Source organism: Myripristis murdjan, chromosome 13 (genome assembly GCF_902150065.1).
Source record: "Myripristis murdjan chromosome 13, fMyrMur1.1, whole genome shotgun sequence".
Lineage (NCBI taxonomy): Eukaryota > Metazoa > Chordata > Actinopteri > Holocentriformes > Holocentridae > Myripristis > Myripristis murdjan.
The window spans coordinates 28,766,719-28,886,739 of record NC_043992.1 but is presented as its reverse complement, the minus strand read 5'-3'; the positions used below and the strand labels follow the sequence as shown (position 1 = coordinate 28,886,739).

General features: G+C 42.1%; 4 protein-coding genes and 1 long non-coding RNA gene across 9 annotated transcripts; 3 read left to right on the top strand and 2 right to left on the bottom strand.

Moving 5' to 3' along the window:
- Positions 1 to 28,011: 28,011 nt before the first annotated feature.
- Positions 28,012 to 29,476, bottom strand: LOC115370018 (uncharacterized). The gene is made up of 3 exons (XR_003929215.1): positions 29,387 to 29,476; positions 29,137 to 29,245; positions 28,012 to 28,136 (listed from the first exon to the last, which is right to left on the bottom strand). It is a non-coding gene; the product is annotated as an uncharacterized LOC115370018 (long non-coding RNA).
- Positions 29,477 to 29,917: 441 nt separating this feature from the next.
- Positions 29,918 to 42,567, top strand: slc1a5 (solute carrier family 1 member 5). Its single transcript, XM_030066796.1, has 8 exons — positions 29,918 to 30,629; positions 36,732 to 36,774; positions 36,891 to 36,959; positions 37,121 to 37,287; positions 38,575 to 38,808; positions 38,962 to 39,156; positions 39,646 to 39,780; positions 39,953 to 42,567. The coding sequence occupies exons 1-8, from the start codon at positions 30,100 to 30,102 to the stop codon at positions 40,161 to 40,163; spliced, it is 1,584 nt and encodes a 527-aa protein (XP_029922656.1). The 5' UTR covers positions 29,918 to 30,099; the 3' UTR covers positions 40,164 to 42,567.
- Positions 42,568 to 43,214: 647 nt separating this feature from the next.
- fkrp (fukutin related protein) lies at positions 43,215 to 46,877 on the bottom strand. The gene is made up of 2 exons (XM_030067761.1): positions 46,485 to 46,877; positions 43,215 to 46,016 (listed from the first exon to the last, which is right to left on the bottom strand). The coding sequence occupies exon 2, from the start codon at positions 45,847 to 45,849 to the stop codon at positions 44,248 to 44,250; it is 1,602 nt and encodes a 533-aa protein (XP_029923621.1). The 5' UTR covers positions 45,850 to 46,016; positions 46,485 to 46,877; the 3' UTR covers positions 43,215 to 44,247.
- A 1,687-nt stretch (positions 46,878 to 48,564) lies between these two features.
- strn4 (striatin, calmodulin binding protein 4) lies at positions 48,565 to 70,342 on the top strand. Of its 5 annotated transcripts, none has more exons than XM_030066221.1 (18): positions 48,565 to 48,855; positions 56,038 to 56,141; positions 56,308 to 56,384; positions 56,603 to 56,681; positions 56,808 to 56,993; positions 59,365 to 59,542; positions 59,732 to 59,888; positions 60,448 to 60,543; positions 61,109 to 61,227; positions 61,338 to 61,507; positions 62,340 to 62,387; positions 62,492 to 62,613; positions 64,117 to 64,284; positions 64,372 to 64,512; positions 65,560 to 65,658; positions 65,781 to 65,867; positions 69,072 to 69,279; positions 69,443 to 70,342. In XM_030066221.1, the coding sequence occupies exons 1-17, from the start codon at positions 48,565 to 48,567 to the stop codon at positions 69,239 to 69,241; spliced, it is 2,292 nt and encodes a 763-aa protein (XP_029922081.1). In that variant the 3' UTR covers positions 69,242 to 69,279; positions 69,443 to 70,342. The 5 variants fall into 5 exon arrangements, with proteins under 5 accessions (XP_029922081.1, XP_029922080.1, XP_029922083.1 ...); XM_030066220.1 differs by having other exon boundaries at positions 61,332 to 61,507; XM_030066223.1 differs by lacking the exon at positions 48,565 to 48,855 and adding an exon at positions 55,009 to 55,247 and having other exon boundaries at positions 61,332 to 61,507.
- A 4,633-nt stretch (positions 70,343 to 74,975) lies between these two features.
- prkd2 (protein kinase D2) lies at positions 74,976 to 111,447 on the top strand. The gene is made up of 19 exons (XM_030066219.1): positions 74,976 to 76,018; positions 97,493 to 97,631; positions 98,411 to 98,542; positions 98,726 to 98,925; positions 99,578 to 99,761; positions 99,926 to 99,997; positions 100,189 to 100,206; positions 100,678 to 100,837; positions 101,614 to 101,725; positions 102,597 to 102,674; positions 104,155 to 104,473; positions 104,603 to 104,655; positions 104,893 to 104,965; positions 105,103 to 105,209; positions 105,995 to 106,156; positions 106,487 to 106,585; positions 106,981 to 107,248; positions 107,949 to 108,034; positions 109,584 to 111,447. Exons 1-19 carry the CDS (start codon positions 75,692 to 75,694, stop codon positions 109,806 to 109,808), a joined length of 2,814 nt encoding a protein of 937 aa, XP_029922079.1. The 5' UTR covers positions 74,976 to 75,691; the 3' UTR covers positions 109,809 to 111,447.
- The last annotated feature ends 8,574 nt before the right edge of the window (positions 111,448 to 120,021 follow it).

Here is a 120,021-nt window from a genome sequence, read left to right as displayed (position 1 = left end):
TTCATTTTCCAAACCCCTTATCCTCGTATGGGTCGCGGGGGGTTTTCAATCAAGTCAAGTATAATCTTATTATCCACTGCAGGAAATTGATTTGGTCAAGGTGCAAAATACAACCACCAGTGGAGCAGCTACATCCTGAAATTAAGTTAAAGCATGAAACTCATCTGAATTGGAGAGACAAGATTTTCACCTGGCAGTGATGAGTTGTTTCTGAGGTGCCTAATCATGAGCATTTTACAGCATGTAGGCTACACACATAAGAGTATGGCAGAGGACCTTAAGAGCCTTTTATAAATATGACATCCCAGAGATGAAGAGAAAAGAATGATTCATTTTTCTGAGGTTTCACCCTCAAGCAAGATACCCTCTTCTTTGGTTTGAAAGGTTTGTGTGTGCGTGCATGTGCCCGTGTTTATGTGTGTACATATCACCCTTACCCCCTCACTGATCATCCCCAACGCACTGCTTACTCCTGCTCTACAAGAATCCACAACACACGGTGCCAAGATAAATGGTCATATCCAAACACACTCTCTGACACTGACACAGAAACACAGATGGTGTTCATTAGTTTATTTACACACATGCTGCACACATAAACAAACCATCCAAATATAGCGCGTTCCCTTAGCGGAACATAGCCTGATATAGTCCCACTTTCTCTGTAAACACACACACACACACACACTCATACATGTATGCAAGTGCACAAGCCTAGCGAGTTAAATGTCTGAAACAAATTGGAAAGATAAACAGACGGGTCAGACAAACACACACCCAGACAATGCTCCTTGTGAGTCTGGCTTCTGGTTTGAAACAAGGCCTTTCAGATATGCCTCCACCTGTGTTGTGCACATTTGTCTTGCCTGGCCGGGACTCTGAGGTCACTATAAAATCTGCCTCACGCACCTCGTCATATCCATAACTGCACTCAAAAGGCATTAGTGAACAGTGTGTGCCTGTGTTTTGTGCCTTTGTTGGAGCTAGTTCATGTTTTTAAACATGATGTATATTTTCCCTGAAAATACCATAGGCTGTAATGTCGGGATGCTGCCATCACCTCTGTGCAATGACAGTGCACCAGCGGCTTCATCATTTTAACACACAACATCATCCTGAGAGTTAGGCTCTTTATTTCTTAGAGAATAAAACTAGCATTGCACTTCATGTGTATGGTCAATACAACATGACACCGTGACTCCTGCCCCTGCTCTAACAAGGTGGGTAACACTGTAAGTAATGAGGAGGCACAAGAAGGGGAAACTTTGCTTATAAACCAGCTGGTGAGGATAACACAAAGAATCATATCTTCCACGAAGCAGTGCATTTTTGGTATCGACTGACGAAGATAAATGCTCCAAGGCTTCTCTAGTACATTGTCGGCAGCATTAACTATAGAAAACCGCCAGTCAGTAAACTGTAGGTTTTGCATCTGAAAATAAATGGTATCGAATTCTCAAAGAAACCAGACCCGGGTCACACACACACACACACACACGCACACACACACACACACGCACACACACACACACACGCACACACACACACACACACACACACACACACACACACACACACACACACACACACACACATCTACAGAACACACTGCTGTGGTTGAGTCAGTTCAGCCTGTCCATGTGGCCTCAGGGCTGCAGACAGTCAGGCAGTCCGCTCCTCTGTTCTTGTCGTCTGTCTCCACCTTGTGGCTCATTTTCTCCACAGCAGCTGAGTTGAAGCTTTTTTCCTGCAGTGTCATCTGCATCCGGCAGGGGGCAGGACACGACAAGTGAAGCTCGGAAATTCCTTAAAAGAGTGCGAGAACGCCTTTTGATTATGTGAATGGAAGTCCTGACTCTCTCTCTCCCTCTCTCTCTCGCACACACACATACACACACACACTGTGAGGGGTGACTGGAACTATTATTTTAAGCTTAGTTTTATAGTTTTGTTTTGTTTTATTGTTTATCACCAAGGGACTCATGTTGCCCTTCATTTTCTCTCTCGTCTACCCGTCTCCAGCACAGCTCTCCTTACAGAGGAAAAGTGGGTGTGGCATATGCTAATTACCGAATGCGGCCACGCGCCCGCCAGTCTGGAATAATCCCGCTTCACGAGCACACACACAGCGGTCAGAGCTAAATTGGCCGGCACGCGCTCGATGTGAATCCGGTGATAACTTTCGCGTGTGCACTCATTTCTACGCACAATTAGCGACCAGACATCCTGCCTCAGAAGACATTTACACACCCTTGCTGCACTGTTGAGATGGGTGTGTGTAATATGTGGCCCTCGTGCTGGTGGCGAGCTGGAAGAACATGTTATGTAAACAATATGGGACCTGCCTTTCCCCATGTGCTCTAGAGCGCTCCTAACTATGATTGGGTGTTTACTCTCTCTCTCTCTCTCTCTCTCTCTCTCTCTCTCTCTCTCTCTCAACAACAAAAACAACACTTTTCATTATTCAGAGATCTGGGATAACATGATATCAATAAATATCCTCTCAAAGGCAAAAGTCTACTTAGACTGTTTAAAACAAACATGAGCATATTTTCAGGATATTTATTAATTCATCAGTTAGGTGTGTGGTTGTGTGGCTTTCATACAGTGGGCGTGTTTGTAACAATGCTCTATTCATCTTTGAAGGGTGTATTGTGTATTGAACTGTTTTTTTTTTTTTTTTTTTTTTAGAAAGATAGACATAAGTAAAAGAAATAACTAAAAGGAAAAAAACTGAAAAAAAAAATAGCTGAAAAGAAATGCATGTAAAAATAAAAAAGTGGGAACTATACAAATGCTGCAACTTTTTTATTTTTTTTTAAATGAATATATTTAATGATATGTATCCATACAGAAAGCATGTCTGTGTACAGAGATCAGTGCAGGAACACACAGGTGACTGACAGTCTCTCTCTCTCTCTCTCTCTCTCACTCACACACACACACACACACACACACACACCCCTATGAAAACAACTCCAGTACTTGAGACACAAGCAGGTGCATACATTCAGCACGTGGACTCACAGCACATGTTAACTCACGGTAACAGATGAGCATTGGCTTGTTGCAGTATATATGTAATACTGACTTTGGGCCTGTTTAAAAAAAAAAAAAAAAAAAAAAAAAAATCAGTTACAAGTGAATATTGATGCGACATTACCCACATCCTCTGGTTTCTTAAGTTTTCTTTTTGCACCTGGTCGCGATGATGCAATCCATCAAAGTATTGCCATGTCCTTAAATAGCCATGTGACCTTGTTGCTGTGACGCGTTTGGGTTTGACTGCGGTTTCCTCAACAGGTGCACATGTCACTCCTCTCTCTCTCTCTCTCTCTCTCTCTCTCTCTCTCTCTCTCTCTCTCTGTCTGTTGTCATACAAACTTCATGAATAGCATAGGTTTCACTCTTACACCCTGTTTTCTTAAAAAGCCTTGAATGTTTTTCCATCTCCTTTTTAAGTTTCGAAATGTCTTCTTTTGGCTGACTGCAAGTTTAATTTCGTACAGTTGCTCAGGTTTTCCTTGAGGGTTTGCACTTTTTTCCTGGGTGTTCCTCATTTTTAAAGTTTTGAAATGTCTTGACTTTACTCACATTTGTCCAAATGCAATGATTTCTTTTGTGGGTTTTCGATCATTGCCTCCGAAATATACCAGTCACTTGCTCTTCTAGTCACTACCCCTTCAGATTCAGTCTTTAGGGGATGAAAACACTTACAGTTTCAAGTCCTCCTCATGTTACATTGGCAGTGGGCTACAGCCACCCTTGGTTTATTTCATATTTAAATTCAAATTCAAATTCAAGTTCCAATACAAATTTACTTTATTTGCATCAAAGGCGTCAGACATAGAGTTAGGTCCATAAATGTGTGGACAGTGACACAGTATTCATAATTTTGCCCTTGTGCTCCACCACAGTGGATTTGAAATGGAGTAATTGAGAAGTGATTGAAGTGCAGACTTTCAGCTTTAATTTAAGGAGTTGAACAAAAATATGGCATTAACTGTTTAGGAATTACAGCCATGTTCATATTTCTATTTTGTTTTTCTATATTCCTTTTTTATAATGTTTATATTGCTTTTTGCTATTTATTATCTGTTTATACTGTTTATAATGTAAATTATGCTTCATATCTTGCTATCCACTTTGCTGCTGTAATGCGTGAAATTTCCCCACCGTGGAACTAATAAAGGAATATCTAATCTTATCTTATCTTATCTTTATACATTGTCACCCCATTTTCAGAGGCTCAAAAGTCATTGGACACTTGACTAAAAAGCAGTTTCACATCCAGGTGTGGCCTATTCCCTTGTTATTCCATGACAAATGAAGAAAATAAAAGGTCTGGAGTTCATTCCAAGTGTTTGCATTTGAATTTGGTAGCTTTTTATCACAACCCTCAACATCCAAAGAGGTGTCTGTGTCGGTGAAGGAGGCCATCATTAGGCTAAAAAAGCAAATAAAATCTATCAGACAGATAGCAACAACTTTAGGAGTAGCCAGATCAATGGTTTGATAAATCCTGAAAAGGGAGGGATGCACTGGTGAGCTCAGCAACACCAAAAGGTCTGGAAGACCACAGAAGACATCTAATGTGTAGGACTGGAGAAGTTTTTCTCTGGTGAAGAAAATCTCATTCACAACATCTAGGGGAGTCAAAAACACTCTGGAGGAGGTAGGTGTATCACTGTCCAAATCTACAGTCAAGAGACGTTTACAGGAAAATAAATACAGAGAGTACACAGCAAGATGTAAACCGCTGGTTTCACTCAAGAACAGGAAGGCCAGATTAGTCTTGCCCAAGCCTGCCTGATTCTGGAGAAGTTTCTTTGGACAGATTAAATGAAAATGAACTGTACCAGAATGATGGGAAGAGAAAAGGGTGGAGAATGAAAGGAACATCTCATGAGCTGCTTTTCATAGTCATATAGTCATAGTCTTAGTCATATTTATTAACTCTTCACCACAATTGTGGTAAGGAGTACAAACCAGACAAAATACAAAATAAATGATGAACCATCAGAATGAGTCATCACAGATCGAAAAACAGAAAAAACAAGCCTGCAGTCAGTCATTTAAAGAGTGGCAAAACATTATTCAAGAAAGCACCCAATTTACATGTTGTTCTTAAATTATCAGTCTTCAGTAAAGCTATACATTTGAACATAGATGGGCGGTTTAAAAAATATTTAGGCAAGTACTTACTTCTACTTACTTACTTCTACTTACTTACTCGGACATGGTTAAATTTTCACATTCAAACAAAACATGATATTCATCTCCCAGGTGGCCATCGTTACACAGATTACAAAACCTTTCATTCCTCTCCAGACCCTTGTATCTACCTGTTATTTTAGGAAGTCTATTATTAGAAGTTCAAAAATTACAGATGGCCTGACAATACCTCTTATTTTCACAGAGTGAGTATTTTTCAAACTTAAAAACCTCTTTAAATTCACAATATAAATCACATGAGGACATATATTTCACCTGCTGAAGACCAAACTGAAGTCAGACAAACCCACAAACAAGCAGCAACTGAAGGCAGCAGCAGTAAAGGCTTGGCAGAGCGTCTCAAGGGGGGAAATTCATAATCTGGTGATGTTGTCCAGGGGTTCCAGACTTCAGGCAAACATAGACTGCAAAGGATTTTCCTCCAAATATTGAATATAATGCTTAAAATTATAGTTATGTATGTTATGTATAGTTTGTCCAATGACTTTTGGGATTCTGAAAATTGGGTAACTATGTATAAAACTGGCTGTAATTCCTAAACAGTTAATTCCACATTTATGGTCAAGCCATTAAATTAAAGCTGAAAGGCTTCACTTCAATCACATCTTGGTTACTCCATTTCAAATCCACTGTGGTGGAGTACAGGGGCAAAATTATGAATATTGCATCACTGTCCAAATACTTATGGACCTAACTGTATGTTACCAAAACAATAAGGGAAATGATTGATATTGCTCTACACACACATTTCAAATCAGGGGTGATATAACTTATTTGTTAAAGATGTTTATGGCATCTTTATGTCACAGTATGGTTGAAAATAGTAAGTTTTCTGTCTTAAAACTTGCCACTCAAGGTCACTGCCAGTACTCGAGTTGAGGGGGGAGGAAGGTGGATGACATCCCCTCTGGAATAAAAACGGTCAAAATCATCCCCTCTGTAAAACTGCCATCCTCACTTTTCATCAAGTGAAAAAAATTGACCATCCCCCCTGAATTTTCTTTTACAACTCGACTACTGGTCACTGCACAATATTAATCCACCATCATGTGGGATTGTTCTTGTCTCCTCACATTTGCTGTAGCGTCAGGTGCTGTGCTCACATTGAAACAAATCACTCTCGGCTGTAGCAGAAGCGGTGATGAGGTGGAGAATGATGCCACACTCATAGTCACACTGTTTCTTTTATGGCTTAGCAGTAAGTCTTCTCCTTCAGCTCTGTAAGACAGTTTATGAGGGATATCAGTGACAGTGGAGGCAGGAGCAGATTGAAAAAGGGCCGTGTGGGAGAGGATGTCAGTGATGGAGCTAGATGAAGAAGTGCAATTTGAGTGTAATATAGCTTTCATGCCATATTTTTGCGGAGAGAGGGAAAGAGAGAGGGGAAGGAAAATAGATCTAAAAGCTTGCAATTCTTGCTTGCAAAAAACAGTGATCAGTGCAGTTTTCTCTGCTGTGGTTCTCGAAAACTGAGAGTTGAGAGAGAAACTGTAAGCTATTGTTTTGTTTCTCTGTTTGGCAGCCCCTTCTTTCCTCCTGAATATTTATGTAAAGTTGTGTGTGTGTGTGTGTGTGTGTGTGTGTGTGTATGTGTGTACGTGGACACACACACACACACACACATCCAAAGGATAGGATGTGTGTTTGTTGACATGGATATCTGCACCAGCTGTTTCATTCAAGATTCAAAGGCCAAGACAGATATTTAGAATGAAGACGGGGCATTTTTGTCCTTATTGAGGACGCAGCGTCCACGTCCCAACAACAAAGCAAAAACAGACACGAATGAGACATTCTTGGCAGACTGGTTGTGAGCGGTTAGGGAAGCAAAATAACAAAAGGAAATGATGAAAAACATTGGAAATTGGAAGAATGTGCTGCATAGTATCTAAATGTGCTTTTCTGAGTGCTCACATGGCTGCCAAGCTGTTGCAAGAGAAGGTCCATAATTTTCTGTGTCTTGTGTCCAAAAATGGATAGAGGTTGTGTATGTCAGCTGTATCTGTATGTTTACTGTCTTGGGAGGTGAAAATCCACCCCCATTTTTTGTGTGTGTGTGTGTGTGTGTGTGTACCACCTTGTGTTATTCCATGTGGAAAAATAGTTACACTTCTTGTTACATTACTTATGCATTACTCCGCAACACTGCAGAGATGCATTGTCATGTGATTTCCAGTTAACAATACAACATTAAGCCTTACATTTGCCCACGTATCAGCACAAATCCCCATCCTAACATGAAGGACATACACAAGATATTTCTTTCAATGCTCTTTAATAAAGTGATACCTCAAAGCCGGTGAAAACCAGCCCATTTGATGTTGTGTTCACAGCAGGGGAGAGTTGTCTCTGGCTGGGGCACAGTTACCATTACATTCTTCTCCTTTTGCGCAACAAATTCGAAGTAATTTGCAGATCTCCACCCTGCACAGCCATTTTGTCCTCTCTCCACATGAATTCTAGGTAAAGTGAGATGATGACACGCGAGAGGTCACGAGAGGTCAGGCAACTGTTCTGCAAACACACATGAGGATATGTTAGACTATTTTTATCCATTTGCCCAATATGCAGATAATTAATGAACTTATGTAGCCTAACATAATTGCTTGATTTGTAACTGTAATGTGATTACTGAATTTAGGAACAGTAATGTATTAGGCCTACATTACTGCATTACAGGCAAATGTGATGTGATTAGAGTAATGTGTAACTTTGTAATGTGTTAGCTCCAACACTGATCACAACATATGCATACATATACATAAAACAATCAGTCACAGACATCATAAAGTACTGTAGGTCCACTACTCAAGTTTTATATTAACTCAATGAGAAAAGGCCTTTGTAATTAATAATAACAATTATAATTTTTGAAAGTTCATTGTGTGCATTCAGAGTCACATTTTGATTATATGTATGTATGTATGTATGTATGTATAGGTGTGTGTGTGTGTGTGTGTGTGTGTGTGTGTTTATATATATATATACATATATACATACACACACACACACACACACACACACACACACACACACATATATATATATATATATATATATATATATATATATATATATATATATATTTTTTTTTTTTTTTTTTTTTTTTTTTTTATTTTTTTTTTCCACCATCATGTACATCATCATGTACAATCATGTACATCTGCATTGGTCACTGAGACCATTGTGTTTCCAGGTGTACAACATAATGAATAGCACATGTCTGAAATGCCTGTAGTGGCATCCCGCCTGGACAGAGACAGATCCCATTCATAGAGCGGTGGGCATCTAAGATCATTTGCGTCTTCAGCAGCTTGTTAGAGGTCTACAGCAACAGATGTGATGAAAGAAGTTCAATCATGATGTTTCAACAGGCCAAAAAAAAAAAATGGATTTTTTTCCCTTTCAGTGCAGCTACTTCTGTAATGTGTAGGCAGGCAGGTGGACCCAAATGCAGGAGAACAGAAGCAAGCAGGACTGAAGGTAACTATGTTTAATAAATGCCAGAGGGAGATACAAAATACTAGCAAATGAAGCGTGCGAGGAACACAGGACCATTGGCTTGTGCAAAATAACGATGAACCAACAATGAGGTGCACTCAAAACAAAACTTAAATACAAACTGATCTAATGAGCAAACTAGACAGACCTGGAGGAAGGGAGGGACACGAGACTGGCGGGAAAGGAGGATTGGCAGAAACCACACAACGAGGACAGACAACAACAGGGCAGGACAGATGAAGCAATGCAGGGCAGATGTGGGGATGAACACGCGAACACGACTATGGAAGAACAAAACAAGTAGAGAAGACTAAAAAACAAAGAACACTAATTAAGAAACAGAAAGTATAAGTCTAACACAAGTCAAAACGTGAAGAGTCTAAAAACATGAGTCAAGAGAAAACACTACCTGGCTCACCTCTGGAATTTAAGTCTATTAGCTGAGACCATGTGCATCATGAAAACAATCAAATCCACAACCTGAGACCTATGAATTTATTTAACTAACTGAACCTCTAAAAAAGGGATTAATTACATTGTCTGAGGGCATTTGAGTGCATTATCACTGGCACTGCCACTGCAGAGGCCACTCAGCTGTTGGCAAGATGACTGGTGATGATGCAATGTAGGTCATTTTTCTTAGTGGCACCCTAACTTTAAAACACAATTGGAAAGTAACTGAGTACCAACCACTGTGCGTCAGTACAGGTTTGATTTACCGACACTTTGAGCATTTCCATATTTTGAGACTTAATACTTTCAGTGCATTACACTTCCGAGGAAATTATTATGCTATGTACTCCACAACATTGCTGTAATTTGTAGTTACATACTAGTTAGCCTAGTAGTTACGATTTTTTACATGAAAAGCATAAAACACTTGGAAATGCCCTAGCAGAGTGCAGTTGTAGTTAGGTACTTCCCTTCAGCCAATAGTGCGGTATGTCTCCGTCCCGTCAGCTGGTCGAATTTGTTGCATACACATTAAAATCAGCTGAACCACCTACACTGGTTGTTTGATGTCTGCAGCAACTATAAATTGATGGATAAGGACTTTGAAATTATGAAAGTATGACCTGTATGTCATTTCATTCAATACTACTGAAATTGCATTTTTAAAACAGAGATTTAACTACTTTGGAGTCTATGGCACTACTTTGTCTAATCCCCAAACATGACGCTGAGGTGAATGAGGTGAACTGCAACACGATGATAGCTTTGTTTCTGTTTGTCCTTGTTGTGCCTTGTGGCTGCTTGGCATGACAATTTAATCAGCGCTTTCTTGGCTCAAGACCAATCTTTCGACACAGTTTCATACAAATCTGTTCAGATCAAACAGCAGGGTGGCACAGTGAACGGGGAGACCAGAGGACCAGGTTTCAAACTCACATGTTGGCAAGCATCTGCTCTCCTGCCGTGTCCTTGAGCAAAACACCGAATCCCTACCTGATCCAGAGGTACTGACGCTACATTACAAAACACCTGGTCATCACATCTTTCAGCTGAAGCACGCAGGACTTTGGATATAGTCTTCCCTTGCTTTATTTTTTGGGGTCTGTATTATAGTAGTGGCTCTCCTATTTACATCTTTTTTTGGCCTTTTCATACTTCTTCAATAAACTTCAATAAATCAATAAATCTTTTTCTTATAAGACATTTTGACCATCCTCCCAATGTTTTCCAGTAATTTCATCCCCTTTCCATGTACTCACTTTCTCAGTATTTTCAGTTTCACTCTGACGCATCAGTGGTCATTTACATTACCATAAATTGTCTATTTTTTCTTGCCTTGATTTATTTCCTGTTCTTTGTCAACTTCTTTGGTTTCCCTTTGAGACATCAGTGGCAACTGACATTCAAATTTGATTTTTCTATGCTTTCACCCACTCTTGGTCTTTAACAACTAACATTTGTTCCATAGAAACACAGTGTCCACTTGTGTATAGAATATGAATTTGTTTATTTTTCACCAACTCTAACCCTAACCCTAACCCTAACCCTAACCCTCTTCTTGGCAGGACAATATCGCAGCACTGACTTCCTAAAGAAAAAGGACAAAGGTAAAGCAGGAAAATCAGCAGTAAATTAAAACATAAGATGCCACACAAAATTAAAACATAAGATGCCACACAAAATAAAAAAACTGATCATAAACCTATGATTATAACTACTGTTGTAAGCACAAGCGCCTATGAGATGTATATAGTCTTTTTATATTACTAGACCTCAGTGCTGCATTTGATACAGTTGATCATAATATTGTAATGTATATTGGAAAAGTGGGTGGGACTCACCGGCACTGTACTACAATGGTTCAAATCTTACTTACAAGATAGGGACTTTTTTGTGTCAGTTGGTAACCATAAATCTGAGCAAACTACGATCACATGTGGGGTTCCTCAAGGGTCCATTCTCCGACCACTTCTATTCAACATCTATATGCTACCCCTAGCCCAGATTATGGAACATCACAGCATCTCCTATCATACGTATGCCGATGACGCACAACTCTATATCTCAGTGTCATCACATGACTACAGTCCCTTACTTGAGTAACTGTATTAATCAAATCAATGACTGGATGTGCCAGAATTTTCATTCATTCATCTTCTAAACCGCTTATCCTCACTAGGGTCGCAGGGGGTTGCTGGAGCCTTAGGCAGCACATAGGCAGTGAAACACCCTGGACAGGTCACCAGTCCATCACAGGGTAGACAGACAAACACTGACATCCACACACACAATCACACCTAGGGCAATTTAGCTTCTCCAGTTCACCTAACCTGCATGTCTTTGGACGGTGGGAGGAAACCAGAAAGGTGCTATACAAATAAAATCACCTGTAATACATCTGTATGGCACCTGTAATACACCTGTGTGACACCTGTAATATACCTGTATGACACCTGTATGACATCTGTAATACACCTGTATGGCACCTGTCTGACACCTGAAATACAGCTATATGGCACCTGTAATACACTTGTATGACGACCTGTATGACACCTGTAATACATCTTTATGTCTTTTATTGTTTTATTTGCATCTTCTGTTTTATTTCAAAGTTCTCATTTTTAGCTTATTGTTTTATTTGCCTTTTCCTTTTTTAATTCCACCCTGTGATTCTTTTTAATGTTTTATTTTTATTTAATGTGTTAATTGACTGTTTTTATTGTTTTAAATTGTGTCTCGTTGCTTTTAATGTCTCTGTAAAGCACTTTGAATTACCTTGTGTTGAATTGTGCTATACAAATAAACTTGCCTTGCCTTGCTTTGCCTTTTTATAAGCTGACACAGAGAATATTTTTTCCTAATGGAAATTTACTGCCTAACGTGCCCTCTACTCTACCCTAAGGTCATGCCTGTGGTTGCCATGGTGATGGATCTTCGACTCAGTATAGCTCAGAATAATCAGGTGAACAGTATTTCTGCTGGATGTTATTATTTCCCTTGGGGATGTGTATCTGTTAGTCAAATCAATAACATTTCTCCTTGCATATGAGCACATGCACAGTACATGTATCTGCATGTGCAGAGCTTTTTGTGTGTGTGTGTGTGTGTGTGTGTGTGTGTGTGTGTGTGTGCGCGTGCGTGTGTGTGTGTGTGTACTCTGTTTGTCAGTGCATGTTGAATGACAGGCATACTTAAGGACGGTTGGCTAGGCAGACTTTTTACATGGATGTGTATCCCAGGGGAGCAGTGCAGTGTGACCGTTCTCACGGGATGGGGTGTGTCTGTGCACCCATCCCAGAGGCATCTCCAACACAGGAGGGCTTAGACAGTCTGACCCTTCTGCCTGACCTCTCCCAGGGCCTCCAGTGGGCCCCAAAAGCCCTGCCACTGCTAGTGTCTGTCTCTAGGGGGCCCTGAGCAACATTCTCTGCAAGCCCGCCAGGCAAGATTTGTCCAGGTTTATGAAATACAGGTTTATGAAACACAGTTCACATGTATATTTACCTTTGAAAAGTATATCCGGCCTATTAGGACTTGCTGGTCTACACAAAAAAGCTATTATTTGCTAGTAAGATTTTTGCATGTATTGGGGCAATTCATTTTTACTGAATGGTAGTTTAATCCAGAAGAAGGAGAAACTCCAGCCAGGCAGGTGTTTGGCTAAGAGGCACCTTGTTGTGTAAGCTAGGCCAGCACAAAAAAGAGAAGCGGTGGACAGTAAGGATTAGGACAGTAAGAAACTGGGGCAGAGGAGGAAGATAATGCTACTGCAGTGGCAAGCATTTGGCTAGTAAACCTGGGGACAAGGCTAGCACGGTTGGGAGTAACATTGCTGTCTATATCACCTTACATATGGCCATGCATGTTTTTTTAAACCAGGGATAAACACAACTGCAAGATAAGGACAGCAGGAAACTATGTGTGTGGTAGCAGATCTATCTAAATGGCACAGCAGCACGATCTTAGCCTCAATTACACTGAGTACACTAGCTATCAGTATCAGCCAGCAGGCATTATCACCTTCTGTAAGGGGATTAGGTTACCATGTGTGTTCAGGCACAGGGAGGGAAAGGGGGAAACGACGGACAGGGATGGAACAGAAGAGAGATCTGGAGACTGACTCAGTAGAGATTTAGAGGCTTGTATTTTACATACCATGACAGTGAAAGCCCAATAAAAACAAACACAAGCTGCTTTATTTTGTTACTGCAAATATGAAGGGCAGTCAGTGTTTATTTTGTATCTCAGCATAAAGACATTACTCTGTTTTTTCATTTTCAACAAAATCCTCTAATAGCGCTGACTAAAATAATATTAAACAGTAGCTTTTTTACCATTATGAAATGAGCCTACTGCTCTATCCTTAATAACTGAGATCTTAGACTGCTCAGACAGCAATGATATTACTGCAAAGTCTAAATCCCTGCATTACTCCTTGAGAAGTCCATGGGGAGAGTATTTGTGGATGCTCTTAAGGGATATAGATGGAAATGAGCAAGTATGAGAAAATATGTAAGAATGTCAGTGCTTTAGGAATACCTCAGGAATAAATTACAGGTTTTAATAAAATATTTCCCAAATAATTAAACAGGGAAAAAAGTCTTAACATGCTTGCCAAATGCGTAATAAGGTCCACTCATAGCATGGCATGGAAAAAAATATAATTAGTACAACAATATACAATGGATTTTACTGTATTTTTGCACTTGAGTGAAAAAAATGAGAGTAACACACTTTTGAACCAGTTTACTATGACAACTAGATTTTGAAATACACTCATCACACACACAGATAGCAGCGCTGTCATACATTTGTGCAAACACACACTGACATCATATCTGTAGTATTCTATAAATATCTTAAACATTACCGCAGTCTAAAGAAATGAGAGGGGTGTAATTTCAATAGAAATTATGCTTCACCTCCCTCCTACATCCTTCCTAGAGCTGATTGTTGTCATAGCAACATGAAGCCACTTCCCCCCCCAGCCTACAGCGTTTCCAAGAGATGGTGGTGACATCATCATTGCCATGGCAGCATTGGCGTAAGGCTGACATTTTCACCTTAGGGTCAGCCACCTATATTGTACGGCAGGATGCTGCAAACATTGAAAGATAAATAGTGATTGAGGGTGAACATCAAACTTTTTTTTTTTTTTTTTTTTTTTTTTTTTACACAGAGGAAAAATTGATAATTAACACTGGTTAAAAGCATCCTCAGCAATAATTAATATGGTCAAGATCTAAAAAGAAAATCCATCATGCAGTTAATGTCCTTGTGTTTTCAAAGGGCCAGTAATAGCTACTTTCACCACTCATAAATCTCTCATCTCATCAAGGCTCACTGCCGAGGGTGGGACTAAATTTGTGGGAGGGTGGTGAGAGATCGGTGGATCATCACAGGGAAGTAATTCTTTTTATTTGAGAAAGCCATTGGATTTGATGCTAAAAACATAGCAGTCACCGAATAACTCTTTTTGGCTTGTGACCCTTAAAACAAACCAATGCCTAGTTGTGTACAGGCTGCATGTGCAGAATGGTGAACAGTCTGAGACAACCAGAGAGTCAGGACCCAAAAGCACAACACAGATCTCAAGATCCAAAAAGTCTTTAATTAGCAAAAAAGAGAAGGCAAACAAATCCAATGGGGCGTAGGCAAGAGCAGGTCCACAAAACAGGCAGGGGTCAAAAAAACACCAAAGAATAAATTCACTATGAAGGAGCGCTGGAAGGCTTGACTAGAAAGACAAAGACAATCTGGCACAGAGGGAAGGGAAAGCAGAGACTAAATGCACACAAGGGGAGAGGGAAATGAGACACAGGTGAAACACATCAGGGCGGGGCCGGTAATCAGAGGCAGGAGACACTGGGGCAGGAAATGAAGTTTCTGCAATGACAAGACAGGTGAGTACAAAATAAAACAGGAAGACAGGTAAGTAAAAAGAAGAACAAGATAAAAACAGAAAAAACAACCTAGGATGTGTGAGGCATCACACAGTCCACCTAAAGAATGACGACATGTTCAATTTGCTTTTGCTTAATTATCACAGAAGGCATTGAAAGTACTCAGTATTTCATAAGAAAACAGAAAAAAAGCGAAGCATACAAAAAATAATCATGATAATTTTGCATATAATTTTATTTCTTTCAATTAAGTCTTAGGGTGCTTTCAGACCTGTCCCGTTTTGAGCAGTTGTTCCGAAACAGGGAGCGTTCCCCCCCAAAGATCGGTTCGTTTGGACATATGTGAACACAGCAATCGCGCTCGGATGCGGGACAAAACAAGCGGGCCGAGATCGCCTAGAAGAGGTGGTCTCGGCTCGATTCCATTCGAGCCCTGGAGCGGTTCGTTTGCAGTGAGAACATAATCGACACAGGAACCGACACAACTCACTCATAACTGTGGTTCAGCCAGCGTCAGAGCCCATCTTCGTCGGCAATTCCTTGTCGCGGCACGTCGTCTTCTCAGTAGATGCAGTATGATATTACTTTCCCTGCGCAGTCTTGATTCCCGGTAGAACGGGATGTTTTCCTCCGTTAAAGAACACCGGTACATTCAGTAGCGGTTTTAGGCATGGGCGAAGCGGGCATTTTTTTTCATGTCATGTGGGGGGCGGCACAAGCGCAAAAAAAAAAAAAAAAAAAAAAATCATCAGCGCCACTCACCTGTCAGATCCGGCAGACCTGACCAGGTGGGCGCGGTACTGGCTGGTACCGCGGCCGGCCCGCCTGATGCCGACCGGAGCCGTGGCCGGTGACTTTTTATTCAAACAAGATTTTGTCCATATAAAAATATAGGTAGGAGTAGTAACACGAAAGGGTGCAAGGCAGTAATTTCGCCTAGGGCGGCAACATGGGCAGAACCGCCACTGGGTACATTAACCACAGAAACACAGAGAAACAAACTAGCCACACACGCTGAAGATGCTCCATGGTTTTTGTTTTTTCCAGGGTAAGAACGGAAGAGGAAACTTCTTCTTTCGGGGTAATTTCTGACCAATGAGAGAACAGTTGGTTTGTGTATGGCATTTGTTTACAGCTTTGAACCGCTACAGACGGTTGCCCTGTGAACACAAACGCCCCAAACGAAAAACGAAACAACTGTATCGATTTAGCCCCTGAATCGGAGCAAAGCAAACGGGCCACAGGTCTGAAAGCACCCTTAATCATCTTGCGACCACAAAAATGATCATACTGATATGGCATAAATCGGTACAAAATATGCATTCCTCCTTGTATCTCTTGCAGGAAGGTGTTTAACTGACACCACTGTCAAAACTGAAGAAGCATGAGGAACTCCAGCCCAGCCAAATGCAACAATGTGTTTGGTAACAGACTCTATTCTGTCTTAGCTTCGCCACAAAAACTGCTTATGTAACTTACACCCATAAATGTGGCAAACTCTATTCCGGACTCACTGGGAACTGAACCATTACTGTTGGCCACGTCTGATGTGCACACGCTACACACTCGCAAATGCACAAGCACACGTGCATGGGCATACCGAACACATATGCACATGTGAGGTGCCTACATACAAACATGCACATGCCATTACCCACCCACCCACTCAAATTCTCATACAATAAATAGCTTTGCTCTCCTTGCTTTCACATGATGTCTGCAGGTCAGATGGCATGCACACCTGTTGCTCTTGGTGCTAAATTGTTTCCTTTCATGGGGTTTATGTCATGTATAGGGTTTATGTCATGGAAAAGGTTTGCCTAGCCACAGCTCCTACAAAAAACAAACAAACAAACTTGACCACATTCTTATCCCATCATTAGTTTGTTATAATGTAACTTCTTTCTGCTGATATAATTAAAATTTTGATTCCTGTCTGGGATTCCTTGAGCCTCAGTTAGAAGTTGGATTGGCTTTTCAATAATCACGTAATAATCACATATTTTCAAGTTGTGTCAAGAGTAATGTATGTTATTTTGCTAATGGTCTGCAAGGGATTTTCAGTAAATTGTTACGATAAATTTAGAAGACATTTCAGCCTCGACAAAACTGCACTCGGTGAACCTGACATGTCACTCATACCACAGAGCACCTGGTCTCACTTCTGGTCTCCTCTCCTGCATCTAACACAACCCGGGGATGCTTTTGTCAGAGACCAGATCTGCCATGCGGAAATGACAGCTGGGTAAGTGGATGGAACCTGAATAATCCAGTAAATGTGTGGTCTTCACTGTGGACACTCAAAATGAAATGGCTGACCGTGGTGAGGAATGTTTTTACTCCTCCTTACCAAGTTATGATGCTTGTGTCTTGCAAGGAATGCCTTGCACTTTAGGCCATTGCAGCTGAACCAGCTTCCAGCATGGAGAGCATCCAAGTAGGAAATTGTGGCTGGAGTTGATGCACAGAATGTACAGTATGCATCACTGTTTGTAGTGTGGTTTGTTGCAATTGGACAAGGTGTTGCCTGGACAATTTTTGGAGCAGTCTAATCATTCCTGCCATTTGGAAAAACACTTGCCATACTTAGATACTTGTGTCTGTGTAGAGGCCTGATGATATCAGTGATATTTAAAGGTGCACCGTGCAAAGTTGCTGAGAGTCTGGACTGTTTAGACTCAGCAGACAAGAAACTTGGACTAGGCGTGAACTGTAATGGTTAAGTCTGCAAGGTTCTCATCAGTGTTTTGTGTAGTGTACCTTTACACTGTACAAAAAAGCAACAACGACTCGATGTTGAAAACACAACATTCAAACTTGGCCTCTCCTCCCTGGCTAACCTAACCACCGGCAGTATGTTTTTGGTTCCTAGGATGGCAGTGGAAAACATTGTGCTGCTGTCTGTCCAACAGAAAACAGGCCAGCACCGCGTCGCTCTTCATCCTCATCCTCTCCCTCAGTGTTCACCAGTGAGTGAAAGATTACCCCAGATTCACTCTTGTTGTGGAACGAGCGTTGTCTGCTTGGCCTCGCTGTATTTCCTTTCTTTTATCTGTGGTCCGTGGTCCACATTCGCGATTTTCGTAGCTTCCTATTGGATGTGGTGCTATCGATCTTGCACTGCGCACTGCGATTGGCTTGGAGCTACATACCTGCTGCCCAAAGGCTGACGCCCAGAAGAGTCCTGAGCTCAGCAAAACAAGAAAATCCAGGCAGAGGGCAGAGTCTCTGCAGACACACGCACCAGCACACACTTTTAGAGGGTCTTAAGTGATGATTGAGTATTTTTTTTCTGTATAGAGTCTACACATTGTTTTTTTTTTTTTTTTTTAAGGAAAATTCTACTCATTCTGCCTTTAAGCAGACCAAAGTCAGTTCCTGTGTTTACCTTGAATTTCAGATAGTTGTACAGTCTCTTAAGTTTTGATGGACAAAACACTGATGTCAACCAGTTACAACCAGCTTCCAATCTCACCAGATGCAATTTGAGTATTTTTCACTTGCTTGTTTATATCCACCAACGTTACAGGTATCACAATGCAGGCACTGTGCACACGTGTTTACCACGAAGCCAGCACAAACACAAATGCAATTCATGACATGCCAGTGTCCTCTGCACCTGAAAGAGAGAAGCCAAATACTAATTGCTTCTGCTTTTGCAATATTTGAAGCCAGTTCACAAAGGTGTATGCATAATAGCCTCAGGTGGGCCAATGAAGGAGTATTTTGGGGACAAGCAGAAAGTCAAACAGAACATGCACTGTTTGCTTTACAGATATTTTGGCAACACAGGTTGTCATGTGTGCATGTTTTGCCACTAAAATTTGAAATTCATACTTACAGGCAATATCCATAATGACAGTCTTGTACTTTAAACCCTGAGAGTATGAACTTCATCACAACAGAAGGTCTTATTTCTCTGACCTGTTTTGATCTTTCACATTCATATCTTTCTGAATCAGCAGGACTTGAAAGAAAAAGAACAAAATGGCATGAGAAATAGGAATGAGAACAGTCACATATTTTTCACAGCCCTCTGCAGTAATTTTTCTCTCAGTCCACATTTGCACAATGAAACCTAGTGAACGAGAGTGAAGTGGGAGGTCAAAAACACCCGAGATGGATGGTGGGTGGAGCAAAATGTGTACAGAGGAAATGCTGAGCTCCTCTATGCCATACAGTATCATGTGTCGTGTGACTCCAGAGCAGAACTGCGGGATGGGGGCAGGCGGGTGGGTGTATTGAGATGGGCGTGTTGATCCCAGCAAATCACAGCCCTGCCTCGGTCTGGTTCATGCTGCCCAGAGCGGTGTGTTCCCTGGCGACGTCCTGTGGGAAGATTGTGTTCTTGGTGTGTTTTTACTCTGCAAGTCTCCTACCCCCTGTGCCCTTTAACTCACATTCATGTAGCTGCTGTCTTAATGTAGTGATGTCTTAGACCCCTGTGAACTTTTGGCTTATGATTAGAGATACTCTGGCAAGTGAATCTGTTGTTGTGGAAGTAAACTGCTGTCTCAGTGTAAAGGCAAACAGGCTGAACATTTTGTGAAAAGCCTGTGATGTACAGTTAATACAATTAGACATAGTTAATTAACACGTAAAAATGAATCACCCTGTATCTTTCTCTATAGCACAGAGGGCCTTTGTTGTTCAGTGTTCCTCACTCTGTTTTCAAACATCAGGAAGACTTATATTAGTCATAATGCTTGGCAAATAAATGAGGTGAGGTTAAAAGGGTATTGTTGAATGAATGTGAAGACTAAGGCTTCACATGCAGAGCAGACTCTGACTGGACAACAATTGAAAATAAATAAATAAATAAATAAATAAATAAATAAACAAGCATGGTGGGGTTGTCCTCTGCATGTCAGTTCAAATTCTGCAAACTGGCCTGACTGGGAGGTTTTAGGGGAGTCAATCAAAATCCAAGTCCAGTTCAAGTCCAAAGCAGCCTTGAAATAATTAACATTAAAAATGCAATCATTTTAAAGGTGCACATTGCATAATTGCCAAGGATTGGTTGAAGTGAATAGAATCAACTGGTAAAACGTGGCATCGATGAGTCGGTCTAATGATGAGGACCATGTAGACTCAACCACCTCATGACATGCCTTTTCTGCTTTTTTTCAGTTCAGACAATTTTGCATACTGCATAAATTAAACAATCCATTTTAACAATGCCTACATTCAAGATCACTGATTGTGTATGTATAAAACATTTAGGGAATTTTGAAATCTGATAAGATGGAAATTAAATAAACCCTTAATTGCTGTTGTGCCAGGTGACCGTGAAATGCATGGGCAGGACTGTGATGACCTGTCTGTTTCTCGCTCTGTGGTGCTCTGCTTCTGAGAAGTGCTCCAGACCCCTGGGGCCACCACCACGGCCCAGCTGAGAGTGTCCAAGCTGGAGCTGATGCCCAGTCTGTATCCTTAAGAGCCATACATGCCAGAACTGTTAAACTTGTCTTGGATCTCACCCTGGGCCTGACCTTTTGCTGCTGCCAGATGTAAGAGAAGCCTAAGGTAAGCAAAGAGACAGAGAGGAAGCGAGTGAGGACTAAAGAGGAGTGTGAACGTAGGGAGAAGAAGCAGGATGAGGGAGTGGCAAGACAAACAAGAGCTATTTGATTTCGCCATAACAATTAATTCAGGAGTGAGCAAAAAAAGAGATAGCCTTTGGCAGAGCAAAAGCAATGTTTTTTCATTTTGGATTTTATGTTTGCATGTCTTTACATGTCATTTATTAGCTCTGAGGGTGAGAAAGAATAAAGAGGACCCAGTAGATTGTTCTCTCCTCTGTGTTATTGATTAACCTCAGCCTAATGCAGGTCACTCATTCACACACACAAGAAGAAACAGTCTCTCTCTCTCTCTCTCTCTCTCTCTGCCTCTCTTCTCCTCTCTCTCCCACACACACACACACACACACACACACACACACACACACAATTATACAATGTGGTAATTACATGCATCCACATGAAAGGGCTTGTATTGTACAGTGTCCTCTGTCAGTGTCGCAGAGGGAGCGGTGATGGGTCCCGGTGCACTGAGACAATGACTGGGTGTGTTTTCAGCAGCCTGGCCTGAGAGAGACAGCAATGACCTCCACTTGGTAACTCTACCTATCGGAGATAGAGAGCGAGAGAAAGAGGTGAAGAGTAACAGCGACAGAGAGAGTATGCACAGAGATTGAATTACTAAATTTGTGGAGAAATCAGAGAGGGAAAGGGGAATAATGATACGGGGAAAAAATCCAGTTGCAGCCATCCTTTATTTTGATCAAATGAAGAGAGCATCTGAGACTAAAGAAGGGGACTTTTTGTAAATAATACAGTATGTGCCATGCACCTTTATACTTGTGAGCATATCTGATTTGAACAGATTTTTTTGGCTAGTGTTCATCATTGTTGGTTGGTAACTGATTAACATGGAGATAACTTATCTCTCTTTAGCAGGTGCTGGTGACAAACACTGGTGACTGGTGGTAGCTTGTGTTCTAGTGTGGACGTGCTTTGCCACAGATAGCTGGTGTTTGTTACGTTTCTTTGTGAAGGCTGCCAATACTCACCTTCCAAAACATATTAACCGAGGCAGATGCACTAAAAAACACTTCACCTCGGGTGTCTTGGAGGATAAGTTGGCTAACCTTTTAACCTCTGAATTCGACCAGGGATTTTCTGTTGCATGTCATCCACCTGACCTTTTACCCTCCTCTCCAAATCTTTGCTGTTTCTGTCTATTGGCAATTATGGAAAAAGAAAAAAAAAAAAAAAAAAAAAAAAGCTTCACCTTCAGGTACAAACATTCTCTGTTGGCATTTCCTCAGCACTTCAATCACAAACCAACGAACAAAAACAACATCAGCGGAGGATTGAGGTGGTGATGGAGGGGGAGCAGAGTAGGGCTAAACATTTCAAGCTACATGTGAGTACACGAGCAAAGATTCAACAGCTCTCCCAACACATGCTTGTGCAGACTCCTTGTGCAGATGAACATAGTGTGAGACACATTAAATTGAATGGGGGTTTGCATGTGTGTGTGTGTGTGTGTGAGAGAGAGAGACAGAGAGAGAGAGACAGAGAGAATGAGTTGGAGTGCATGGAATCTGGTACACCTATATACAGCTACACACACAGCTTGTTTTATAAAGGATGATGTGATGTATATTTATTTTAAACACTTTGAGTTGTTTTTTTGTTTGTTTGTTTGTTTGTTTGTTTGTTTTGCAACATTTCTGTGCTGTAAACTGTTGTTTTTAGTTGCAGTAGTGAGGTGAAGCAGCAGGCATTTGGCCAAAAGAGATGCCCCCCAAAAAGAAACACTGTCGGTTATATTTAGAAAAAAAAAAAAAAAAATAATAGAAATGGGGCCATTGTGTTTGAACAGGAAACATTCTAATGCAATTACAGATTGGGTCTTTAACCACAGGATTTCAAGATACAGTAAATAAAATTGTCTAACAGCTGTTACTTCTCCTTTTGCCAGCAGTTTTAAAGACACTCTTGACTAAAGGTCAAGTGGTTGAAAATATTAACACTGTGAAATAACACCTTTAGACTTGTGCTCCCTGTTCAACAGCCCAAGACTGGAATCACGTTGTTTGGAGACCTTCTTGTTCCTAGCATCATGAGCAGGTTGTTCTCAGATCACGGTGTAAAGTAAGTGTTATGATTCTGTGGTTTATGGACTTTTGTTTTTTCCTTGCAGACCCTTGTGTTTTCTTTTAGACTCATGTTTTGGGCATATACAGTGGTGGGAAAAAAGTTTTCGGACACGCTTCAAATTTTACACAATGTCATAATCTCAAATATTATCATGAAATATTTGTGGAAAAATCTTTTTTGTGTTTCAAAAGGTGTGGCTGCATTAGACAGATACAAACAAATACAAATTATATTTTTTTGTTTATTGTTTACAAGAAAAACGAACAAAACTAAATTCTTGACAGTTGAATCTTTATCTTCGGGCGTGTTTCCTGCATTAGGTTCCTTGTTTTAGCCATTTTTGTGCCTGAGGAACTTTCAAATGTGCTGGCTTTATATAGACACGAAGCTTGGCAACAAAAAATGTGTCTTTTAATAAAAAGAATGAACTTCATCACTGGTACCAAAATGACCCAATACTCAAAATTTCCTATGTATTTTTATGGAACCAATCAATTTTAAGTTTTTAATGGATTTTTTTTAGGATTTGTTTAGTATTTTGGCTGTGACTGTACTAAAAGAAATTACACTTGAAGACCTAAGAGTGATTTGTTAATGCAATATTTCACAAATGCATGGGGTGTCCGAAAACTTTTTTCCACCACTGTATTTTCTGTTTCCGTAGTGTTTCTTACATCTTCTGTGTCAATTATGTCCCTATTGTTCTCCTCATAGTCTTAGGTTGTTCATCTCCACACCATCCCTGTATTTTTTCATCAGCCTTGCCCTTGTGTTGCCTGTCCTTGTTATGTTGTTTCAGCCAGTCCTCTGTTCCCTTCTGTCTTGTGTCCCTGCCCTCTCCTGGTGTGTCTAATTTGCCTATCAGTTCAGTTTGTATTCAAATTCTTTTGACTCTTGTTCTTTATCAGTCAATTGTGTTTGCCAGTCTGTGTTTGTTTATGCCTGCATGTTTCCCAAGTCTCTGTGTGTAACCTACTTTAGGTATATTAAATATATTCCAGTGTGTACCTGCCTGCCTGGCCTCCAGCATTTTTTGGTCCTCCTGCTCTGTTCCACATAACAAGAGGCACTCAGATATAAATCAGTTTCAGCCTATTTCTTAAACTACTGGGGAAAATCTCACAGACAGTTCTAATAAAATATTCTAATCATGATTCCACAAAATGTCTTTATGCCTTTGCTCACAGGCAGCACCTGTAGCCTACAAGCCCACTGACATGATCACATTGCACAATGTCATATACCTCTGTTACAGGGAGAGGAACGACTATTTGTATGGACACAGGATCACTGGTGATGGTATTAAACACTACGCTCGGGTCAGCCAACACAACAAGGATTACTTGAAACAGCAAATTACAGTATACTCTTTGATCTTAAAAGGCCACACAGATCATGCTTGTGTGTCAGCAGACATATCAATCATTTTATCTTTTTTAAGTCACAGATTATATGGCATTACTGGTTATCAACAGAAAAACTTAGATCATGTTGCCATGTGTTGTGTATTTATCGATTTTCTTTATCCTGGCAAATCTTGTTAAATATACATCCTCAAGTATTACAAAGACTCTGATCTTTAATACCCTCACTTTTATATAAGGGAGTTTATTTTGTCATGCAATATCCAAATATTTCCATTTATATCCTCCCTTACCAGACCCATCTGACCTAAGTCCTTCCACTGACAAGTGGCACGTCTGTCAGGACGGTGACACAGCTCATGCTCTCGCTCTAGCTGCTGAAGGGAATGCTACCACTTGCAAGTGCAAAGAGAAGCAGATCAAGTGATCGCATAGTGCAAGAGTAAAATCTGAGCTTGGATTTGAAATCAAAAATAGAAAGGATTATAATTGTGACCGCTAAGTGTAGTGTGCATTTGAATTATTAAGTAGTGACAGTGACAATGGCAAAAGCAATTTTGTATAACAGAGATATTTTATATTTAGTCCATCTACATGTGGGTGCTGGACATGCGCCCTGCATGGCAACAATCCAGACGTGGTAGTAACAGACAGAGACAGGCAGGATGGCTGTGGGCAGGGCATGTGGGTCTGATTACACAGTGCAAATGTGTAAATGTTTTTGGGAGGCCCCACCTGGTCACATTGGGCTCCAGGAGATCAGACAGGGTTTAGGGGCCTCCCTGTCACCTCTGAGCTACAGGGATAACAGTAGTGACACAGCCAGACACGTTGTGGGAAAATACAAGACCAGTGCATGTTGCAATATAGAAATATAGGAATGAGAAATGCCATTTTTCCATTGGCATTAGAAAACAATGCATTCTTCATATAGCAAAGCAATACAGTGTAGAATATTGACTGTAACAGAAATATTGTGTAATGAAAGCTTTTGTTTGAATTTTGTTTTTGTCATTTTTGTTGTTGTATGGTATATGTTTAGTTATGTTTTGAGAAAACCCAGTGACAGCTCACAGACAACTGATCTGTGATCTGATCTGAATTGGGTTCTTCTGCTCATTTCATATCTCTAATTCGCTGTGAACCAGTATTTTAATTCATTTAGTCAACATGTGGCTCGGTTAGCTTCTACTATGTGTTGTTTTACACCCCCAACAGTCGTTTCTAAGTCATGTAAAGAACATCTTGAAATATTTTAAGAATTTCCCCCTTAGGGTCGCAACTAAAAAGGTTATTGATAGTGGCAATGCCTTTCTCTCCTCCACGCATTATTTTTAGATTCAAAACATTCATTCATGTGCTGTAATCATGACTCAGCACCTCCCTTGATCTCTGTATTCTGACTTTGCATGATTCTGACACCCGTGATTTGTTACTAGCAGCATATTTTCTGTAAGTCTTGTGTGAATGCCCTTCACTTCACATTAGAGTGACTCCAAGAAGCCTACAGTCCAAAAAAGTGTTTTTGTACTTTACCTCAGACTTCTGGGCAAACAAATAAAAGGCAAGGAGTTGGCACATTATATCAGGGTGTCCAGTTTCCATTCTTGTCTCCACCCTTCTTTCTCCTTCATTGGTGCTCCTCCTCTCTCTCCCCTGTTGTTCTTACGACATCTGAAACCTCTGCGCTTTGTTTCAGACATTTTCCATGTGCCATTTTCGAAGGTCATGTGACAGGCCTATTTACTTGCCTGTCTAAAGTGCTCTGTCATGCCTTGTACAGGTTAGATCAGTAGACATAACTGCACCAGTCAGGAAACAACCAACAAACTTGGTAAAATATGGTTCAGCAGTCCTCCAGTCACTCTTACCCTTGCAGTGTTACAAGCGTTATTGACATATATAGTGGTGGAAAAAAGTTTTCGGACACCCTTCAAATTTTACACAATCTCACAATCTCAAATATTATCATGAAATATTTGTGGAAAAATCTTTTGTGTTTCAAAAGGTGTGGCTGCATTAGACAGATGCAAATACAAATGATATTTTTTTTTGTTTATTGTTTACAAGAAAAACGAACAAAACTAAATTCTTGGCAGTTTAATCTTTATCTTCAGGCGTGTTTCCTGCATTAGGTTCCTTGTTTTAGCCATTTTTGTGTCTGAGGAACTTTCAAATGTGCTGGCTTTATATAGACACCAAGCTTGGCAACAAAAATTGTGTCTTTTAATAAAAAGAACGACCTTCATCACTGGTACCAAAATGACCCAATAGTCAAAATTTCTTATGTATTTTTACGGAACCAATCAATTTTAAGTTTTTAATGGCTTTTTTTAGGATTTGTTTAGTATTTTGGCTGTGACTGTAATAAAAGAAATTGCACTTGAAGACGTAAGAGTGATTTGTTAATGGGGTGTCCAAAAACTTTTTTCCACCACTGTATTTGCACAAATCCCTGTGCTGCTACGCAGAGCAGTCCTAATGGTTATTTTATGGCTGAGCTCTGCATTATGGTGCATTAAACGATCCGGCATTCACATGATAGTTTCTGAGTCAAGACACAATGATTACCTTTTACCTTCCCAATATTCCCTTGTTCTCACAAGGAAACTGGTGGCATTGTAGTCAGAGGTTTTGGAACACAAATGAGCCACATTAGTCTTTTCAGAATGTCCATCTTCATTTATTTTTTGTCATCGTATCTGATTTTCTGACAAAATAGCATGTGAATATAATGCTGTGTAGCAGCCAACTTGGAAGTACTGGATGTCCTTATACAACTATGAGATTTTTTTTAAGGTATGCCAGTAGTAATACAAATTCAGAAATGGTCTGCTATAATGAATTTAAGGTATAAAGGGGTTGATTTTGACAAGCAATTTCATTTCATTTCATTTCATTTATTTGTTTCACACATGTACAAATACAAAGAGAAAGGCGGGGCATCACATAAAAACAACAACAACAACAACAAAAAAAAAAGAAAAATATGTGTGAGGTGTGGTCAGAAACCTATAGACGCTTATATGAAAACCACACCCAAAAAAATACTAATGTTAAGATACACACAATACAAAAATCACAAATACATACAAGCAATTACTGTTTTATTCCATGCTTGCACGATTCTGCCAAGTTAAATGAAAAGTGTATCCTAATCCGTCTATTATCCGTATCAGCTTATTCCTTCCAATCAGGAGGAAGGCAGGGAAACACCCTGGACACGCCAAAAAATGCATCTCATGGAGCCTAAAAAAGTTGGCCACTGCTGCTGTAAATATTTTGACTACATACAATACAACATACCTCAACTCTTACCTTACATGAATACGTCATACATTTGACTGTGAGATGTGTACAGCATGAGCCACACAGTGTCACTTGCCAATAGTGCAATCACACTTGGGTGTGATTAGACTGAGCTAAATATATATTTGTTCACATTTATGTCCCTCAAGGGATTGTAACCAAAGCACGTATGCTGGCAGGTACTATAAAACATCACTAAATGCCGCACCCTGCAGTGTGAACTCAGCATGACCGTCAATCATCCTCAGTCACGTCAATTCAGTTCAAGAAATAGAATATATTTACAAAGGCATGGGTAAACATCAAACTCCTCATTCAGACCAGTGAGTGCCAAAGTGCCCAGGTAGTATGCTCAGCGCAGCTCCCTTTTCAGAAGCAATGTGTTCATGTCACCTCCACACTGAGAGAGCTGGACACACTCTATGCCTGTATACTGTAGCTTATTAACTTGGGCTTCTTTAAAATATACAGCATCAAGAATGTGTTCATCTCCATTTGTCATTGCACTGTGACGTTTTGCAATGTGTATGTGCCCGCTGCATGAGCACATGAGCACGTATATCGCATTACTAGTGGGAAGATGGATCATTGGAAGCGCAATATAACATCTGGCATCTCAAAGTTTTGCACTACACAGGGGCACCAGACAAAGATATCCGCTCTCATCAGTACTCTTTCCATTATCATTACACTGCCAACAGCTGCAATTAGACAAAACAGCTACAATTAGACAAAATAAAAACACCACAGGAATCACAACCAGACATATAACATGTGAAATGAGCTTGTGTGCAGATGATGTATTGTTATTCCTACAAAACCCAACCAAATCAATTAAAGAAGTCATCAGTGTTATCAAAACTTTCACACACACATATCTGACTACTCTACAAACTGGAATAAATAAACCATTCTACCATTATAGGATGCCCAGTTGTCACAGCTGGGAATAAAAAATATCTAGGCATAACAATTTCCTCCAACCTGTCAGAGTTTAATCTTATTTTCACCCCACTCCTAAAGTCAATAGAAGATTACTTAAATAACTAGATGACATTACAACTATACATCCTAGGCAGAGTTGATGATATTACCCAAAATCAATTACTGATTTTTGAGTCAAAATGATCCCCATCTAGCCAACAACTAAAAACAAAAACACAGAATAAAACTATCCACACTAGAGAAACTTTTTATAAACAGTATGCTTTATGTTTTGACCATCACTGATCAAAGACTCCTCTCTGCTACTCTATATACTGATATAAATAAATTATATAAAAGAGGCCTGTATCAAAATCTGCCAAGACTTATGGAGTAAAGGCAAAACTAAGGCTCCTCTCCACAGTGTGAGTTTGCGTTTCTGCATGTGTTTTCCTACATGGGGCCTATTTTTCTGAAAAAAAAAAAAAAAAAAACAACCCCCCCCCCCCCCCAAAACTTTCAGCTCTCCTCTGCCTGTGAGTTTAGCTATTGAAGCTGTGCTTTCTCACAGAGTAGTGCACATTTCACTGAAACACAGCGACTCGCAGCCAGGGTGAACAAAGAGCAAGCTTGAGATAACAAACCCAGCCCTGAGAGGACAGCTTCCTGCTGGTCCTGTGGGCATTCGCCGATGTTAAAGGTGTCTTTCCCACAATTTCCCACCAATGGGACGGTGTTTCATAGGGGGCTCGGACTGTTGTTTGAGTGTAAGCTTACCTGAGGCTTTCTGGGGTCCCTGTACAGTGTTAAAGCTTTTACACCATAGGCCCCAGTAGTCCAGACAGTGGGATGCTGTCTCTCATTCCTGACTGACACTGACACACACCTTGCCAAAGACCACAGGGGGAAAGAAGGGAAATATATATCCTTCTGAGATATGCTGTATGCGTACTTATAGTCTAGGATATAAAATGCATGCATTGAGCCTTCCATTACGCCCAGTACGGGTAGCAAGAACACAATTTACCGCTCTTTCACCATGTGAGAGTGAGATTCCATCAGCGGCTGAGGAGATGGACATGGCACACTTCCAGGTTGCTTGTGCTTGGCTAAGTGAAGAGTGAGTTGCCAGTCTTGAAGGAAGCAACTATACTTTCCAGTCACCACTGAAGGAATAAAAGTTGCTTGTACCCAGATGTGTATCTTAGGGAACTGAACTGGAATTTAGAAAACTGGAATTTATTATAGCTGAAAAATAGACTTTTTCATTTGTAGCTGAAGGTTTAATTCAATGATAATCACATTACATCTCAAATTCGATCTCCGCTTTACTGATTCTATCAATTAAGTCATGGAGTATTTCTTTTTTTTTTTTTTTTTTTTTTTTTTTAGCTATGGTCAGCAGTCTGTGCTGAGACGCTCTCCCCAGGGTATAAGTGAAAATAAACACACAAAGACTGGAATTAAAATTACCGGAATTACTCGCATGAGGATGTAATTGCCGGACACTACGCCCCGCCCTTCTGACGTAGGCCTACATATTGGCTACAGCGGACACCCTGAGAGAGTAGTAGGCTACACGCTTCCCAGGATACGGCACAACATCTTGTGTAAACTGTACATTGGTGAGTGCCATAACTAGAGTAGGGGCTGCCTCTTCGCTGACAACATTACTCCCATTACAACAGCATTCGAAGGTACGCGTTTTGTCGGTAGAGTAAGTGACTTTTAGGGCGCACAATGGCTGAGAAGATAGACATGGACTCGGGGAAGACAGCCAACGGCGAGACACTGCCGGTGGCCAACGGAGTCCCCGGCTGCAAGAAGACGAGCCGAGAGCCGGTGTCCCAGTGGCTGAAGAGGACGGTGATGGCCAACCTGCTGGTGATTCTCACCGTTCTGGGGGTCATCATCGGTGTTATTATCGGACTTGGTGTGCGCAATGTGGCTCTGACCAGGACCCAGATTATCTACATCGGCTTCCCCGGGGAGCTGCTCATCCGGCTCCTGAAAATGATCATCATTCCCCTGGTTGTGTGCAGTCTGGTGTCAGGCGCGGCCAGCATCGACCCCAAAGCCCTCGGCAGACTCGGCGGCTGGGCGATGCTCTTTTTCCTGGTCACCACCTTGATTGCCTCGGCCATCGGGGTCGTGATGGCTTTCCTCATAAACCCAGGGGTAGTCACAGGCACCAAGCCCCAACTAGCAGGCTTGGATGACGACCTCCCCCAGCCTAAAGAAGTGATCGATTCCTTCTTGGATTTGATCAGGTGAGTGAACACATACAATACAAAGCCAATGAAGTGAACCAGCCAGGCGCTCGCAATGATGCAATGATGCTTTAAAGTGACGTGCAGCCCACTACGGTACAACACGTGGCAGACCCCCACGACCATCACATTCATGTCAATGAGTTCAACTGCACGCCGTCTCTGTAGTAGAAGTATGTCACTGTAACTGATTCCTACAGAAATATTACATTTAAGTCTCTCCGTGGCCAGGCTACACACGATATGAGTGTAACTTATGTAGCGACTGTGCGACAAACTTGCCAAAAGTTCCAGGTTTCAGGGTAAGATAAAGTGAACACTAGTAACATAATGACCGGTCAGATAAGTTGCCTTGCAGTCCCACCTAAGTTATTTTTGGGTAAATAGGACTTAAGCACTATAAATTGTGGAAGGGACAACTCGCCAGTCGCGTTTCCTCTCCAGGTGGACTGCACTGTAACCGGCAGAGGCAGTTGCATCAGCCAAACCATATGTTCACTTAAAGACTTAACTCCCCGCCACAGTCTCAGTCAGGGGCGTAGCCATCGTTTTAGAAGTGAGGGGACAAATTGTACAGAGTTCTATTGAGTGATTTATCATAATGGCTGTAAAAGTGCGCGGGACGGAGGGCACAAATACGCGAAGTGTGGGGGACTTGTCTCCATGGTCTCAGTTGTCACATGCTATTCAACGGCACTTCATCGTTTGTTCAGTTGAATGCGATTAAAACTCCTATTTTTACTTAAAACACACACACACACACACACACACACACACACACACACACACACACACACACACATACACACACACACACACACACGCTGGGTTTAAAACACGTGTAGTATTTTGATGAAATCCATTCATTTGGCGGATGTGACGGCTTACTCTGGGACAGTCCTTACTAGTGAAACGAGCCGTAAAAAACCCCAACAAGCATTATAGGGGGTTTAAAGTCTATTAATGTTTACGCATATTCCAGTGACGTAGCAACCATAAGTGACGGCCTGTTTTTCTAATTTAATTGTTTATACAAGTATCTTATACAAGTATGCCTAAGTTACAATGGATGAGCAGATATTATGTTTGGTATTCAGTCTGATATTTTACCAATGTTAGTGTTTTTGTTTTTTTGTTTTTTTCCCCACACAGTTTGATTGTGGTTCAAGCTGACTTATAAATAAACTCTTGGACTGAACAGAACTTTAAGTGAACTGATGTTCATATGGTCATGCTCAACTCCACCGCTCTACAGCCATGTGACAGACACTCAGTGTGTCATTTCTGTCTCCCCATGTTACTCATGGGTTTCACAGCAGGTCTCTCGGCTCCAAACTGGCAACTCAAACTGGTCATGACCTCATATATTTCTTCATTTATAGCCAAAATACAGGGAAAGGTTCAGAGCACCACTAGATTATCAGTGCTGTGAGTGGGAAATGGGCTGTTGAAATCATCCTCTGACACATTATGAGACACATTTCATTTCTAAGTACTCACCTTCCTCCCTGGTTTCAAAGAAAATTGGATGTACTGTATTTGACCCACTTACATCTACTGTCACCGAAATCAGCCACAGCGCCAGATACTTGAAGCTATTGGTTTGGCTTGGCAGGAATGAAAGAGTATTGAACCTGAACCTTATGCAAATAATTTGCCACACACCATGGCACAACATCAGCAGAAATAAAAACCTTGTCCGTCGCCATGATCTGAGCTGAAGGAGCTTGGTGTGTTTTTACCTCAGTAAGATTAGAAAATGCACTCGATTTAGCAGCATTAACAGAGAAGCCTTTGTTGATGTGTCTTGTGAGTCTATGATTTACTTAATACTGCAGTTCATGCTCAGCTTATTTGGCGGCGTCAAAAGTAGACTTCTCTTAACTGTACAAGTGAAGTTAAACAAGTCAGCTGGGCTCTTTTTTCGTCTTGCTTGAACGGGTGCACAGGTGCGTTGCCGGTTATCTTGTAGGGCTGTTTGTCAAGAGCACATAGAGCAACAGATGGCAAACTTACTTTTCAGCTAGCCTGACATTTAAGGTCTCTGTTCCCATGCAACCCTGCTCTGCATGCCTTCATAATTTTATCTGGTTAGTCTGAACATTCTTTGGAGTGCTCCATGGTTTTTTCCATTAACAGTGGGATTTTGTAGTTCAACAGTCATAATTTTTCAACTTCACTCCACTTAAGCCAGCACGCCCTAATCCTGGTAACCCCCCCCCCCCACCACCACCACCACCACCTAAATAGTTTGTACTGCTCAGGCCAGATTAGACATGCTGGGTTAACGGGGTAAAACTTATCCATTCGCAGATTTACATTTTTACCTAGATTGCTATCAGCAGCTCTTACATAATGTCTCCCTATACTTTGCAAAACATTGTTCTTGGAGCTGCAAGACCCAACAAGTAAATAAAAAATGCTGCGTTAACTAGCCTGGATCTCTAATCATGCTTAACGCGTGGAATGACAAAGTGTCTTAAAGAAATTATATCACAGACCAGCTTTTCTTTTAGACTTAGCCTATTTCACGGAGGCACAAAGCCAGCTGTGGTTACTGCTCAAGTTTTATGTTTCGGAAACTCATGATATCACTGCCTCTGGTGAGATTCATCTGGCTGGCTGTTCTAAAAGTAAAGATGAGAGTAATGTTGATCCCGTGCTGGACACATGCCACCGCCACCACGCCCCCCGCAACACAAAGAGACACACACACACATATCCACACATCCATCTAATAGGGCAGCAAGCCTGACTTGTGAGTCTCATTAGAGCGAACATTCCCAGTTGGTGTCCTGGTTAGTTTTGACAACAAAGACTGTGGGGGGCTGTGGCCAAACACTGAAGAGTTGTTCATCAAAGCGGAAAAATGGCCTGTTCATTGTGCCTGGACACACTCCACATGCTCCATTTTTTTTCTCTGTTAAATCTAGGCTACCTCACCACACACACACATGCATATGCACACACCACCACCACTGCAACCAACACCAACAGCCACACGTGTGATAAAACATAATAAACTTAATTCGTAGCCTATAACACGTTTTGTAGAAAATGAAATGTGCCTGAGGCGGTTCACATGATAAAGGAAAACAAGCAACAGAATAGTAGACATACAAGACGAGCCTACTGCGAGTTATGCTAATGAGAATTTAATGTAAAGAGACTTCAGACATCAGACTACTTTATTTATCCTTAAAAAGGCAATACAGTTTCACAGTACCCACTAACAGCCTACATCCACCATCCCATCAGTGTCAGGAGCAGACAAACAGTACATGGACAGGGGGGGCCCAAGGAACAAGTGCAAAACTTACAAATAAATACAATAAAATACATAAATCAATGTATCAATATAAATAGACACAGCATTCCACACAAGAACCACCAACATACACGTATACACACTACCATCCAGCAAAACAAAAACATAATCTAAATCAGTACAGCAGTTGAAAACGTGGCACGTTTTGCTTACGTGAACAAATCTGCTCATGCCTCAACACCTGGCAGGTCACCCCCTCACATCCTTGTTGACATTATAGCTCCTGAATTGTGTTTGTTTTCCCAAGCTGAGCCACGTCAGCAGGCATATTTAATACATGCTAACATCGTCTGTGGATTTGCCTTGGCTACAAGAGGGCATGACAGCAAATCGCAGTACATTGTGGTAACCAATGGGTCCCTGAAGTGTTTTTGGTAATGGCCAGCCTTCAGGGGCAAGAAACATTATTTGGCGTCATATTTTGGACTAAACACCTCTTTTAGTCTCACGGACATTCAACAATCATGTATGTCACCGAGGAACCTTTTCTTTTGAAATAGGCTCGTCGGATTGTACTGTTTTTAAAGCAAGGCATTTATAAAAGTGCCTTGTCAGTGTATTTGGCAACAAAGGAATCCCTTGCTCCATCCCAGCACCTTAAATCCGTGTTTGACCTGCATCACCACCATGCTCGTATTGTAACACACATTCTTTCAGATCTGGTATGACCTGCCTCTGTGGCATGACACCTGGAGGGTGTAGTAGTTTGCTTTGGAATTTTGAATTTTGAACTGAACAGCAGTGACGGTGGCAGGTATATGGTTTGTTGTCATTCTAGTCACGCATATGATACATTAGCCTGGTGTCATTTTACTACTCATTCGACCTTTAAATAGGAACGCTGAACATATATTTAGCCCAGTGTGCCACAGTCTACATGGCTGCACTCAAGCCTCTCGCCATTTAGTTTTGAATGTGTTCAGGTTGGACAGGGAACATGCCAGATTTGGGTGTGTAGTTGTCAAGAGAAAAATGTTGATATCAGGAACGATATTGTGCTTGTGTGTGTTTGAGTGTTAGTTTTTTTGAGGCTTGTGTAAAAGCGAAGGAAATAGCAGAATGAAATACTGTTGGTTGTATGTGTATATTTTCTGTAACAGCCATGGTTAGGGCTGTGCGATACGGACAAAATGTTCTATCACGATGTGGATGATTTCACATTTTGATAACGATGTATATCCCAACGTTTTCAGTAAATTTGAAGAGACGGTTGTCTGAGTTACATGTGTAGTAATGGTGCACTGACAGCTGGGAGCTCCGACTCAATGACGTAAAATACTGCCATAAATTGGCTTTTTGCGACAACAGCACCAGACACAATATGGGAAAATCGCTATCGAGAGACATTGTTCTCCTTGGTCCCATGATATATCGTCATATTGCACAGCCCTAGTGGTGGTATGGAGTCATTTTCTTTTAATTGGGATTCCTGGGTGTGCCAGGTATCAAAGGGCTGTCATGACACACAATGACATTGAAGGTTGCGGGTTCAGTTCTTTGTCAAACCGCCAGGCATTTTTGAGCCAAATATTTAGGTCAGCTGTTCTTACAACATAGTTCAAGACACAAAGCGGGTTACATGCCTGTGTGTTACAGCACTGTGCAAGGCAAGAGAGATATGTTGCAGTGAGTTTAGGACTACATGGACTTGACTGAAGATGCTGTAAAATGTAATTTAGCCTACTTGAGGCTGTCAGGAACCTGAAAAGAGTGATCTCTTTGAATGAAAGTTAAAACTACAAATGTACTACCACAGGTATACTTTTGGCTAAAAAGGTGTGGTAGACTTTTGTTGTTGTTGTTGTTGTTGTTGTTATGTTGTCCTCTGCAGCAATAAAGAGATCAGCCAATCACATGAAGTGTTTTCCTGATGAATTATGGTTTCCTAATCGACTTGGTGTGAATAAAGGATCAATAAATGAACAGAAAGACAGACAGAACTTGTAAAGTTAATCCCTTATTTTTGTCAACACATCACAGAGAGGCAGAGGGCCGGTGCAGCATGGGCAAATGAGGTTCATAGGGTTCTTGGGAGATTTGATGTGAGGCCAGACCTATGTACGTGTGTGTGTGTGTGTGTGTGTGTGTGTGTGTGTGTGTGTGTGTGTGTGTGTGTGTGTGTGTGTGTGTGTGTGTGTGTGTGTGTGTGTGTGTGTGTGTGTGTGTGTGTGTGTGTGTGTGTGTGTGTGTGTGTGTTCATTCATTAGTGAACAGCAATTTAGTAAATGTGGTAATCCAGGCCGGCAGTATGGCTGGCAGAGAAGGGCCAAAAGGGGATTAATAGTGAAATTCTCTGAGCTATTTCCACATGATCAACCTCGTGGTTCAGTGCCTGTGAACCACCATTGATGCCCAGAGTGGGCAAAGTAGCTGCCAGCTGGTGACTAAGAACAACGGAAGTAGTAGTAGTCGTAGTAATGGTAGTAAGTACTTTTGAAGTTTACTTTGTAGTTGATTTGGTCTTTCCTACATGATGTGCAAGCAATTCCACCTTTTGTCAGAGCTGTTTATGAGCTTGAAACAAAGCCAATTTCAGTTATTATGGGCTCATCTTGTGTGGCAACAATATCCGCAATAATGCAACTTTGTGCTCTGTGCCACCCAAGTGCTCTGCTACAAAGAAAAGAAGAACTGAATCTCTGATAGAAACACTTACAATAATCTTCTACAGTGCCTAAGAATCTTTATCTTCACCATCTTATCTAACTTGTATCTTTTTCATGCATTTTCCAAAGGCACCAGATATCTAATGTCTTTTCTTTTTCTTTCCACAGAAACATCTTTCCCTCCAATCTGGTTTCTGCTGCATTCCAGTCAGTCAGTATCTCACCCTGATTCTAAAATGATATTTAATTATGACATGGAATTTGAATAAACCAAATATTTAGATAGACTGGTTGAGTGCACTGATGTTGTCTCTCTTTTTGCCGTAGTATGCTACCAGCTACAAGCTGATCACCAGGAATGGTACGGATGGAAACCTCAGCATCACAGTGGAGAAGGTGAGCAGAGTGATCACCAAGGGCCGTTATTTGCACATATAAAATGAGCCATAACTCAGCCACAAGATATGAGGTGCCACGTTGTTAAGATGTCCTTGAATTGCTTATAGAGGTGTGTCTGACTGTGGGTTTGTTTTTAATGCATGTCTGTGTGTTTCTAGGTGCCCTTTGGTACAGACCAGGATGGTATGAATATTCTGGGTCTGGTGGTGTTTGCCATTGTGTTTGGTGTGGCTCTGAGGAAGCTGGGAGAGGAAGGAGAAATCCTTATGAAGTTCTTCAACTCCTTCAATGAGGCCACCATGGTGCTGGTCTCGTGGATCATGTGGTAAGGGAACCCAGCATGGTGACACTTTTAGGCCCCGAAGCAGAATACATGGATGGAATAGTTGAATTTCACAATAAATACGGAATCAACTGTAAAATGTTGATTAGAGTTTTCAAGGGCAAGGCTCAGCCCATCCTCCACACACAAACACACACACACAGTCATGTTGACGAAGTCCTCTGAGATGACCAAGTCATCCAGAAAAACTGAGGAATTGGATACTAGCAGCTAAATTTAGAGCAGAGCAACATCCAGATGACAACTATGAGTCAGGACATATGACTGACTGGACCCGTAAGAGTGCCTACGTTCACCACCTACAATCAAAATCTCATCAAAAACCGAGAGAGGCAGTGTTTTAGCAGGAAGAGCTCATCACTTTAACAAACTCTTAGCACTGCAACCACATCGGCAACTACTGAAGCACTGTTTAATAAAAAAAACAGTGCAATGTTGTGTTACAAATTCATGGATATTCATTACATTTTCAATGTTTTCTTGTTGAAATTTTATTCATCCCCCACATGATGTGACACTGTCTGATGACACAGTGTTCTTAAACTTTACAAAAAGGAATCAGGAAATGAAAACGTAGAATTTGTGAAGAAGGAAACAGAACCTGGAAAAAAATAAAACAGATTTCATAGGGCCCTTTCTATTTAACTGGGTTGGTGAGTCCAGAATAAGGAACATAATGAAGCGTGTTGAGGAAATGTGTTGCGGATGTTCAGTGAGTGTAAGGGGGCCTACATACCTTGTTTGGAGTGAATTTGTGACCCTGTCGAAATAAGCCAAAGAGGAAAAAAAAACAAAAAAAAACTCAGCCCTAGTGCGGTCTATCCATCCATATGGTGTGTGATTTGGCGAGGCCTTGAGGCTGGAGGCCTTCCTGTCTCCCAGCACCCCAATAAAATGGAGCTATATATATTTGTAGAGCTCAAACCGTCCAAATTTTACATGTGGAAAAACTCAACAGCAGCAGCTCTTTCCAAAAACAATCACACGGATACCCATTGTAATCCACAGCCCTCAGGGGACTAAGAGTTTTGTTGGGAACTATTTCCTGCTGAAGAACACTGGCAAACTTGATGTATGCCCTGTTTCAAATATGAACCCCACTGTATCAAATCACACAGGAACTCTAAATCTACTCAATTGAGCACACTAGGGCTAAGAAGTGGGACAGTACAGATCTTTAATTTGTATTTTGGGTGGACTGTTCCTTTAACACTGGCAGAACCATAAAGATATACTGACTTTGTTTTCTCTGTGCCTTTCTGCCAACAGGTATGCCCCGCTGGGTATCATGTTCCTGGTGGCTGGAAAGATTGTTGAGATGGAGGACGTTGGCATGCTGTTTGCCAGCTTGGGAAAATACATAGCTTGCTGTATCATTGGACATGCTATCCATGGCATTTTAGTGTTGCCCGCCATTTATTTTATCTTTACTAGAAAGAACCCGTACACCTTCCTGTGGGGGATATTCACTGCCCTGGCAACTGCCTTTGGAACGTGCTCCAGGTAACACACTCATGCTCTTTTGTTTTCTCCAGTTGTTAGAAACACTCAATTTCTCCTTTTCTTTAATTCCCGCCTGAGCGAACGCAAGTAGTTTTTGGCATTTTTCTGTCGTTGACTTTCATTCAATCACGCTGCAATTTTTTAAATTTGTAGCTCTGCCACCCTGCCTCTGATGATGAAGTGTGTGGAGGAGAAGAACGGCGTGTCCAAGCACATCAGTCGCTTCATCCTGCCCATCGGAGCCACAGTCAACATGGACGGAGCCGCTCTCTTCCAGTGTGTGGCCGCTGTTTTCATCGCCCAGCTCAACGACATCCCTCTCAACTTCATTCAGGTCTTCACCATCCTGTAAGTTTAAAGATTATTGCTCTGCATACGTGTTCTCGCTGACAGTCTGACTGAAACATCTTCAGACTCACAACTGGATGTTACTCACTTATCAGCTGGCTATACTGTCTCTTTCTGCACATTTACTACTAATCAATGTGGGTTCAAGGAGAAATCCTGTGTTAAACATTTAAATACAATTTTAAAAACCTTGGAGCTGTGACTGATGTGTTTCTGGTGCTGTTTTGCTGTTTTTTCATTGTATCTTTGTTATTCCAAATTGTTTTAATAGGATAAAAAAGATAAAATCTATTTTCAGCAATGTTAATAATAGCAGCTCCTTGGTAGCTGCAAGTAGTCGCTAAATGCATCTTGTATTACAATTTTACCAACCTAAAAATGGAATTAAAACAACAAAACTGCACCAGAAATGCAATGTAAGTCACCAGTCGCTGTTTTTAAAGCGTGTTGATATGCTCAGTGTGTTTTGTGTTCTTTCAATTCTCTTAGAGTGACAGCCACAGCGTCCAGTGTGGGAGCAGCGGGTATTCCTGCAGGCGGTGTGCTCACTCTTGCTATTATCCTAGAAGCAGTAGGACTCCCCACCAATGACATTTCTCTCATCCTGGCGGTCGACTGGCTCGTGTGAGTACATATTTGTATTTTATATGGACCCCAGTAACATAATCCATCTCCGACACTCCCTGATTAAATGCGCTTCTCCATTTCAGTCCATTTGTATGTTGTATTGGACAGTTTGAGACATATCACATGACATCAAAATAAATGGCAAACCGTCCTTTTTGTCTTTCCGCAGTGACCGTACCTGCACCGTGTTGAATGTGGAGGGTGATGCCTTTGGAGCTGGCCTCTTGCAGTTCTTGGTGGACCGCAGTTCAAAATCAGAGCAAGGGGCAGAGCTGTGCGAGGTCACGCTGGGTGAGGAACCGGGCGCCGCTGCACCTGAGCGCTCGCCACTCATGGGAAAACGGGATGCAGCCCAGTCTGAAAAGGAGTCTGCGATGTAAACAAGATAGTGACAGCATCAGTTACCCCTTTGTTTGTTTGCTATGCCAGGCTGAAGCCCCTTTCTGTTTTCACTCCATCCTGTCCTGAAGTAACATGAAAGGAGAGAGAGGCCCAGACAGACTGCCATTCAAAGACAAGACCTTGAGTCAAGTGGAATGGAAAGAGAACAGGATGAAATTAAAAAAGATGTGCACAGACTTTTCTTTTTGTAGAGGGGCAGCATTTTTAGAATCTCTGAAATCATTTAAAGAACCGTAGCGTTTTTATTTTTACTTCTTGTCAACAGTCGTGATCATATCTGACCGTCACAAAATATTCGTTGTAATAGTATGTACACAATATGCTTTAGCTGCTTATAAGTTAAAACTGTCTTACCCACATTCAATCCCATTCATGTTGGAAAAAAAAAATAGGAAAAGCTGCTCTGTGAAACTTGAAGGTTGCTCTGTAACCTTAAGTCCATACTGGGAACACTTGATTGTATGTTCACTAACATGTCTGTTGTATATTCCCTTAAAGTTCACGTTAACACTAACTTTCTCACATAGCAGTCTTATATTTTTTTTTAACCTGCATAGAAGTGAATGAGGGTAAGTGTGGGGGTACTGTTATTTGTGATGGACAGATAACGACCACTATTGTTAATTAGAAGTCAAAATAGGATGCTTCGGTTACTCAATTATTTCATTGTTTCAGCATCTTGCCACTCAGAAGAATAGACCTTTTTCTATGTGTCAAACTTTTTTTCCCCAAGTTTTCAGGCACGAGGGTTTTTATCAGTTTCTTGCTCTGTATTGTCTCTGTGATTGCACCATGCCAATGTTGCAGTTGTATACCTTGTCTCGCCTTATGGTACGAAAAGATGATGGACGAGTTCACAAGATCATATTTAGACGGTTCAACACACCAAATGAAATAATTTCCTCACCGATGTCAAACAGCTGAATGAGGGACCTCTTTTTTTTTCTCAAGGTTTCGAAATATAACACACATGCACACAAACAGATTTACCTCCAAGCGCTTCTGCCTCTCCAGATGGACCTCGGTGCTGTGGCAGGCTGCAGAACCTCAGGTTTAAGTGTTACTTGAAGGCTGTCTTTCATCTGCTCCTTGACCCTCTGAGACCAAAACCCACAGACCCGGCAACCCAGCAAACAAGGAGAGATTTAACTCGAAATGATACCCAGTTGAGTGTCAATTTCAACGAGATGTGCACAATTACCTTCAGCCCACTTTTTTACCCAAAGTTCTCACTCTGTTTAGGGCCTTGCTTACCGTAATTTGGAGAAAAGTGTGGATGGATATCAGTGCATTGTCAAAGTTGTGGCGGTTGACTGTGGATATGCTATGACTCCTGAGGACTTGGGTGAAAGGTTAAGCTTATCACAACCTAAGATATACAGTGCATATTTATGTTTTGGCTGTTTTTAAATAGCCACATCAGACAACTTGTTTTATCGGCTATATGCCTTTTTGTAGAATATTTTTATTGTCTTGCCTCTAATTATTTGATATGTTTGATATTTATTTCTGTAATCGAACAATCCAAAACAGATACTGGCCGATGGTTTGACTTGAGAAAACCCTGACATCACCTCTACAAGTGTAGTGAGGGTCGTTTTTTCTTGTTTTTGTATCCCCAATTTGGCATCATATTTGGCATCCAATTTTTTTGTTAAACTATTTCATGTTGTAGTCACTGGTTAGTGATGGTTTGTGTATCTGTTGACCTTTTATAAACTGGCAATTTGTGTGTGTGTACATTGTGTGTACATCACATTCTTATATCTTGAGAGAAGTCGCTTCTCTCAACGTGTCAGTATGGTCCGCATTTGAGAACTGAAGAATGTGTGTTGTAGATGTGATGAGATGAGGTGATTGAATATATTTTCTAATTCAGAATTCTCATGTGACTCTAAAAGTTGCACTACTGCAAGTTTATTTGATGTCAGTGCTTCGACCATTCATTGTTAATTGTTTAAAGGTATAACAAATGGCGTAGGCATATGCATTTTACACAAAATACAAAATGTATCAGTTAAATCTTTCACTGACTTACAGAGGACACTATTTTTATGAGTTTTACTTTTCTCTGTGCTGTTTTAAATTTCCTGTTTGTCCATGAACCAATTGCAGTCCTGAAATCTCATTTCTATAGTCTTATAGGAATGTGGGAGGAGCCTTGCCTCACAGCAACCATTAATATGCAATTTCCCCCCCTCTTACATGTTTTATATTTGTTCTGTAAGGTTCTAAAAATAGTTATCATTCCAAAGAGCCTTAGATCTTTAATGTGTGTCTGATCAGAGAGTGGCATTGGCGTCAAGGGTACATATTGAAACATTTTCCTGTTACAAGGTATCTTCTTTAGGTTTAAATAATAAAGGCTATTTTTAATTTGTATGCCGCCTTGGCTGTTTATTACAACTTTATCTCCACTGGATATGTTTGTCTTTGCACTCCGTAGCTACACTTACACACAGTCAGCTCCAGATGCCACACACTGGTGACATCCAAGAGGGGAAGCATCTTTTAAAATACACCAAGTCCCTTGTACGTCTTCCTTTCCAAAAATAACTTGACATAACCTCTCAGTGGTGCATGCAATTATCTCAGTATCTTTTTATGTATGAAATGCAAAATGGGATTTAGAAGAATACTAACTATGAACAGTGTTAACAGGTGCAAGAGAGCTGTTAAATACTGTATATCATGGTCCTGCTGCTGCTGGAGGCAAAAGAAGCTTTCACAAGACTAGTCTATAAGCAACAAGGGAGCAGCATTCCTGTAATGTTTCGTTCCTTTTTCTGGCGTCCTATTTCATCATTTTCCATCTGAAAGGAACATTGTGACCAAGTATTTCACCCTCCCCTTCTTCCACTGACACAGTCAACAACATAATGCTGTGACTTGGGAGTTACACAAGCCACAGGTTACATTACATACGCGAGTGTCTTCCGCCACCTAGTGTGCAAAACTTGTATCGCACGTGCTCTCACTATTAATTTGCCAGCTGTTCCACAAAGATAATAACATCAAATTTAAAGACATGGTATTGTTACAACTCCTTTATTTTCACAGTTTATGGAGTGACACCTTCAAACATCATACACAAGTAATAACACTATAGGAAAAATATGTGGTTCCCCATAAGTGCTGGTGTCGTCATTTATGTATAACATATTGTTGAAGACATTTTCTTTTCATTATCCATTAAATTAACCGATTTATGTTTCAGTCAGCACAAAAGACATGCTTAGTAGTAACACGCCACACATAATCAATGGGTTGATTTTCCAAAACAAACAACAAAAAAAAAAACATTGCGAACGATTTGTCATGTTGTTTTCAGCAGAGTAGTGACATCTGATAGGAGAAACATGTCATGATCTCCTGTCATCAACAATGCCAGACATCAATATTAGTGTGTTCCTCATTTCACCCGAGGGAAATTTCATAAACATAAGACAGCTGTCAGGTATCAAACAGCATCGACGCACAGTGACATTCATACATGAATTGTGCAAATATGAGAAAAGAAAGTGAATCAGTGCAAAACAATGCGTTACACTCATCATAAAACCATAAAATGCTTTAGGCAAAACCACTCGTTTAACATAGATAACTTTTGTACACACCATTTGAAATGATTTAAAAGTGTTTATCATCTTTACAGCAGTATAAATCTTTACACTGCACAAAACATTAGATCTTTACACCATCTAGTGGAGCCAGTCTATAGTCTTTGACAGTATTTAGATGAGAATTTCTCAAATATCCATGCCCCTTGTAAGTCTTCACGACTCTGACTGAGAATAACAAGGCAATGCAATGTTACACTTCACTCCAAATTCTGAAAATAAATACGCTTGAGATACATGCAACCAAGCATGGGATGACGTTGTTAGTGTTGATGTAGTGATTTCACAGAGGAAATGTAGTCATTATTTTGGCACCATATCAGATTCCTCGCTATTTCTTTTGAGCTGAATTCCAAAAGACTGGGTCGAGGATGGATTTGTTGCATTGTTAAGTAAACACATACAACATCAAAACGGCCACTCAGTCTCTCATTATCCTCTCTCATAACTTGCTCCTGTCCAACCTTTTCTTGGCAGGGTTTGGGTACTGGGGGTTCTCAATCACCCCCTCACCAAACTTGAGCTCCAAGAAGGCGCGGTGGTTGTTGGGGCCGTAAGCAGTGATGCCCGCAAAGGGCATGGGCACCAGCGGCTGGAGGAAGTGCTCTGGGAACTCCATGTCTTGTTTGTGCTCTGTCCATGTGTCTTTGGTCATGACACCATTACGTGGATAGAACGGCCACAGATCCACATGGAGGTGGTTGGCCTCGCTGTACTGGACTCGATAGAAGTCCCCCTCCACCGCCCGCTCCCAGACGTAGCCGTTGGCATCCACCAGGGAGCCTGAATCCAGGTTTTTGAGGTGGTCACAGTTGGGTACATCCTCTAGGTAAATGCCCAGGTCCACATCATAGTCCCATGGGATGATGTCTTGATGGCGGGCAGCACCCAACAGAGTCCCCCCCTCCAGCCAATAGCGCACACCGGAGCTCTCCAGGATGTTGATAACATACTTGGTGGTCTCTCGGAGCGCCCGCAGGCAGCAGGGGGGAGTCCAGCGCTCCAGGTAGAGGTAGTCAGGAGTGTCGTCTCGCACGGTGCCAAAGCAGCGAGGAGTCTCCTTACTGCAGCCGTGCCACTGTTCCTTCCCATCAGGCAGCCTCAGGCGCTTTATACCAAAACTCCTCATGAGCCTCCCTGTTGCTTCTTTCAATCGAGTGTCCGCTTTCCACTGGTTGTGAGCTGAGCTGAAGAGAGGCCGATGGTTAGCGGAGAAGCAGGGGCTTTCCAGCAGCTTGACCTTCCAGCCTCTAAGGGAGGTCTGGATAAAGAGAGAAGAGAAGAGAGGCCGCCCTAAAGGGACAGAGAGGTTAAAGAGGTCTTCAGTGCGGATGAGAACCACAGCATCTCCCTGTAAGGCTGTACAAACACTCCCACTGCTCCCAGATGCTGCTGGTGAGTAGGTGGCTGTCCACTCTCTCAGGCTCACCCGCAGGTGGAGACATTGCACAGCGGATCGGGCCAGCACGGGTGCAGCCACGAGCCTCACCGGCCCTCCACCCTCACCTTCCAGCTCCCTGACGAGCCTCTCGATAGCCCGGGCCTGTTCCAGCTCCACTCCATCGGGCACCAGCAGCACAAACTCTGTCTGGACATGGAACTCGGGCCTGTGCACTTGGGGCGGCTGATCGGGGCTCGGGGAGAGCACCAAAAGACGAGCCCCCTCTGGAAGCACTAGAGGAGGGTAGGGTGGGGTGTCGGCCACAGCCAAGAAGGGAAGCTCAGGTCTCTGGTGGATGAAGGAGCTGGCCACATCCCCAACATAGTTCTCAAAGTTTTCAAACTCCCGAAGGAGCACAGTCACACGGGGTCCACGACCATTTCCCTCAACTCCTGCAGGGCCAGCCAGCACACCACCAGGCCCCACAAGGCCCCCCAGGGCTCCACCCAGACTAGAGGCTGGCAGAGAAGCCCTCCTGGTGCCCCTGCCAAGGTCCCTCCGCTTCTCCATCATCTGCTGCTGGGCCCGGGACACATAATACAGAATGAGGAGGTTGAGGATAATGGCTCCAGTTAACAGGCCCTGACAAAAACTGACACGCATGGCACCTGGTGTTTTCTTCCCGCTTTGTCTCAGCAGTAGAATGGCAAGAGGAGGCTCCTCTGAGTGATACAGTTCAATTTAAGAAAGCTTGTGGTTCTTAAGTCCCCATTAGTGTCATACTGAAGAGGTGTGAGAGCAAGTCTCTCTCTTGAGGGGGTCAAAGCGAGCTGTAGAAGACAGGGAAAAACCAACATGAACAAACTTAAATTTCCAATGTATTTTATTTATTTATTTATTTATTTTTCATTTTTGATCACCCAGAGTGATACAAACAAAGCTGAGCAGATGTCTTGACTTGCCTTGCCTGTGACAATTCTAGGCTATGTCCAAAAGACAAAGTGGGAGTAGGACTACAGCATTTGATCTGGCTATGGACTGAATTGCCCTGGTTTTGCCACAACAAGCATGTTTTGACCTGGAATATACACACAGTGATTTTTAATTGGACTCTAAAACGCAAAGCAACAATAGTATATTTACTTTGTCTATACTAGAAAAAATCCATTGCGGGCCACCCGTGTCTAAATGTGGGCCTATACAATCAATAGTCTCACCCTGCATATAACATGTGGTCCACTGGTAGCTGCATTACAAATCAATGAAAAGACAAAACGCATTGCCATTAGGCTACTCACCTCACTTTATCCTTTACAAAGCAGTCAGCGGCCAACACCAGCCCATGGTGCATAACGTTATCAACAGTAATTAATGTATTTTGTTTTCATGATGATCTGCAGAGCACTTTGGTCCTCCGATCAGCCGTGGATAGAGAGAGCAGCGAGTCTGGCTAAATCGGCAGCTGACTGAGCAGAGCTTCCCGCTGACACTGAGCAGCGATTCATTCATCTGCATTGTTTATCAATGGACGGATGAACAGGAGCTCGGCTGTGCGGCGTTTTCATCACGAAATCTCCAGTTTCATGGCATGTACAACGATGTGCCAGTAACATGGGACTCTCTGATGTAGCCATACGCTGGCTTACAAAAAAAAAGCAGGGATTTATGATAGTCAAGTTGGCCGGAGAATGATCCGGATTTTCCTACCTGGGCTTTTCAAAATAGAAGTCCTCACAACTTTGAATAGAGAGGCTCTAAAGGCGTCGGATTACTCTCATATTTAGAAAGTGGAACAAGAAAAACAGACTACTTCGGTGATATTATAGTTCACTAATGCCAAAAATTAAAAAAACATAATAAAGTCAATATTAGCCTATTAATAGTAGTTGTAGTAGTATCATTTTTAGTTGTAAAATAGTCTTATTTATTTATTTATTTATTTATTTAGAGACAATGCACAACAAAACACAACTCTCAAAAGCAATGACACATCTGTCATTGCACTGCACCAGACTGAGTTGGCAGCTCGTCTCCATCAGTATTTTCTGGGCAGGTCGGAAATGATACAGCAACAGTAGTTGGCTGTACTTTGTTTAACCAGCACATTCTCAGGCTCATTTGCATGAATAAATATTATATGTTATGTAGTCCCCAAGGAAACTGTGAGTTGACACTGCAGTGTTCAGTAGTAAAGTCTAGTGAAGCAGCAGCAGCTAATCTTCTCTATCTTCTTGATTTACAAGTCATAAAACAAAAGAAACACAAACATACACAACTATGAGGCAAGCCATAAATACAGTGAATTTTAGCTTATTAATGTCAGTGTGCAACTGTGTGGAAAGGTGCTGTAGGTTTAACAAAGATATGTTTTCAATTAATCTTGCAAAATCCATTGTGATGTCCATTTACTGGTCAGTCTGAAAACCTTTGACTGTAACCAGTATGTGGTTTTCTTGACTGTTTTAGAGTTGCAGTACAACTGGATTTACCTATCTTGTCAGCAAAATTTTAATAATAAATAAATAAATAAATAAATAAAGCTGTTTGTTTGACTGTGAACTACAAGTTCACAATCTAAACGTCGTGTATCTTCTTTATTTCACATTTATTTTCTCCAGGAGGGCCTATTGAAATAGAAATCTCTTTTATTGGAGAGGTCTGCCCAAGGTAGCAGTCATACAAAATCACAGCAAATTAAAATACTTAATGTAACTCGGCCTGAATCACAGCCACGGTGATATGGATAGGATCTGAGGGACATTTATTTGTAAAGTTGACACCGGAAATAATATTGCGACCAATAATGGCTAACTTCAGGGAGCCCAGACCTTTGGCTGCTCACAAAATGGCAGGAAGTGCCCCCCCTTTGCGACATAGTCATTGTGTATGAGGGAAAACAAGTACCTTTATTTGTCAGCCACATTGGGCATTTCGTGCTAGCAGCAAAGTACACAAGGAGGAGGAAACAGAGCCGACACACAAAATAAGAGTCCCGACAAAATTGCAACATTTGCTTTGTTTGGTTAATAGCTAAAATATGTTTTCTGATTATTCCTGAATCAGCTACTCCAAATACATGACTTCCTATCAATGACTTCCTATTCGCGTCATTGATACCCGAGGAATCCGCGCTGCTACTGTTATCTTTACTGGCGGCGTCTTATCTTGAAGGTTGGGAAGCGGAAGTGTAGTATAATGCCAACTGAATAGTAATTTTGCTCTCTGCGTGTGAGAAAAGGAAGAAAGGAGGGTAGGTTACAGTGGTCTGGTAGTACGGCTGGGTCTGAAGAAGGGACGGGGCTATTTTTTTTTTTTATTGTTGTTCTACCTTCTGCCCGTTTCCACCTCCTTATCCTGGCGAAAGCTTGAGCGGTTAAAATGGAGGCGGACAGATCCGGCGGAGTAGCAAATCCGAACTCCGGAGGCAGCAGCGGAGCGGGGCGCAACCCGAACGGGCCCAAGGCGGCGCTGGGCCAGGCGACACCAGCCGCAGCGACCGGGGCGATGGCAGCAACAGCCGGGGCGATGCCCGGGACGTCGCAGCCTCGAGAACCGCAGGAAGGGGACTCGGGCCTGTCGCTTCCTGGGATCTTGCACTTTATCCAGTACGAGTGGGGACGCTTCCAGGCCGAGAAATACCGCTGGGAGGCTGAGAGAGACGAACTCAGGGTAAATCTGTCCATCGTTTCGCCCGCGTCTGTAAGGTTAACGCTGTGTGAAGGCCACAGCCACTATTGTAATGGCTATCCATAAACCACAACTCGTTTACTGCTGTTTCGTGACTGTACACATTCCCCTATCATCATTCACATTCAGGATTACAAAATGCTAACGGGCTAACGTTACAGGTCATTAGATTGCATTTTACAAGGATGTATTACCAGGTAGCAGTGATATAGTGGTACATAAAAAAATGTGGGTTACCCATGAACCCCGGTCGGTAATTTCAGCACAAGGCAAACGGCAACCAGTATAAACAAAAGTCAGCTATTTATTTAAAAAAAAAACATTCATTTATGCCCTTTGCCCTAAGGCCGTATCATCATATAATTTACATCACTTAACCAGCACTATTATAAATAATGAATTAAGATGGTCAAGGTTTATGTCAGACTAAAAAGCTGAGTAAATTATTCTGAAAACAAATAGGAGGGTAAACTGAGTTGTGTACGTTTACCTTAACTATATCCTTCACAGTGCTGCAGGTAGGCTGAATATCAAAGAGAGGCATGGACACTAACTAATTTTGACTAGTGTGAAACATAGCTTATAAATAGACTATTATCAGATTGTTGTGTCCCTTTGAATCCACACAGTCAGTGAATTATACTAATTGAATCCTGTTTCTTGAGGTTGGGTCTGGGGGCCTTGTAGGGATTCCAGCAAAATGAAGAATGGTTTCATTTTATTCTCTTGTCAATTAGCATGATGACAGAGGGTATCAGGAATACTGTTTTGATGATATGTTTGATTCTCTGCTTACTTCTCTCCTCTAAAATATAACTAACCACAAAATCTTATCCATTAGGGACCTGTATAATGCATATCTATTTGGGAGCCTTGATATGAAAAGGACACATAAATAGAGAGGTGGGGGTGTTGATGAGGGTTAAATCTCTAAAATGGCATGGAAAATTCATGTGTGTGTGAGTACCTACCTTTGAAGTGCCCATAAGCAAGGCACCTATTCTGCAAGGCAAACAGAGGAAGACTGTGGTTGCACTGGGCAGTTTTCTGATATGAAAGTGTAGGACCGTATGAACGCCAAGCGTTGCAGAGCGGGATCATTCCAACTTGGCACACTGTCCCTGGATTATCAAAGGTTAGGAAAATATCTACTCACAAAGACATTTTCCCTCTGCCTTGAGACTGAACCACTGCTCATTTTTTTCATTCTTAAGCCCATATTCAGCCTCCCGCTTGTAACCACACAGTTTGCTTGTAACCAGGATAAATGATCCTCTGCAGTTCATAAACTTGAGTAAACCACAGAGAAGCAGAATCTTTGTGTCCCTTCTGTCCTTGCATTTCTCCGACTCAAACATACTGTATGTAGTTATATATAGAGAATCCTGATAAAATATGGATGAGCAATAACAGAGTCACTGTATGCACTGCTTTTATCGGAGCATATAGGCAAGAATTGGAACGGAAGTCAGAAGCAGACCATGTCCGACACACCATTACAGCTTGTTATGGAACTCTGTGTGCGCGTGTATTTGCTGCACATGGTCTGTTTTCACGGGTACAATTAGCACCAGTCCTGGCTTGAAAGAAAGAGAGGATCACTGGAGTGCTGTGCTCAAACATTGACCTAACTTACATTAAAAGACCCCGAGGCCAGACCCCCCACCCTTCTAGCCTGTGTTGCCAACATGCTCACAGGGCTCTTAACATGCCAGTTAGCGCGCCCTGTGGCCATGTCCTGTGGAGTTAGCAGCAAACACACGTGTTCATAGCAGTGCACATGCAGCCCAGCCATGACATTTTGTCCATTTGCAGTGTGCATGACTTTTAAAGGCTACTAAGGAAGCTGCATGCAAAGTCATAGAAATCTGTGGCAGCAAAACCATGAGCAATATGAGCAATATCATCTCTCCTTGAGACTGTTCTGCCTGAGTGTGTGTTTTTTTTTTTAGAACATTTGTTGAGTGTGTGACGCTGGGTGTCTGCCTGTGATTGTAGCCTAGAGTGTCTGAGTGTGTGTGTAACTGTAATGCACGCGGTGTCCGTGTGGCCATGTAGTGTGTGTTTTGGGGGGTGAACCAGGTCGTTAAAAAACACCTGTGATGCTGTGTCTCAAGTGACAGGCCACGCACAAAGGTCCTCCCCTCCCCTTTCTGGGCCAGGTGGGACGTCCCAGCAGGACCAAGGGACAACAGCACAGGGGACAGGTGGCCACGGCCTTGTCCTCTGCCCTTCACACACACACATAAGTGCATCTGCATGTAAACGCACACACACAAATACTTGTTGTCCCATACATACAATGGAGCCATCATCCAGATCTTTATCTTGTGCTGTTTTGTTTGACAAATTTCTGCTGAATATGAGCTCAGTGTTTGGCTGAAAGGAAACTGTGCCAGCCTGGCTCTTTTCCTCTCATAATTACGGTGAACATATTACACTAGAGAACAGAAAACATATTTTCCCAAATCACACTTGTTATTAACTTGCTTTAGCCTGATCCTTATTATGATTTTAATTGGCAAGTAAACTGTTTACTAGACCCTCACCACACTCAGATATGGATCTACGTCGCTTTCCACTCATTTTCCAGGGAACAGGGCAGACCTCTACCTCCTGTCCTTCCCCTTTTTATTCCTCACATTCTCAGCAGGTTAGCATTATTAACAGCACCAGTAGTTGTGTAAAACAGATTACTGGTGACCCAGATGACATCACTTCCTGTTGAGTGTGGCCCAGGGGGGCCCTGGGTACACATGTCTAATTAATAGCTCTGTGCTCTCAGCCATGACACACACATGACATCCATATGTACTGTTCTGTTGCAGTACATGCCTCTCGCCCACACAAACACTTTGACTTACATACATTCTGAGATTATTGAGCTGTCTGTCTTTCTTCTCTCCATGTAGTTAATTTTCTCTCTTCTCTACTACTGCTGTAGCCTCTCTCCTCTCTTGGCTGTGTTTCCCTTTGCAACTGCTCTGAATCATGAAAAGCTCTCTCTTTTTTTTTTTTTTTTTGCTTTTTCCCTGTCTCCCTCTGAATCACACACTCGAGGTATGCTATTTTCTGGTTCTGGGTGGTTACTAAGCTTCATCTAAGCAAACATAGGCAGCAAGCCCTAAGTTTTGAGATGCCACTCTCTGTCTACCTACACACACACACACACTCACAAGCATGCACACACACATGCAGCCAAAGAAGACTGTCCTAGAAAAGTTTGGTGCTCTACTTGTTGGCTCATGGGTTTTCTCTTGGGAATGAGGGAAGATGAGATGGAGGGCGGCCAGTGGAGGAGAGGCAGAGGAAAGCTGCCCTTGACCCTGTTCTGATAGAGGCGGCCAGAGTAGGCCAAACGTGTCAGCTCTCCTCATGACACCAAACTCTGAAAAGGTCCGGAGGCTACATGGAGGAAAGTTCACCCACAGGACAGGGAGATCAAACGGCAGGATAGGTCTTCTCCCAACAAGAGATCTCTGTGGTTTTGTCTCTGTTAGTTCACCATTGCAGTGCAAAGAAAACCTCAGGTTAAAAATAGGCAAGGCTATGCAAATAGACCCCCCCCTCCAATCAATACAGCTGAGAATTGCAATGCTATTTTTATACTACATTGACTCTAGCTCCTTGTATCGTTTATGCACTTCATTTTGATATGTTATGGCATTTTGGTGTGCTGTGTTGCTTCAGCACATTGTGCTAATTCTGAATTAATAAATTGAAATGGACATTTTAGAATGGATTTTTTTTAAAATTAGTTTAGCACAATTTGTTATACAATATGTATTTTTTAAGGTTTTTTTTTGTGGTGGGGGGGGTTCTGCTTTATTTGACTGTTACAGTAGAGAGAGACTGGAAAAAACGGGAGAGAGAGGGGATGACATGCAGCAAGATTGCAATACTCAGCATTGAGCTTGTGGGGCGTCCATATTTTTATTTATTTTTTTTTTAGGTGTAGAATAGTTGGTTGTACTTTAGGCTCTTTTTATATATTTTAAGTCAATTCAGAAACATGTATGCTAGGTTAATGGTCTTGTCAGTGCCCCTGACCAGGGTGTTGGCTTAGAACTGGACCTGGTCCCCGGGCGCTGCATGTCGGCTGCCCACTGCCCCTAATAGTTAGGATGGGTCAAAATGCAGAGAAAGAATTTCCCTATGGGGATCAATAAAGGTTAACTCTTCCCTCTTACTCCTCTGTTGAGTATTGCAGCGTATTGTGATATACAGCGTAGTATGACGCTTGCATCGCGATACATATTGTACCGTGACGTTCTGGCCAGTTCCCAGCCCTAATCATGGCCTGTATTATTTAATTTTAACATTACTGTGTAAAATGTTTGATGTGTTGCATACTGCTCCACATATGTCGTGACCGATGAAGATATCTCATCCATTATGGCCATTACTCCAAGTGTCTTTTGATGTGAATAGAGTTTTTCTCTCAGGAAAAAAACACCTCTACAAGCTGATGGATGGACTGGCCAGCCTTGCCAGCCTTGGTCCTGGTTCCACATGCAGGACTCATTTCAATATTTCAGGAATGGAACAGAGTGAAAACAAACACATCCCCATTTAAACCAGGTGCCAGACAGAGAAATGAAGCATAAAAAGCAGATTATCCACACTGAAAGCTGAAAGCAGAATGTGTGAGCATACTGCTCGTCAACAGCCCTTCATTCAGTTGTCTTTAGTATGATAAAGAGAGGTGTGCTTGAAACGTTGCTCATGGATTTGGTGTTAATAAATTCCTACACCTTGTGAGCAGTTGTCATTTTTGTGCAGTATCGTAGACACATCCTTCTGTTTTCCTTTGCACCTGCCCCTGAGTAAGCCTAATGATCAGGTGCACTTTAGTAAACGAGTGTACCCTAACATCCTATTTTATGCACTCTTTCCCATTAGTCCCGCTTCTTTGTAAAAGAAAATCGAGGAAAGAATAAACCAAAGTATGAAACGTGGTGAAAGAATAGACCTGAGAATTACATATGGTTTGGCTGGTAATGCAGCCTTTGACACAGTAATCCCTCTGTTTTGACTGCCTTAATGTATCTGGACTAGCCAGCTCTTACTGAATGTGTGTTTGTACTTGAGTGTGTGCTCAATGTCACGAGTGTGTGTGTGTGTGTACATGCAGCCTATTCTTTGCCATGGCCAATAAAGCAATGCCAGAGATGTGAAGTTGTTGGGCGCTAGCATAGGCCGAGGCCAGTGGGAACTTGTCTTTCTAGGAGCACATCGTGACACTGGCACACAAGGGCGTGATGGTTATCTGTGCTATGCTGTGAGTGTGTGTGTGAGCAAGTTGTAGCTCGTTTTGTCTGAGTAGGAGCAGAAACGCCGGCCCTAATAGACAGATTCTACTTCACAGCTCTCTCTTGTTGATTTTGACTAGCTGTACCCAAAGTCGCTCTGTCTGGCCCACAGCAGGCCACAGTGCTACATCTGAAGCATTTACTCTCATTGAAGAGATGTGCCGAAAACCACCGTTTAGCCTTTCCTTTCAGTGGTCCTAAAGCATGGATGTAGTCACTTAAAAGGTTATTTTTAAGCTTCTTAGATAGTGTCCAATCATTTGGGATTACCAAGATACTCCTGGCGCTGTTACTACTGCTGCATACTGTATATTCTTATATATCTTGGATCTATGTGACTCCATGTAGCCTTGGCCAAGTCAGATTAAGCTGTCCATGTCCCATGACCTCTTAGATCATGCATGCAGTGTTAACATGCTAGGTCTGACGGTGATCTCCAAAATGCACAGATTAGCATGTAAAATGGCGGTGCATTAATCAGGATTACTCATCAACAGCATTAAGGTTTGCTAAGCAGATTTCCCCGCGTTTCACTCGCCTTGCTGGCAGGTTACATGACTGCAGAGTGTCTGTGTGTCAGAGTATGTGTGTGTGTGTGTTTTCCTGGGTGATTGACTACCCTCATGTAGACCGAGTGCCTACCCCATGAGACAGTGTTTTTAGACTGCTCTAGTTTTCGCAAAGTGTGTGTGCGTGTGGGCGCAGGGAACACAGACACCGACGTGCTGAGGAGAAATGGACTGTAAAACAAGCGGTATCAAAGGCTTCAGCACCACTTGGCAGAGAGGAGGAGCTGGGAGAGATGGACAGAGAGTACAAAAAGAGAAACACAGGAGATGGCAAAGGGATGCTAAACTACTGTTCCTACAATCGACTGCTTTCGAATATCAAGAGAATTGCTTGGCTACAGTTGGGTCATCCTAACCCAGCTCCAACATGGGTCACTGTTTTTTATCAGGGCATTTTTCTCGTTCATCCAGTAGGGGGCGACCTGGGTCGTGGCTGATGTGAACCACAGGACTGCAGTATTTTCTCTGTTTCACAACATATCTAAAATCTGTTGTAAGTCTGTGTTTCTCAGTAGACAGTACATGTTTCCATCCACTTCGAGTCAACGTTTCATATTTCTGTGAAGTTTTAGCTCAGGATAGCTCAATCCTAGGAAGACCTTTTCCAGAGATAATCCTTGTTAAAGCTTAAAAGTGCAGGAACTGTGGATTTTATTATAATCACATTCTTCCTTCCTACTTCCCCTCTATGCTCTGGATTGGCCTGAATATTGTTATCTCTTGTTAAGTGGCAAGCATGGGCTGGGTGGGAACATCTCTTTCCTTTCCTCAAGGTAAGAATTTATCAGCCCAGAGTGCAACAGAAAAGGACGGAAAATGGGAAAGGAAGCAGACAAAGGAAGGATGTGCCTTGAGTGTGGGTATTTGAATGAGGCCAGCCTGTGTCTTGTTTGTCCTCTTCTGCGGTTGCGTGGTGAGCCTTTGGTTTGAGGAGGTTAAAAATAAGAGCCCTGCTCCACAACCCTCTACTTATTCCTGTGGGTTATGAGAACTCAGATTTGTTGTGCTTGTTTCCCATCAAACTCTCCTTTCCATCTCTTCTCTCTCCTTGTCATCTGTGTTGATGCAAATATCAAATGCACCACTCGCTTGTCTAGAATGAGACAGTTCTTGCATTTCTAGCATTTCAGGGCAGCTGAGCCAGATGTGTCATTCTAAATTGGGTTAGCATGCGTGAGTGTGTGTGTTTCAGTGCCATTCCTAAGGTATCTTGTGTTCCTTACCAACCTCTCTCTCCCTGTGTTTGTCTTTCTTTCTGTGTGTGTGTGTGTGTATGTTTGCAGGCTCAGGTGGCGTTCCTTCAGGGTGAGAGGAAAGGGCAGGAGAATATGAAACAGGATCTAGTAAGGCGGATCAAGATGCTGGAGTATGCTCTCAAACAAGAAAGGTGAGAGAAACGCACCCAAACTCCAATCCTCTCTTTCCGTCTCTGTCTCTACATCTTTATCAAACCATCCATTGTAAGGTTTTGCATGTTTTAGGCACAGCAAAAACAGTTTTATTTTGAATTTTCTTGCAGTACTGCCCTCACATGGTTGGTTTTGTCATTGTAGGGCCAAACACCAGAAGCTGAAGACAGGCAATGACCAGAGTCCCGGGGACAAGAAACCAGAGACAGAGGCAGACCAACGTATGTCTAACCAAGCCATTGCTCTACTGATACTCTGTGATATGCTTGACAGTATTGTGAAGAATATTTTCAGATGTCTACTGATGCGTTTCTTTTCTTACATGTTGTTTGCAGCTACTGTCTATGAACTCAGATTCTGCATTTCTGCATTTTTGCTTCGTATTAGGTCATCTCTTGCTGTTGCATCTCTCTTTACTAGTTCTTCCTTTTCTCTGTAGTACCCAATGGGCCAGCTGAATCAGATTCTGAGCCGGCCAATCAGATGTCCTGGAAGGAGGGACGTCAGCTACTACGCAAGTAAGGCTGCTCCCGGAAGAGTTCTTCTTTTTTTTTTCATGAGTATTAAAGATGTTTCAGTCTAGTCTAGAAGGATTAGGCTAATTTCTGTGTGTGTCTGATTGTACTTCCCGCCCATGTATGTAGATATCTTGAAGAGGTGGGCTACTCAGACACCATCCTGGACATGCGTTCCAAACGTGTGCGCTCCCTGCTGGGGCGGAGCAGCCCTGAGGCTAATGGCCCCCCACCTACCGAAGCCTCGCCAGAGCCTGAACCCCTGGCAGGGGGGGAGTCCCTGCTGGTCAGACAGATAGAGGAGCAAATCAAGAGGTGAGACTCAGTAGTAGCAGATGCTCACAAACACATGGGTATGGGAATCTTCTTAGCCATTACCTCTCACACGATGCCATGGTAAGCTGATCCAGGTCAGTCCGGTGCTGGAGGCAGTGCAGTCCACACCAAGTCTCATACAAGCGAATGTCCTGGGGATTGTCATCTTAAAGGCTGTGACACACCAAGTCGATGGTCAGCTGTTGGCCATCGGTGAGCATCTGTGGCCCTAGTTTTTGCAGTGTGTCCACACTGCTGGCAGTAGCTGGTGGCTTTTCGGTTGATTGAACATGTTGAAACAGTGGTACAGCAGGTCGACGAGAGAGATCGCTTTGATCAGCTGTTCAGCGTAGCCAATCAGTACATGAGAAGATATGGCATTATTATTCGCCTCCACCTCTTCCTCTCTTCCACAACCAAAGGACCAATAGCTGCGAATTTCAAACATATTCTCAGTTAGGGGTGACTGTATTATGACTGAGAATAGTTTGAAAATGGTAAGCAAATATTTCTTTGTTTACTGTTTGTATATCTGCATTTCTGAGTCTTCTGGTTTCACTTTTTAAATGACAAGTACAGACTACTGCCACTTGCTTATATGAAGAGTTATTTTCTCTCACGAAGGCACAGAACGTATGTGCTAGCTGGCTACTGGCTATAGATTTCATGGTGTGCTCATGAGCAACTTTTTGGCCCCAACACAGGTGATTTGAGGCAACGCCACAGCTGTCCTTTACTGCCACTCATTTTTTGATGTTGGCTTTGTGCGTCTGTGCCTTAAGACATAGACCTTTCTTACCCCTTTTCCACCAGGGCTGGTTCGGAGCCGGTGCCTGACTTAGCACCAGTTTTTTGGTTTTCCACCGCTCAAGCAGGGGCCAAACTGGTGCCAAACTGGTTCCAAACTGGTGCTAGGCAAGCACCGACTCCGAGCAGGGGCTAAACAGGAGCCAGAGAAAGAACCGATGACGCGGCCCACCGCGTCATTGGTGGGCGGACTTACAGACTCAAACGGGAGCAGCGATCGCTATAAACGTAAAGCTAAACATACTCACCATTCGTTCCGACCACGAATACAATGGGTAGCCGGCAATAATTGCGTTTTTCACCTCTGGACCGCAATGTAGGCTTGTAAACACAAGCAGTATTTGCATCGCTACGGTGGCTCGTCCATGTTTGTTGTTGTGATTCCAAGCGAGTGTCTCGCACACGCACATGATCACGTTTTACGATGACGTAATGACGTGGCTCTGACTTGGCTCCGCTTAGCTGTTGGCCGGTGGAAAAGCAAACCGGTTCTTTGTTGGCACCAGTTAAGCACTGGCTCTAGCACCAGCTCCGAACTAGCACCAGGTGTTTTTTGGTGGAAAAGGGGCATCTGATACTGAACTTTTACACCAGGTGGAGCAAGGCTTGCCTGGGCTTCAGCCCTAATTTTAACCAGGTTTGTTTTGCATTGTCAATTTCCTCTAAGTGATCATTTCACACAGACAGTTGACCTGTGTATTTCCCAGGTCACTAATCCACTGTGAAATGGTAGTAAAACTGCAATGTAAGATTCTTTGACAAGAATCTTTGTGAAAACATAAAATTTGGAAGTGATATCCTGGTAGAAAAATGTGCTACGGTTTAGATTTGCCCATAATATTTCGGCCTTATTGATAAAAGATGCTGAAGGTGACCAATTTTTGGTTGAATACTTGGTGTGTTTCTGAATTAACTCGCTACAGCCTAAATATCAAGCAGTTATTAATCATTGGTTGCAATTTTGAAAAAAACAAGTTGTTAATTGATGAGCAGCAGCCATCTGCATTTGTTTATGAAAGTGGGGATGTGAAGCTTGAGGACAGTGAAAATGTCGAAATGAAATGATAGCCCTTTTAATATCCAACCAAATGAAAGCTAACAAAACAAAATCCTCAGATTGTCTATTGTGTGAACATCCTTGAGTTACAAAAACAGAAAAAAAAACAGTAGAAATCTATCATCTGCCAGCATTGTTGCACTTGTGGCTTTGCCAGCAGCACATTTTACCATGTGAAGATAAAACGTGTGAATATGAACACTGTAAATGTTTTATTAAAGTTCCTATGTGCTCCAGGTTAAAAAAAGAGACCGATAAGTGTGATACCTGCTCATAAATTAGCAAATGTTAAAGGTACTGCATTGTGGAAGCTTAGGCAAAAAAAACAGGCAATATCTGCAAGATAAATTTTACCAATGACATAACAGAAATGACTGTACTCTGATTCATACTGCTGCTGTACAAAATTTTAAAAATATCTTGGCCTTAACCACCCACCTCTATAATGTACTGTGGTAAATGTGCTGTCTGTCAATTCAAGAGGTTAACATGTGCATGTTTTTGTAGGAATGCGGGAAAGGAAAGCTCTAAGGAGCGTCTGGGTGGCTCAGTGCTGGATAAGATTCCCTTCCTGCACGGCTGCGAGGATGACGACGAAGACGACAGTGACGAGGAAGACGACTTCCAAGGCATGGCCACCGACTGCATTGACGGGCCACGCAAGAGCAAGAAGTCTCGTGTGAAGGTGTGATTAATCATTAACAAATGAAGATTAGTTGAGGACGCAAATTGAGCAGTTGACTCAATATTGACAGCATAAAAAAGGCTATTACATTTTTTTTTATGCTGTCTGTGAACAACTTACTTTACATCAGTCTGCCTCTTTCTCTTCCTCTCTCTCTCTCTCTCTCTCTCTCTCTAACCTTCGGTCCAGATGGGTTCAGAGCCCATGACCACAGACCTGGACCCTGAGGATGAGGAGGATGAAGATGACTCGGAAGATGCACTCAGTGAATTTGACTTCCTGGGCTCGGGGGAGGAGGGGGAGGGGGCGGGAGAGGCCCGTATCTCAGGGGACGGACGGGAGTTAGGTACGCTGTTGCCATAGCAACATCATCAGCACCGGCACTGCCAAAATCACTGCCACTGGTATATCTGTCTTTTCTGTATATTCCTGCCCTCGACACCTTTTTTGTCTTTTTTTCCCCCTTCACTGTGTCTTGGCATCTCTTGTCAATAAAACCAGTGTCTTTCCCAAGCACTTGTCTCTCTGGCCTGTTTCACGACCTTTCATTCTGTCACTCTTTGGATTTGTGTGGCTGTCATTTCTGAGCAGAGTCTGAGTGATTTTCTGTGGTACGGGGTCATCTGAAAAGTTACCATTGCATGCTGCGCTGTCTTTTTGTATGTTCACCTTTCATTCTTCGAGGCACATTTACTGTCTTCTGAAAGTTCTATCGATTCCATCCTCACTTCAGAAGACTCTTTGTTTGTATGTTGTGTATTTAATGTATGAACTCAGCCTTTTTGCTCCCGTCTCCACTTGTGTCCCTCTCTCTCTCACCTCTCCGTGACTCCTCTTTCTGCCTCCTCCTTCCACCTCTCTGCATGACTGGATGTTTTGTGTCTCTCTCCTCTTGCCGGGTTCAGAGAACCGCAGGAACAAGTTACAAGGCATGATGTCGGACTTCCCTCCTAAACCTACCCCGCCCCCCTCTGTGCCAGGACAGGCTCGCTCCGGGGAAGGTAAGACTCCCCCAGCCTCACCACATGCCTCAAAGGAAACTTTTGGCCTTTCATGCCAAAATACTCTTCCTCAGTTCACTTGGGGATGAATTAACAATGTTACTCCCAAGCGTACTAATGTTTGCACTGATACATAGTGTAGGAGTAAGTAAGGCTGGGTGATACATTGCAGTAATATCAATATTGTGGTATGAGACTGAATATATCATCTGGGATTTTGGATATTGTGATATCCAATAGTGTTGCCTTTTCCCAGTTTTAAAGGCTCCATTACAGTAAAGGGATGCAATTTTCTGACCTTAGTAGACTTTTGTAGCTGTTCTATTATTTGTCTCAACCTGCTTGGTGATCGTATCCACATTACTAATGACTGTTTATCAAACACCTACAATTTGTCTATATCTCCCAGCTCTTGGAGTAAGTTAGAAGAGAAGATTCATGGATTTTATCATGCAGTTTTGAGGTTCCGTGCTAATTTTTGCAGTTTTATCAGGCTGTACTGGCAAGGTGATGGTTTGTTCATTTGCAGTAGTGATTGTTGCTCCCTTCTCTTCTGGACCTGCAGGTGGCGCCCTGGGGTTCTCCTCTGATGTCTTCATCATGGACGCTGTTGGGGGAGGGGACATGAACCTGGGCGAGCTGGCTGACCTTACCGTTGCCAATGACAATGATCTCTCCATGGATGTAATTACACATATATTGTTTGAAACAGAGTGCAAAACACACATACACCAAAGCACACTCAGAAGCATGTTAATACACACACCCTCAAATGTGTGTCCTGTCAGATGCAGGATAACAGAGAGGAGTTTAAGAAGACGTGGAACCCTCGTTTCACGCTACGGAGCCACTTCGATGCCATCCGTGCTTTGACCTTTCACCCCAGCCAGGCAGTGCTGCTCACAGCCTCTGAGGACGGCACGCTCAAACTGTGGAACCTCAACAAGGCCATGCACTCCAAAAAGTAAGAGCAACATGCCTCAGATACACATGGAATGCTGGGGAGGAAAATGAGGAACACAATAATAGCTAGATATTTGCTGCCAGTGAATGGCAGAATGGTATGTTCTGTAAACGACCTGAATCCCCAGTGACACTTTGTGAGTATGTCCCCAGCCTGGTTCAGCGGCTTGGTCAGCCAGTGGGGATCTGTATTACTCATGGCTCTCCAATGATGAGATCATTCAATCCTCCTAATCTACCCCACAATGCAAAGCATTCAACACATTGGCTTTTGCAGTTTGCTAAAATTAGTGCTAACTAGTGGCGTGAAGATTTATTCAAAGAATCAGTAATAAATCCTGCCAGTTCAGCTGCATTAAGAAATAAATAAAATTAATTGCTCTGATTTGAACCAAATCTGTGTCAAAATGCTTTAAATTTAGTCATTCCTGATTCTTAAAAGAAAAAAGAAAAAAAAAAGAAAAAAAACTGTGACGTGCTGTTGATTTAATAGATTGCTATGAATTGCAACTTTTTGTGATTATTTTTTGTTGACTTGCACAAAAAAACTTGATTAAAGGTGTTTGACTTATGGCATTCACAGCTAGGTTGTACACGGCTGGTCAGGATAAAACAATAAGATTGCTAACCCTGTCTTTCAGGGATATTATAATAATAATAATGATAATGATAACAATAATCATAATAATAATCTATGTTATATAGCATCATATAGAACTGAGTTCCAGGTGCTTTACTAGCAGCACCAGACAGATATGAATGTAAAGACAAGACAGAACATGGAAGAGAAGGAGTATTTAAGAGCAAAGCTGAAAGACTGTGTTCTTCCACAGGAATGCAGCACTGGATGTTGAGCCTATCTACACATTTAGAGCACACAGGTGAGTTAAGCCTGACTCATTCACACACACAAAAACACACACCCACAAACCTGCTACTGAAATACACACACTGTACCCTCTGAGAAATGCTTCTTCTCGTGCAGTGGAGCCGTTCTGTCTCTGACCATGGGCGAAGATGGAGAATCCTGCTATAGTGGCGGCCTGGATGGAACCGTCAGGTGTTGGAAGATCCCAGACCTCAACGTGGATCCTTATGACAACTATGGTCAGTCAGTCCCAAGTAGGATCGGGTGTTAATAAACTTTTATCAGTGTTGACGCCTTAACGATTCCCTTTATCAGTTCCCCAAACGGGTTAAGCTTTTTAGAGAGTGATGGGAAGAACACAACACGTGGATGTCAAATTCACCAGTTCACCACACACCGCGCAGTTCGTGCTTTCATCCAGTATGCACTGCTTATGTCACACAGAAATGCTGAAATTAACAGTGCCAGTATGGTGAAACATAACAGCAGTTACTTGTATCCTTCTGCTACCTGTAACCTGGGCAGACAGGGCTCAGGGCGCCAACACGGAGAAAGTGGCAACCCAAAGGGGCCGCAGGAGGCTCAGTGAACCGGGCCGCTGGTTGTACGATGTCAGTAGCAGCTTAAGGGGAAGTGGGGGTGGGGGTGTTTGTAGGACATTGTGTTGCAAGGCTGAGGTGACTGAACCCAAATGCAGACGCAAGGCAGCTATGGCGAAACACAGAGGTTTATTGAGGAATGGGGAAGGTGAAGAAGGTGGCTGGCTGGCTTAAGTGGCATGGCTGACATGGTGAGGCTGTCTGGCAGATGTGCTGGGAGAGAGATACAGGGACTCACCCACAACACTGGGAGACACTGGGAGTAACACTGGGAGACAGAGAAACACTAGGACAGCACTAGGCCAGAGAAGGATCGTGACAATTTTAACAAATGAATTCCAGGAGCAGGCTGCACGTTTTTTTCCTTGATGCATTTAGTTTGGCTCATACCCTCCCTCTGTTTATAATGGTGAATTGTCAAAACTGTGCACAAAAAAATTACCTACACAAGCTTTAATAAAATGTGACGTTGGTAATACTTTAGAATAACAGTACAACAATTAACATTACTTAATGTTAGTTAATGTTAGTTAATGCCGTAATGGTTAATTAACTGTTAGGTAATGATTATTATGGCATTTACTAATGTTAATAATATCTACAATAACCCTTAAATAACATATAAATACCTTAGCATGAACAGCATTAGTTAACGGTTAGTTACCTGTTACTTAATGTTTATTACCTGTTACTTAATGTTTATTACGGCATTAACTAACGTCAATTGATGTACTCTTATTGTAAAGTGTTACCGTAATGTTTGCTCAGACGTTAGGTCTCCATTTCAAGAAGGTAGTTTTTCGGGCACACAAAGGCATTATCTGTTCAGATAACAACTTGTAGCTTCATGCAACGGTGTCTTCTCTCTCGGAGTGTGTCTACATGACATTTGCACGACACAGTCACATCTTATTACATCACATGCAGATGCAAACAGGATCTAAACCTGGGAATTGATAAACGGGAACCATTAAGTGAAAGATGTTTTCGATATGGGCATTTCTCATAATTTTGGAACTAGTTCTTTTAATTCAGTTTCCATTCATACCCTACCGTATTGCCTATTGCTCAGGAAAGACATAATACTAAGTGAGAAACTCTCTTAATATGTTTTTTTCTGTCTTTATTTGTTTGCCTGTGCAGATCCTGGCATTGAGAGCAGTGTACTGGCGGGACATGAGGACAGTGTTTGGGGTCTGGCTTACTCTGCAGCCCACCATCGTCTGGCCTCGTGCTCGGCTGACGGCACCGTTCGCATCTGGGACCCCCAGAACTCCACACCTTGCCTGTCTGTCTTCAATAAAGAGAAAGGTAATGTGTGTACATGTGCTTATGTACATACGCTGTGTACCTCTGTAGAGTATCCAAACCACCAATGCTGTTTCTGTTCTTTCACAGAGCATGGCACGCCCACCTCGGTGGCCTTCGTGACCTCTGACCCTAACCAGGTGGTGGTGTCATTTGACGGTGGTGAGACACTGCTCTATGACCTCAACACAGAGAAGAGCATCATGGTGCTCGAAACACAGACGAAGGATGGTAGGTTCTAGGCCCAACACTTTTTCAGTAACTGTTCAGAGTGTGATATAAATATCTCAGTGATAATTTAGTCTGTACTGACTTTACCTTGTCAATCAAAATTCACTGCATCTCATAACACAGCTCAACACTGAGTCAATTTGCCCTTGGAGTTTAATCTCAGCTTTCTCCCAGACTTTTGAAGGCAATGGGGCCATCTAGTCACAGCTCCAAAATAGTGTAAAATGTCCATCAAATTCCTCCAAACAGCTTGCGCACATAATCCAAATGTTCTGTAGCCAAATGATTACACTCTGGGTACAAATGGCCAATGTTTATCTCATTATCTTTTTCGATTTCCCTCAGCAGCATGGCTCTAGTGATATGCCTATCTTGCAGGGCTGTGGTAGAAGACCACCTGCTGCTGCTGTAGCTTGCATAAGCACCCAAGCAAACAATGCACTGTCTTAGCAGGGAAATATTATCATATTATGAATCATTTGGCATCAGAACACTTGGATTATACTACACAAGTTGATAGGAAAATTTAGATTTGTTTGTGCTTACTTTTTGGAGGGATATAAACACTGTCCCACTATCTTGAGTCTTTGTGAGGAGACTGAGGTTGAACTTAGGGTTTGGTGGTGGTACAAAATCTAGCTGACATGGGAGTGAGTGGAAAATGACTGAGTTATTGTTGTGTGGAGAGCTTTTCCGTGAATCAAAGTGCTGCAAATCTATCCTGGTGAGAGACAATCTTTCCATGCGTTACTTGAAGTCAGGAACAAATACGACACAATATCTCTACAGGTGTCTGAATTGTGTAGCATGACTATGCAGCCTCAAGGCTACTCCTGTTCTCAGTGTGACTTCTCCATTCACTCGTGGATGTTTCTCCTCAGTCCTTTTGCTCCTAGCTGCAGTGTAGCCGTTGCATGTTGTGCGTGAACATGTTCTTTAATAGGCCTGTTTTTGAGGCTCATTATATTATCTCGTGCTTTTTCTTTTTCCTCATTGAGAGGCAGGATGAAAGTGAAGAGAATCGCTTGTCTTTGTCTTCCTCTGCAGGCAGTGAGCTAATCAACCGTGTGGTCAGTCACCCATCTGAGCCCATTTCTATCACTGCACATGAGAACCGCACCATCCGCTTCCTAGACAACAAGACAGGTTAGTGTATGTTTATTGGTAATCCATTAATTCCCAATATAGTATTTTGTTATCTGTAGTGTTGTATTTTTTTTCTAGGATACAAATGAGCATTACTGAATTGCATTTATGTGTTTGTACAGGTAAAGTGGTCCACTCAATGGTGGCCCACCTGGATGCTGTCACCTGTCTTACTACAGACCCTAAAGGCACTTACCTCATCTCTGGCAGTGAGTACCAACGAGCTATCGTTACTGACACCCCCTGCCACGATAACACAGTAGAACCTTGTTCATCTGAATATCTGAGAAATCGGATTCCCTTAGGTTAAAGACATGCACTGAATCTAAGTCTTCAAAATAAAATCATCTTATTCAGAACATTATCCAGATTTTATTAAAACTGTATATTAAAACAGTATATCAATTGGTGTTCTGAAATGCTCTGCACAGTCTAATTTCTAGTTCAGCTGCTTTCAGCTCCACGCAACATCAAAGACCTTGTAAGAGTTTCACACAGCCAGTGGAGTGTATTTTCATTATCAGCTGATTTTTAATAATGCAGTTTTTGTAGACCAGTGTGGAGTCTGAAGCCGTGTTAAGTTGCAGTAATAATACTTACTTTACTTTTACTTTAGGTAAAGTAAGTATTATTACTGCAACTTAAGACTTCAGACTCCACATTGGTCTACAAAAACTGCATTATTAAAATGTGACACAGTAGAAACTGTAAAAGAAAGAGACAGTTATTAACAATACCAGTTTATTAAAACATGGAAACTAATTAGTAACCGGTTATGAACAGGGCTGGCCTGATATAGCATGAGAGGAAAAAAGACTCACCAGTAAGAAAAAGTAGCAGGACGCAGATTATAATTAAAATCTTTCAATAAAAGATGTTGATTTCAATGGACTCAGGACTTGATGTCAGCGGCGAGTCATGAACTTGTTGAGCCGTCTGAGAGGTGGATTCATCTGTGGTTGTTTCAGACTGTGACTAATGCAAACCACAATGGTGCATGACTATGAATCTCCATTCATATAGAAAGCACCATTCAAAATAGCATGTAAACAAAAATAAATAGACAAAGACAATAGAGACAAAGACAGTAGATAAAAATCTGAGAATTTGCACACTATATCTACGGAATATAAAAATTTCCAATTAATTTTTTATAAGGAACAAATACTGCATAAGTGAAAAATGAATGTTTGAAGACTTTAACAGTGTATGAGGGCAGAAAATACAATACTGTCAAAATCAGTTTTTTAGATATATTTCTGAAAGTTTACAGACTTTATCTACCGCCACTATGAAATTTTAGAATTAATGCTCACTAAGATTGGTTATCCAGCAAAGTTTTGCTCTTTACCCTGCTTTTTACATTAAAGCATTTTCATGCATTGTTGGCTCAGATTTTGATATTTCAGGAGATGCTTTTCAGTCACCATTCATACAGAGTGTTGCTGCAAACGTGAGAATTGAATACTGAAAACCAGATACCATCTCCTCTGTCAGCACATGGAAATGGCACTGGCCATGCGACATGCATCAAAATGCTCGAGGGCGCTTCTTAGAGGCATCGTGATATCCTTCAGGTTACCACCATATTGGAAGATACAAATTTGTCCCGACACCGAGCAGCTCACACTACAAACAACAAAACGTTTCCCCATCCACTCTGTTGATACTGACTAGCTCTTTCACAAGCCTTAGAACAGTGGTGCTCTTTATTTTGCCAAATTGGTGTGAATTATCGATTATGTCCGTATCTAAAACCCTGTCAGTATCTTCAGTTTTCCATTAGCATAAGCTTGTCATGTTGCTTTGCACAGCTGCACTGAGCCGCTTGGCAACACATTGTATACCAGCGTACGTGCTAAATTTACTAAAACCATGCTGGCATTAACCTCACACTTCATAACGATGTGTTGTGTTGATAGAATTGGAGGGATATTATATTTTTTTTTCTGATGGTGCATCTGAATACATCAACTTTACCACATTTGAGGCCGTCAGTGGCATTTTGGCATTTTTGGCTATGCTAAAATGCCAAAGTCTCTTCCTATGCCTTCAGGTTATTCATGTTTTACTCCCAGAAAATGCAGCATTTATGAGGGCAGTTTAGTCAAGCTGTTAACCAGGATTCACAAAAAAAAAAAAAAAAAGGAAAACACTGAATTCATAAGACAGTGTGAAAGGTTCCAGTTTATTTTGTATCAGGTTGAAACTTCATGGCCAAACATATTGACTGAGTCCTGCACCTAGTTGGGTGCTTACTTTCACAAAAATACCTTTAATTTATTATTGCCTAGCTTTAGGAAAAATGCAAATTGATTTTTTTCTGTGCCTATACTTGTAAATTATGTTAATTTCACAGTGCTCTTATGCCCGTCTTGCTGTGCTCCAGTCTATCACTACCCTTCTATCACTTGCTGTGTAGAGCCATTTATTACTAATACAAACCTTCACACTTCACTCATTAACCAACAATATTTTAAATTATTATAAATGAGTATTACTGTGATCGAGGTCAAAAGCACCATCGGTTCCTGTGATGTAACTCAAACCAAAAACAGAAGTGCAGAATACAGACGGAGCTCTCCGGATCTGCCTCGTCGTGAGACCACATCATGTACTGTGGCCTCCAAAAGTGTTTTTGTGTGTGTGTGTGCGTGCGTGTGCTTGGAGTGTTACAGTTTTTGCCAACAGAAACTGTTAGCATTTGTTGCAAAAGCTAGTGCAAGCCAACAGGGAGGAGAGACATTTTTACCGCTCCAGCTCTCGCTGAAGGGTTAGCTCTCTTTCCCGTTGACATCTCCTCATCGCAGTAGAAAACGTCTAACATTCACCGAGACCTTTCTGGACGAACTCACAGGTCTTTCATCTCAGCATAAATCAAACAGGATGTCTGAAAAATCCTAACTATCCCTTGGAGATTTTTGAGTTTTTCTGTTTTTTTTTTCTGTTTTATTATTTCCAGTATATGTTATCTGAAAATATCTGCAGTGTTATGCGCTTGTCTCAGTCAGAAGCTGTGTTCTGGTAAATGCCTCGGTCGGATCCTTACATGCCAACATAGCGAGCTTTGTGTTGTCTTCTTGAACATGTTTTGTGATTTTTGAATAAGTTGGGTAGATTAGTTTGACTGTGTGCCAAGTGTGGTGCAATTTCTTGCGTTTGGAGGACACTTTTAGTGAGAAAAATATGCAGAAAAACAGACAGGGCCACTGTCTCACTGCACATCCTCAGACTTGAGCAAAAGGGAGGTCATGTTTGTAAAGAATGAAACACTCTGTAGCCTAAAATCCTGGCTAAAAGTACTTTGCAGAACACATCTGGAAAAAGCAGCACATTAAATTTGACCTGCTGTGGCCTCGGCCCCGATAAACTTCGATGTGACTGTGTGTGCGCTCCTCCTCTGCCCCCTGCAGGTCATGACTGCTCAGTGCGCCTATGGATGCTTGACAACAGGACGTGCGTGCAGGAGATCACGGCCCACAGGAAGAAGCACGACGAGGCCATCCATGATGTGGCCTTCCACTCCTCTCAGCCCTTCATCGCCAGCGCCGGCGCAGACGCACTTGCCAAGATCTTTGTCTGACAGCACTGTCATCAGTCCGGAGAGATGTGGGTGGGAAGGTGGGGATCATTGTTGTTTGCCCATTTTGTCTAGTGAAAATCACTATTCAGTAGATATTCTTGTAATTACAGGCTAGAAAATGTTCACTTTTACAGGAGTGACACAAGAAATTCCCAGTAGCTGTTGGTCTAATGTTGTTCACCACTTTTTTTCTGCCTCTAGAGTCCTACAACTACAACTGGGCCAAAAGAGACTGAAGATTACAATGGACAAACCTCACACACACACACACACACACACACACACGCACATACACATACACAGACACATACACATACACATACACACACACACACACTTGTCCTGCACCCCACTGGCTGGGCCATCGCCACAGGACGTCACTTCCCTCAATTCCTCGCTGTTCTGATGCCTCAGTGACTTGTTGTGATACTAATCATACCGCTTTTTATATCTTCAAGTTTCTGGCTGATCAGTTTTCAAATATCAATGTTTGTAGTAACACTTTTCTACACTACAATATTCAGTTCTGCTTTTTTCTGCTTTTTTTTTTTCTTCTTCTTCTTCTTCTTCTTTTTTCCCCCCTCCCCAAGTCTGTCGATAGTTATGACAAGGCACTGTGTGTGTTTGTGTGCTTGGAACTGCTGACACTACTCACATTCACCGAGAAAGACTCACACGCACGCGCTCCGCACACGAAACGCACAAACGCACCCCCACATTTCATTTGAAGTCTTTCCTTTTTTTTTTTTTTTTTTAAATTTTATTTTTTAATGGATACAAACTCACTCGTGGCTAACGTATGTAGGCACGCCTAACTTCAGCACCGTTCCCAGTGATGGCAGAAGCCGTCTGATCGACCACGGCGTAGGGAATCAATGTATTACATTCCAAAGACTCCAGACGAGTGTGTGTGTGTTTGTGCGTGTGTGTGTGTGTGTGTGTGTGTGTGTGTGTGTGTGTCGTAGTCCTTGGGGTTGCAGAATGTTTTACTTGTGTGTGAGGAGACAGTAGCCGGTTGCTAACCAATGCTGAACGAATAGCTTTAATTTCAACTTTCATCACCAAGACGCTAAGTGTCTTTTTTTTAATTTAAATTAATTTTTTTTTTTTTTTTTTTTTGTATGTCTGGGTATTTTATAGCGCCCCCATTATTTAGAAACGTGTGCATGATTCTGCCTCTGCTTATGTGTGTGTGTGCTTGCCACAGTGTTTGCGCATTGGTGTGAGATCAAATCTTACTCTGCTGTACAAAATGAATGAACGTATTTCCACTGTTGAGGAAATATTATCGCTATCATCATCATCATCATCATCATCATCACTACAAATGTTCACTTTTCACTCTATTCTGCAGATGGCTGTTGTCACAGTGTCACTCAGCTGAAGATAAATATCATTTGAACACAGTTAGAGTCTCTGTACTAGAAGGGGGGGGTAGAAGGGCCAGTCTGTATCCTCTAAGGAAATGCTACCAATTACTGTACAGAGGAGAGAGTGTGTGTGTGTGTGTGTGTGTGTGTTTGCATGTGCACTTGTTTAATCACGGTGCTAAGAAAGACCTTTGTTAGTCTTGAGTCAGAATCAGGGACCTGTTTTGTGTGTGTGTGTGTGTGTGTGTGTGTGTGTGTGTGTGTGTGTGAGAGAGCAAGAGAGACTGTTTCTCACTCACTGGGCTACAGATTTTCATTGAGTGAATCTGCTTTTTTTTATGTACTTTTCATCGTTGAATCATTTCATTAGCCTGCATTGAGAATACTGTTAGTCGCCACATTTCAGAAAACACTCACTTTTTTTTTTCCTTCATTAGATTGATGTGAATAAGGTTTGCCTTTATCGTTTCAGGATTGATAGTTGGTTTATGGCGCTTATGATATCACAGTGAGGACCACCTTGACTGAAAGAGTTTGGTAATAGATCTGATTGTGTTTTTCATTTCATCCTGAGGTCAGTGCTAGTTTTTTTTTTTTTTTTGCGGTGGTGCTGGTTAGTTAGTTCCAGTTGGTTATTTATTCAGGCTTTTATAGAAGCTTCTCATGTGACATTGGGATCACTCGTGTGTTGAGGTGAGGTTCCTCTTCCCTCTTGCTGTGTGATGTGCATCAGCTGCACATTAGCACATCACCCAGAGGGCTAATGGTGTGAATCAGGCCCTCCCTCCAGTGGCAGGAGAGGCATGCTGGGGGAAATGCCTCCGGGACGAAAGACGCAAACTCACATTAAGTCTACCCCCTTTCCATTCATTAGAAAAGACTTGAAACTTGGCACTACCTAATCCTTGAGCTAAGTAGACAGAATCCCCATCATTTCATTACACAGACAGTCAGAATGCAGATTTTATTTTTTACTGCGAGGGGTAAAATAAAACTGCATTGAGCTGAGAAGTTGAGGGTGTTTGGCTGATATGAGGGATGCAGGTCAGAGGTGGCATGACTCAGCATGCGGTCTGCTCTGCTGCCGGCCACCCTCATTGTTGTGCTATTCTCAACAGCCGCCCAGAGGGTAGCTACATGGCTTTAGTGGAAACTGTGTTTCTTTGAGACAAGAGAGGCAGGTTTTGGACGACAGTAGTGCAGAAGCACGTTTAGAATCAGCAACCCGTCTCGCCTGTTAAGTGTTCACTGCAATCACCCAGCTAGCTTTAAGGAAAAGTTGACCCTTAACAGCTTCAGATTAGATGGCGAGTAATCCTGTCCTATAACCATGAAGACATTAATACAATCTGATACTGAATCAGTTGGTTAAGGGCTAGCCTCCATCTCCTAAACAAGACTACAGGGTCACTCTAGAGGTCAGAGGTCAGACTTAAGTGTCTGAAGTAGCCTAGAGGCACACACTCCCAACCTTTGGGAACACTGGCTTTCGTAGTTCAAATGTTTTTTAGTTGTTTTTTTCTTTTTCTCTCTTACAGGGTGGAGCACTGTTGTTTGTCTGAACTCAGTTATTCAGTTCATCTTGTGCTTTGACATGGATCAGTCAAAGAAAATGACCAGGTGCAACTACAATACTGTATTGCTGCCGGGCATTAGCGTGCTGTTGTGACACTTAACTACTATTTGGTTACATGTTGCACTACGTCTGATAGTAGATGAGGTTTGGATTATTACACTAGGAATCTCATTGACCGTTAAGATTGGTTACAAACGGGCTGCAGAAATAATGTTTTCTTATCCAGTGTTGAGTAAATACACAGGGACTTGCTGTGACCCGCAATTATTGCCAGTTAGATTTACTGTAAATCAGCTGATGCTTTCTTTTCATTCTGAGCTGTCCCTTTTCCAAGAATAGACAAATCAGTATTAAACATAAAAAAAGAAAAAGAAATTGTAAAGGAGGCTGTAAATGGTAAGACTAGAGATGCCATGATGTGCTGTAAATGTCCATTGTTTTGTTGCATTTGTTTTCTTTGATTATGAATATGATTATTAAGATGTAAGAATACTGTAGTATCATAAGTGAATAATTCTTCCTTGCTAGGCATAGAAACTGCTTGTGATTGATAATGGCAATGTATAACTTGTAAAAAAACAAAATGATTAAAAAACATGAAAAATCCAGAAAATTGTAAAAAAAAAAAAAAAACAAAAAAAACAAAACAAAACAAAACAAACAAAACAAAAACAGGTATCAGTCAGAGGCCAAGGTAAAGGACTCTCATTTCTTTGTGTTTTTATTTTTTTAATAGCAATTTATCACTGTGTGATATTTTGTACATCATATTAAGCTGTATTCGAACTATTTCCTCTAACTACAAGGGATAAGAGACCTGCTTTTTATTAATTTTGTTTTATTATATATATTTTTGAACTGCATTCTAGCTTGTATCAAATGACATTTTCTCTTTTTGTTTACGGGTCCCCTGTTGTATGTCATTATTAAGGAAGAAAAACCACAAAAAATGAAGAGATTTTGTACAGTGAATTGAGAGCTGTGTTTTGTGTCATCTTTCATGCATGCTGTGTCTTTTGAGGTGGTGTGTTTCCTGCTAAATAATGAGTGGTAGGCCTACAACATCAACCTCACATCAAAGTTACAAAACCTTCACATAAATACAAGGAGAGAGACTAATACAAATGCAATACTAGCTCAGTAAAATTTAGCCCTTCCAAATTCACTTTTAAATAAAGCGCTGAAAGTAGCGAGTAAGAATTTCTCTAGTAGCAGTCTGGCATAGTTTTGTGGATGACCTTGCACCTCAAGCGAAAGACCAAATCATCTTTATTTTGGAGTTCTTAATTTTTAATAGTAATATTATTATTTAAATTGTGGAATTATTGAAATAATTTACCAGACAAATCATCTTTGAGCACATGAATAAATGGGGTTTTGTTGATTTAAAAAAATATAATAAATTGAAAAAATTATGATTTATTACATTTTAAAGCATGTCTTCAAGAAACAACTTGACAGCAGTTTTGTCTAATGCACACACGACACCTGATTGTTACATTTGATTTCACCCGAGTTGATAAATGACACCAAATCTCTCCCAACCTCTTTCATTTGGAAGATATATCATGAATGAATTTTAACTTGTCACTTTGGAAAATTTGCTTTGCGGCGTAAGTACCAAGCAGCCAAGAGAATGGAGCCACAAAAATCGTCAGTGCAGCGACAAAGGACATCATCACAAGACAGGGGTGACAACAGTCTCTCATTACATAAAGTGACACACACACACACACACACTCAATTTAGGAGTCCATGGTGAGTCCTGCGGATGTGGGGCTGCATCCTCAACCTCCAGCTATCATGGAAACACTGCCCTCTTGTGGAGAAAAGTAGCGGCTGTTGGATGGTAAGTAAATAGCTCACGGGAGGTTTCTCTGGTAACCTCATACCTTTCAGCAGCGGTGTACCTTGCTTATTGTTGATTAGTTTAATTACAGCAACAAATAGGAAATTGCGAGCTTCAGCTGCAATGTATGACGTAATGGTTCTGGGAAGAAGTTAAGACAATGAATGAAGAAAGTTGTGTTACACTTGAAGCGTTTATTTTAAGGTGCTGTTCGTGTTACTGTGTTCATGTCTCTTGCGGTAGGGAGGCCACATGCTTGCTATTAAAGATTAGACTGCCTGGGGAGGAGTCACCATCATGCCGCTGATTGTGGTCACCGAGCCTAATTTCTAACCGCTCATTGGTGTGTGTGTAACACAGCAGCCTGCCGCCTGCCACTCCCTCTTTCCAAGGCCATTAAAGTGGAGTTCCCCATTTCGCTGTGGCCAATTCCCACTGACGACCAACCAGTTGTGCATGAATAGAGTTCAACAGTAGGTGTGGTCTTATATCTGTAAGGTTTGTCTAGTGAGAGGCAGGGAGAGAAGACAAAGTGGCAAAAAGGAAAAAGAGCCTGAAAATGCTGGGACAGAACGAAAGAAAGAAAGAGTCCTCTGTGTGCAGTAAGAAAGAAGGAAGAAGAGGGAGGGTGTGAGTGTGGAGATGGACCCTGAGGTAGTGTAAGAGGAGCCTGGCAGGTCAAAGGTATGAGAGGGGGTAAACAAGACAAATTACCCCAACATAAAGCAGAGGGAGAGAGAGGAGAGGGAGGAGGGAAATGCTTGGGAGTAGACTGAGGAGTCAGTGGGAGGGCCTGTGACATCACCAAGCTTTGAGAACTACCTTTCCAGAAGCCTGATTGGCTCAGAGCTCTGTCAGTCATGTCACTTCCTCCTTGGCTGTGGCAAGTTCACACATGAGAGGACAAGAGGGAGGGGGGAGAGGGAGGTACCCTCCAACAGCGCTCTCTGTCTCTCTCTCTGCTCTTCTACAGAAAAGACTGAAGTGGGGCTGAAACTGAAACAGGGCTAGACTTGTAAAAGGAGTGCAGTCTTTCGCTCTCCTTCATTCTCACAGTTTCCTGTTTAAGGAGGCCATTTTGTAACCCAATCTGGGGAAGAGCACAACAAAGTTTGGCACTGTTTTTGTTTTTCTCTTCCCTCTGCTGAGAGTTTCCTAAGCTTGGACTTTCTCCTCTGCAGAACAACTTCTTTGGACAAGAGCGGCGAAGGAGGGGAGGAGGTGGAGGAGGAAAAGCAGTGGGAGGGTAGTTTTTTTTTCCCTACAGCCTGGCTTTTTTATGAGTCTGAGACTTTGCTCATGCTTGTCATGCCTGGGCAATGAAAGCAGAAGTCTGACAACGGACCACGGAGACGGAGAGCGCAAAAGAAGGGCAGAAAGAAGGAGAAAAGACACTGCTTCCTGGATAAGGATCTCTTCTCTGATCCACTGGGAGGGGGTGGACACAGGACACAGAAGAACCGGGACTCCCCACTTGTGTGTATGTGTGTGTGTGTGTGTATGTCTGAGCGTGTGTAGCCCAGGGTGTTCACACCCTCGCTCTCTTATTCACTGAGAGAGTTTGAATGAGTGCGGGGCTTTTCTGACTCCTAGACTGTGCACCTGTGTGTGTATGGTAGTGTGTATGTTGTGAGCTTCAGCACAGAAGACTCTAAATGGCCAATGCTAGCCCGTGTATGCCCTCAGGGCCCATGACCCAGGTCTTCTTCCCCCCTGGGGGCCCATCGCCTCCAGGCTCAGTGGTGATGCAGCAGGGGACCCCGATGTCGATGCCCCCTACCCCTACCCAGGGGGGCTTTCCTGCAGTGGATCTGGCAGCAGGACAAGGCCCTGGTGGGGCTGTGATGCCCCCCGGGCCTCCCACACCAGCGGGGGTGTCCTTCATCATCCAGATCGGCCTGACCAGAGAATCTGTCCTTCTGCCTCAGACTGCTGACCTGGCCTATGTTAAACAGATTGCCTGCTCCATTGTTGACACCAAGGTAGGAAGTGTGTGTGTATTTGTGTGTGAGAGTGTGTGTGTTTGTTGACAATGGGGTTGTCATGTCATGAGTTAACCTGGAAGTTTTATTTTGCCAGGTAGAAGCAATTGTAAAACAACATTGCTTTTCCTGTGCAAAGCTCCCCTGACAGCCTCGATATATTTGTGCAGCAGCTATTTCTCTCACACTCTGTTTCTCCTTTCTCTGTAGCTCTCTGTCTTGGTTCCCCTCTCTCTCACACATTTGTTTGTGTTGTATTGTCCTCACAAGAAAGGGTTTGAACACGCAGCCACACAAAGAATTTTGCCACCCAGCTATGGCAGATTGTGAGGCAAACGTGCAAAACTTTGTCGCCTTTAACTGCACTCTAATTATAACAATTACCGTTGTTCCTCACACAGTCGGACGAGAACACTGTGTTCAATTAGGCTTTGTTATGCCACATCTAATACAGCAGACTGGTGGAGGGATGGATGGAGTGTTTCATCAGGCTGTTCGCTCATGTGTATTGTACATGAAAGACACATCTCAAGGTGTTTTAACAGAGAAAACACAGTTCAAAAACCATGGGCCTGTACACTCAGAAATACAACATTATGCCTCACCTTTATCAAGAGGACAAGAAAACAAGCATGGATCACATCTTGCAGCTCCATCAGCTTGTTTTACAGCAGTCTGTGTGCTGCCTGCACATGTGAAGCCACTTGCTGAACTTTCAGGAGCAAACTTTGGATGCTCCTGAAAATGATGAACGGATGGAGAGAGTCGTCCTCTCTTGTTGGCCTTATTTAAAAAAAAAAGAAAAAAGTTTCATTCCTCAGTTTCCGAGATCATTTAGCTTTTTTTTTTCCTTTAAAAAGCTTTCAATGCTTGTAACTCTTCTCACTTCATTTTGGTTGAAATCCCTCTCACTTCTCCTTGTAGTGCAACAACGAGGTATTCACTGTTCAAGCCAAGAGGCGAGATCACATTTCCCCAATTACACTCTGTGTTGATTTGAGTTATTTCTTTGAGAACTGATTTTAAGCTTTCACTGATCGCTTTTAAGACATGGCTCTGTTTAGCTCTTTGATACACCACAGACCTTTTAACCTTGTGTGAGCCGAGCGAAGATGAAGGACAGGATGCCTTTGCCATTCTCAAGTCTACACTTTGGGTGTGAGTCTGCAGTTAGGGCCCATATTTTAGCAATCTGCTAACCCTAACCCAAGAGAACTGTCAAAATAAATGTCATCTTTTACAGCCTGGCCTTTAAAAAAAATGTTTTCTTCTATTTTTATAATGCTTCTACTGAATTTTTGTTTGTTCAGATTACTTTTTTCACTTTGGTTTTGCTTTACCATCAAAACTCTATAAACTGTGTAAAATTATATTAGTTAAGCTTCTTAGTTGCATTTTAGTAGCAATATAAACATAAATTACACTGTGATATTTGAATGTGCTCTTTGTTGCATTTTAACATTGCTGAATCATTACCACATTATTATTATTATTATTATTATTATTATTATTATTATTTTTAAACAGTAGTGATAGTAGACCGCAAGGCTGTAAGCAAACAAGACCATCGCTGAGAACACTGGCAGCCTCTACTGGCCTCCACACTGCGTTTTGTAGTGTGTGCAACTGGGTTGATTTTTGCTTTGTGGCACAAAACAAGAAGACAGCTGCTGCTCTTCCTGTGTGTGCATTGCCATGACTGTTAACCCTTGCTTTTACAGCCCCCTACTTGCTAACTATTTACCCTGTAAATACACCGTAAGGTATAGTATATTACTGGGTAATTAAATAAGCAGGTAAATATAGCGAACCTGCAGCTGAAATATTAAGAAAAACCTGCGCCATTACCCATCAGCTCAATGAAGTACCATGTAGTTGTGACCATTTTAATATATGTGGTACAAGTTTGTGTTGATTGAATGGAAAAGGGAATCATCATTTATATGGTGCGAGGCTGGTAAAACCATGGAAACAACAAAGACTTCCTTTTACCAACCTCAACGGGTCACAACGGCACGGTGCTTATAGTTGAGTTCATGGGTTATAGTGGAGGTTTGTCTTTGTATTTCAGCTGTAGTTTCTCCCTATTTACTTGCTTAATTGCCATTGGTAACTGCTCTATAATAACGTGTTCAGCCTTCTCTGAAGCGTAAGCGAAAAACTCATCAAAACAAATGCATTGGGGAGGGGGAGAGGGGACGCGCAGCAACATCCTCTTTGCAACAGGAAGCAACAGGTTTTATGGGAAGTCACCATCACCAACATCACTGGTGTGAAATACAAGCCACCAATCACCGACTACAGTCTCATTTGTTTACAGTAATTATGCAAAAGGAATCACAATAAATCAGCAAAAGTGTCAATCATATTTTTACGTGTAAAACCTTTAACCTATAAACTGTTAGCCTGCAGAAGCACCTGCATGTAATGTGGTCAGTTATTTAAGGATGGCTAAACTTTACAACGACCATTTTGAACCGCATCCACTTACAGAAGAAAACACATGCAGTCCGTAAGCTATTTCTTACATCAGGTGGTAGTTTTGAGGCAGCCGTAGGTTTTTATCAGCTAATTAGACTGAGTGCTGATTAGATGAACAGATTTCCACAGCCTGTACACTTGTGCCAGGCCAGAGCTGCTTTCTGAAACTCCACGCGAGCACCTTTTCCAGGAAATACTGGTCGCTATCTCTGGCCAGTCTACCAGCTCTCCACGCTGTTCCTGCTTGTTCCTTGTCTTTGTGAACAGCCGACCTAATGTCCCCTAATGTCCCTCTTGGGGGTTGTGCTGTGTCTATTTTGTTTAATTCCCTGATGCATGAGATAATTCAGCTATGTCGGACACCTAACACAGGATTTGGATTATCTGATTGCATATTTTCCACAAGAATTTGCCAATGCATGTTCGTCAGCGTCATTATTCGCTTGTATGAAACAGAAGCCGGTTAACAAATGAGTACAAGTTACCGTAACTTCACCGGCTCTGGTGAGCTGCGCAGGCATGAGCAAACAGTCGCACACACTCACACGCACACACATTTATGCAGCAATCCCCAAATCCCCTAAATACAAAGCTCCTGCCCTGTTAGGATATTGGTTGAAAGGCTGGACAATAGACAGCTTGTCCTGGTCAGGCCAAGTGTGTGTGATTATATGTGAATGAAAATGTGCATGCATGAATGCTTACATTTGTGTGTGTGTGTTTGTGTGTGTTTGTGTGTATAGGGGTAGTTAAGGCAGTTTGGTACCTCACACCCCCACCCTTGCTTGTCTTTTTCATCCCAGAAAGGGTGAGTCACCAGTTCTGTTTATTCACAGGCTCCCTTCTTGTGTTCCATAGACGCGTTTTTCCATTCACTTCTCTATGGAGGAGCACACTCTCTCCCAGCCTCGGCTCCCAACAGCAACCCCAAGTTATTAGCCGCACCCCCAGCTCTAGTTTTTAGTCTGCCCCATCCCAACTTCAACCCCAGCTTCTCAGGCTCAAGCCCGGCACTTTATGCTCAGCTTCAGTGCCATATCTGGCCGCCAGAGCAGCCACAGCTCCCCACACCTCACTGAAGTCTCGCCTGGCTCTACACTTACCCACAGTGCCAGCCAAACTCCCATTAACCTCCGCTTCCCCTTCCCCCTCCTCCGGGTGGAACAAGAACTAATAGCTCGGCCTGGAAACCAGAGGTCTGTCTCCTTTCAACCATGATGCCGCTCTGATTTATTGGCTCCCTTTGTTGGACGGGCTGCATTCCCTTTTCACTTTTCCTCTCCCCTTTTTACCTCCTTGTCACTCTATCCATAATATTCCTCTCCCTTTTTTAGTTGTCTCTTGTGCTTTTGCCACAGTGACCGACCATTCAGGCTTTAGTAGATTTATTCATGCATTTCATATTGTATGAGTTGTGAGTTATTTTCTGTCGAATTATAAGCAAATATGTGGCATTACATCAGTATTTACAAGTGTTGGTTTTTGAAACCTTACAAAGGTCACTGAAGTGAGTAATTTTTCAGTCTTTGCGTCAGCAACACTGCAGTCAGTTGACAAAACATATTATCTTTAGTCAATAAAACGTTTATTCAGTCATGGACACTTTCAGTTCTAACTGAATCTCATTTCAGATTCATTCCACTCCTCCTCCTTCACTTCCTACAACCTTTCCTTTCCTTTCCTTTCCTTTCCTTTCTTCTCCTCGACTCTCCTCTCCTCTCATCTCCTCCACCATTTTTCTCTCTGTTAGCAGTAGAAGGCAGGTCAGCTATCCATTGTCCTAGGGATAAAAAGGTAATGACGCCTGTTTCCTCTGTCTGCAGGAGAACTACCGCCTACTCCTCCTACTCCCCTGCCTTTTCCTCCTCCTCCCTCTCTTCCTCCTCTTTGGATCCTGTGCTTCCTTCTTCTCTCCTAACGCTCCCATCTCTGGTCCCCTTATCTTCCCCGCCTCATCTTCCTCCCTGCATCCTGCCTCCAGCTCATCTGCTGCTTTCCTCCCCTCTGCCTTCATCCGCCCACCTCTTTTCCCTTCCCCTCTTCCCCTCGGCTTTTCTTCAGGGTGCCTGCCCTCTTGAGCGTGCTTCAGGTGGGTGGAGAGACGGGGGGAATTCTGCACTCCCTGCCGCTCCTGCCTGGTTCATTGTTCCAGCTGGGACAATGCAGGTTTGGAGCACTTACACACTCAAGGAGGTGATGAGTCAAAATCATGAACGTAAATCTTAACCTCCTACGGGTGAGTCACATGATTACCTCAGTCAGTCAGACTCACGCAACATGGTCATACGGCTATTTGCCAGTGGTGACAGGTGAATCCAGACTTTGACATCTTGAGAAATGAGATGTTTCAATACACTACACTACATTGTACAATCAGACGTGGCTTCATATTTCCACAGGATCCATCTGCCAATAGGTGTGGCTGTTTAACGGTCTCTCTCTATTCTTCTAGCTGTGGCAACTTGTTAGATATTACTGAATGCAATGACACGTGTTGAAATCACAGGGTTTGTTATGCTTTGTTTTGCTAGAGCATGAATGTGTCTGTGTGGGCAGGACGTGTCGAGTCACGTCAGCGATGGCTGTGGCACGGAGCTCATTCATTAATCATGTCATGGTTTTGCTGATGGATTAATTTGTTTTCAGAGCAATCTGTGATGAGCTGCCTCACATTTAACAGTCAGCACGCCGCGCTGTAGCCAGTGCACAGAATGCACGCTGCCATCAGTTCATTTGTTTTGCTGAAATCTCACCTCTTCTTATCTCTATCTAACAGAAGCATCTGTGATTCCACTCTCTTGAAACAAAAAGCTCTGATTAGAGGTGCATTATGCAACTTTGCTGTGGGTCAAAGGGGGTCAGGACCCTTTAGACTCAACTGACTAAAGCAAGAGATGAGCACAAAATCAGTGAGTCTGTCTGGTGATGAAAACCGTGTTGACACAAACATCAAATTATGTGCTTATTCAACATTTTGTCAGCTGAGTCTAAAGGGTTCTCACTTCAGTCGACCCTTGGCATTTTTGCAGTGTGCCATAAAGCTGATCAGAGGTACATGAAGAGGGACGGGGAAATTCTGCTGTTTCTAATAATGAACGTAACTACGTGATGTTTAAAAATGCAGGTCAAAAAGAACTAGAAATATTAGCCTCCACTCACCAATTCACACACACACACACACACACACACACACACACACACACACACACACACACACACACACACACACACACACACACACACACACACACACAGCTGTGACTGTGAGCCCCTGCCCTGGCCATTGTTTCCACCTCCGTTTTGGAATGGGCTGCGTCTTTATCTGTGTCCCTGGAGAAGCTGTTTGGCCCTGGGAATGGGATCACACACACCACCTCCTGTTTACCTCACTCTCTTACTTTACACACACACACACACACACACACACACAGTGTAGTGTAATGTAACAGTAAGCCCCGATTTCCCAGATAAGGGCCCAGTGTGATAGACAAGATTTTATTGTTTGTATGAAAACAAAGTGGGCCCATACACAATAGTGGTGTAGTGGACGGCTCGGGCTGAATTTCATCTGAATTACAAGAAGCCACAGTTAGACGTTCAGCCACCGAGATGGCCCCATGTAATCGGGTTTGTGTTGCTGTTATTAAAAAGCCTCCTGTATGTGTCAGAACCGTTGGACAAACACACACCTGCTTATCAGCCCAGACCTTTGTTGGTCAATGAATAAATGCCGGTCAATTAGCAAGACACTGGCAGGTGGACATACGTGCAACAGAACAAACCACACCTTTATCAGGACCCATGACATTTGATGACTGAGTAGTGATAACACAGTCATCATTCACCAACTGTAATAGCCAAATGTTCTGGGCCTTGCGAGTAATTATGATTAATTTATCTATTAAACCTCATGGCTGAAAAGGAAATGGTGTCTATTTTCAAAAGGGTCGATCTAGAGCAAAATGTATCACTTCTGCTTACCTTCTCACTCTCTTGCTCTGAGCTTCTCTCTCTGTTTCCTTCTGCTGTGGTGAAAATTTGCATGGTAGCGGAACAGCTTTGCATGACTGCCTGTGCCTGGTGTTTCCTGACTGCTGGCGGTCTGATGGAGGGGTAGCTTCGTCTTCACAAGGACATTTGATTATTCAAAGCACACACCGCTGCCTGGAGCCCGGTGACAAGGATGCGTGAGAGAAAAAGTGTGTGTGAGTGAGAGAGGGCTCTGGAAAGTTTGAATCTTGAGTGGTAGCTGAGATTGGGATTCTGAAATGATTATGCATGCGATATTAAACATTAAAACATTAAAAGCAGTAGATTTACCAGGTGCACAGTGGACTGTTGTCTCTTTTTTGATGTTGCTGCCTGTGCTGTGTGTTTTCCAACAGTCCATTTGGCTTTTTTAGACCCCTACATTCCTTCTCTCGCTGTGAGGAAAGGAGACCTTATGATACTAATCCAGTGATTAGCACTGGTAAAAACGGTTTTGTGCCATAATCCAATTGTGAGCAGCGGAGCAGAGCTGAACGGCGTTTGGTGGCATGTTACCATGTGGAGGGTTTGTACCAACCAGTTAGTGAGAATTCCTCTCATGTCAGAGGAACAGCACAGCACAGAGGTTCTTTCATTAGAGGCCACTGGAGATCAAGGGCAGATAAACACACACACACACACACGCACACACACATGCGTGCGTGCACACAAACACACATGACACTACATGGACATACATATGGAGAGATCTGTCATGAAAGGGTCAAGCAAGACACCGACTCTCTCACACACACATATATACACACACACATCCATACATTGCATATAATGAAGTCAAAACTAAGCAACAACAAAGTGAACAAATGCAGCTGTGGTTTTCGTGAGATCAAAGTACATGAATGAACTCACCATTGACTCTGTGGCCTCATTTGCTGTGCTTTTTTTAAGATGTCTTTTCTTTTTTTTCCTGATTATGATTGTGTTGAGTGGGTGATTCAGAGGAAGTAAAAGGTTGGACCGTCGTATAACTGTCATGATACTTTTATTATGAGTGGCCTCTATGGGTGTTGGTTAGAGAACACAGTAGTTAATCAAATGCAATCACATAATTCACTCTGGTTGTTCGAGGTATTCTCACCGCACGAGGTTTATTATCTTACATTCGTATGAATCAGTGTGGTATTGAGTGCAGTGATACACACTTATCACTTCTCTGTGGTACTTCACTTCATTTACCGGAGGGTTCTGCGTGACACATGCGCACAGGAGCATCTGTTCCTCCGTTCCAGCAGATTGAGATCATAGCAGAGGAAGATTTAGAGACACACATAAATGATTGAGGCAAAACTTATTAAGAGATATCTGACCTGATTTCATACAGAAACACAAAAGCCAAAAGGCCTAAAAATGGTACATTTGGTGTAAATCTGGGGAGTGTGAAATTACCCGAGGTTTTCTAGAGAAGCCCGCAGACAATGGGGTTAGTGTGAGGGCTTGACAGGGTGGGGTGATGTGGTGGGCTAGGGCTGTGTGGGTTACTGTGGCCCAGGAACATCACAACCCATCATTGTGGTGCTTATGTGTGTGTGTGTGTGTGTGTGTGTGTGTGTGTGTGTGTGTGTGTGTGTGTGTGTGTGTGTGTGTGTGTGTGTGTGTGTGTGTGTGTGTGCAGTGGTGCAGGGGACAGTCAGTTGTTAGGGCGAGTGCATGTGGGCAAGACCATTTCGCCTTAGCTCAGTAGGTAAACACATGACATCAACACTGAGGACAGGTTGGCAATGGACAGAACCAAAAGAAAAATATTGTGTGTGAACCGCCGGCCCATCCATCAGGCAGTGTTTTCAACATGAGGTGCGGGGAGCTCCAGGCGGTCCCCGGCAAAATAATAAATACTGAAATTTAAACACCGCTTGAATCTATCCCAATAGGCCTTTTTCACATCAGCCATTTTGACATGAATAGCAGAGTAATCATGGGTGTTGCTAATGACATTCATTTAATTAAGGCTCATTTCCATGCTGGTATTGCTCATGCTGGCTCACTGTAAAGGCTCTGGTACACTTTTTGGAACGCAATCTAAATTAATGTCATTAGTAACGCCTGTGTTTACCTTTCTAGTCACATCAAAAGCGCTGCTGTGAAAAAAGGTTACTATACAATGTGCTGGACAAAAAAAGCTGCTCTGAACAAAGGTTTCAATTTTACTACTCAAAACTCAAATATCATCACAGTTTGCAGTTCCCTGCAACCAGTTGCGGTCTTTACAAGAATAGGAGAGGTGCACTTACATGCACATACACATGTAGCTACTTGTATCTCCGTTAATTATGATTATGCCTATAAAAAGTATAAAACATCATATCAAATTTTAGTGTCATCATAAACCTGAGTTATTGGCTCTGACTGTCACGGGCCATGGGTGTTCTTCTTTGCCCTGGGTTGAATACCAATGCACGCTTTCTATGTGTGTGCACACATATGCATGCAAGGTGTGTATTTGTAAACCCCATTATCTCTAATCTTCCCTTAATGTTCCCCTTAAGGAGCTACAAAGTTAGATTTTTCCCATATTTTACTACAATATCCCACATATTCTGCTTGCAGTGTTTCACTGAAGCATCATCAGCCTTTTATTGAGTGGGATATTCAAAGCCCAGTATGACTTTGCTTTATGGCTACACCATTTCATCAAATAGAATATATCCATATGTCTTATACATCATTTTATACAGATTTCTTTGTAATTCTGTAGGACCTACTTGGTGTCTTTGGTACCTTGGGATCTCCACTACAATTTAAATTAAAGTTCTGTGAGTTTGAGCAAAGCTCAGCTGCCCAGCAATGACAAAACCACCCGTGGGCACGGCAGAGTTGAAAAGGTTAGAAAAGAAAGATTTTGTTTTTTAAGAATCAGTGTTAAAGGGGGCATCATGGTTTGGCTGAGAGCAGAGGCACAGCCAGCGGGAGAGTGACTTAAAACCATAAATATTAGGCTACCACACGTTTGTCATATGACTGGAGCTCAATCTGTAGCCTCCAGCTCCATATCAGGATCTAAAACCCTGCAAAAGAGAGAGGAGAGGAGAGGAGAGGAGAGGGAAAGAAACAGCAGCATGTGTGGAGGAGAGGGAACAGACATTAAGGAGGAGGGAATGACTCAGGGCGCAGTAATGTGCCTTTTGTGGTGCTCAGCATGCTGTTGTGTGTGTGTGTGTGTGTGTGTGTGTGTGTGTGTGTGTGTCCATGACACTCTCAGCACACATGGAGAATGTGCAAACACTCTCAGACCAACACGTGTGTGTGTGTGTGTGTGTGTGTGTGTGTGTGTGTGTGTGTGTGTGTGTGGTGTTCCTCTTTATTCTCTCTGGTTAACTCCTTTAGGCAGAGCTATGACCCAAGAATTAAAAGGTGATTCATAATTGCTAGATTAATTATTAATTGATGTAAAGATCAAAGAACAGAGTGAACAGAGTAATACTGAACAGCGGGATTTTCAGTAATCTGCAAAAATACAGAATCTACCTTAACAAGTAATTTTATATAAACTAAGACAAACAGATCCTCTGCACGCTGACGCAGACTTTACTTAATCACTTTATTTTGAGGGAACAAATCAAGTGAGCACTTATTAAGGATCTGATCCCACTTTTTCCTGAATTCGGGGTCTTGATTGCCCAGCCTGGGCTTCTTATTAATTCTCAGTCCTCCAATAGCTCCAATATTCAGACAGTGCAATGCCGTGCCATTTGAAACGAATCTCTTTTTTCTCTAGGTGCATCATCTTCGACTTCTCATTTGTCAGACTTACTGTCGGATTGTCCTTCTGCCTGTCGTCGAAGAGTGATCGTTGAGAAATAATATATTGTGCCTCCGAATCATCGTAGGAGAAGCATGACGCTTGATTCTCGTGCTCACTTTGTTCATCCATAATGGTATGGGTGGCGTGCAAAGGACAGGGAAAATTCCTGAAGTGTTTCCAATGATGAAACTGCAATCAGTGCAAACCCCTCGCACAGCCACAGGTGGTCAGGTGCTGACTACCGAGGAGTTTGCACTGATTGCAGTTTTATCATTGGAAACACTGCAGGAAGTAATTTTATATATTTACTGTAAAGTTTTTCTGTCTTTCCCTTGTTACTTTGTTTCCAGAGCTCTTTAATTTGCTCCACAAATTTTCTTGAATCCAGTGCCGTTCTGTTGACACTAACAGAACGATCTATCCTGCTTCAAGGCATTTATGGTATTGTTCAGATATTAATAAAACCTCCTAAATTTGTTGGTTCTCCCATGTTGGCAAACCAAGTCTGCTGCTCACAAACCTAACTATCTTTTGTTGGTGTGTTAGTGGTGAGATTGAAACATAGGTTGAGATCAGCCATTCTGTTACAGCAAATTCCAGCAAATCCATGAGGACTGCTGAAATTGCATGGATAAAAAATCATATTCAAATATGCTTTATACCATGTTCATACCATATTTTTGTTGATACAATGAAACAATGCATGCGCTCGTGAGACTAAGTGAAATGTTAAAATGGGCAGTTTTTGCATGGCAAGGAAATGAGATCGATCTTGATTTTGACTCGAGTGCTGAACCACAATGAGGTTCACATCTCAGCTAGCAGCTTGAGCATCAGCGCTCCGGCTCCTTCCATCACTCCTTTTATTCCCACCCGTCTTTATTTGGTTCTCCGCTCTCCAATCAGACTTGCCTTCTCTTCTCTATTGAAGGTGTCCTTTCCTTCTCTGGCCCTTGTTGTGAATCAGTGGGTTGTTCAGAGAGTGGATTGGGTCCAAGGTTCCTATTCCTATCGGCTTACCTGCCCAGACCAGAGAGAGAGAGAAAGAGAGAGAGAGAGGGAGAGAGAGAGAGAGAGCGAAAAGGAAAGGTGGATTGGAGAGAGGGAGGGGGTGTAGATGGAGGCAGGGCCAGCTCCCAACAAAGGCTGGTTCAGAGCAGCAGTGCGTGGCTCCTTTATCCACAGACCCCTCTCTCTTGCCTGGCCACGGCTCTCATGTTACCTTCCCTGTCCTCCTGTACGCCTGGAGCAGAATGAGCCGCTTTGTCCCTGCGGCCCGGTTCGAGACTAAGCCTCTTCCACCCGCTAGCTGCACAAAAACACGCGAAAAAAAAAAAAACCCACACATACACATACAGCCCCATGAGCACACAACGATGTGAAATGCACACATTAAATATTTCATTTAGCATTGTGATCAAACACTCCTCCTTCTCCATCCTTTCTTCTTCTCTGATTCCCAGGGTTTTCTAACTATCTCACTATTTCATTAAGTTGCTGACCCTGTTTGAAGTGTTTTTCCCTTGATATGAAAAGATCTTTTGCCTTGTGTTATGTGTGTGTGAAGTCACACATGAACACTGAAAAATAGATTCAAAATAGCCACTCAGTATTTTTTTTTTTTAATATAACATTTTCCAGTGAATTCAGTCATAGTGATCTAAATCTACTTGGCTTTTGCTTCAATTTTGCTGAGAACCCCCTCGAGGACCCTCAACTCAAGGACCCCGGACCCCACTTTGAAAGTCACTGCACGATTCGCTCTCTTTTTCTTCTCTGTTCTCTCTTTCATTTTCCGTCTCTCCACTTCTCTTTTTCATCTTTCATGCACTTTGATCTCCATCTTGCCTCATTAGGCCAGAACTTACTCTCTGTCCCGCCACCATTTTACTGTGTTCCAGGTCACTAGGGTGATGGAGAGACACAGAGAAAGTTTTTGTGTACGTGCTTGTACACACAGTGTGTGTGTGTGTGTGTGTGTGTGTGTGTGTGTTCGGGGCAGAGCGGATATGTGTATATTTTCACGTACAGATTTTTACTCCTTTAATCTCCATACTGAAAGAGAATGTTTATGTTTATACAGGAATAGATCTGTTCCTCAAGATCAAACTTTTTGTTTTCTGTGAACGCTCGTGTGAAGTGTTTATGCATGGTGAACCATTTGTGTTTCCATGCTCAAGGGCCTTTTTGTTATCCAGAGTGTGTGTGTACGTTAAGCCTGCAAGCTGTTTGTAAGCCCTCAGGTCATGTACCTGATGGTGTTTTCCACTGTGACGTTATTAACCATGTATGTCATATCATTACCATGGAGAAGTTAGGGTTAGGGCTGTCCCTTTGTAAATGTGTGTGTGTGTGTGTGTGTGTGTGTGTGTGTCTCACCAGTCTTCCCACTACTTACTCCAGTCTCTCAGGTTTACATAGTTATCTGTGGTATGCAGAAGCTAGCAGGTCAGGAATGTAAACCTGGTTATGTCCCTGCCACGAGGAACACACACACACACACACACATTATCAGGGGAAAACATAAAAACAAAATGTCCATGATAAGCAAACAAATCAAAGGTATAAATTTGACACCAACTGGACTAATATTATTTTTACATACCAGGCAATGTGAAGTGCGAGAAGAGCATTCAGTTCCTCTGAGACAATAATAAAGGCTGTGCACTAATTTACGTGTTGAGTTGCTGCATTTTATAAGGTTTACCATACAGATCACCTCCGTGGCTTTATGCTTTAATGTTCCCTTTCAGTTTCCACTAGAGACATCATTATATATATATAGTGAATGAAGGCATTACTTATTACATATTATGTTATTCAGGAAGTCACTTTGTAACTTTGTGAAACATGCCATATAAATTTGTGTATTTATTTATCTATTGTAGTAACAGTGGTTTACATGCTATACATGCTCTGCATTCCCTTTGAACCTCCAACAATGTATGTACTCAGTCTCTCAGGTCCTTTGTCTTGCTGTGTGTGTACGTGTGTGCATGAGTTTGTGTTTATGTGTGTGCGAGGGGAGGCTGATGGTGCGGACACAGGGGAATACTGCACTTACACAAACAGGAAGACTGAGAATTAAGCAGAAAGAGCAGAGCAGTAACCCCTGAACACAGATGGGCCTGTGTTTGTGGTGTGAGCCTGTCGCTACAGTTTAGTTAAGAGCAAACTAACAAAGCAGGTTCATGACAGCTATCAAGTAACCGAATAAGATATGGTGTCTTTCATCAACAATGACATGGCGCACTACGTCATACAACTAACCCACTGTAGCTGTTTATTCTTCACTGTCTTTGGACACACTTTTTTCCCCTCCTTGCCGATTCATTCTCATTTTGTTTTCCTTCTTTCGGCCTGCCAAGCCTGGATGTTTCTTGACGTCATGGGTATTACATGCCTTAAGGAGCTGTCACTCACTCCTGTGACTGAATGCATAATCAACAGATCATATTCACTATTCTTTCCCGTATAAACATTGTGTCTTGTGACCAAACCTCTACAGGTGCTGACTAGAGGCCACAGACAGGGCAGGGATGGTTGGCTGGCATTTTTGTCGTCTACTCTATCCTTCCGTCACAGTGTGACCTCACTAGGGCTAAAAATAGAAAGATGGGCCAGTAATGCGTTTGTTCCATCACTAACACTGCCGGCACAAAAGGAGAAATTTCCAGAGCCGAGCCAAGTTGTTGTCAGGAGCTAATGAGGGCAGATCGTTGACGTCTTTACATGCCCGTTGCCACAGCAACGCCTCATTAAACACCTCATCGCTGTCAGAGAGGTGGGGTGGCTATTTCTGAGTCCCGTGCCTAACATCCTAAACTTTCCCGAAACAAAGACAGGGCGATTTTGTGGACGATTGTTCCTCATGAAGAAGGCTGGACACAGAAACACATTTATAGGCATGCATACACACTTACACAATGTAAGGTGCATCACAAGGTAACCCACCGTTGTGGTCCTTGAGAGTGTGTGCACGTGTGCATGTACTTGAGCTTGTGTGCAAGAGGGTGTATGTTTAGTTACACAGTAAGACGTGGATGTTTAAACAATGTCTGTTGTTTGAAGGGATGCAGTGTGTTTCCTCTTGACTATAAAATGGCTGGATCAGGTTCCTGTTGTGATAACCAGCTTGTGTCACAGAAACACATAGGCTTGGAGGACCATTTACGGCTACAGAAGCCACACTGTTTACAGTATCCTGTGTGTAATGTCATGCACAGGCTTGTATTTCTGCCACGCCTGATTCTCAGCTGTGTTTAAGTTGTCATCACTTGAAACTGTCCTGATTGATTAAATTAGTGGGGAACCACAGTGTTCTGTTTTAAATTCAGCTCTTCCCATGCTATTGCCTCTCCCCTCTCCAGTCTATCCTCATTATACTGGCCTGGTCATGGGCTGCCTTGCGAGGACCTTGTCACGATCTACGCTGCTGTGGTCAGGCCATGTCTGAAGTATGACAATGTCCTTCTGGTTAGGGTGCAGTAAAGGCTGCACAGCTGGAGAGGGTACAAAAGGGGCCCTTGGGATCATCCCCTGAGGCTGCACCCCACTGCCGCAACTCCCATCTCCTCAGAGGAGGGAAGAGGCAACTACTCAGCTGGTCAAAGAGATGACACACACAACATCAACTCCATGATTTGTTCCCACAGTCAAGAGCAGATAATACAAACAGACTGCTACAGACAATTTTACCACAATTTTGCACGCACATCCAGTGCAGGAAAAACAGGTTGAAAGCAGAAACCCTGCCTACAGCAGTCAGACTGCACAAAGTACAACTGAATGACACAAAAGACAGCAGAAGTCTTTTGTTTGTTTGTTTGTTTGTTTGCTTGTTTTTTTTTTTTTTTTTAGTGTGCTTGCATTGTATATTGTTTTTTAATGCCATTTTAAAAGGTATGCATGGTTGTATGTAAGTGTATGGATCTTTGTGAATGAATGTATGTGTGATTTGTATAGTTATTTTTATGATGCACAAATCATGTGTAGACATATTTTTGTTTTATTAGTGTAAATTCTGTTTTTATTCAGTGGTTAACTGTGAGCATGAAAATCACAAAAGCACATTCTTAATTTAAAATATACCATTGCTGTGGCTATGCTGTTATCATAGCCATCATATCATATGAATGGAAGAATCACAAATTTAAAAAAAATACTCTGTTTTTATTCCATTTGCGTCTGAACTCCAGGGTAGAAACTGGATAGATTGTATTGGATAAGAATGCCAATACAGTTTGAACAAAGTGCCCGGTGGGTGGAGGGATGGTGGTGGATAAGCAGGCGCCCAAGCGTGTCCAGCAGCAGCAGACTCGTAGGTCCTCCTCGTTTAAATAGCCCGCCATTTCAGCAGAAGAAGCTGAGATTGGTTCATGGCGATACACGCGGAGCCCGATCATTGGCCAGCTGTCAGGAAGAGTTTTCTTGCTCAATGTGCTGTGCTTACATTATATATATATCAGCTGCTGAGCTATAGTTAGACACCAATGAAGCTGTAGCATTGAGCTCATTGTGCGTGCTGGTGTGTGTTTGCGTGCTTGTGTGGTTTGGTGGTCTGAGATAGGTCACGCTGAGCTGCTGGAAGGGAAGTGATGGTGAGGCAGAAAAGCAGACGACGGAGGCCGCTTTCTCTGTAGGACGCAAAGCCTCTGTATTCTTCACACATGCAGCATCTTTACATAAACTATTTATAGAGCCACTGCTCTTCAGCTGTTTGATAGGCTCTCGGGGTTTAAATCAAACTGAGGTTGCATTGAGGAACTAGTCAGCACTGGCGGGACTTGTGTGTTTTACCTTTGATTTGATTGCGTAAGGCTAACCTGTTGCAAATTTGCTTTGGTGTTAAAGCTGCAAGGAAAAAAAAAAACAATCTGTATGTTGAAATTTGAATCCCTGCTGTTCACCTTTGACACACAAACACACTTCATTTGTTGTTTTTGTGTTGATTGTGTCCAATCAAATAAAACTTCCCATCCTGTTCATTTCTCAGATAATTTGATCATCATCTTCTAATGATACTATAACTGTGCATTGCTGAGATGAAATACTCAAAGCTGCGTGAAAATAAATTGGGAAAATTAGGTCTGTTATGTACTCCAGTATGCTTGTTGCATTCTAGACAGAATCAATCAATCAAACTAACTAACTATATGGATACATATTTCATTTCATGCACTGAGTGCAACTCAAAATGCCTGCACATAAATAGAAATAAGAATGAAGAGCAATACATTCATGACAGAAAGCATAAGAAGCACTCTGTCAATTCAATTTAACAGTTAATATGAAGGAAGGGAAAGAAAATAAGGTCAGATAATAAATAACAACAAGAAAACATAAAACTAATGAGAGAACTTTGATATACGATTGGTTTGACTAGTGATGACAAAATGTACTCAACTGTAAGTTGCTTTGGACAAGTGCATCTGCAAAATGACATAATGTAATGCAATGCAATGTAATGTAACAGTCGGAAAGGAAATGAGAAAGTAAGAACGGGTAAAACTGTGAAAGGATTACGAAAGTAGAGGCAAAGCTAAGAATAAATACAAACAAGACAACAGAAAAGTAAATCAATGCCCTAAGGGGATACAACAGCAAGAAAAGATAAAATGTTTAAAAGGAATAAGACGGTAAAAAGTGTCAGTGAAATGTGAAAAGACTGCGGAAAAAAAGAAAGACTCTACTCATTGTACTTGTGACCTTCATCATATGACCAGAGGATGACATAGTTAACAAGGAAATAAACACAAGAACAGAATAAGCATACAGAGGAAAGGAAACAACAGTGTGCACATGCCTCTGTGTGTGTGTGTGTGTGTGTGTGTGTTTGTGTGTGTGTGCGTGTGTTTGTTTTTGTGCAAATGTCGTGCTTTTTGAGCTCCAGTTTCACTCTCAGTGCAATTGTTCCATGACACCAAACCTTCTGGATAAGTGTTTGTATGTGCGAGCGCTGTGTGTGTGTGTGTGCACACACTGTGACATCACCTACTGTGTTTGTTTTGAAAGCTGGCATTTTGATCTTTGTGTATGAAAGAAATCAGAGTGTGTGTGTGTATGTTTGTGTGTTTTCAATAATGGCTGATTTAGTAATATTCCCAGCTGTAGGTAAAGCTGTTTGCCCTCATGATGGTATTGACAGTCGAGACAGAACGCTGAGACCTGCAGTCAGAGAGAGGCTGGCAGCTGGCGTTGTTGAGGATGACGGCGATGAGAACCTGGGAACAGGGAGTTTAGATAGCCGGTTGTTCATTTTTGCCTTCAAACTGTGTCAAAAACAATGAGCCAGTCCTTAATAGGCAGAGATGAAGAGAAGAGAATTTAAGGAGTCTGTGTCTGCAAAAAAAATCTCAATTTGATCTCATAATCAGTGTTTGTTCTTCAAATATTTGAAAGAAAAATGTGCCAGTGGGATGAGATAATCCCTCTTGTTTCCAGTGCTACTCAACTGTCTCCAGAATCGTCTTGAATCAAGTGTGTGTGATGTGAGCAACGTAGTTTGAAAATTGTGTCATGATGTCTTGAACAACGACACAATGTCAGACTTTGAGCAGAGTAGGTTAGTGGAGTCATTAGCCTGCACTAACATTACGTCAGCTACCGAGAGTGGGAGTGGACCTCATTGATCACAGTGTGTTGCTGCCTGGCTGAGCTGCAGCAAGATGACAGAATGCACCTCTTTTTTTCCCCCTGTCTTTTTCCTTTTCGTATAGTGGCACCAAGTGTGAAGAAATAGAAGAAGACAGAGACGAAGAGATAACAGAGATGGGAGACAGATAACGGAGTGAGAGAGGAAGTAGAAGGAGGAAGGGTAGGATGTAGAATGAAACAAGAGGAGAAGTAAAAAGAGGGGGGGTGCACTGCAAGAAATATGTCTTAATAAGTCATTTAGTCCTATGTGCAGTGTTAAAAATTTAGTCTAAAAACAAGTGTAAAAAAAAAATCCCAGTTTCATGTGTTTCAGTTTTGTTTTATTTATTTATTTTTTTTCCTGGGGATAATTTGTTGAAACACAGCAGAATAAGGCAGATCAGTCCAGTAGTATCCAGAAAATGAAACTCGATTCAAGAAAATTCTGGATTCAAGCTGATAAGCATTGAAACAAGTGTTGAAACAAGTGTGATTATGTCACTCCATGGGCTGATTTTTCCACCTGTTTTAAGAAAATTGTGTTTTTTTATGACTGAACATGGGACTAAATGACACATGCAGATGTAGATTTTTGCAGTGTAAATGAGGGAGTGAGGAGGGAGACAGGGAAAGAAACTGGAGGATGGGGAAGAGAAGGTAGCGACTAGTCCATAATTCATTTCACTCATAATGGCTTCATTGGCCCGAAGAGCAGCGGCAACCATGCAGGGCAACACAGGGAACCTGATCCCTGGTAACCCAAAGAAGCCTGGCTAGAGACACAGCCCTGTCTCCAGGCAAACCACGCTGAACCACACTACAGTACATATGATAAAACACCAAGCGTATTGTCCACAGACTGGAAACACACAGAGTGTCACAGCAACGCTCCTACACTGACAGATATACAGCGTACACATACACATTTATATACAGCCATTATGCAATTACTGCAAGAACAGGAATGTACTTTCTCACCATGCTGGAAGAGACACAGAGTGGTGTATTGATTTTGTACATTTTCTACCCTGTACTTGCAATGAAACTGGAATGGTGAGAGAGAAGAAAATGGCAATTTTCTCTGAGGCGACTGTGGTTTGGAGACGAGGTTATATTGTGCTCCTCAGTGGGTCTGTTAAGACTTGTGGTCTGTACAGTCGTGGCGACTGCAGTTGTGGTCAGTACATTATGTATGTTTTGGATAGTGGGGCCAGGATAATATGACTAGCCTTGTTCTTGAGTTGCTCTGAATGCAGTCAACAGTAGTAGCGCTTTTAGGTTAATAGCAGGCGAGGGTGTGGGGCTCCTAAATGGTTTCGGCTGAGGATTGTCTGAGGGTTTGGGCAGAGTTTGGAGTCTCTTGTGATCTGAGTTGTGTGGGTGTTGCTGATTTGCCAGTGGCAGCAGGGCGTCTTATTGGTGGCAATACGAGGAACTGATGCATGCAGATATTAGAGGATTCGCTTCAGAATCACATGTGGGTTTTGAGTCTGGCGGTGGGAAAGTCTGGAGCCTCTTCTGATTAGGATCTCTATCATTTAATTTGTCCTTGCATAGTCACCAACATGAATGGTAGAAAGGTGCCAGGGTTGTGGTGAGCACTAAGGGCACAATAGGTTGTTTAAAGAGCTGTTAAATGCTTGCTCAGCAGCAGTAACATTAATGGTGGTGGCATCAAACCAGACCAGACGTGTTAAACATATAGCATTATTACTATTGTTCCACTATATTGTCCTTTGGTTCAGTCATATTTTTGCTGTCTACTTTTCTTGTATTAGCATGGTGTCGATGCCTCTTTCATGCATTAATAGACTGGCAAATTTCCCCAATGAAAATCAACAAGCTTATATATCCTTGGAGTAAAAAATACTAACAAAACTTATAGAATATCCTCAACATACTACTTATATAATGATAATAAAAGAATGGCAATAAAAAAAATCATTTTGCCAACATATTGACCACTTGCATCTTTATGAAATCCAAAGAGGAACTGCACATTACTTCATTTTCCCTTTCCCACAGAACTTGCGTTCGCCTACATTACAAAAAATAAATGACTCGCGGCAAGTCATTAGGTTTTCTTGGAAATTAAATGCGGCGCTGCTCCAAAAGTTTCTTGATATAATAAACAGCCGATTGATGTTTTATGACGTGCTTACTTTTTTCTGTCTCTCCATAGTTACAGTTTTGCTCATGTACCCTCACCTCCGTCTCCCTCACCTTTTTCCCCAACCGGCCTCTGAATCCCACTCTCATGTTATTATGTCTTGGTTTTTGCTGCTGTCCTCTTTTGGTTATGTGCCTTGCTTTATTACTGATGAATGTAAGGTTTGTCAAAGAGGCAGAGAAAGGGATCTATTGTACATTTCGGGCAGAGAAACAGGAGTCTGCTTTTTGTGTTGTGTTGTTGACGGCCTGGTCAGTAGCAGTAGCCCAGTTGCGGGGCGTGGTGGACTCACTGTGTAGCTTGGCAGCAGTGCAAGCCAAGCCTGGATCTCAGATGTGGTGATGTGGATGGCCCATTGGGAACTGAGATGGAGACTGTGTGTGTGTGTGTGTGTGTGTGTGTGTGTGTGCATGGAGAAAAGAAAGGAAAAAGGGGAAAAGAGGGTGTGTGTTGCTGTTTGTAGGGAGGGTGTGTCTGCTGGTAACTGAGGAGGAGGTGTATGCGCGTCGTTGTGTCGTTCCAAGGTGGAGACCAGGGTTCCCCTTCCTGTAAGCTTGCAGAGCCTTGCCAGATGGTGAATCCTGATTCCGCCATGGGAGAAACAACAACAAGTGAAGTGGGGAGGAGTGTGAGCCTGTGTGTGTTTGTGTGGGTGGAGGCCGTGTGATTGGATGCGGGCCACCTTCAGTTTCACCTTAATCGTGGAAAACCTCCCTCGTTTTTCTCCTCGCCCGCCTTTTTGTCTCATCCAGCATGGCTGCTGCGCCCTGGCCTGAAGACAAATGAATTTTAAAGCTCTGTAAATGTCGTCCATCTCTCTCTCTCTCTCTCTCTCTCTCTCTCTTTGTGTCATGCTGTGCCATCCGGTGCGTCCCTGTGGTGTCCTGTGTGGTGTGGTCACTGAAGTGAACCAGACAGTATTAACTATTCAGGAGCGCAGGGTTTCCCTGTGACAGCCTCCTTCACTCTGCCGACTTCTGACTGACAGGCTCATCTCTCATATCTCTGGAAGGCCTTAACGGAAACACCTGTGTGTGTGTGTGTGTGTGTGTGTGTGTGTGTGTGTGTGTGTGTGTGTGTGTGTCAGTATGCGTGTTTATGTGTATCTGACTGACCGCAGGACAGGATATAATGTTTCTCGTTTGTCTCTCTTTCCATATTAAGTGAATAAATTTGGCATTGCTTGATATTTGGAATTCAGCCAGTGTTGCGTCCGGTATGTGGATGTGGTCATTTTGTGTGTGTGTGTGTGTGTGTGTTCCATTCCATGGTTTGTTTTCCACTGTCACAGCTGGTTGGTTCTGATTCTGATGTAGCTGATGTAGAGCAAAACAGAGAATTAAACTCTCTTTGTGTTTCCTGCTCCTAACATTTCACCCTCTCCCTCTGTGTGTTCTAGTTCCCAGAGTGCGGCTTCTACGGCATCTATGACAAGATTTTGCTGTTCAAGCATGACATATCCACCAACAACATCCTGCAACTGGTTAAAGCTGCCAGTGACATCCAGGAGGGAGATCTGGTGGAGGTGGTACTCTCTGGTAGGCTTCGTCTCTTCTCTTCTCTTCTCTTCTCTTCTCTTCTCTTCTCTTCTCTTCTCTTCTCTTCTCTTCTCTTCTCTTCTCTTCTCTTCTCTCTATTCATAATCTAAAATACCATAATCACCATCTTCCTCCCACTTTTTGCTCCTGGCTCTTTCCCATCCCTTGTCCTCCTTTCATTGCTCTTATTGTTCTCGCTCCAATCTCTATAAACTAGGACTTTCTTTCTTTCTTTTTAACATCCCTTCATTATCAGCTTTTCTTGTTTCAGGTAATACACTTCCATGGCTTCATCCTTTGTCCCTTATTGTCACTTCATTAAAGCTACATCATGCCTATATTGAAACACTCAAACCCATTACTTTATGGCTGCACCATTACATCAAATAGAAAATATCTAGATGGCTTGTGCATCATTTTATACACATTTCCCAGTAAATCAGCAGCATATATTTGGTATCTTTGGAAACCTTTGGATCTCCACTACAATTTAAAAGACAGATCTGTGGGTTTTCAACAAAACGCAGCTGCACAGCATACATTTGTAATCATAATCCCACCAATGCGACCGGTACCACTACAAAAATCCCACTGTTATTTTCTTCCCACCCTGTGTGTCCATCTTTTTTTGTAATCTTCCAGCTTGATCTTTAAGTGTATTCAGTTACAGACGTTTCTCTTCAGTTTCTAAACCACCTTTAACTCACAGTTCAAACGGTGATGTACTGTTTGTTGACACCGTTTGTGACCACACTCTGTGTCTGTATTCTGTTACACAGCGGCAGCCACTTTTGAGGACTTCCAGATCCGTCCCCATGCACTAAATGTGCACTCGTATCGGGCCCCAGCCTTCTGCGATCACTGTGGAGAGATGCTGTTCGGCCTGGTCAGACAGGGGCTTAAATGTGATGGTGAGGGAACCAGAGAGATGAAGTGAGAATGACCAAATGCAGTGTTTGTGGGTTTTTGACGTGGTCCATGACATTCTCTGCTTTGCTCTCACTTGAAAAAGAAAAGAAATTAAAGGCTCTCCATTTCTTTCTGTTTCTCTTTGTCTCTCTCCCTGGTTCGTAAATCTATGTCTCCTCCTACAGGATGTGGGCTGAACTACCACAAACGCTGTGCATTCAGCATCCCCAACAACTGTAGTGGAGCTCGTAAGCGCCGCCTGTCCACCACATCGCTGACCAGCAGCCAGTCCCTGCGTCTCTCCACTACCGAGTCACTAAGTAGTGTAGCAACGTCCTCTACCTGTGCAGAGGACGCCAGCCTCATCCGCTCTCACACACAAATGGTAATGCACGCAATGTGTTTGTCAACTCTCATAAATCTGTTTTAGGCCATTATAGTCAATGGGGCTACACCAGTGGACCATAATAATGTGGCCTCATTAATGGCTATGAATGAGAACAGTATATGAGCACAGTAGATGGTAGTTGGTACACTTGCCTAAACAATTGGCAGAAAAGTTCAGTCATCTGTTTGGGATGACATAATATATGAACATGTATGTCATATTTTTTAAAGCGCCTGCAGACGTGCTTATAGTAAAGGACTACATGAATGCATTTGACTTGAAATAAATCTTTATGTGCTTAATATACAAAATATTAGGGACACATACTCTTTTTATGAAGCGCACTGAGGTAAAACAATTCTATCATATTAGCTTCCACTTTATATGTACTATATGCACTGCAGATAAAGACAAGCAGATGAGTTGGAGAGGGATTTTAAAGCTTTTAGACAAGTCAATATCCAGAAGATGCCCCTAATATTTTGACCATTCAAAATATTAGTTATGTTAACTGTATAGCGATACGGTCTTCGTGGTTGTTTGTTTTGTTGCTAAAGGGTCATTGTATAGCCATTTTTAGGCAAAACCCTTCAATTTAATTCTGCTGTGTAAACATCATACCTTGTTGTTTTGTGTCTTGTCCTGTTAGCCACGGACCCCGAGTGAGGCCCGGCGCTTCTACACAGGCCGACCGGTTCATCTGGACAAAATCCTGATGAGCAAAGTGAAGGTGCCCCACACATTTGCTGTCCACTCATACACACGGCCCACAGTCTGCCAGTTCTGCAAGAGGCTTCTTCGAGGGCTGTTCAGACAGGGCCTACAGTGCAAAGGTCAGTACATGGAATTGCATTCAACTGTGTGTGAGGAAGAGAGCAAGACAGTGAAAATGAAATGCTGTTGTCTGGATTCCCAATATGATATTGAATAGTAGCTAAATGAATCATATTACATTCATTAACAGAGTCGGAATGAATTTGTGGTTTATCTCTCTCAGACTGCAAGTTCAACTGCCATAAACGCTGTGCGTACAAGGTTCCCAATGACTGCCTTGGGGAGACTATCGGAGGTATGTTTTGTGAATCTGCCATCATTTCACTGCGTGCATGATTCTGTTAACCTTGCATGTTTTCAAAAGTATCATTTGTCCATGAGCATGTTTCCAGTGTCAGCTGTAGGCTGCTATTCATAAGCTTACATGATGTAACCCATCATTTAACAATACTGAAACTGCACTCTCATTTTTTTTTATCTTCTCAGATAACAGAAGTAACAGTGGTAAGTGTTGTCAGTACTGACATATCCTCTATCAATGGATATAATGTGATGCACTTTTAGTCATTCATTCCTGTAGCAGCCAACTAATAACAGTGCTTGTTGTGCTGTAGAAATTATGGCTGTGGACACATCTGGATCACAGGACCGTGGGGCTCAGGGCACACACTCCATGTTGGTCCCCCTCCTCCACATTCATGCTAATGAAATTAGAATTATGGTCGCTAGAGTGTGCATCGGGCTGCATATATTTGTCCGAGCCCGAGAGCACAGTAATTAAACTGACCTGAACCTGACAGGCATTTTGTATTTGAACCCTGGTGGTCTGGTCTGTGCCCCATGTGGCTGGTCAGTAATTCTGCCCAGGCTGGTGGACATTATCAATGCAGCCACACTATTTCAAATACATAGTAATTTTAGATAAGGCTGCACTCAACTCGTTCTGTCCTCTCCCCCCTCTCTCTCTTGCCGTAGACATGTTGAGTCCCAGTGTAGACCCCGAGGTGCCCATGGACTACAGCAGCGAGTACGACACCTCAGACAAGTCCTCTATGGATGACTCAGACGAGGCCTGCAGCATCCCTGGCTCCTTCTCTCCTGACAGCAACCAGGACGGAGTCAGTGGTGACCAGAGGTAAGGCACACCTGCAAAACTATTTACACAGCAACATTTACATGCTGCATGAATACACAAGCATATATAGTAAGAATTATCAAGGCTGGCCTTTTGAAAAAAAAAAAAATGCCACAAATATTGCCGTCCAACAGCAAACAAATCCCTGTATGAACATTACAGGAACACCAGAGGACAGTGGTTTTCAGCGTCTGAGACTGTGGGCTTCCCCTCACACAGAGGCTTAGAAAAAGGCGTTCCCCCTCAGCTAAGCTCAGTTCCTGGATGTCTGTGGGATCATGTAGCTGCTATTTGATCCCACAGGCATTCAAATCGTGAGCTACGCTAGCCTATTGCTGCTCCACATAACTTAAAAGGGCATGTCTGTACATCAAAACAGCTAACCCCAAAGCCAAAATAGTAAAATTCCCCAGAACTACTGTGTCTCTGAACTATTTCTTTAACCAAATAAGAGATATTTATGCTTGTGTCTTTTCAATAATAAAAAAAAAATCAGTTTATTAGAAATCCCTCATGAGCATTTTTTTTTTTTTTTTTTTTTACCATAAGGCTCTCAGATACCATACTTTACTATACCATACCATGGAAAATACCACCAATTATGATAAGGACCTGTTGATTTAAGACACCATAAATTCCTATTGTAATATTACAGCAATATATTTTTCATTAAGGACTATTGCAAATACACAAACACACAAAGACACATACACACTCACATTCGCACATACACTTGTGACTACCCCTTACCCCTCTGACCCCTGTCTGTCTCCCAGTGTTTACATCCCACTGATGAGGGTGGTGCAGTCAGTGAGACAGACGACCCGCCGTTCCAGCACAGCTATCAAGGAAGGATGGATGGTTCACTACAGTAATAAGGACACACTGGTAATAATAATAATTAAAAAAAAGCTACAGATTTCCCATGCTGCTCTTTCTTGGGCTATTTTATCCTGTCCTTTTATAAAATCTCTCTAAAAGTATCTTTGGGACTGACCTAACCTACAGATTTTCAGATGGTTTGTTATATGCTCTGTTTTGTATCCCTTTGCTTTTTTTTTTTTTTTTTTTATCTCTGTAACTGGCTGAACCCAGTTTGTTTACTTTCCAACAAAATAGAGACAGAGTGCAGTCTTGTCATCACTTAGGCTATTTTTCATGCTATTTTTTATGGCCACCACGTTTCTTATCATTTTTTTTTTTTACATGAACAACACTGATCTTTATAATTTGCTCTCTGCCTGTATGCACTTTATTTTATTCCTTTTTTTCTTTTGTTTTGTGAGCATCTGTGTGTATTTCTATGTGCATGTATACTTGTGTGTTTGCCAATGCGAGCACTATCTCCTGAAAAATTGATGAAGGCTGATGGCAAAGTGTACCTGGCTTTTGCTTTTCTTCCTCTCTAAAGTGGTCTGTGTACTTGACCTCATCCCCTAAGAAACATTTCTGCCTCACTAGTTTTTCTCCTTGTTCGTTTTTCTTCTCGTTTTCTGTCCCCACTAACTTCTCCTCCTTCTGTCTCTCTTTTTTTCCCCTTTCTCTTTGTTCCCACCTTGTCTTGATTCTCATCTTACAGCCTGTGCTCCTGCTCATCCTTCTTCTCATCTGACCACTCTTCTCTGGACCTCATCCCAGCATCTGAAACAAATCCATGTTGACCACTGTGCCCCCAATGTGTCCCTCACTCCTCCCCTTCTGCCCCTCCCCTCCTCTCCCAAACCCCATCCATCCCCTCCCTCACCTACCCCCCCGACAGAGAAAGAGGCACTACTGGCGTTTGGACTGTAAGTGCATCATCCTTTTCCAGAACAACACCTCAAACAAGTACTACAAGGTAATTTAACTCAACCCCCCCACACCCCATACAAACAGCAGGCTATACAAAAAACAAAACAAAACAACAACAACAACAACAACAACAACAACAACAAAACACTTCATCTGTCTGCACCTTAAACATTTCCAGTGCAGTTTGTGACCATGAGTGGCTCTATAGTATGTCACAGGGTTACAGGGACAGTCGGCTGATGGTTAGTCAACTCCAGCGAAGACACACATACACACACACACACACACACGGGCCTGGTCTCAGTGACAATATTTACCATAAAAGAAAATCAGAATTAAAGGAAACTTACAATCAAAGGAAACTTACAGTACTAACAAATGATTGCTATAGCCAAACTCATTAACAATTATCTCATTGAAAAATTATGGGATCAACTGACCAAAGGTCCTTAAAGGACCAACGGTCTACACCTCAACAAGATAAAATATTGGTATTACATATCACACAAAAGAAATTACTGATAGACTGATCATTACACATGGATAATAACTCTGGTTGTCACTGTAATTACTATGTCTTTCAAATAGGCTGTTCATAAATATTTACAGATGTTCATCTTACGGACACACACACTCACCTGGAGGATACAAGGCCGGTCTGACCTGTTCCCTCGGCGACAGGCTTTTATAGCTAAACTGTTACTCTGGATACTCTATAGATTAATATTAAATTAAAAATAACAGAAAAACATTTGGAAAAAATCACAATTTTTCACACCATATGACAATTAAATATAGATAAAATTACTGATAAAATTAAATTCTGTATTAAAAGATTTTTCTATTGCACATAGTAACCATTTAAATCTCAAACAATGCATTTAATGTGACTTGCAACATGCAGATGTTACAATCCACACGAGGAGAACTGTTTGCATGTTCTTCCAGCATGCCATAAGCATGGAGACAGCATATGCACACCAATGTAATATACTAATGCAATATTGCAAAATATTTCAAAATAAGGCTTTGCAAATGTGTTAGAGGTAAGAAATGTACCCAGCATTTTATTAGGCCTCAAGGAAACAACTTTTGAAGGTAAAAAAAAAAAAAAAAAAAAAGGCAAGTGCACTTCCAAAGAAAATGACATTGTGCACCTTCAATGACTCATAATCCCTGGAATATTGATATTACCTACATTTTCAATTAGTTATTAATATGTGTGTGTATGAATAATTTATATGTAGGTTATTATATTTTACACAGATTTAGGTTTTACACACTTTACATTTGTAAATGCCCATGTATTTCAGTTGTATACATGTAGCCTACCCTGTGGGAAAAATCCTGTAAAAGTAAAGTGTAACTTAGTCATTGTGTTTGTCATTGTGTGTTATTGTGTATGCCAGCTGGCATGCTATGGTATAAAAGAAAATATTGCACAATATAACTCCATGGTAAAGCTGATTTTTATTCATTTATTTATAAATTTATTTTAACCATACATGCCTTCCTCCCTCCTGCAGGAAATCCCGCTATCTGAGATTTTGGAGGTGCGTGCTGCTGGCGACTTCACCCTTGTCCCTCCAGGAACAAGCCCCCATTGCTTTGAGCTCATCACAGGCACCATGCGCTACTTTGTAGGGGAGGACCCCAACACCCTCCCCCCTCTGTCTCCCAGCAACCCCCAGGGTCTTCCCCCCACTCCTCCATCACCCAGCAATGTGGCGCCCAATAGCGGCGTGGGCCGGGAAGTGGCCAAGGCATGGGAGAGCGCCATCCGCCAGGCCCTCATGCCTGTCATCTTCCAGGATGCACCGCCCGCTGAGGGGAACACACCTCACAGTAAGTTGAGAGCAGACATGATGCATGGTCTGATGCACTTCTGCAGACATGCTGTGCTGAGTGGCTGATACAACTTGTTCAACTCGCCATAATATAACCAGCATGTTGTTGCCACTCCTGTATTTTCAGGACAAGCTTCAGTCAGCATTTCTGTGTCTAACAGTCAGATCCAAGAGAATGTGGTAAGTTTTTAGTCCAGTTTAGCTTCTTTTCATGAATTATGAAATATGTTGAAATATGTTGACACTTTCAATGTGTGCTTTATACTTTTTAGCATTTTATCTCTGCACCATCCCTTTAATATTCCTTTTTAAAAATATCCCATGCACTATTCTGCTGCCGTAACTATGTAACTTGATAGCCTACCTATCTACCAACTATTAACGATGGTGATTGTATATCATGTCTCTGTCCTGCAGGATATCGGTATGGTGTACCAGATTTTTGCTGATGAGGTTTTGGGATCTGGGCAATTCGGAGTGGTGTATGGAGGTATGTAGTATTGCCTAGTGATGCTCTTTAATCTTAAAGTTGTTAAATATCAAGTTAAGCAAAAGTGACTGTGCATAACCTCATGTCCTTCATTTCCATCTGTCACTCACCTCTCCCTGTCTTCATCCCTGTATCAGGCAAACACCGGAAGACCGGGCGGGACGTAGCGGTTAAAGTCATCGATAAGCTTCGCTTCCCCACCAAGCAGGAGAGCCAGCTGAGGAATGAGGTGGCAATACTGCAGGTACACACATGCATGCACACACAGCACACAAGTGGTGGAACAGACACTTCTTTTTAACTTACTTCTCAATCTCATACAAAAAAGGTACAAGCTTTACACTTTATGTTGGATATTGATATATTAAAATATTTAAAAAAAAAAAAAAATTAGACACTTGCAACCATAGCAGGGGGGCTGCGGTTACAGGACTATGAGGCATGTCTGAGGTAAAGTTATAGTGTATTCTCCACCAGCAGATGGAGACAGATGTAGTCCCACTACATGCAGCACCAGTGAGTCAGACACTGTTAGGGCAGTGCTTCTGCTTTCAGGACTGAGTTAGTGAGCAGTCACTCAGCTTGGCAGACTGGGGGCGCTGCTTAACCAGGTTTCAGGTGAAATAAGTAAAAGAAGGCTGATGTGCATCTGAATGGTGTTTTTTTTTTTTTTTTTTTTTTTTTTTTTCTCCATTTTAAGGTACATTCCTGATGTAATATGCTAATCAATTTTTTGTTTTGTTCTCCTTTTTGCTCTTCACATTTCTCTCCTGTGGTTTACCACCTTACACTCTGGTCACTTTAATCTGGTCTTTCAATTCTCACTTTTACTCTGACATTTTTTTTTTTATCTTTCACACCCATCTTTCCTTCCTGGCCTCTCTTTCTTGCTCTTTCACCTGCCCCTCCCCTTTTCCAAACACATTCCACTTTTTAATGCCATTTTTCTGCCTATCTTTTGTTCATTCTCTCCTTTGTTTCTCCCCTCTCTCCTTCACTGCATCTCGTCCTCTCCAATCCCTCACTCAGAGTTTACGCCACCTGGGCATTGTGAACCTGGAGTGTATGTTTGAGACCCCAGAGAAAGTGTTTGTGGTGATGGAGAAATTACATGGGGACATGCTGGAGATGATCCTCTCCAGTGAGAAAGGCAGGCTGCCTGAGAGGCTCACCAAGTTCCTCATCACACAGGTGTGTATGTGCCCCAACACAAAGGGGGGGCCTCTTTGTGCGTGCATGCCTGCACATGTATGCTGCATTTCCACATAGATAGCAAGATGTTTGTGCGCCACTCACTAATGATAATGACGGCTATTATTATCCCGGTATGATTTTGTCTGTTGTTGTGGTTTTCAATGCTCTGGAAATGAAGTTGTAGACATGCGGCGGAAGTTTGCTGCTTGAATCTACATGTGCGTCAGTGTACATCTTTACTTCGTCATATCTAAAACTACAGTTGTGGTTTACAGATCTCATATCCTGTGTGTCTGTGTTTGTGTGTGTGTGTGTGTGTGTGTGCAGATTCTTGCAGCTCTCAGACACCTTCACTTTAAAAACATCGTTCATTGTGACCTGAAACCAGAGAACGTGCTGCTTGCCTCTGCTGAACCCTTCCCACAGGTATAACTGCATAAACACGCAACCAAACACACACAAATACATCAGAGTCCTGCATGCATCACTCACTCAGGCTTCTTCACACAGCTTCAGAGAACAGTTAGTTCTTATCTTTCACCATCTTTATTTATTTTCTCACCTTTCTCACCTCACATTTATTTTCTCACCTTTTTTCTCACCTTTATTTTCTCACCATTGACACTCCCTCCTCCCTGTTTGAGTCGGTTTTCACTGTGCATTTCCACAAACTGCTCTTCACTCTGTCCTCATCTCATCTCTTTCTGAGTCTTAACCCGAGTGCCCTCTCTGTATTTCTCCACATCTCTCCACATAGCTCCTCTTCATTTAGCTACTATCACACTCTGCCCACCATTCCTCACTGTCTCCTCTCTATTTAGGTTAAGCTGTGTGATTTTGGCTTTGCCCGCATCATTGGTGAAAAGTCATTCCGCCGTTCAGTGGTTGGCACTCCAGCCTACCTGGCCCCAGAAGTTCTGCTGAACCAGGGCTACAACCGCTCGCTGGACATGTGGTCAGTGGGCGTCATTATGTACGTCAGCCTCAGTGGGACATTCCCGTTTAATGAGGATGAAGACATCAATGATCAGATCCACAATGCAGCCTTCATGTACCCTCCCAACCCATGGAAACAGATCTCCAGTGATGGTAAATACACAGCCGCAGGGATGAGAGCAGTGTTTCATCTTTTTTTTTTTTTTATGCCGTAGACAGACTTACATCCCACCAGCAGAGTTTCAGAGATTTGTAAGATCTAAGCTGTTCTGGTGGATGAAAGGCTATTGCAAATTAGTCTCAATTGCTGTGATAAAATCCTATTATGTCATGGGCTTAATTTGGTTACTAAATTGGTTACTAAATTATTGTTGCATACCCACAATTTGACACAAAAACAGAAAAATATGTTGTACTTGGCAACATCACCTGCAGTATAGAAAGTCTACAGCAATGTTGCTAACACTTCCACTGCCAGCTAAACCTCAAACCTCAACCAGTTACTATACTATGTGTTTATTATTAACCTTTTTACTATGCAAACCGCATGCCCAGAAAGGACTTTTTTTTTTTTTTTTATCACGACTGCAGTCACAGAATACCTAAACAGTGTTCTTGTTCATTACTTTGCCTCACATTCCACGCCAGTAGTAAGCAAAGTGGTATAGCTAAAAAATTGTTGGCATAGTAAAAGATATTGAATATTTGTATTCATCCCATGCGTTATTTAGCTAATCAGTTTTCAAAGTCAGAAATTTTCTGACTGAAATCTGAATTTTCTGCTCTGTTATGTATGGTGGATGTATATTTTATGATCTGTTGATGAATGCTCTGCATGCTTTTGTGTTGTCAGCAATTGACTTGATCAACAACCTGCTGCAAGTTAAGATGAGGAAACGTTACAGTGTGGACAAGAGTCTCAGCCATGCATATTTACAGGTAACACATGAATATAAATAATAATAGCTGCAGGATAATTGGAGGATACTGTGCTGAGTCATGTAGCTATAACAGGCCCTAATATGGGTTGACGTGGCAAAGTCTGACAATAACTGGAGACATGCACACTCACACTCATGCGCATGCACGCACACTCACATTCACACTCACGTGCATGCACACACACACATACACACACGCACACATGTTTACTTCAATCACTTTAGGGGACATTACATAGACTTGCATTCATTTACTGGTGACTTACGCCAACCCCAACCATAAAAACTACATACCTATCATCAACCCTAACCATTTTCGAGTAGAATTTGAGACCCTTACCCTTAACCAAACTCAGACCCTGAATAATTCTTACATTAGACCGAGACCAATTTAAAACCTAACCTTAACCATTTTGGAATAAGATTAAATTAACACATTTTCAACATAACCTGACCCTAAACTTAACCAAACTCCGACATTAAAAGTAACTACCGCTCTATACACATTTTTAGAAAATATAACTGGAGTCCCATGTTGTTGTGCTGTACAAAGCACAAAAGGTAAGGGTGTGTGTCCATAAGACGGTGTCCACCACCCAGTAGCAGGCATCATGACTGCCACCTGGACTCACATTAACTCAGATGTCAAGCTGAACGCACTGTGTTTCAGAAACAGTACTTACAAAGCAGTGAATATAAAGGTTGATATCCCATGGTGAAATTAGTATGAGGGTGAGCTACTTCTTATCCATTTCCCTAATAATAAATTCCTAACAACCAACAGTCACTGACCTTTGTGATAGCACCGGGGACAGGGTATAGGGAAGGGGTCGCAGGGTTTTGTTACAGATCCCTCACTGCAGGTCGGTTCTTACTAACAGCTGCATAGTAACTACTGATGATACGTGTAGCTTATCTGACAGCACATAGAGCCCCAATTTGTTGGAAGAAGTAAAAACTAAGGGGAGAGGGCAGTTCCACAGGGCTGAACTAATTCTGACAGTTACTGCCTCCCAGCACTGGGCATCAGGGGCTGCCACATGGCTAACTTGGAACCGGTGTTGAGGCGTGTTGTTCATCAGGGTTGTGGCCTATAATTATGAATATGGGCCAGTGCCTTTTCTCTCAAAAACTCCAGGTGGCTTGCAAGCCACTTGTACTACCGAAATTGGAGATGGGGAAGATATGAGATATCGAGGGCATTGATAGGTGTTCCTAACACCTAACCTTAACCTAATCCTAACCTCAACCACTGACCCCAAGAGCAGCTTCTTCTAAATGGGGATATGTTTTTGTTCTCATTTGGTCAAGCTGTCAACCAATTAAGTCTGGTGTGTGTTCCTGAAAGTAGTCCAAAACAGACACACATATGCACACACATGCACACACATGCACACACACCAACCCACACACACACACCAAAGACGTAAAACCATTACTGGCTAATGTACTATAAACATATTATGAACCATTCAGAGGTTGATCTAATTTCCAGGCTCCTAACTGAAATTCCATCCCTCTGTTTGTTCCTGTTTCTCCTCTCTCAGGACTACCAGACATGGCTGGACCTGCGGGAGCTGGAGACGAAACTTGGTGAGCGTTACATCACCCATGAAAGTGATGACAGCCGCTGGCAAATGTTTGCCCGTGACCATACCCTGCCATACCCTCCTCACCTGGTGCCTCCTCCACCTGCGCCAGCCTCTGACGAAGAGGAGGCTGGGGAGGATGCGGACATGCAAGGCCTCACTGAGAGGGTGAGCATCCTCTGAGGGGCTGGAGTCTGACCAGGGACACAGAGGACTCAGACTTTTGCTAACCTAGGGAGGGAGTAGGGAGAGGGATGGGGTGGGATGGAGTAGATGCAGAGAGTTAATGTTGCTGCAAGTCACAGGGTTTAAATTAGAATTATGCCCAGCTATTTAGACTTCTGCTGTGTGACAAAGCCCAATGTTTGAGCAGCACATCCAATGCCTCTTCTTCAACCAGAGGGTGGGAAAACTTCCCTCTTATCTTTTCCCACCTCCCTTACTACTCAGCTCTTGTCCTGATGGAGATTGCTCCTCCCTATCCCAACTGACATAAGGTGCCTGTATTCTGACCCAGGGTGCTTTACCATCAAAATTAGTCCACCTCACATTCAAATTGTTCTTCACACAACTGCTCTCTCTCCAACAGCAAAAGGCTTCAGGAGAAGCAACAAATCCCACATCCCCTAACAAGAGGGATTAAGATAAAAATGTTGTGTGTGTGTGTGTTTGAGAGAGAGAAAGAACGCGACAGGGCGAGAGTGTGTGTATGTGTATGTTTTCTTTATGATTTGGAGGTGGAAGTGTAAAACATTACCAGCTGGCTACCACAAGGAATATATTTGTTTTTAGTGTTATTTTTTGTGGTGGCCGGAATTGCTGTGCCTCTCATGTCTGCACTACAGAAGTAACAGAGGGTTTTACCATAACAAAAGACTTCCTCAGTGCTGGTAATTAGTGAGGTGCAGGCTTGGACTCACTCAAGTCTTTATTTTCAAATGCATTCCCAGAAACGTGTCTTTTATGGTGGGATCAGACTACATGAATTCTGCAAGATTTTGACATGATTCAGTTATCACCGACAAATTTTCCAGTATCGGGCCTGAATATGAATGTCAGGAATGATGAATGGGTGTCTTTAGCCCTTATAGTGTGACATAATTGAAGAACAGCGCTGTGGCGTCTGGGACACCCCACAACACCCTGGCATCCCGGCATTAATGAAAACTGGAGGCAGTGCTTCAATGACAGCAATGCCTGCTGTTTTTTATGATGCTAGTTTTCACAATGCATTTACAGTTGACACTTGTCAAAGAGTTAGGTTTAAACATATAACTGTGGCCGTAAATGAGTCCTATTTCTGCCTGTTGCTGACACTTCATTCCACATTAGCCACAATAGCTGTCAACCACTGCCTCTCATCCTTTATCGATTTATGATGCTGTGGTGAATATTGTGTCCTGAGAGAGACTGTACATACATTTTATGTGTTTTTACAATGCACGCAGTACTGACATCTGAGCAGATAGAAATGTTTTTTTGTTTTGAATGATGATGCTCTCTGATGGCTGGTATCAGGATGAACTCTCCCAGTGACATACAACATAAACGCATGGATGGATGGGAGTGGAATCCGAGCAGATACTGGGGTTGGGGTGGGGAGCGTATGTAGTACCTTTGATTAATGACAATATGACCCCATCATGTCAATAGGTTGCATGTTTATGTGAAGTAGATTTGTCTAGATGCAGTAGTTATAGGTAGGATGGTCTATTATACACATGTATAACCTGAAGTTTATGTAGTGTCAAATATGTGTAGAATATGTACAACGTAAGGATGATCCTAGCCTTTGTAACAAAAATACAGACTTTGAACAATATTCTTTGTTGTCTGGGTTGTTCTGTTACATCTATACAGCAATGTTAGTTATCTAGACAATTATTTTTTCAGCTGTCGCCTGGCAAAAATAGAGGTGACACACAAAATGGCACAGTTGTGGATAATTGTGCACCACAAAAATACCAACCTCGCCATTTATACGCAGACAAATAGCCTGTTCTTGACACTTAACTAATGATATTGAAGAAGTGAGTACTGCCATCTTTGCTCCCATTCAGGTTTTCTGTGGTGAAAGACACAAACTGAGCAGCACACATGCAACAAAAGAACAAAAGGACCACTTGCACTGCGGCAGTCGATTACATTTTCAATCATAGTTAGACTGTTGCTTTATGCCTGTCTGACAAATTGTAAATGTGCGGCTCTAAGTGCTCCTCTGACTGCCATTACAGCTACTCCTAGTCTGACACATGGGTGAATGCAACATGGAGTACAAATTTAATGCTTTTAAATATGGGTGTATGTACGCACGTGTGCACACATTATCGCATTATCAGAGAACAGACATTTCTTTTACACACAGGCTAACCTTACACACTTAGCAGCACATAAGAGGACCTTGTGTCTATAGGGATGGAGGTGGCAGATAGTCTCTATTGTGTCATGAGAGTACTTCACCCAGCTGCTGTGGCTGAAAGACCTCTCCTCCACCACCTACACACACTTCACCAAATAGGGCTGATCCAAAAAATTCCCTCTCTCTCTCTCTCTCTCTCTCTCTCTCTCTCTCTCTCTCTCTCTTTCTCTATCTCTCTCTCTCTCTCAGGTTTGTGGTCATCTGCCACTATCTACACTCTCCCAGGCTAAGTACTGTCAAGTATATGGTGGTAGATAGCATCCTCTCAGTGGTAGCAAGGAAAAGAAAAGGGGGCATCCCACAGAAAGACTTGGCACCCACCATTAAGCAACACTGAGCTTGAACCAGTGCTTTAAAAAAAAAAAAAAAAAAAAAAAAGGACATGAAAATAGGGGCCTCCCATTGAAAGCAGAGAAGTGACCAATTTAGGCTGGGTGAAGACCTTGAGAAATGAAAGATACCTACTAAATGAGAATATGCACAAGCTTTCAGCTGCCATGGCAACTGGTTGCATGAGTTGCTTTTTTTTTTTTTTTTAATTAAACAAATGTCCTCCATGGATGGCAGCCCTTCTAATATAAACAAAAGTGTTCACACAGATGAACAAGCATGCACAGTGAACACTGAGTTAACAATTGTCTAGAGATTTGGAGATAACTGTCTAGAGATAAGGACATGGATATTGATGATATTAAGACAAAGGCATGCATTTGATAAGAGCTGAAACACTGACACTGTATCGAACATTAATTTTTTATCAATGTTACAGCAAACAAACAACAGACAAACACAGGTAACTGACTGTTTTCCATCTTCCGTTTTGTGGTTCACGCCTCTGAGACGTCCCAGTGCTTATCTCTTCTGCTTCAGTTATTACAGCCACAAACCCAAAACCAATTGATTATAGTCAACAGAGGCAGGCAATTTTGTCTTGGTTTGTTTACAAGTGCTCTATATTAATAAAGTGTAAGCTGAAAAAGGTTGTTTTCTCAACATTCAATTGGCTGTGTGTTCAAGAGGCTAACAGCAAAATGCCATGTCGTAATCATGTAAGTCAATATGACATTACAGTGCTGGCTCTTGGTCTCCTGTCTCCAAAATAAATAAATCTATCTAGCAGTAGAGGTTGATGGAATGTGTCACCCATAAAACATGCGATCGCGTCCTTATTTTCAAGGTCATTTTCAAACAGAAGTCAAGATGAGCTTCATTTCTCAGTTGCATATTAATGAGTTCACCGCTCTAAAGTGCTGGAGCTGAGACAGATCGAAGGCCTCATTGCTATGTGCATATTTAATCAATATGTACACAGATGTTGACATCAGCACTGGTATGTATAAACATTTAGATGACTTTGATAAGTGCATGCTATTTTCGGCACATCAGTTCAAACAAAATGTGGATCACTGAAAATTTGTTTCATTAAGACAAAGTGTTATGTGTGCATGCGCCGGTTCTGGTGTCAGACTGGCTGAAAAACGATCTATATCAATACATCATAGCAATTTATGTAAAAATGTCCAGCAGATTTTTACTTTAGCCCCGTTACAAGTAATATCAACATCATTCATGGCTAATATTTACTGTTTATTCCTCTTAGATCACATTTATGAATCTATTGGCTAGTCGATTTTTGTGATAAAATGCAATTAAAAGGAAAATCTATTACGATCAAGATAAAGGTGGAAAACACAAATATGAAACAAGGTTTTTCATCACTATTAATGTTTTATTCTTTGACCTTCATTAGAAATTGAACACACTCAGTGCAATGAACAGATACAGTACAGTGGCAAATCAGCCCCCTTTGAGCAAATAGCCGACTCATGCGAGCCTGTATAACATGAGGGGCAGAGATTTACTGTGTGTGTGTTCCATATGTATTTATTACACTTTGTGCAGGTATACTGTGTATTCCTGTCCAGCTTCAGTCCACACACACTGCAGCGATTCTTTTTGTTGCTGCTGGCCGTAAACTAGAGTGATGAAAATACATAGATCAGGATTTTAGACATACACTGTACGTATGTTTACTGGCTACTGGCTACTTGACGGTCCTTCTTCTTTCTTTCTTTCTTTCTTTCTTTCTTTCTTTCTTTCTTTCTAACAACACATTAAAATACATAATATGTCTGGGAATATGTAAATTGATGGTGATGGGTAGAATATTATTTTAACAGTGCTTTTTGTACTCAAACCTGACATTGACTTTCTAGCCCAGAGATCCCAATAATTAAATGTGAAAATAAAAATAATGATATCAAAATTATTCTAATTCTCCTGTATAAGTATATACATATACATTCCCAGTAGACAGAAAAAGCTAAAACGCAAAATATAGAGAGTGAGCAAGAGAGCAAGAAAGACACAGATGGGAGAGTGGAGGGGGTTGTGTGCAGTTTTGTGTGCATGTATTTTGCGTGCATGCATGCGTGTGTGTGTGTGTGTGTGCACGGACGTAATTTGGGGGGGAGACAGGGGGGACATGTCCCCTCCACTTTTTCAAATGGCAGTTTTGGTCCTCGAGTTGTGTCCCCCCCACCTCTGAAATCAAAATTTCATCCATGTGTATGTGTGTGTGTGTGTGTGTGTGTGTGTAGACTTATTTAGCAGTTAGGAGGGGTAGTATTAGGCAGAATACTAGACTGGAGATGGAGATAATCAAAGAAGAATGGAGATAAGAAGAGTTAGGCTAATCAAAGCAGATTAGGTATGTTTTATTGAGAATGCTACTAATTCAGCAAACCCAAGTTCATAGACTGGAATAAAGCCACTCAATACTTAAAAATGCTTTTCAAATGACAAAATTGTATTGACCAAAATGTCACTCCCCCACACTCAACACACATACATACACACACATGCACCATACACACACACAAAAACACACTCACACGTGCAAATGAGTATCACTGACTTCCTTTTTTCTCAAATGTAGACATTGGATTGATCACAGTAGTTCCTGGAAATGTCCGTAACAGACTGCTGCAGAAATAGTTATTTAAGAATAATTATTATTTTCAGCCTGGGCCTCATGGTTGTAATTTTTGCCATTGTGGTGGTTGATATTGAAAATTTCATCACTTGCTTCACTGAGCTTCCCTACCTCCAGAGCATCAACAGCGCTGATGTTCAACATGCACACAAAGACCAAGCACAGTGGACAAAAACAATTGTAGCCTACTTGGTACTGTTGTGCAAGTCTGACAGCGCCACCTAGGCTTGTGAGAGCCCAGGAACTCAAAGCTCGGATTCGATGGCTAGATTTCAATTTGCAGCTCAGCAAGGGAGAGCAGTGTTTACTGACCCAAGGAACAGAGACTGGAGCAGAGCGGTGGAAAAACGAGCAATTTGTTTTTCCCAAAGTAGCCCGGCAAAAAAAAAGTTAACAAAGATAAAAAAAAAACCCTAAAAACTGGGGGAGCTGAAATACTTAAAAGTTAAACAACAACAGTTTAAAAGTCCAGGGATAAAATGTCCTAAATTGAGGCATTTGTCTTATTTCTTATCATCTTTGTCTTCAAAAGTGATAAACTTCAAAAGGGCTAACCCACAGTTCAGTTGTTGTGTAGCGGTCTATCAAGTCCAAATCAAAGTGTTCTCCTTGCCAACTTGGTCCTTTGACTCTGCCGTCCTACTTCTGGCTGCTGGCTGGCACCCAGTCTATGGCTGGTGAGCAGACCATCCTCTGCTGTGAGTAAGTTCTTCCTGGCACAGCTCTGAGGTGCATTCCTTCAGCAACACTACAACAGAGAAAAGCTGGCCGGTATGCTGCTGATCTACCAGCTAATACTTAATGCTAACTTGACTGTTAGTTTTTACTGAACTTTAGCTGCGGCTCAGGAGCTCCAGGCTATGCCAGCATCACCATGTTGTATCTCAAAACTATAGTTTCTCACTTGTCCAGGCTGAGTTTCCAGCCTCTTCCTGTAAAATCCGGCCTGCAGATACAAGTGGCTCGATCACAACTGGTGTCCAGCGGATCTCAGGTGAACAAGCAGTTTCAGGAGCGGTTGAGTGGCCCTTCGTCTGCCTGGGTTCTCCTCCTGGTTTGGCGTCCTCAAAGCATTAACACCCTCCTCCCACCCGGCTCCACTTCCTGGTAAATGATTGTTTTCTCCTTGTTGTGTCCCCGACTGAGGATTAGCTGTCCTAGCCATTAGGCCCATAAAGAGGCAGAGTCCCTCCCCTTCCACTGTCCCCTGTGGGACCTTAGTTCAGGTTTGTGCTGAGGGGCACATAGTGTGGCATAGCATGGCATTTGTCACCTGAACCAGAGCTAGAGCCACAGCCTCAACATCTGGCCATTTTCACCTAGCCAGAGCTGGTGAAGAAGCTTGGGGGTCAGGGGCTTGAGGCATTTCTTGCCTCAATGCAACTGACCAAGAACTAGCAAGCTGCCATCCAGACAGCCACTGTAGGAGAGCGGTCAAATCCCCAGTGGCAGTTGCAGAGGCAGGGCAGGTTGACCAGCCAGTAATTTTGGTGTTGGGCTGCTGTGGTAACACTCCTCCAGTTCACACCCATCCCTCATGAGGAAGGTGCTTGGGGGGGTACAACCTGGATGGAGGCATGTGTCTCAGCTGGGGTGTCGTTAGTAAGGCTGAAGGAGTGAAGGCTTTTGAGCAAACGGGCAAGCTAATAATTCAACTACTGTCTGCTCGTCTGCAATGAGAAAATCATAGCCTATAATGAATAATTAAAACATGCTAAATGATCCCCCAAACCCATAGCTGAAAAACTCTGCGCCCTTCGATTTATCTTTGAAGCCCTTGTTACCTTTGTTTTGAAAAGTGCAATACAACTAGTTTTTCAGTATTGGTAGTAATATTGATATTAATATTAATAGTAGTATTAGTACTAATACTACTACTATCACCACTACACTAATTCTTATAATACAACAAAGTGATATTAGAATTAGTAGTAGTAGTAGTGGTAATATTTGTATTAGCATTGGTCTAAAAGCTGTTTTTTAAAAAGTGATAGTTATCTCTCTGTTGTGTTGCATATTTTTTTTTCAGTTTGTAAGTTCATCTGAAAATGGTTTCTAAGAAGTGAGAGAGCTTGTTATTGTCTGATCTACACACCTTGACACGTACGGCGGTAAACCTCTTGTGGTGGTAAGCTGTTTCTTTTTTTTTTTTTTTTTTTTTCTTGGTTTCATGGTGCACTGTGCAGGTTGGAGAGAGAAATGTGTTGACATTTGCAGAACCCCACCCCATGCCAGTCATACTTTGTTTTATTTTGTGTATTGACTGCACTTTTAATGTACTTTAAAGTTCAATAATTGTTGGAACCAAAAATATTGGTTGTAAACTCTGTATGTAAAACTTTTGGACCCCACAGTATTGCCGCTAAAATGAATTGATAAATTGCGTACATTTATGAAACACAACTTCATGTAATAAGTTGGATTTAACATAAAATGTAACAGCACTGATTAGCAAGCTGTTAGCTAGCATGCTAAGCTAGCAAACATTAGAACACTGTTTTCCTGACTTTAGCAATTAGGCAATAGATGGCTCATCAAAGTAAGCTAGGTGTCATGTACAGTAAATCAGATAATCAATAAATTAACAATGCAACCTATAATGTTATCTTCCAACCGAGCAAAACACCATATTCACATCGCAGGAACTTTCCTCTAATGCTATGCACAGGGTAGGACGTTCAAATTCAAGTTCAGATCTTCAAATGATAAGAAGGATGATGCTTTCCTGCCATGTTTCAGGTTGCAAGTCTTACAAACGAGGGTGTGATGTGAAATGTGAAACAGTGTCTGTGCTCAGAGAGTAGGGCACAGAGAGTTCAATCCAGATCAACTTTAATGATTACTCAGTAGACTAACACAGGTCATGGATGGGCACAAGAAGAAATAAAAATACAGTATGTCTTCACTGACATTGTTAAATAAAACAGACTAAGCATTCTGGTTCATAATTCGGTGTTGTCTAAGTTACCCTCAGTAAAAATGCACTACAACTCAAATGCTGGCCAGAATGAACAACCCTAAAGTCAGTCAGCACAGGCCTCTTATGACCAAACAACTGCAGTACCAAAAACAGCCACATGGTGAAATACCACAGATATAATAAGGGCATGTGTGTGTGGATGTGTGTGGACACATTTCTCTTCAAGTCCTCTGGCTAAAGCCTTCAGGTAAAACATGCTGGGTGTAACCAAGCTTGCAGCTGGAGGACACTTGCTGGACAAAGACGTATCTTGTCAGCCTCTTCATGCCTCGTGCTGCCAACTTGGCAACTTTGTCCCGGGCGAGTTTTCAGACCCCCTCAGCGACTTAATTCCTCAAAAGTGACTAGCAACAAACCTAGCAATTTATTATGATCTTTGAATTTTAGCGGCAACGTGATGTTATAACACATAAAACACATAAAACAGTAAAATGACCCACCACAACTCTTCAGTGTATTGATGAAAGAAGAATTTGAGTGTTCACAGTTCAAATACCAAAAATAATAGGTTTGATCTAACTTGGTAAAGTACAACACAAGCCAAAAAAAAGCATCATTTGAGACGAATCATGAGAACAATATTGTGATCTCAGTCAGACAACTCACGTGAACATACAGTGAAACGTACAGAGTAATAGTATTGCGGCATCTAGGCTCCCTGATCGCTCCCTGTGAGCATGTGCCTGATCAAGCTGGAAAAACAGGGAGTGGTAGTGGGGTATCTTAACCCCCTACTGAGGGACCTATCATCAGAGCATACAGGTGGATGCCAGGTGGAGATGGGAGTGAAGATTGTAGCAGCAAGCAGCAGCATGGAGCAGAAGAGAGTGAATAATTGCACTTTGCTGGTTTAAATAGATGAGAACGAATAGAATAAATAGAACCACAATGTTATACAAAGCCTGCAGAAACACCTATAAAAACAAACAAAATGAATGAGATCATAAGAAGACAGTAATTAAACACCCCCGCACACACATCAGGCAAGGCATTTTCTATCTCCCCCTCACTGAGGGGAGCAGTGAAGAAACTCCTTTACAGCAGTGGTTTAACCTTTTTATAGGTCCATTATTTATTCTGCATTTATTGTATTGATGTGGTACCATGGGAGATTACAGGCAAACGTTGATAAAAATAACAATTCTTTAATTAAGTAATGCAGATGTTTAACAATCATTTAACTCTTAAGTGAAAAATTTAACCAAATGGACCCGTACCGGTCCAACTAACTCTCCATCATTTAGCTTGGGACCAGCTGGAACCCCTTCAAAGACCAATGGTGGTCCCTGGACCACTGGTTGAGAAATCACTGCTTTACTTTCTTCGCCTGCTGCCGCCATTGTCGCAGTCTTGTTTTGAGTTGTTGTGAGTCAAAAGAGCGTGGTTACTTTGGTGTTATCCTTATATGGGTGGGGGTGATGCATTTCCGCTTTTACGTAGATCGCAGTGGAGAACGTGTACTGTGTTAGGTTTCCTTCTTTGAAAAACACAGCTTGTGTCCAATAGTATTTTAGAAAAAAAAAAAAGAAAAAAAAAAACAGCCGACCTTAAAGTAATGAGTACTTTTCAGCCTTCCTAGAAATTTACTCGAGTAAGAGTAAAAATATTTGTCTTGGAAATGTATTCGAGTAAGAGTAATAAGTATCAAAGAAATCTAATACTCAAGTAAAGTACAAATCCTCAGTCTGTACTTAAGTACAGTACTCAAGTAAATTTACTCAGTTACTGTCCACCACTGCTTATTTTAAAGAGCAAGACAAGATCAAACCAGTGTTGTGTAGGGACACACTTCACAAAAACTAGGACAAAACTTTAGTTCCGATCAACTAATTCATGTTCATAGATCAAAATTGAACACAACTTTTAAAATTCAGTCCAAAAATGAACCATTTCACTTTCATTTCTTCCCTTTTTTCTTTTAAACAAGGCTCCCTGAGCTATTCTTTTTCAGCAGAACCTCCTCCATCCATCCCCTGCCCCCAAATAATTGCACTGCCCACCT

Excerpts from the sequence above, each read along its gene's own strand:
- slc1a5 (XM_030066796.1), top strand. The coding sequence starts at position 30,100 with ATGGCTGAGAAGATAGACATGGACTCGGGGAAGACAGCCAACGGCGAG. Across the intron at positions 36,775-36,890 it reads TTTCTGCTGCATTCCAGTCA|TATGCTACCAGCTACAAGCT; the intron begins GTCAGTATCTCA and ends TTTTTGCCGTAG. Across the intron at positions 38,809-38,961 it reads GCCTTTGGAACGTGCTCCAG|CTCTGCCACCCTGCCTCTGA; the intron begins GTAACACACTCA and ends TTAAATTTGTAG.
- fkrp (XM_030067761.1), bottom strand. The coding sequence starts at position 45,849 with ATGCGTGTCAGTTTTTGTCAGGGCCTGTTAACTGGAGCCATTATCCTC.
- strn4 (XM_030066220.1), top strand. The coding sequence starts at position 48,565 with ATGGAGGCGGACAGATCCGGCGGAGTAGCAAATCCGAACTCCGGAGGC. Across the intron at positions 61,508-62,339 it reads AAGGCCATGCACTCCAAAAA|GAATGCAGCACTGGATGTTG; the intron begins GTAAGAGCAACA and ends GTTCTTCCACAG. Across the intron at positions 64,285-64,371 it reads TGTCTTCAATAAAGAGAAAG|AGCATGGCACGCCCACCTCG; the intron begins GTAATGTGTGTA and ends GTTCTTTCACAG.
- prkd2 (XM_030066219.1), top strand. The coding sequence starts at position 75,692 with ATGGCCAATGCTAGCCCGTGTATGCCCTCAGGGCCCATGACCCAGGTC. Across the intron at positions 98,926-99,577 it reads TCCGCTCTCACACACAAATG|CCACGGACCCCGAGTGAGGC; the intron begins GTAATGCACGCA and ends TTGTCCTGTTAG. Across the intron at positions 101,726-102,596 it reads ACAGTAATAAGGACACACTG|AGAAAGAGGCACTACTGGCG; the intron begins GTAATAATAATA and ends CCCCCCCGACAG.